Below are 111,829 nucleotides of genomic sequence, written 5' to 3' on the forward strand. Positions count from 1 at the left end.
TACAAAGTATTTTAAATTAATTCCTGTCATGTTGGGACTTAGCTTTCGAACCCACATGCAAGAACACAATCAGACAGGCGAGTAAAATACAATGATGGTTTATTGAAAGAACAGGAAGTAGATGATGAATACTGGATCAGCGGACCGGTTCGTCTTACTGTCAACAGGAGACAGAGTTAGGTGGAGATCAACGGTGATTTCCTGGGAATAACTGATGAGTGCTTACTTGGAAGGGAGGTGATGTGGACGGAGTGGAGCGTAGATGGTGAGCTCGTAGGAGAGCGGTCAGGTAGCTCTACTAAAGGGAACGGCCTGGAACTAGGTCCGTCAGAGTAGTTCTCCGGGGGGTTCGGGCCTGGGTCTCCAGACCCGTGGCGTCCCGAAGGGGAATCCACCGGAGATGGATCAACGAAGGGGGGAAAACGAACACACACGAGGTGTGGCGTCTGACCGGTAACGCCGACAGCGTCGAGGGAGGACACAGGCGGTAGGAACACACGAGGGGTTGCGTCTGGTGGGTAACACCGACAGCGTCGAGGAAACACACAGGAGGTTGATGATCCACGAAGGGGGGAAAGGCACACTCACTCAGAACCCAGCGACGACGGATCACACCAGAGCAACGAGGAGGCGGCAGGATAATCTGACGAGGAAGACAACAAGGGGTTAGACTGGAGCAGATCACAGAAGGCCTATTTCTGGAACGAATGTTACCAATGTAAGCAAACACTCAGGCGATGAGACGAAGAGGTGCTGCTGCTTATATCCGTAGTCCACACCTCCTAAACGAGTCGCAGATGTGAGTACGGGTTGAACCCAGCAGCTTCTCAGGGGTGCTGCGTGCAGGTGCCATCTGGTGGACACCATGCGGAAAGACTGTTCCATCCATGATAAAAACCCATTCAAAACCAAAATAAAGAAAAGACTAACAAAAATAAATGGGGAAGACACAGAACCTGACAATTCCTGTCATTGACACATTTTCTCACACACACTAATATATTTGGCAATCAAAGAAATGACTAAAGACAGAGTTTCTAACTTTTTATGTGATTATTTAATTGTTTTGGGCATTTCTGAATAAAGAGCACAATGTTTTATTTGATAGAAGTGATTCTGATAATTAGGCCCGAGCAGCTAAGCGCTGCGAAGGCCTATTGTTTTTCGAATGTTTATTATTTTTTTTTTTTTATTTTTCTCGCCTCCCATGCATTGGCTTTTGGGGGGCTTTAACATATTCAAAAACTCACCAAAATTGGTGGGCCCATAGAGACTGTGAAAAATTTACGTATTTTAAGGTCTACGCAAAAATCGCATAAAAAATGGCTCAACAGCGCCCCCTAGAAATTTTCAAAAGACCCTTTCCTATTCACTTACTTTATCGTAGAGACTTGAAATTCGCTACAGTTGTAGAGCTCCCCAAGACACTCAGAATTTACAATTAATGTCATAGTGCAAGTATCCCAGGAAGTCGGCCATTTTGGATTGAAGTTCCGATTTTGACCCCATTTTGGCCGTTTACACACGTCGCATTTGATCGAACTCCTCCTAGGGCTTTTGATGGAACGGCTTCAAACTTGGTCAGTTGGTTCATAAGGCATGCCCGATTAAAAGTTATCAAAACGGTGAGTTTTCGTGCATGCTGAAGGGGTGATACCAGGGGTCAAAGTTCACTGACTCACCATAAAATAATAAACAGTTATATATCCTACAAAGAAACTCATAGAGCCACCAAACTTTCTGTGTGTGATCACCTTTGGATGACCTACGACACCCAGTTGTGAAATTTTGAGATTACCTAAGCCACGCCCCCTTAGAACAGGAAGTGTCATGTTTTATTGTGATCGGTCCCTATCTGACCTCTTTAACATAATCAACATGAAACTGTGTCCACAAACAGAAGACATGTTGGTGTGTCAGGGTGTCCAACCCCGTTTGGTTTGGATGCAGCAGGTGGGCGTGGCGGCGTGGCGAATATACCTGTCCTTACGTTTGGCTCTGTATTCCACAATTTTGAGTCCAGCTGCACCAAACTCACTGAGATGGATCCTGATCCATCTCCGGACAGTAATCCAGTGCAATATTTGGTGGGCGTGGCCTAATGTCTCAAGAGCGCCCTCTAGAATATTTTAAAACATCAGCCCCAAGCCATGCTTTAACCTAGAATTATGAAACTTGATACACATGTGTATCTTGTCAGGATGTACAAAAAAGTCTCTTGGAGCCATCGTCCAAACCCAACAGGAAGTCGGCCATTTTGGATCAAAGCCGCCATTTCCGGTTTTTCATAGACGTCGCATCTGATCGAACTCCTCCTACAGCTTTTGAGATACAGACTTCAAACTCGCTCAGCACACACTTAAGACATTGAAGGTGAAATGTTATCAAAAGAATTCTCGTACATCAAAGCATGTGGGCGTGGCTAATTGTCAAACTTTGGCTTTGTGCCATGAAATACTAAAATGCAATAACTTCTACAGGAAAAGTGACCACCTCATCAGACTTTCCATGTTTCATTATTGGCCAGCCTTGATCACATTCACAAGGTCATATGATGACATAACCTTAGCCATGCCCCCCTCCAACAGGAATTCACCTGTTTTTGTCTGCCGGAAGTCTTGCTTTTACTCTGACTCAAATGGGTTCAATGCTGTGCTAATTGATATAAAATGACATGATGATGATGAACTCTGAGTATGTTGGCTGCTAGCTGAAGCATGTGGGCGTGCCTTATTAGCAAATAGCAATGCTAGCCATGTCTACAATCATCTCTAAATCAACCAGGCTTCATGTGATTTGCACCAGATTTTCTATGATCGACTCTGTTGGACCTCTAAAGATTAGATTATAACTTGACTCCACTGCACCCTTTTGATTAATGAAATAGCTGTATCTCCTCTATACATTGGCCAATCTGCATGAGATGTTGCAGGCTGCAGCAGGGAGCACTGCTGTAAACACAATGTAGCTAATGTCAACACAAGTGAAAAGATAAAGTATCAATCAAGCTGTTCAGATGCACATACATTCTCCCAAAACTTAAACTGTAATGATTTGTGGATGTTGGTGGTGAGGATGAACACTGAGACCCAGGTGATGATGATGATGTTTATTATAATTTAATAAAGAGAAGCTCAAACACAGTCCAGAATGGGCAACACGGCAGGAAAACTTGCACACATCTAATACAGGTAGCCACTGAAACAACTGAAGACTGAATGTGAAAGCTACACTATAACTTCATTCCACTTAGCCCTGTAGGTTAAGTGGAATCAAACCAAACCAACTTTATTTACATAGCAATTTAAAACAACCACAGCTGATGCAAAGTTCTGTAAATTAAAACACAACAATAAAAAATTAAAACATACAATTTAAACCTAGATCCCGCTGGTATTGAAAGTAAAATAGATGGTGCAGTGGTGTAAGCACAGCAGCTATGAAGGTTACCAGCCTTTTTGGTTCAGCCTATCTCTGTGAATCAGCATTTTCTGACATGAACTTCAACAAGAACAAACACAGAACATGTCTCACTGATGCACATCTGAAAGATGCACTCACAGTTGAAGTTTCAAGTTACACACCACATTATGGAGTACTGGTGAACTGCATGCAATGCCAGTCTTCTCACTAATAAGAAAACCAATACCAGATGTCAGTGGCAACATGGCAGTGTCATGGCAAAGTTGAATTAAAATATTGAGGAATTGTGTTCAATTTAAAAGTGTGTTCATGACATGCAAGAGTTACAATTTTCTTAAAAATGCAGCAGATTTGGTCATGATTTCAAAACGTTATAAGATTTATTTTTAAAAATGTAAGTTGATTCTTTTTTGCGGCAACATTCCATGTCCCCATGTTTTGCTTACAATTATTTTTTGTAAAATGTGCCAAATTTGTACAACAAAGTATTTAATTATACATTTAGATGCTTGCACGCTAGCTGGAGATGTGCACCAGCAAGCTTCCCGACCACACTAAGGGAAAAGGGTGCAGGAAAATGGATGGATGGATGGATTTAGATGTTTACCATTATTCAAATATAAACAAAATGCCTTTTAAATATAATTTTCTTCTTTACACACCTTTTTGTTGATGGATATGTTCAATTTCATGTGTCCCCAGTGCAGCGTAATAGACTTAATCATGACATTTAAACTATAAAATATATTTTTATATTTATGTTTTTCTTCAATAAGTTGATTGACTGGATTTAACCTTATTTTAATATGCAATTTAAACTACTGAAACTATTTTCTCATTTGATATTTTCTTCATATTATACATGTGCCAGATCTAACTTTCCACCCTGTTAGGATGTTTCAATTCTGCCTTCAAATGTCTAAAATTCCATAAAAACCATTTAATGTAAATGACTTCAATTGGTTCTGATGTGATTTCAACCATGGAAAACAAAGTAAGCTTCAACTGTCACCATCTCTGTACTTTTCTTATTTTAAATATGTTAAACCTGTATATGTAAACTTAAAGTTCCGCCCTGTTAGGAAAGATTGTGAAAAATTTTTATTCAGTAGAATTAAAAAAACCTAATATTATAATTAGTCATTAAAGTTTGTTATTTTGTTGAAGTTTAGCTAGCTAAATGTTGACCACATAAAGAGTTACATGTAGGTTAGTTAGACATCTACCTATAACTAGAATTCCTGTTTGGAACATACCAGAGTGTTATGTTCCACTCTGTTATGATCCACCCTGATAGGAAAGATTGTGAAAATGTTTAATCAGTAGAATTTAAAAAACATAATGTTAGATTTAGTCACTAAAAGTTTGTTATTTGGTTGAATGTTAGCTAGCTAAATGTTGACCACACAAAGAGAAACAGGTAGATTAGTTAGAAAAGTTCCACCATGTTATTTTCCACAATGTTATGTTCCACGCTGTTAGGAAAGATTGTGAAAAATGGTTATACAGTAGAATTTAAAAAATATAATGTTAGATTTAGTCACTAAAAGTTTGTTATTCGGTTGAATGTTAGCTAGCTAAATGTTGACCACATAAAGAACTACAGGTAAATTAGTTAGAAAAGTTCCACCCTCTTATGTTCCACCCTGGTATGTTCTTGAACCAAATAAGGTAGAAATTAGGGTGAAAAGAAATAACTTTGTCAATTAAAAAATTTTGAGATGATGGAATAGAGTTGCAGAGTAGTCTGAGGTATTATCAGATGACTTTGCCATTTGTCTGTTTTCATTTAACTAGTTACCCCCATTGACTCTTGTGAGGGGAACAATGAGTACCTGTCATGGAAAAATCCACTACAGGGATATCACATGTTCTTGCCAAATAGAGCCAGGAAAAAATCTCTACATATACTTTGATTTCAAAGAGCAAATCCTGCAACTAATAATGAAAATCATCAGATTTTAGAATCAAAGACTTTGATTTTCCACCCTGTTATTGGAGAATACACCATGTTATATTCCATTCCACAAAAGTTTTTATTAAATATTGTTACAGAAACATTAAGTACTGTGGATTTTTCTGAAGCATGTTGGGAGTTGAAGACCAATAAATGCAAATATTGGTATAAGTTTTTAAAATTACCAATATTTTCAATGCTGTCAGTAATAATGAGTAAAAGAACAGATTTTTCTTTACAATAGTCATAAATGATTCGTAACGTCATGATGTGTTAAATTTCAAGAATAAAAGATATTATATAGTAAAAGGGAAAAACTATATGTAAGAAATGTCATTATTTTTCAAAATTTAAATGTTTAACTATGTGTGGTCCATATCTAAATGTTCATAACAGGGTGGAACACATTCAGAGACAATGGTGAAAAAACCCCACATGTAATAATTAATTTAACCAATCCTGAGCTTGCCCATTATTAAGTTCTTATTGTTAAACATGTCATATTTAAAACTTAAAACAATACTTTTTTTCAAAAATCCTGAGGCCGAAATGTTGCTGCAAAAAAGAATCAACCAATTACTGAGATTAAGAGATATAAAGAACTGATTATTGATATCTGTTTCCCACCTTGTTTTTGTTGCTAATTGTTGTGAGAAATCATTAACGTGAACAGTGCCTTCTCATGGATGAGTATTCTCATGGATCAGTATATTAATCATTACTGATAATGTATAAGGTAAATTGAGTAAATTTGTTATTTCAGAAGAGCGTGTCAAACTGGTAGCCTTTATATGACTCGGTACTCATGAAGTAGCTCTCGGTTTCAAAAAGGTTGGTGACCCCTGATTTACTCGCTGCAGCCAATCAGCAACAGATTTTTGTGCATTGTCTGTGAGCAAAGCCAAACATGACACACTGAGTAAATTCAAGGAGGGCGGGTTCGGCTGTTCCGTCAGAGCCTCGGCGGCGGCTGGGGGAAGGCGGTGCTCAACAGATTTTTGTGCATTGTCTGTGAGCAAAGCCAAACATGACACACTGAGTAAATTCAAGGAGGGCGGGTACGGCTGTTCCGTCAGAGCATCGGCGGCGGCTGGGGGAAGGCGGTGCTGGGCACACGCGGTGGCTATAGGCCGAGCGGCGCTTGGCTGCGAGGGCCGCTCGATGCTCCGCGGAGCTTTAATTTTTATATTGACACTGATGAACAGACACACTTTTACTTTTATTAAAGAATATATTTACATAATTCCATGATTTAATTTACATTTAACGTTTAAAGACAAACAATTTTCTTATATTTATATTTTTATACATTATTGAGAAATGACTTGATTTATAAAATCAGTCATTCTGAAACATTAAACTACATATTTTTCTTACTTTTTTCCAGAGAAAAAATATTTATTACAGTATGTCAACTCTGCTGTTGACAGCAAAGAGTTTAAAATAATTCTAATAGAGTTAATTATTTTTTCATTACATAATCTATGTAATGAAATACATAACTTATTAGAATTAGAAACCTTTTTAAATCATGCCTTTTTTACTATCAAAAAAGGCATGATAATATGGTAGTAAAAACATGCCTTTTACTACCAAATCATTTTATTGTCATCCAAATTTTTCTAGAAATGTTCTGTATATCACTGACTTTTGATGCCATTTTTCTCCTTCTAGACTCCAGAAACACCAGACTTTTCCTTATCAAACTCCGGGGCGTTTACATTAATGAGACATCTGAACTACAGCATTGTACCAAAGTACAATTTTATTGTTACTGCCAAGGTAAGAAAATACAAAGGCACAACATATTTATACACTCTGATTTATGTAACTCTTATCATAAATATACCATCTCTTTCTTTGTTGTTCCTGTTGCAGGACAGTGGCGGAAACAACGACACAACCTCAGTTGAGATTGTTGTAGAAGACTTTGACAACTTAAATCCCTTTTTCAGCCACAGTCTCTACCAGGCTGTTGTTCCAGAGAACCAGGTGAGTCTTGCTTCAGTGAGTTTTACCTCATTTTTTGTGTGTACAATACAAATTTATTTCAAACTGAAAGAATTGCTGTGAAGAACAGACTGACTGTGTTTCAGGACGGGGATCTCAGTGAAATAAGACCAGAACCAATAAAAGCCCAAGATGGAGACACTGGGATCAACATGACGATAACATACAGCATCACTTCAGGTACGGAAAACCTGCAGTGGTAAAACTGTCAGTTCAGACATGTTTACCATAAAACAGAAACTGATCACATTGATCAGTTATATAAATCTAAAATATGTATGTCTGTTCAGTCTCTCCTGCCGATTACCAAGCAAACTTCAACATCGACGCCAACACCGGAGTTCTGACTGTGGTGACGTCGTTTGACAGGGAGGAGATGGACAGCAGTGAAATCTCTGTCAACATCAAGGTATTATCATTTATTCTCAGCCTCTGGAAGAAAATGAATAAAATTCGATCATCATTAACGACATTATGAGAGCACAGCTGAAGCCAGAAGTTTACATACACCAAATAAAAAGACACAAATAAACTTTCTGAAGTTACATTAGAGTAAACTTTTCGTCTTTACATACATTTCATTGCATTTGAACTCTATGAACCTCAAGCTTCTCACAATAGTTTGCTGGAGTTCTGGTCCATTTCTCCTGACAGACCTGGTGGAACTGGGTCAAGTTTTCTGATAGTCCACATTTTCTGCTTTTGTTTTCTTTGGGGTGGGAGAAATTTTTTTTTACTTTCCTTTATAAACAGTCACTATGATCATATATAAACAGGGGTGAAAGTGAGGGGTACGGCAGGGTACCGCGTACCCTTAAAAGATTTAGCGGGGGTACGCAGTACCTGCAAGAGAGGAGAGCTAATCTCTGCTGTAAAAAATTAATGGGTTCACTGTGCAGCCGTGAGTTCACCCACTAATCAGCCGTGACTGATTAGTTTTCAAGAACAATCTAAAACAGACTTAATCAGTTAATAAAGGACTTTTTTCCCATTTCATATTGTTTCTGAACTGTTTGTGCTTTACCATAGCAGGGGTGCAATATGTCGATCGCGGAAGGTTTTGAGTCGATCTCGGCATTAGGTGACAAACTGAACGTCGACAGGACGATGAGACCAGCACGTCCTCCTCTGACTCCTTATCAAAACGTTCATAACTTTATTAAAGAAAAACAAAAAAAATATCAACATAACGTGCTCAAATTAATGATCCAGCAACAATAATAATCTCAGTAATTATTCTTTCAACAAGGTGTTGCACAATTCTATGGTTCCGGTTCCATTACCAAAATAACTAGCAGAGCAAGAGTTTAAAATTAACTAATCAACCACCACTGTGTTCAGGGAGGCTTATTAATGATATCAAAATAAATATCAAGCCTGCAAACCTAATATCGTAACGGACTGAATGTTATATTTTTAACATAATATCTGGTCGGCTTGTGGAGCGCAGGAGGTTGTCATGGCAACGGGTGTGCTTATGAGAGAGACTGAGAGTAAAAATGTGCGAGTGGTTTAGAGTTGATCATCTGTTCGGGTTGTTTATCTTTGCTGTGGCTCATCACAGCCGCTGTAATTTCTGAAAGTTCAATAAACAACCAACTTGGACTAATTACCTCATTCTTTGTGAGTATAAGTCATTTACAACAAACATCAAACACAATAAATACGTTTCATTAAGTATTTAACAAACAAATGGCTCTGTGATAATTGTGTGAAATTAAAATTAATTGTCTAATATAAAAATTGTTTGGTGCGGTCGGGCTCAGTCTGAGAGACTTTTCCTTTATCAAACAATTTTGGTTTTTGCCTCTTATTTAGTGGAAATATTGATGTTGATGATACTTCCTCCAAAATAATAAAATTTTTCAACCTTTATAGCTCCACTGTTGAAAATAAGACTCTAACATCCACAAATGACATTGAAATAAAATCCAGTCCAACATCTGGTTTGAGGTGATTCCTCTGGAACCCGTTGGAGGAAAAATATCCCAACTTCAGAAAATGAGCTTTAACTTAACAGAGCTCTGTGGTTCCTCCCATCAGTATGAGAGTCAGGATGAGGAGGCGCCATGTTAGGAAGAGAAGTGGAAGCTGCAGGATCTTCAGAACAAACAGGTCATGATGCTAGGCCATTATCCCTCTGTCTGGACACAGGATCAATATAACCAGTTTAAAAGCTAAAATAAATGTTTATATTCCAGACATGGAAAACTGGGATGCACTCCATGCCATGATGTTCAGAATTTAGGTCTCATGGCATCTCAAGGTGTCAACATTGCAGCCAGTGGGCTGAAGGAGGAAATACAACTTTATTTTGTAGCAATTCAAGAGCTACCCAGATTTTATATACACTGCTCAAAAAAATAAAGGGAACACTTAAACAACACAATATAACTCCAAGTAAATCAAACTTCTGTGAAATCAAACTGTCCGCTTAGGAAGCAACACTGATTGACAACGGGGACCCTCGTCGGGTCAATCAGTGTTGCTTCCTAAGCGGACAGTTTGATTTCACAGAAGTTTGATTTACTTGGAGTTATATTGTGTCGTTTAAGTGTTCCCATTATTTTTTGTTTTTGAGCAGTATATATATATATATAATTTTTTTTTTTTTTTGTCATAGTACCCCAAGAATTTAAAACTACTTTCACCCTGTATATAAATATATACAAAATACATTTAATGCATTTAATGTGTCAAATAAAATACAAAGTAGATAAATAGAAATATAAACTAATTTGGCTAAAAAAAAAGTCTGAAATCAGCTACCATTTCTTCCACTGGTCACGGACATTTCCAGTGAAGTAATGACTGTCAGTCATGTTGCTGCCACTGCAGCCTCACCTGCAGCTCCTTTTGCTTTACCAACAGTAACTAAAGTTTGTTATACATCTTTCCTAAAGTTTTAAAGCAAGTTTTTTACTATTATTATGAATATGATATGGTCCACACCTACATGGAACTAGTACTTTTTCATCTACATTAAGAAATTATATGGACTTAAATCCAGTTCATATCTTGCTGAAAAGTTACTTATATTATAGTTTTGTGGAATTTCAAGTATATTAAGATATTTGCACTAGAAACTAGACCAAACATACTTAAAATTTTGTATTTTTGCAGTGTGTATGTACACTTATGCTTTCATCTGTATATATAGAATAAAAATATATCACTAGTTTAGAAAACCATGACATGGATTCACTGTAGCTTTGAGTTCAGTCTGTATGAAAGATGATTGTGTGTCTGCAGGCGGCCCAGACTGACAACCCTCTGAAGACCGCCGATGCCGTCGTCTCCGTCACGGTGGGAGATGTGAACGACAACGCTCCAGAGTTTGATCAGTTGAGCTACAATGTCTTACTTCTGAAAAACTCCTTCACTAATACCGTCATTGATTTAGACGAGGTGGGTTTTTCTACCGTCATAATTCTTTTTTTACACTTTCTAATCACGTAGATGAAATCTGAATAGATCTTGCCAGGGAGCCTTAAGAGTGTGACCCCTCTGTAATTGGAGCCCATCCTCCAGACCCCCTGTTTGAACAGGGCACCACCATCCCAGTCTGCCAATCCAGGGGAACTGCAATATGTTCATGCAATGTTTAAAACTGTTCCCTTAAGACCAACACAGTGCTTCAATCGAAATAAAAGGATGTCATGGTCAGTGGTATCGAACGCTGCACTTAAATCTAACAACAATAAAACTGCAATGAATCAACCGTTAGAAGGAGATCATTAAATACTCTAAGCAAGGCGTAATTAATTTGGTCCTCCTGGAAATCAAATCTGCTCCCTCACAGAGGCGTTGATTAACAAATTTGTAAAGTTTGTTGTTTTCTTATCTGTTCAAATAGAAATTCTTTCCAAGTCTTGGGAGATTGGTGGTTATTGGAGACTCAAGTTAACATAAGTTTACACAATATAAGCAAATTCTGCAGAACATTTCCCAATGATATTTGCAACATAAAAGGGCAAATGTTACAGTTTAGCGTCACACATACTTTCATCTTGCTGGTTTGGCTTTCTAGAGTCGTTGTGTAATAGGAAGCTAAATTAGAAGGGGCTTTAGAGGATTGGTCGAAATTCAGCTGAGTTGCAGGGATTGGTCAGAAAAGAAGGAAATAGAGAAAATGTCAAGGTGATTGGTTGGATTTGCAGAAATAATTGACTACTGGTGAAAGCAGCAAGTACTTGCAAAATTTAGAAATGATGAGTAAATGTACATTAATATTTGTGATGGCAACATTGCAACTTCCTGGAAGGACTGATTATGCCAACAAGTGTCGTTTTTATTTTAACCAAATGTTTGGTTCAAAAAAACCAAATAAGTTCATTTGGTTGATATTGGGTAAAATGTTCCTTGATTCTGTATCTTAATGTTTCTGGAATAATCAAACATTTATTAGAAATAAATCCACATAAAGAAATAAGACAGTTTCCAGTTCTGCCAGGGTTTTTTTTCTACCCTGGATAATTTGACTGTATTCAAACAATCCAAGTCTCACAATTAACAGATGGATGTGCTTCCAACCAAAGAGGCTCTTTGTAGTTGTTAAGCTGCTCCACAGACTCCTGTAGGAAACTAGAGCAGATAAAAAGTTCCTGTTTCATGGATACTTTTGCATGTTTTTTACACCAGGAACAGAAATCATGCACTTAATTTCCTCATTGTTCACTAAACTGTCTCATGAGTTGTTTCTGAAACAAACTAGAGAACAGCAGCTTGGCAAAACCTTATTAGGTTTGCAGTTTGAATCACAAACCTCACTGACTCTCATTTACTGAGAATTAATACTGATTGTTTTAACGTGAACCTTGGTAGGTCTGTTTATTTGTGTCAACAGGCAGCTAAGGCACCAGGTTGGGTAATCCTACCTCATTTTCTGCATACATTGCAAAGCTTGTTTTAAGGTTATGAAGTAGTAATTTATAGATTAGGCCAAAGGTCAGCTGAGCAAAAATGTTTAGAGGCACAAAAACTACACGACCCTCATGCTCGTGTAACTTCCAGAACAAAATAAAAACCATTTTATTATGTAATTATTAGGACTTTTTTTTACTAAGAAAAACTTTTTCAACTTCTTTGAAAATCACTAAATGTTTCTGCAAAAGAGAATGAATGCATTTTCTTTATTAGAACGTATGTTAAAATATACATTTTAGAATCCTGTGTACTTGGCAACTTAAAGGGAAGACACGACTTTACAAAAACATTCAGTGTGTGACAGATGCATCTGAGAAACCGTCTTTTATTTATTTAACAAACGTTTCCTCCTGTGCAGGACGGATTCTCCAATGGTCACTTTGTGATACTTTTGACATTGACAATCAAGGAGTTGTTTTTAAAAAAGACCCATTTTCTAGGAGTAAAAACCATTAACTGATTGCCAAAAACAGATGGATGTTTTTGGGCTGTTTTTAGAAGCAACTCAGACCTAAATGGAAGTTCAGAAACATAAAAATGTGAATTTTGCACAATATGCCCCTTTTAAAGCAGCTATTCAGTGCAGTTGTTTGCAAAACACTCTATTAAGTCAAACCTTGTGCTCTAGAACATCACCACCATCAGAGTGAGCATCACAGACGTCGACAACAAACCCGAGTTCAGCTCCAGCAGCTATGAAACCAGCACCGTGGAGAAGGGGAAACCGCTGGTGCTGACGCTGAGAGCCACCGACAAAGACATCGGGAGCAACTCGCTCATCACCTACAGGTTCGATCAAAACTCACATTACAAACACAAACTGCAGTTTACAGAGATTTATAGTCGCAGACCATCCCAGAATAGGACAGAGTTGATATAATAGGATCTTTTTTGTTTTTCACAAAGGAAAAAAATTTGAAAAAAATGGAGGCGTACTTTGTAAAATCAAATTGAGAATCTTTGGCAAGGCTGAAAATTTATGTTACAAAAACTCTCCAATCTGATGGGGCAGGAGCCATTTTGCAAAGATTGGGTGAAAACTTCAATGTGTTAAAGTCAATAGAAACAAAAGACTTGTTTACTCCAAAAGGTGTTTCTCCAAAGTGTCTCCTTAATAAGTACAAAATACATTTTGCATTTTTATAGGTTTGAATGTAAAAAATTTGAAAACCAAGTGTTATTTACGTTTCAAATCCAACTCTAAACAGGTAGCTTTTTAGTCGAGATTTAAAGGTTCTCACATCTATGTAATACTTTGTGTTTGTGAAAATATGGAAAAACTAAAGTTGTGAATAACTTTGTATTTCAATCAAACACACCAAATCATTAAAATATTCCTTCACTTAAATCTTTATGTCTGGTTACAGTTTCTCTGAAGGACATTCACCATATTTGGCCTTAGACAGTGAAACAGGAGAAGTGACGCTGACCTCTGACCTTGCTGATGTAACAGAAGACATCACACTGGTTCTGACGGCCGAGGCCACAGATCATGGCAAACCTCCGCTCAGCGCCACAGGTCAGAATATCGCTTAGTCTTTATTATGTATTTATGCATTAGTGCTGTAACTACAAAGGTCCTGAATCTGCAGACATCCTGAACATCCAAGATAGTGATCTCCATGGCTTCTTTATTTCCATCGCATTAACAGAGAAAATACTATGTATTTTGTTGCCAAACACCGTTTTACAGACCATGACATTTACTGTCTACATACTGTTGTTTAAATATGTAAACCTGCTGTAGCCGTTTTGTAAATCAGTAATAAATTATTCAAAGTGACTTATTGCAGGTGTGCTGTGGTGGCACAGTGGTTGGTTAAGCACAATTCACATATGGAGGCCTTAGTCCTCGACGCAGCTGTCGCAGGTTCGATTCCTGGCCCTGGCGACCGTTGCTGCATGTCTTCCCCCTTCTCTCATTATGTAAGGATACTCAGAGGGGACCCGGAAATTCAACCACATACAGGAGTATAAAAAGGAAAACAAAGTTTATTTTTTCAGATACTGGTTTCTGCTAAGGGAGAGGTCATCAAACACAGCACTGAGGAGAGAGGGGAGAAGACTGGTGATGCACGGACAAAGGAGGGGTATCTTAGAAATGTTCAGCTTAACTGACCTGTAGAGCAGTGGACGGGTGGAGCAGAGGAACAGAGGGTCTGATGACAGGGAGATGCAGGAAACCAAAGGAACAGGCTTCTGAGGAGGCAATGAAGATCTCCACGGGGAGATCCGAGATGCAGCACCCAGAGACTTTATCGATAAATAGGCAGAGGTCATACACAGGAGGACAGAGAGCAAACTTAGCTGTGAGGGGCAGGTGGTAATCGGTGGTTGTGAGGCAGAGCTTGGGTCAGGGTCCAGAAATCCAGAATAGAAGGGATCCGTGAAGGGCTTGGCAGGAGGGGTAAATCCATGGTCAGAAGAAACACAGAAGGCTTGGCGGGAACCGCTGGATCTCTACTGGCTCGTGGCTGTCGATAATCTGGCAAGGAAGCAGAGGCTGAGGGATGTTTAAGTAGGGCAAGGCCCAGGTGGAGCAGGAAAGCAATCAGGCGTGGCAGGTGAACTGAATGAGTGCTTAACACAGCATGGACAGGACATGAATCAAAACACATTACCCACATTCCTGTCAATTAACTATCAAATAAAGGCAACTAGAGCCAAAAAAAAAAAAAACATTAAAAAAGTGATTTATTGCAAAGGGGAACGGGGTCAAAACCGTTTTTAATATTTTTGCCACCTCTTCATTACAGTCAACTCTCATTTGCTAAAACATGTGACCCTCATATAACCATGATCACGCAGGTCACAACTTACGATGGCTATTATAATTTGTGACCTTACTGTACAGGTCTAATAATAATGTCAAAGTTCGAGACAGAGAAATATATGCAGTCGCACGCTGCGGCCACAGATTATAATGTGTTGCATAATTTGGTTTAACCACTGAACTCAGGATTTTTCAAAATTGTTGCAGAATCTTGAGATTTTTGCTCTGAATGGCAAGTAAAAGAATCATCTTTTTATCCTCTAATGTTGTGGTCATCCACTAAATTTTTTTATATAAACAACAGCATGCAACATGTCTATATTATAAGACGGAATAATAATATCTGTGGTTCCATCCTGCAGCTCGTGTTGTGGTGAACATCAAGAATGCCAGTCTGGCGTTCATGAACTCCTCCTACAACTTCAGCCTGAAGGAGAACCAGAATTCGGGGGCCTTCGTGGGACAGGTCCGCGCCTCCGCAGGAAACGACATGTATGAGGTTTCCTATGAACTGAGAACACACAAAGACCTGTTCTCCATCGACAGCGATGGCACCATCGTTTCCACAAAAGAGCTGGACAAGGAGGAGCAGGAGTGGTACTTCCTGGATGTGGAGGCTGTGACCACATGGACGCCTCCCACATCAGCAGTGGCCACGGTAACAACAACATCACACATCTACCATCACAAACTCTCTTTACTGTTGCTTTTATACACACAAAATGGACTTGTTTGTCTCTCAGGTCAGAATTCAGGTGGAGGATGTAAACGAGCCTCCAGCGTTCTCCTCAGACGATTATGAAGCCTCTGTGTTCAGCATCGCCCCGTACAAAACCCCAGTCATCCAAGTGAAGGTAAATTCCTCCTGTTGGCTGGTTGGGAAATGTGTTTCTGAACATGTTTATCTCCACAGTGAAGTGAGATTGCAGGAACAGTTACTGTAAAGGTCATAAACACATGGCTGTGTACTTTGACCATTGACCATTGACCACCATTAAAGTGGTTAATATGTCAACAATCTGCAGTCACATTTTCAGAAATGTTCAGGAAGCTTATCGTTTATATTTATTTTTATTAATTCTTTATTTTTTCAGTCAATACAGAGTTACAACTTAAAGAGTAGAAATATCCTCTGATCATTTGCATCATGTTTTTCTTATTTACATGAATAAGGTTTATACCAACTAAGAATGGTTCGGGAAAGAGAGAAGAAAAACAAAACAAAAGTGCATACCACTATGTACGTGTGTATTATTTAGTATATATGGAGAGAGAGAAATAAACCAGAACACACACACACACAAAAAAAGCACAAATAGACTGATTAATACAACACCTTTGCAAAATCTGGCTGCAGAGATTTATGTTTCTCCTTAATAAAAATACTTTTCCTTAAGACGGATGGAAAAAGTAATTGCTATTGCTTTGCAATATCAATGCAAGCTGAAATTGTTTAAGGTTCTGAAAGCAGCCGATGTCTTTATGCTGACTAAGATAAAAATTGCAAATAGATACTTGTGGTGTTTTATATTTAACACTGAATTTCTTGCCTTGTTAAATAAACATACAGATGATTTAATCTATTTCAGTAAATTCTTTTAGGAACGAAGAAGTGCCTTAAATAAGAAAACCTATTGTGGGAAAATATTTATTGTTAAAGTTCTCTGACTTAGATTGAGAAAAGAGATCAAGTTCCACCTCTTCAGATCTTCCTGAATTTTTTTTTCAAAACTGAGAGCTGTGAGATGCCATTTATATACCCAAATATTTCAATGATGGTTAGTTCCAGTGAAATTTGTCACCAATAGATTTTAGGAGTGAATCATTAAATGTAAACACTTGAGTCTTTTGTACATTTAATTTTTAACCAAATTTGTGTAACAGGACCAATAATTCAGGAAATGTATTTGAGGGGCCAATCAAATATATCAAAATATCATCTGCATACAAAGCATCTCTATCGTCCTACCTTACACACAGCGCCTCCTTCTGGCTGGAGGATCGCTGTCACCACACCTTCCTCATCTGTACACAATATACACACTATTCATTGAGCTCCTTATCACATATAACACCAGTCTCTTAGCAAGGATGGTTGCAAGTAACTTCTAATTGACATTCAACACTGAAATAGTTCTGTGCACGGTACTCTGAATGGTCTTTTCCCTCTTTAAGAGTAGTAGTTAGTCTGTGAGGGCAGCATTACAGCCTTTATAAGGCTTTTAAACAGCTCAGCTGTCTGGATCCAGAGACTTGTGTTCCCTCAACCTGGAGATTTCTCCACTCAGCTCCTTCTCAGTTATCGCAGCTGTTAAGACTTAATTATCTTCTTCAGAGGCAGTAAGTAAATTACTGCGTTCTGTGTTGATTGCAAATGTGCAATAGAAGATAAAAAGAGCGTTACAGTCGTCCAGACGAAATGACACAAAAGCATGAATAATTTTCTTAGGTCAACTCTGGAGAGCACATGTATTATTTTAGATTAAAGAAACAAGAATGGGAAATGGTATCCAATTTCTGATTTTGGTTTGATAAACAAAAAAAGAAAAACGAGTCTATTTTCGTTTTCTCATTTTTCATTTCAAACGGAAAAACGAACTTCCTGAAAATATATGGACCAGTCTAACTAACTTAAAGACTCAAAGTGACTCAAAGCCTGATAAGTCAAATGTGACACTTAGATTTTTTAACTTTGATTTTGCTAGTGGGCAGAAAGAGGTGATTGTCTGGTTGATTTTGTGATGCAAGTGGCTGTGAGTAATAATTAGAGTCTCTGTTTTACTGGTGTTTAAAACCAAAAAGTTACTGGAGAGCCAGTTACTAATATGGGACAAACACTGGACAAGGATGGCAAAGGAGAAGACGTTTTAATACAGAAGAATCATTTCTATAGTCCACCTATTGAAAATAAGGTTGTTATTTTCTCGAGGTACTTTTAACCTGACAAACAGGCCTCATCTGAACACATATCCTGCAGCATCATTAAGGAGTTTTCTTCCTGCCCTCCCTCAGGCCTCAGACCCTGATGTCGGAGACAACAGTAATCTGGTCTACAGTCTGTCAGGAGAAAGCTCCTCCTTTGACGTGGAGCCGACTTCAGGTCTGCTGTATGTGGTGTCAGTAGCAGATCTGGGTGGAAAAACCGTCTCAGTGGAGGTGAAGGCCACAGATCCTGAAGGACTTTCTGCTACAACCACAGTAAAGGTAAGAGACTAAAACTGGATGTTGGTGGTTTGGTGAAGACTACTGATCCCTTATAAGTTTATACTGACTGACTGACTGACTTAATTAGTTAATTAACTGCAGACTCAGTGTCCAAATCACATAAAAGAACAATCAGTAATAGAAATAACAATAAAAGAATAAAGTAAGGGTACATAAAACGACTGCCTCTTACAGTTGTATTGGTACGACTGTAAGAGGCAGTCGTACCAATATTTACCAGACATATGTCTCACTTCAATATATGTAAAGTTAGACAATAGGATAATTCTATTATTAGACTAATTTAATTGTAAAAACATATACAGCGCCTTGCGAAAGTATTCGGCCCCTTGAACTTTTCAACCTTTTGCCGCTTTTGAGACTTCAAACATAAAGATCTAAAATTTTTATTATTTTGTGAAGAATCTATAATATCTGTTATTTTGTTGATTCCACACAGGTGGATTATATTGAGACACAATTGTGAGGTGGAACAAAATTTATTGGATATTTATTTTAAACTTTTTTAACAAATAAAAAACTGCAAACTGAGGCGTGCAATATTATTCGCCCTCCTTGCGTTAATATTTTGTAGCGCCACCTTTTGCTGAGAGCTGCAAGTCACTTGGGGTTTGTGTCTATCAGTTTTCCACATTAAGATACTGAAATTCTTGCAAATTCTTCCTTGCAAAACAGCTGGAGCTCAATGAGTTTGGATGGAGAGCGCTTGTGGACAGCAGTTTTCAGCTCTTTCTAAGTCAAAGTCTTAGAATGGCTTTGACTTAGAATGGATATGTTTATTTGTGAACCTTTCCATTGTAGATTTTGCTTCATGTTTGGGATCATTGTCTTGTTGGAAGATAAATCTCCGTCCCAGTCTCAGGTCTTTTGCAGACTCCAACAGGTTTTCTTCCAGAATGGTCCTGTATTTGGCTCCATCCATCTTCCCATCAATTTTAACCATCTTCCCTGTCCCTGCTGAAGAAAAGCAGGCCCAAACCATGACGCTGCCACCTCCATGTTTGACAGTGGGGATGGTGTATTCAGGGTGGTGTGCTGTGTTGCTTTTACGCCAAAGTTTGATTTTGGTTTCATCTGACCAGACCAGCTTCTTCCACATGTTTGCTGTGTCTCCCAGGTGGGTTGTGGCAAACTTTAAACGAGACTTTTTATGGATATCTATGAGAAATGGCTTTCTTCTAGCCACTCAGCCATAAAGGCCAGATTTGTGCAGTGTACGATTGATTGTTGTCCTATGGACAGACTCTCCCACCTCAGCTGTAGATCTCTGCAGTTCATTCAGAGTGATCATGAGTCTCTTGTCTGCATCTCTGATCAGTTTTCTCCTTGTTTGAGATGAAAGTTTAGACACTTCTGATAATGCTATAGCAGCATTAACGATGTTCTTTAAAATATTCAGTGCCTTTGTGAGTCGATTCCACTCAGGTATATTTTCCCTGAGAAGGTAGGTAAAAACCCGCCTTCTCCTGCCTGGGGTCCAATCAGAAACTGAGATTTGCGAGTTTGATAGTACGTGTGAGAGAGTTTGGTAGTATATATAAAGTCCTTTTCGTACTGCAGGGTCCAGCCTGGCCTCTCATAGTTCGGTATTGGAGGGCTACGTCCTTAATAGCAGATTTATTAAGGACGCAGCCCTCTGCTGTGTCCTATAGAACGGTGTAGATATCAGCAGCTATATGTACATTTCCAGTTTTAAAAAAAAATTAGGTGCGGCTTATAGTAAGGTGCGCTAAATGTGACATTATCGGTTTACCGCAACCTACAGCTATTGCGCGGAGGGATGAGAACTTGAAGAAATGGCCGCATTTCTTCAAGCCGCATATGTAGCTACCCGCACTAGTTTATGTAGCTACTTCACTGACTCAATTGCTTCAGATGCAGATGTGGGTTATCTAGAACTTGCTGCAGCACAGCCACAAACTAAACTTGGTCTGATTTTTAGAGAACAGCACAACAGTTCCCCGAGCTCCACAAGGGCAGACACTTTCCAGTGACAAGTTGCTCTCTATGACAGGTTAATGTGTGATTCGGTTCGGTTCTGGTCCAGTGGGGAGATTCTCCGTACTACGATCTGGAGCGCAGCAGTTGCGGTTATTTCTCCAATGAGTTGCAGTGACACTCAGCAACGGAGAACCTCAAGGTTCTGGTTCTGATGGAGTAAATAAACCCAGATATTTCATTTTGTCTTATAAATACAATTTCCAGACCCAATCATAATGATAGAAACTCAGATCATGACCTTTAATATTTTTTTAAATTCAAATGAAAAATAAAATTCACATCACACCAAGCTAATATTGTGTAGTTCTGGTGTTTCATACTGTCGGCACAACTCAGATCTATGACAGATCTCAGATATTCTCTGCTTTTTCTTTATTACTGTCAGTTCTTCAGAGAAACCAGCTGCTAGCAGCACTGCTAATTCACGGCCATTCTGTTACAAAACTTAACAATCTTGTTCCTGTCGCTCCCCGTGATTAAACTCACAATTACGATAGTCTGTACTGAGAAGCTCTCTGATAGCAGACTGTGTGTCAGTAAACAAGTTTTACTAAATATTGCATTAACCGAAAAGAGAGATGTAACTTCTGTCATGAACATAGATTAGCAAAATACCCTACAAATTACAATGAAATACTGCTACTTCCGATAGCCGCCGGAAGTAACACCCATAATAGTTTCCCCAGTAAGCCCCCCAGGAAAAAGGTGGTCCGGAAAATACAGTAATTTGATAGAAAGTGTAGAAATTAAACCTCTAGAATAATTTTATCCTCAGTTACATATGACTCGAAGCGAACTATGACAAGCACAAAAGACCCGGAAGAGCGTGCTGCAGCCATGTTTGATAATGGCCATAGCCTTTTGAAATCAATTTTGAAAAATTAAAAACATTGAAATCAGTTTTTCAAGAAAAATGGTTTTCTTTTGCTTGATTTTGCTATTTTGTAATTATGCTATATTATTTTCATTTTGATCTATAAAATGCCAAAATGTCTTCATTTTGGTCTGTCTGTTTATGTAATTTTTAAATATTAAATTATGTTTTGATCAGTCACTCAGTACTTGAGTAGCCTTTTTACCAAATACTTTCTTACTCGTTCTTGAGTAATTTATTGCATGGATAATTTTTACGTTTTTTTGGTAAAATTTGTTGAACTAGTGCTACCCTTACAAACAAAACAAAGGGCAGTGAACAAAAGAGGAGACAAAGAGACTCTGGTAAGATGGAGTTCTGCAAAACCAGAGTCAGAGGTTATTTGTGGTAGAATAATTTACTTTTACTGCTTTAAATCTTGTCTGTATTCTGTTTATTTGCATTGTTATACATTGTGTGATTCATGCAGCGTGTCCTGAATCTCTTTCCATCCTTCTTTCCTGTCGCAGGTTGTGGTTCAGGGCAGCGTGACCAGCAGCGACGTGACGATCATTTCTCTGAATAAGCCAGCAAACATAGTGGAGCAGAACATTCCAGATTTGGAGCAGTACGTTCATGAAAAAAGTTCTGTTTATTTTCTGATGTATTTCATCCATTTCTGTTGTCATATCACAGATTTGTTTTCTCTCAGGGCTTTAGGTAAAGCACTGGGCTGGACGGTGAACATAATCCAGGTTTCAAGCTCTGGTGGAGAAGGAAGCCGAATGCTGAGGGAATCGGTCAAGACTCTGGTCAGCTTCGTCGCTTTCGATGGCGATAAAGCTGTTAAACCTCAGGAAGCCGCAAGGTAGGAGTTTTAATTTTTGACTCAAACATGAGATTTTTTGGAACATAGTAACTGTGATCTAAGAATGCAATGCAACACTCAAATCTTAGATTTTAAAGGTGACCTATTATGCTTCCTTGAACAGGATAAGATACGTCTATATATAAGATTCAAATTCAACAATACTTTATTGATCCCAAAGGGAAATTCAATGTTGTAGCTCATTAATTCAGATTTTTCAAAGAGTTATTGTAGACAGTGATGGCTGTTGGCAGGATCGTGTAGCAGTCTGTGTTACAGTGAATTTGAAGAAGCCTCTGACTGAATTGAATTGAATAGAATATTCTTTATTGATCCCCTAAAGGAAATTACTTATTAGTTGACAAGCTATTCCATCTAAGGTGTCAAATATTAATAAAGCAAATATAAATACAAGAGATAATGTTTATATAAGAATTGTATAAGTAATTCAATATCAAATGAGAGTATAAAACATGCAAGATGTGAATTTTGCATAATAGATCCCTTTTAAAGTTTTAACTTGTCTGTTTGATTTTCCAGGAAACTGCAGAGCCAGTATGAAGAGGTGAGAGTGGAGCTGGCCAAGGTGTTGGGGAACGATGTTCAATTTCAAGTGGAGACGGGAAAAAAGCCTTCAGGCTTCAGCTCAGGCCTGATTGCAGGCATCGTTGTGGGAATCTTGGCTGGCCTGGCTTTAGTGGGACTGGCTGTTCTTTTCTTTAAAAGGTGAGCCTCAGACTGCTTTGAGTTTCAGACTTTTCAAACTCTGAAATGTTTCAAGTTTTTCAAGAGATTAGTGTCAAAATTTCTGAGTTTTTGATGGAAATGTACTCCTCCTTTTGTGTGTGTGTGCGCGCGCGTGTGTGTGCGTGCGTGCGTGTGTGTGTATATATATATATATATATATATATATATATATATATATATATATATATATATATATATATATATATATATATATATATATATATATATAAAATGACCCTAATACGGCGTCATAAATGCCAGTAATAAAACCAAAACTGTAAATATATATATTTTTAATGGGTTTCTATGTATAAAAAGGAGTAAGTGGATGAACAAAATAAATCTGCAGGTGTTAATTTGTTTTTCTGGTTAATCATGAGAGCAATCGCTATGATAATTAATTACTAAATTAATTAACAGTTAGTTGCAGCCCAACACTAAGCTTTTCTTAGTTTGCAGCACATTTCAAAAGTTTTTTGTTTTCATAAACTGTTTCATAAATGAGTTATCACATCCATCTGTTGAGAGAGCAGCAGTATAAGAAGCTCAAATCATGACTATAAATACCATTTTGCAGTTAAACCTTTGGAATAACAGTCTTCTATATTCAGAGTTGAAAGCTTTTGAACTCATCTTAACTCGTCTTGAACTCGTCTTAAATCTGATTTTAAGACCATAACTGACATTAAAATATTGGCTTCAAGCCATAACATGAACCAAAAATGTACTAATTTTTAGATCATGTAGTTGTTTGATTCAGTAGTTTTAAATACATTGTTTTATGTCTCTTTTTCATCATTTTATTTACTATTGATCTTAATTTTTCATTTCAAAAATTGCTAAGGACCCCACAGCCTTATTAGGGCCACTATAGACAGAAAAAACAAGGAAGAGTACATTTCTGCCAGAAAAACTCTGAAATTTTGAGATTAATCTCAGAAACTTTGTAGAAAAAAACATGGAAATTTCTGAGTTTGAAATGTTGAATATTTTCAACTTTTTCCCTATTTTTTCTAGAAAATTTGCTCCTTTTTTTCTATCCACCATCATATGCCGTTGTGTTATAGGCAGTGGCAGAGCCAGAGGGGGGGCCAGGGGGGCCAGTGCCCACCCTGTCATCTGATTGGCCCCCCAGTCGCCCCTCCAGATGATTGACATGTAACAGCACCAGGTTATTCCTGTACATTATTTGGAATCATTCTAAGTCAACCTAATATCTAAAGAAGAAAAACAATAATAAATATATGAAATGTATAAAACTTTATATAAGTCCATGTGACATAAATAAATAGATTTTTATCAGGCGCGATACCAGCCTCCTTTATACTCATAACAACAAGCTGAAATTCTTCTCCTGGGTGTTTCAGTTGTGCTGCGCTGTGGTTGCAACTCAAAGGCTAAAGCACTTCATACCTGGTGGTGATGGTAAAACACCAATAAGTTATTTATTGATCCTCCGCAGAAAAGAGAACAAACCGAAGAGGGGCCGACGATGTTCGTAGTTTGGAGCAGAGGTTGCGCTAGAGTTTTTTCGTTGTTCGTCAAAGAAAAAAATCATTTTATTTCCAATTTGTAGTCATTAAACGAAACATTTATTATTTCTCTGTTAGAACGTTTTTGAAATCAGGTAACAATTCACGAAATGACGTGATTAGAAGACGGCAGAACTCTGATCGTTTCCTGATCCCGCATCATTTCCCTCAGCGGGAGAAAAACTCCGCAGAAGCGGATCAGCTCCGCTAGGAGCTCCAAAGTCTCTGGTCCCTTAAAGCGTCCAGATCAGAGATGATTCTCTGACTGATATTGTTCTTAGTATGATTAATAATGAGCTCCACGATGTTCTCTGTGCGTAAAGCTTAAACTGTCTGCGCACCAAGTGGTCAGCTGCGCTTGATCACAGTCTGGACAGAAACCAGCGAACTGCTCTCTGTTCTTATCAAGATGAGGCTGAGGAGGGAATCTGACATATTAACTCAGTTAAGTTTTTACTGGTTTTGTTTTTAAAAATATATTGTATATTTGGCGTTTGTCATCTCATGATTGATTGGAGCGTAACGGTGGAGCATTTACGCGCATTTATTGCCCAGCGCTCTGCGCTTGTTTCTGCTTAACGGATCTGCACTTTAATTTCTTTCCTCTCTCAACAGTCAGCTGTTATTCCTCTACTTAAACTACAATAAGTAGATCACATTCTCTTTAGGTTTTCTCTGTGTGCTCCAAACTCATTAAATGTAAAGTCATTAGAAGCCCGAGCCACCATCAGGCAAATAATTCTGGTCCGACCCGAAATATTGTTACCTGTCAAATTACCTGTCCAAACAGAGTTTCCTAACAAAGGTGTCCATAACTCTTCAACACGCTGTCAGCTCCCGGTCAGAAAGACGCATTTAGTTCAGTGTCCATGAGATGATATTCAGAAAGGATCTTTTATTTGATTGATTTTAGTTTCCTCTGTGATGAACTCTTAGCGTAAAGTCTATCATGTCTCCATGTGGGCCAGTCAAAGGTGTTAATTATAACCTGCCAAATGACAGAGGGGCTTAAAAAATAACCAAATATTCAGTTTGGTTATTTTTTTAAATTAGATAGATAGATAGATAGATAGATAGATAGATAGATAGATAGATAGATAGATAGATAGATAGATAGATAGATAGATAGATAGATAGATAGATAGATAGATAGATAGATAGATAGATAGATAGATGTACACACACACATTTTAAATTTTGCTCCCCCAGAGGTAGTCTTGGCCCCCCCAACTTTAAAAGTCTAGCTCCGCCACTGCGACGGGTGTTGCGAATTAGTTATGGCTATGAACACTGTGATCAGAGCATTAGATGTTCTTGATCTATATTTATTATTCCTATTGAATAAGCAACAAAAAAATTAAAAAAAAATCTTTAGTTTTCAACTGAGCTGTTTTACTGCATTTCAGGAAAATTCAACAAAGCAAAGAGAAAAAAACATGCATGGAATTGCAGGAGGACTTTGGAAAGACGGAGCAGAGAAGGTCCATTTCATTGCAGCACGACTTTGCAGAGACGGAGCAGAGAAGGTCCATTTCATAGCAGCACGACTTTGCAGAGACGGAGCAGAGAAGGTCCATTTCATTGCAGCACGACTTTGCAGAGACGGAGCAGAGAAGGTCCATTTCATTGCAGCACGACTTTGCAGAGACGGAGCAGAGAAGGTCCATTTCATTGCAGCACGACTTTGCAGAGACGGAGCAGAGAAGGTCCATTTCATTGCAGCACGACTTTGCAGAGACGGAGCAGAGAAGGTCCATTTCATTGCAGCACGACTTTGCAGAGACGGAGCAGAGAAGGTCCATTTCATTGCAGCACGACTTTGCAGAGACGGAGCAGAGAAGGTCCATTTCATTGCAGCACGACTTTGCAGAGACGGAGCAGAGAAGGTCCATTTCAGTGCAGGAGGACGTAGGTGCCATCTTTGAAATGTTTAAATGAAATATTTGATCAATTCAAGCATTTAAACAAGAGACTAATCATTTGTTTGTGTTACAGTTGTGATCAAATCAGTGATTGGTGAACAAATCCATGTTTGCTGAGACGATTGCCTGATGAGGACGGGACATCAAACCAAGCCTGGAAGATCTAGGACACAGTACTACCTTTATGCACCAGAATAATAATTATTTTATTTTTATTTGACCTCTGTGATTTTAAAATATCCTCTAATCACATCAGAGTTTGTTTCAGAGTGAAGATTTCCCAACATGAATGGGATCCCATTTATTGATAAATGGCTGTATAAATCTACTTAATGAAAGTTTTATTAGAAACTTTATGAAAGCAAATCACAGTTATCTCTACAAAAACAATCAATCCTCCAGCTGTAGCCGATCCAGAACGCTGCTGCTAGAGTTCTGACTAAAACCAGGAAGTTAGAGCATATCACCCAGTTCTACAGTCCCTACATTGGCTTCCTGTAGATCAGAGACGTTAAAATACTGTTGTTAGTTTATAGATCACTGAACGTCTTAGCACCACAACACATTAAAGATCTACCGTTGTCATAGCAACCTTCCAAACCTCTCAAGTCTTCCTGTTCTGGTTCTGCTCCCCTGAACCAGAACCAAACATGGAGAAGCTGCATTCACCTTTTTTTCCCCCTCAAATCTGGAATAAACTTTCAGAAAACTGAAAAACAGCTGAAACACTGAGTTCCTTTAAATTCAGACTAAAAAAACAGCTGTACATTTTGAAACATAATCAATGAAATTTAATTTATTCCCTTTATTTAACCAGGTAAACCCCATTGAGATCTAGATCTCATTTTCAAGAGGGACCTGGGCAGAAGTCTGCAATACACAACAACCTGGTTACTGAAAAATAAAACTAATAAATACATACACATTTAGTTTAAAAAAAAACAAAAAAACATTAATCAATAATCTGATGTTGCATGATCAGATCAGATGTTACTGTTTTTTGTCTTGGAGTCTTTTATAAAGGCTCCCAGACTGACTGGTCTATGACTTAGTTTTATATTATTGTATTTTTATTATGTAAGGAACTTTGAACTGCCTTGTTGCTGAAATGTGCTGAACAAACAAAATGGATTGATTGATTGAAATCAATACATTTTGGAAGAAGGTGAGAGATACTGAAAAAGATCTGTCAAAGCAAATTTCACTGGATTCTAAATTGTTCCAGTTAGTTTTTATAGTAGCTAATAGGAAGCAGAATTTCAGTAAAACTGAACCTTATAAGCTTTTTACCAGGCAAAAAAGTGCTTAGCTTTCACTAGTGCCACCTAGTGGTTAAAGCAGATATTGTCTAATTTACCACTGGAAAGAATAGTATATAATGGGAAACAGTATATTTTTGGGGCCCTTTCATTAATTTTATTAATGACAGACTCTCAGAGGGCTTGTTGGGTTGTTGATATGTTGGAACCTGCTTGATGTCTGATAATACTCAGTTACCCTGTTGTTTAAGAAGTTTTTTTTAAATGTTTTTCAAACTTCTTATTTTGTTTTTATATCTCTGACTTGAGAGAGAATTATTACTATTGTGTAGTAAATATATAAAACGCTTGATGTATTAGTATAAAAAAATTCATGTCTTATATTTATAGAAGTTCAACTTCGATCTCAGTCTTTAACATGGAGATAAAAGTTCTGAGCTTTGATTCAAATAAGGATATTTACTCATGACCAAATGTTTGGAGACAGAAAGAAATGTACATTTTTAAATAAACTTTGCTGCTTCAGTTTTGAGATCTTTGTCACATTATTCTATGGTGTAAATAAGTTCAGTAAATCACATTTTATAGCTTACTACGACTTTTACAAAGGATCAGATTAGTGTAAATGGAGTTATGCTAAAGAATAGAAAACTAATGTTGGAGGCAGCTGTTTGTAGATGTTTTGTGAACATTTTGTGTCCAAAGATGTGAGGACGTTAAACTGTAATTTGTCATTTTTATTGCCAAGTTGTGATTTATTTCATACTTTCTAACTTCAGTTTGGGTGTAAATGTCTCCACTGACCTTTCAAAATGTTGATGCAAATTTTACCTGCTGCAGAAGCCGACTGATATTTTAGCCGTTTTTGTTGTATAAAATATGAACAAATAAATTAAAGTATTCCTGAGAACTGTCTGAGTCATGAGTCCTGGTTTTAATCATGTTAATCAAAAGCTGCATGTTTACTGTCTTTAATAATCAGGTGACCTCAGGTTCATCATTTCAAACGTTTTTCAAACGAAAATTCAAGTGAAAAATACAGTAATCCTGTAAACCAGAGGTTCCTAAACTGTGAGGGGGGATCCGTCTGGATGAAAAAAACCCAACAAAAAACCTGAACGCTGTATGCGCTGGGTTTTTATCTTTGAATGGCCAACTCTCTGTTATTCCTGTCAATTTGATACAACAGGAGCTTCCAGACTTCCCATATCTGTGTCCTCTGTCATTTGTATCAGCAGTTAAAACTGATTAATCCGTTAACATGTCGTAACCTGTTTTTCCGAGCCGCCTTTAGGCGCTACGACGCTCGCGCTGGGTTTACACCTGTGAGGCAGTGAAGACCTGCTGCTGCTGAGCAGCGCTACGAAGGTGTGTTAGAATCATGGCAGCAAACCAGAAAAACGCAAAGAACTTTTCAGTTTTCCCCCCAAACTAACCGACTGTTGAGTAAAGCGGTTGGATGCAGATAAAGTTAGCTAAAAGATGAGCTAATATCAATACAGCACCTTAAGCTTAACAAATAGCTTGTAGGCTATTGGTGTTGTCTATGTTCAGCTACGATTCATTTTGCCCCCAAAAAAGGTGATTTCCCCCTTTGTTCGTCTGGGGCCTGGGCTGAGTATAACGGGGAGTGTCTAAGAATCGCCCACCCTCCATCTTTCACTCACACACATCGTTCAACCAGACAGCTATTTGTAAGCCACAGAGGTGCCCCAGAAATAGTTTGGAAACCACTGCTGTAAACTAAAATGTTTACACCAGTAAACAGGATTGTGTTAAAGCCTCTTTGATTCGGTTTTAATCAGTTTTGTGAAGTTTAAGTCGAGCTTTGTATGTTGGGTGTTTATTTTTTTTAACTGCAAATGATCAAGGGTTCACTAAAGGAATGCTATTCTATTTTATTCAATGCTTATTTTCTTATTTAAAAAGGAATTTGATTAATAATTATTGGTCTTTTTCTAATATCGTATAAAAAGGCATAAATTGTTAAAAACCCTTTAGAATTTGCCTAAATTTTTCATCCAATTAATTTAGAAAAAAAATAGTTGTAACCCCTTATAAGTATATTTAGGTATAAAAAAATAAAATGTCTTCATCTGGTTCTTGGCTCAGTCTTGATGTTTCAGTTTGACCTCTGAACTCCCAGCGCTGCAGTTTTCTCCATGTGGCTGAAGCTCTGAAACACGACGGATCTGGAAGAGAAAATGTTTGTCAGCCTCATGATTTATTCTTAAACATTTTGTTTGACAACCTGTTGACCAAAAACAAACATTTCACACTTCTGTGAGCAAAATCTGACCAACTTTTTAAAATTTTAACCTTTCAGACAGTTGAATCCATTTTTGGGTCCTTTTTTTTTAGCAAAAATAAAATACCTACCTTGATATTGGACGATGATCATTTTAGGCCACAGCCAGAATTCATGAGTTTGATGATGGTCAACATTTGTAAGCAAATAAAAAAGTATTTCTCTTGCATAATGCAGAATTCTCAAAATGTGCAGGAATTAAAATGTTCCTGCAAAAATAAAACAATGAAATGAGCTCAAAGGAAGTGATATGTACAGCAATGTATTAAAGCAAATGTAGGGGGAAAAAAAAAACTAAATTTCCACCATAATAGTTTCTAGAAAATAAAACTTTCGGATATCCAAACTTCAGATTTTGAGATTAATCTCAGAAATTTAAGATAAAACCTGGAAATTTTTCTGAGTTCAATGTCGAAAATTTGCAAGAAAAAACTTCTGTAAGTTTTGACAAGCTACAAAATCTGGAAACTCAAAAATCTTTAAGTTTCTTCTAGAAATTATGGGATTAACCTGAAAACTTCAGATTTTTCTGTACCCCACAAATTTTCAACTTTTTGAGCTCATAAATATTATTGCTTTTGCCTAGAAACTTTGAGATTAGATGTTTTGGCAGAAATGTTTTTTCCATCTACAACGGCCCTAAAACTCCGTCGTAAACATGAAGCTAAAATGCAGCTGCAGTAATAAAAATATTTTGAACCGTCACCTGCTTCAACTTTCTGATCCAACTCCATCAAAATGGTTCAGTCTGAATTTTTACAGAAGAAACAAAAGTCCAGATGAATGTCAGCTCATAATTCTTCATATTAAAACTGTTTTTATTAATTTATTCTCTAATAAAATAAAATAAGAGAAGATCAGAAGACAGCAGAAGAAGCAAAATAAACAGCTTGTGGAATGTACTTCAGTAAAAGAAAATAAAAGCTCCAGCTGGTCCAACATGGGGGCTTTATTTCCACCACAGTCAAATAAAGCACCGCTTTCATATATTTATATATATATAGATATATAGATATATATATATATAAAGATATCTATATATACTTTGATAGTTTTTCATATACACCTTCAGGCAATAACTAGAATGGATTCTTTACAGAATCAAGTTTCTTGTGGTTCTCTTAATTTACAGGTAAACTTAGTTTCTGGATATTTAAACCACAGAATAAAGTCAAGGCAACTTTCCTTTTGCCTCATTCATCAAGTACAAAACTGGCACAGAGGACGACCATTTTTATACACGGTAAAAATGCAATAAAATTAAATTACATACAGAGGAGACAAAAGTCGTGTAAACCTTTCCCCGTTACAGCAAACCTAAAATAAAATCACTTTCCAAATCAAATTCGATTCAGTATAAAACACGCACAAAAACTAAACCTTTTTTTGTTGTTGTTGTTTTTGTTGTTTGCCCTTTGAAGAAAATGTGCTGCAGCTTGTCCAACGCGTTCCGATCTGCGTCTGGCGTCCATTTTATCATCCGACAGAAGGCAACGAAACAGCAGAAGAAGAAAAAGGAGAAGAAGAAGAAGAAGAAGAAAGCGATGCACGATGCACTCCGGGTGGCTTCGGGTCGATGACATCACGAGGATGGCGTCGCTTTGACGGACAGTTTGGTAACTATGGCGATGGTGGCCTCCACCGTCCTGTGCAGCATGTCCAGCATGTCGGGCGGGGGGGCGCCGCCGCTCAGGATGACCTGGGAGGTGCCGGCGCCGTCGGACCCGTCCCCGACCAACCCGATGGCGGATGGCGATGTGGCGTCCTCCGGGAGCGTCGGAGCGGAACCGCTAACGTTAGCCGCCGCCACCGCTGAATCCTTCGCCTCCCCGTCGGAGGCAGCCGGCGGCGGCGGCTCCGCTCTTCGTCGCTCCTCTTCCCGCTCTTCGGCGGCGGCGCCGCCCGGCTGCGGCGCCTCGGGCTCCTCCACCTGGACGAACCCGTCGCCTGCGTCCTGCAGCAGCGAGGAGGAAGAGGAGGAGGAGAACGATGAGGACGACGAAGAGGACACCTCCATCTTCTCCTCCTTCAGAGCGGAGTCCATGTTCCTGGAAGTGGCCGGCGTCGGTTCTGGAGACGGAGGGTCCTGCTCGGTGCCGGGGTCGATGAGGGACGACGAGTCGCGCGTCTCCGTGTCGGAGGTGCTGGCGGGCGTCAGCGCCTCCTGCTGGTCGGGCTTCGGGTCGCCGCAGACGGGGAGCGCTGAGGAAGAGGAGGAAGACGCCATGCAGAGCGGCGCGGCTGCGTCCGCGGCTCTGTCGTCGTCGCTGCTCACCCTGCGGCGCTTCACCGGCGTCGCTCCTTCGTCCTCGGCTGAAAACAAGAAACGGATTAACGACCGGAACCGCTCCGAATCGGGTCGGGCCGAGACGAAGGTTCTGTACCTTTGGACTTGAGGTCCTTGGCCTCCAGTTCCAGAGAGCTGCGCTGCTGCAGACAGAGGCGGCAGCGACCCAGCAGCTCCTGCAGGGCCGGGCACAGGGCGGCATCGATGCTCGGGGGCAGCTGGATGGAGAGCAGCAACACCAACGACCTCAAATCCTGAAATACCACAGAAGAAGAAGATTAGGAGGATTTAAGGACAAGAAGGCAGAAGGGAAGGAGAAAGTAAGGAATGAAGAAATCGAGAAAGGAAAGAAAAAATTAAGTAGGAAGCAAGGAAGGAAGGAAGGAGTAAAGAAATCGAGAAAGAAAAGAAAAAGGGAAGGAAGGAAGGAAATAACGAAGTAAAAAGGAATTAAGTAGGAAGGGAAATAAGTAGGAAAGAAAGGAAGTGAAGAAAGTGAGTGAGTGAGGAAGGAGGTAAAGAACAAAGAAAGAAAGGAAAGATGAAGGGGAAGAGGTAAGGAAGAAAGAAAGAACTAAGGACAGAAGGAAGTAGGACAATAAGTAAGGAAGTGAAGTGGTGAGTGAGTAAGGAAGGCAAGAAGGAGGCAGGTATTGAGGGGGAAGGAAACAAGGAAGGAACTAGGGAGGGAAAGAAGTAGGGAAGTAAGTGAAGTGATTGAGTAAGAAGGAAGGGAGTGAAGGAAGTGAAGCAACAGAAGGAGCTTTTTTCTTTCCTCTTCCTGTTTTTATCATCCATCCAGTTAAACACTGAGGTCAGAATCCAGACATCTCAAGGTCGTTCAGTGACCCTCTGGCTCACTGTCTGTGTGTGTGTGTGTGTGTGTGTGTGTGTGTGTGTGTGTGTGTGTGTGTGTGTGTGTGTGTGCGCGCTCCTACAGCGTTCAGCAGGCTGCTGGTCTTGTTCAGCTCCATGCGGTGCAGCACCAGCTCCGGCTGCAGGTTGCTCTGCTCCGTCAGCAGGTTGGTCACTAAAACGCTGATCAGGTTGGAGCAGCTGGGCCCGGACAGCACCTGGATCTACACACGCACAGATCATCACGTCAGAACAGCCGGACTCCCGGCAGCGCCACCACTGTCGCCATGGAAACGCCTGCCGCAGGGGCCGCACCTTGGGCAGGAAGCAGGTGAGGAAGGAGTAGACCACGTTGTTGTTGAGGAACGTCCTCTCGTCCATCAGGATGCATTTGACGTATTCGCTGAAGGCCGGGTCTTCACACAGCAGCTTCACACAGGTTTTAGCCAAAACAGACTGAAAATGAACAACAACGGGAAGATGAATTCATTCTTTACTGTCTGGACGATAAAGGCTTTTCATATCACTCGATTGATAATTATTGATTAATTTTTGTTTTAAATATCTTAATTATGGAGCCAAATTGGTCAGTTTTTACTCTGTAACTATTCCTGTGGAAGTTACTAAACAAGCTGTTGCTAGGTAACCAAATGTTACTCAACAGGCTGTTGCTAGGTAACCAAATGTTACTCAAAAAGTTGTTGCTAGGTAACCAAATGTTACTCAACAGGTTGTTGCTAGGTAACCAAATGTTACTCAAAAAGTTGTTGCTAGGTAACCAAATGTTACTCAACAGGTTGTTGCTAGGTAACCAAGGAGCGAGTGAGTTAATCGATTCCACCAAACTTGCTCAAAGTCTTTCCCCTGCCTACATTTCCCAGAATGCTGTGCGGTTCTGGATCAGAGTTGAGTGAATATTTTAAATATTGAATATTCTATTAGATATATTGATAATAGTGTGTCCTGTGTGTCTCTGTGTTGCCCTGCAACAGACTGGCGACCTGTCCAGGGTGAACCCCGCCTCTCGCCCGAAATGATAGCTGGAGATAGGCACCAGCAACCCTCCCGACCCCACTGAGGGACAAGGGTGTTAAGAAAATGGATGGATGGATATATTGATAATAATCACGTATTTATCGAGACATGTATTGTTACTGGTTCATTGTCCAGCCCCAAGACCAACTTTACATCAAACACAAATAAAAAATAAATAAAAGGGGAAAAAAAAACCCAAATATTTATTTTAGAGTAAAATCAGGGACTGATCCACCTTTTTCACCTATTCTGATATCTGAGGTTTTGTATCGGCTGATATCGATCCGATACTGAAAAACTGGGCTGAATTGACTTCAAACGTTTCTATTTTTTAAAACATTTTTTTCCACTGATTATTCTGATTTTTCAAACCGTCATTTTGGAGTTCTTTTTGCACATTTTTTTTCGTTTAATTTTTCTTTGGTAGGTTCCTGCTTCATGTCCTACCTCAATTAAAATTTTTAGTAAAATATCGCACTGATCCAATTTTTTAACTTTTAGTTATCTGAGGTTTAGCGTCAGATACTGATACTGATCCGATACAGAAAATCCGCGCTGTATTGTCTTAGCATGTTTCTTTTTTTAACACAAATAAATGTACTGAATCACTAATTTATTTGATACCTTTGATACCTGAGCACGGCACACTTAAATACACCAATACTTTCAAAAGCTTGGTGAAACATAAAGCTTATTTTACTTCCAAATGTAAAAACAACAGTTTTAATTTGTTCAGCCAATGTAAAATAAATAATACAGATTTAGTTTGAATTTCACCGTCTCTATCAACATTTTCTAAAGCGATAAATGAAAAAGCGTTGATGGAAACCCGGCTGGTGCGAGTTGCTCAGAGTACCTGTGACTGGCAGAGCTCTGTCCACAGTTTGGGGAAGAGAGCGAGATGAAGAGGGAGTCCTTCATACGCGATCAGGACGCCTGAGGGGGACAAAGAACCAGAGTTAAGACGAAGTCAGGAGCATTTCTGCCAGCGCTGCCGTTGTTACTGATTACTTAGTTTGACGAGCGTGTCGGTGAACTTCTCGCAGTTGATGGCGACGCGACACAGGAGGTGAATGAACTGATGGTAGGACAAGAAGTAATCCAGCAGCATCCGGTCGTAAACCTCGTCTTTCCCCTGAAAGAGACGCAGATCAATCGACACCAACATCCTGAACAGACCAGGAGCGGGTCATCGGGAGGGTGGGGAGGCGGGACCAGGAGCGGGTCATCGGGAGGATGAGGAGGCAGGACAAGGAGCGGGTCATCGGGAGGATGGGGAGGCGGGACCAGGAGCGGGTCATCGGGAGGATGAGGAGGCAGGACAAGGAGCGGGTCATCGGGAGGATGGGGAGGCGGGACCAGGAGCGGGTCATCGGGAGGATGAGGAGGCAGGACCAGGAGCGGGTCATCGGGAGGGTGGGGAGGCGGGACCAGGAGCGGGTCATCGGGAGGATGGGGAGGTTTCCCGATGGCCAGCAGGTGGATTTGTGTTTATTTTTAAAAACCAATAAATAAACTGCTAGTAATAATAATAATGAATTATCATACATGTATGTAATTAATTATTAAACTAGCTTTTCACCAATTAAGTTTACTTAATTAAAATGAAATCCAACTTGACTACATCAGCCTGTCCTGGAAATTAGCATTTGTTCCTATAACCTGCTATAACTTTAAAATGTTAATTAAATGTGTAAATAAACAATATACATATAAAAAACCAGAACTGTAGGCTCGTCACAATAGCACATTTTACTGGATGATAAAATGTCCCAGAGGTTCTTGTGATAAATGATAACATTGTTTTGTTTCCAGGCCAATATAAAGTACCGCCATAATAATACAAGAGCATCTTCTCAAAGAACAAACTTTAAATTCTAACATTTACCACTGGAACTGGACGACATTTTAAAGAGACAAAATCTACAAACAAAACAGCAACAAATAAAACTAATTATGAACAAAAACAAAATTATGATTTAAAAAAATGAAGCTACTTGAGACCAAAAGCAGCAAACTGAAGACTTTTATCATCCAGTTTTCAGTAGAAAGAAAGAAAAACCACAAATTATGCAAATTATTGACTGTTTTAATTTATCGGCCGATTAATTTATTGCTTATTGCGACAGGCCTACAGTACTGCACTGAATTTGAACGAGACAGAAATGGCGGTACCTTGCTGCTCTCCACCAACGAGGGCAGCAGACACATGTTGAGTTCTGGTCTTGGAGGCCGGATGTTGTTTTTGGCTCCCATCAGCTTGATGTTCTCCCTGCAGGGCAGGTAGGGGCCAAACGACACTGCAAACAGGAGCAGAAGGTAATTATTGTTTGCTTTTTATCAACTAAAAACAACCAACCAATGAGAGCTGAGGGGAAAGCTGCTCACTGGGGATGTTGCTGTGGTGGTAGGTGCAGTGGTTGTGCTGCAGGAACGGCACCAGGGTGTGCAGGAAGTCATGAGGACTCAGCAGCACCAGCTCCTTCAGCACATCTGAAACAAGCACAGCAACGCAGGAAATTACAAAACCTCCCCACAGTCAGAAAGGACGAGGATAAAAGATGAAACTACCGAGGCAGGCGTTCCGCAGCTCAGGAGGGCTGTACGAGTTGAGCAGAGTCAGCAGCTTGTGTGCAAAGTCGATCCTCTCCTGCCACTGGATCAGAGCCTGCTTCACGTCTGAGGAGGAAACAGAGAAACCTGCTGTGAGCATCGAACATCTCTGAGACATTCATCAGGGGGTCGACTGCAGATACCTGACAAACACTGGATGAAGGAGAAAACAAATAAATATTTACATCCACGCTGACATTTGCAGAATCACCTGTTCTGTTCTTACTCATTTTTTAATAACATTTCCGCTGTTATTAACCTTCTGTTTGTCTGAACTGTAAATAGTCTTTTTAAACATTCAATGTACGTTTTTGGAAAAGTCATCCCTGGCTCGCAACTCCAATCATTTCATTTGTAATAACTGCACAGTATTCTCTACTAGTATATTGATATTATTATTATTATTATCTAGTCCCGTTGCAATAAGCAATAATTTAATTGCATAATATATTAAAATGAGCTTGATAATTTCCATTTGCATTATTTATTGTTTTTTCTTGTGTCTCTCTTTCTACCAAAGACTGAACAAGGAAAAGCTTCAGTTTGTTTACAGAGACTTTAGTATCCATTTTATTTCTTGTTCCTGTTATTTTGCTTATTTTGGATATTTATAAGGTCCTTCCAGATGCGGTGCTAAATATCCATTAAATGTTTAAGAATGTGTTCTTAAATTATTATGCAATCACTATTATATTACTTGAAAATGGTCTCACAGCAATAATATTTTCGTTCATTGCAATAATTTCTGACATTTATTGTCCAGCAAAAGTGTGTTATCGTCACAGACCGACTATTATTGTTAGTCTTATTTTTTATATATTGTTTTTAGCACTTTAAAAACTCTTGTGTGAACCTTTATACTTGATGCTGCACCTTCACGTTACACCTGAATTTCCCCTTTATGGGACAATAATTTCTATTCTATCTTGTTGTGATTGCACTGGTGCATCTAAGTTTCCTGGATTTTTTGGCTCCACCCACATTTTGAACCTCGTCTCTCTAGTTTCACTCTGTTTTTAAAGCCATGTCCAGAGGAGAGGCGGTCTGACCTTTGCGCTGCAGGTACGGCCGGGTGGATTTGAGGACGGACAGAAAGATGGAGAGCAGCTCCACCAAGTCTCCGGTGACGTGGCACGCCGTGGCCTCGTGGTACATCATGTGCAGCGTGTTGAAAGACTGAAGGGAGGCAAGAGGAGAAAAGAACAAAACGATTAACATTTTAACTGTTGCTTTAGTGTAAAAGCAATTAGATTAAGTCTTATTAATTTTTGGGTAAACGTGATTAAACAGATTAACCGATTATTGAAATAACAGTCAACTAATTTAGTAATCAATTAATTGATAACTGGAAAACATAAACTCTAAAAAAGGCCATCAGAGTGTAAAACACTTGAACAGGTTAGAACAAGCCAAAACTGTGCAAAAAATATATATGCATTTGATTAAAAACCTTTTTCTATAAATATATTCTACTCACGTCTGCAAAAGCCATTAAAAAAATAAAATAAAATCTATTAGGAACCTTATTAATCAGATAATCGTTAAAAAGCAGATTGGCTCTTCAGCAGAAACGACTGAGCTTTTCACATGTTGATATGAGAAGTTAGTTTTTTTAGCTGCATCCTTTGCTACAAATCATCAAGCATTCACTAAAGGAATAATGTTACTGCATTTTATGCAATAAAATGTTAATTTTACCATTTAGAATTTTATTTATTTGCATATTTTCATAATTTTTTTTAGCATTGTATGACAATATTAAAAATCATGGTAAGCAGGGTAAATAAAAAAACTTGCAGAATGTGCCAATTTTTTTTTATCTTATTGATTGTCAGAATAATCGATTACTAAATGATTGTTAGTTGTAGCTCTAAAACACTGATCACTGACAGGTGATCCTACCTCGGTCATGAGGATGAGGCCTCTGTTGAACACAACCAGGAGTCGGTCCTCGTCGTTCTCCAGCAGAACTCTGAAGGCACTGGGGGAGAGCAGCGCGTTCAGAGGGTGAGTTTCCTCCATCTGTTGCTCTGTGTGTGTGTGTGTGTGTGTGTGTGTGTGTGCGTGTGCGCGCGAGCCCATGCAGACCTGATGAGGGTGGTCCAGCAGGAGCGTCCATCCAGGCATCGCAGGTAGCAGCTGATGGTGGTTTTCTTAAACTGTTTGATGTCGTCCAGCTCCTCCTCCTTCATGTCGACACGCTGAGCCACAAAGAGCTGCATCAAGTTGAACAGCTCCTCCACCGCCTGCAGGGGGCGACAGCAATCAGCAGAGATCCACTTTCCCTCCATGCTGCCATCATCGCATTAGTTCTCAAAGGACCCGATGAACCAGACTGTTCTGGTATCGTCTGCTAGTATCTCGGCTCCAGGACGGTAGAGGAAAACTCAAAGAAAAAGTAACGGGCAATTTAATGATGGACGAGAAAATTAAATTTTCCAAACAGTGAATGCAGCAAAGAAAAGTCTGAGTAAGAGAGAATTTAGGTTTTTTTGACTAAAGTCATAACATTACAAGAAGATTAAAACGAGATAAAGATATGAAACAACGATAAAGTCAAAATAATGTGGGAATAAAGTCAGAATATCCTGAGACAAGTTGGACTAATAAACTGTAATAATATGCAAATATCTGTAACAGTATAAGATTAAAGTCAAATTAATACACAAGTAGTCGTACTTATACAAGAAACTGTAAATAATTATAAAGTCAAAACAATACAAGATTAAAGTTGCAATATAAGAATAAAGTTGTAATAATACAAGTTTGAAGTCGAAATAATTCAAGATTAAAGTTGAAATAATATGAGTTGTATTGTTACGAGAATAAATTTGTAAAGTTGGAATATAATGAGAATAAAGTCGTAGTGCTACCAGAAGAAAGTTGTAAAACTATCATAAAGTATAATGACATGAGGATAAAGTCATATTATTACCAGAATAAAGTCATAATATTATGAGTATTTAGTATTAACTTTTTGAGAACTCCTCCACGATAAAGCAGTTAAATTGAGGAATGCTGGGCGTCTTGTAAAGTTACTTTTTTGTATCGATTTTACAAATAATTTATAACAAATCAGCATCAAATCATTAGCAGAACTTTGACAGGATTTACTCTGAAGAAAGATCCACACAGAGTTTCCCTGCTGGTCACATCGGAACTAAAATCAGCTCCAGAAAGTCAAACCTATAAAAGCTGAAGTTATTAGAACGGCTCCTCCGTCTCCTCACCCCTGGATACTGGCTGGCGTGCGGCGTCAGGTTCTTGAAGGCCCACTGGATGTTCTGGTGCGACGCCAGCTGGCGGGTGAAGGCGGGCGATTGCTCGCAGCACATCCGCAGGATGCCATAGTAGGCGGGCAGCATGCCCCGGTTGAACAGCACCACCTCCTGGTCGTCGTGATCCGCCAGGATGTAGTTGAAGGCGATGTTCTTGGTCACCACGGGGTTCTGCACCACCAGCCTGACGTTCTCGGGACAATCCACACACACGTTGTACCAGAAGGACAGCAGCGCCTGCTTGTTGTGGTTCGTGGCGATGGCCGGCTCCGACAGCTTCGGCTGGAAAAGCAAAAAAAAAAAAAAACATGAGACCAAAACTGGTGGCAGCACAAGTTTATGTGCAAATCATAAACTAAATATTATTTTAAGAACTGATTAATAGCATTAAAAACATTAAAAAAGATTCAAATAAAGACTAGATTAAATTCCTCTTGAATGAGAAAATAAATACTTTATTTCCTGAAATGCAGTAACAGCAAAAGGAGGCATCTGCAGCTAAAAACTATTTCTAACATCGACATGTGAAACGTTCAGCACTTTCTGCTTCATTTAATACAGCAAAGAGTTGATTTGTTGATTATTTTTTAGATTAAATGGTTAATAATATGACAGCAAAAAGGTGCAACTTGAGTTCTGGGTGTAACAATTTTACAGAGAAAATTTTATTTTTCCCATCTTAAATGCAACTTCCATATTTTTTCCAGGTTTAATTACTTAATTACTCCTCTGAATGTGTTATTTGAGCAAATGGCCTTTCTTTAGACTGCATAGTAAACTCCATGTAACAATCAATCAATTACTAAAATAGTTGATTACTTCAATAATCGATACATGTAATCAGTAATCAATTTTATTTAGAAATGTGCAGCTCAAACATAAATATCAACATTTGATGAACTGTACCAGATTGTAGCATAAGCTAATTCACATCTGCAGTCCTTTGGAAAGCTACAAAAATTATATACAATAATAAAATAAAACTAAAAATATAACTACAGGCTGCTTTCTAATCAAAGCACACAAACGGACTTACTCACTGACACACACAGTTAATGTTTACATATCTGAGCTGTCTTTAACAATATTTTATCTTCAAATTAAACTAAGATTTGAAAACTGGATGAGCAGCTAAACGATGAACTACCTGGAAGAGGTTCCACAGGTCCATGAAGTATCCGGAGAACATGAGTTTCTCCGTCTTGGAGATGAGGCAGTAAGTCATGAAGCTGAAATATTGCACCAGCTTGGTGGTCCCGTGAACGCTGGCGTCCACGTACAGCTTGGCCCGGCCCAGCAACCCCAGCAGCAGGTTGTAGACCTGATGCAGCACCACGGTGGTGTCGGGGGACAGCGGCAGCTCGCGGGTGGGCAGGTGGAGGGAGCGAGTGGAGCGGAACATCTGGCGGAAGGAGTTACTGGGGATGAGGGAGACCAGGAGGTACGCGGCAGCTGCAAGGAAGACAGACCGACTCAGATTCACCTATAGAACTGTAGATTATACAAATACAACAACTTCAGCAATTCTTTGGGATTTCTTGTGTTTTATTGCTTTTAAAGGGGATCTATTATGCAAAATTCACTTTTGGACATTTTTTACAATTCAATTTGAGTCTAAACTGCTTCTGAAAACAGCCCAAGTGCATAAAATATGTGGAAAATGAGCCTTTTAAAAAACCTTCTGAGTGTTGAGTCACAATTGATGGTCACTCTGCTGTTACCTAGCAACCCAAGCGGAACTCCAGCTCGTCGCCTAGCAACCCAAGCCGAGTTCCAGCACGTTTGGTCAGCTGGTTTTACTGCTGTACAATGGCTGCTGTACAATGGCAGTGCTTTGTTGTTATCATCCAGAAACCCCTTGCTGCATTCTTGTTGGTTGTGTAGGAGGCTCAACTAATGCTGTTCAAAGATGTATGGTTTTATAATTGTGCATCTGTTTGCTGCTGTGTAAACGCTGAGTTGGGGGCGTGGCTATCAGCAGCTTCCTGGGATTTAAAGTGACAAGATGCCCAAATAAAGCTCATTCTGAAAGGAGCTAAAAATAGGAGAACTGATCAGAATAAAATATTATCTAAGAACGATTTTGTGCAAAAAAAATAAAATAAAATAATGTTTTGTAAAGCACATGGACCTATTCTAACCTGTTCAAGGAAGCATGATAGGTCACCTTAAAACAACTCAAATTAATTTATCTGAAAACAAATAGGAGCAAAATGGTGGCTGCCTCAACAGTTTTAATAACTTTAATGTTTACTAGCTGGGCTAACACAGAGGGTTCCTCACATGTGCGGACTCGGGGGTAGTTGTGCGCCAGAAGGAAGCGCTCCACCCAGTTCTCCATGTTCTGCAGCACCCAGCTGTGAGCCAGTTTGTTCCTGGGAGTCTGGACGGCCAGCCAGTCCAAACACTGAGAAGGGTTGTACTCGATCACCTGTAGGGAAGCAGAGGGTTGAAACATTAAGGCCAAGATACAGTCGCACTTTTCAAAGTTTGTGTTGAGCGCCAAGACAACGGTATGGCATGTATAGTTAACGCGCATCTTGGAGATGTAATATTGTAAAATGAGCTTTCAGAGGGTTTATAAAAGGCCAGTGAGAGGGGAGCTGCTCTAGAAGAGCACCTTCCCAATCGTCCAGTTTGTGTGAACGATGGTGAAGGCGATCTGCACCGAGTGTCAAAAATTCAGAGGTGCACAAGCAGGCGCCGCGACAGCGTGAGGCTCATGTAATTATAACAACACCATACTGAGTGATTTAACTGATCAGATCGATTGGCTCTACTTGCCTCCCAGATCCTTTGGAGAATGTAGGAGGCGAAGGAGGGCATCCCCGGAGGCCCGCCTGCGAACTCCATCAACATGGTCAGCAGCTTGAAGAAAGGATTGGCAGCCTGGTGGGACAGAGGGAATCGTTTTATACCTTCACAAGGAGACATGGTCAAAACTCTTTCTTCAGCATGTTTACATTATTTTAATGGGGCAGTATTATATATTTTCCAGGAACACAGTGCCATCTTACAGCACAATCAAGTAACTAATTAGCTTTCAGTTCAAAAATGCTCTTCATTTAGCATATGATTTAAAAGAAATTACATGCTGTTGTTTAACGCCTCTGTCTCTTTAAAAGCTCCTGCTCTTTATAAAACTCCACCTTCAGGAAGTCACCACAACATGGCTCCTCTATTAACCCTTTAACAACGTTTTTACCACCATTTCACTGAGAAATATCTCCATAACGAGCTCAGTAGAGGTGCAGCTCCACCAGGTGTTTGCTAATTGCTGCTGGCTAGTCTGAAGGAGCTGAATGAGGGAGAAGCAGGGAATGGTTGCTCTATGAGGCAGAAGCTCAGAAACCTGGAAAATGCTCCTCTGAAGAGGAGCCAGGTCCAACCAGGCGTTTTGCACAGCTGGATGGTTGCCATGACGATTACGGGATTTCTCAAACATGCATGACAGAATCAAAGCAACACTCCAGGTGTGCTGTTGTTGAGGGAATAACGTTATAACATGAAGTAAAAGGTCAATTTTACATAATACTGCCCCTTTAAACAAGAGGATCTTGCTGTTACCTCAGGAGTGAGTTTGGCAATGGAGGTGAAGAGCATCGACACGATCTAAGAAGAAAAACAACCATTACTCCATTTTTCAAAATAATCTTTCTCTGATTTAAAAACTGCTACCACACAAACAACAGAAGCCTACGTGTTCAGCCAGGCGGTTGTTATAGCGACAGAGGCTGAAGATGAGGTTGCAGGTCTGTCTGATGTTGATGCCGTCTCGGATGTGCTGGAACAGGAAGGGGAAACCTTTTCCTCCGGTCAGAGCCGCCATGTCGCTCTGGGAAAGAGTCAGATGTCTGGACAGACAACGGAGAGGGAGATGTGATTTTTATTTTGATTTATTCATTTAGAACAGATCAATATTCGCTCCGCCGTGTCTGCATCAGGTAGTCGAACCTCTCAGAGCGAGATTGCTCCACAAGCAAAGCGATGAGCGCGATCATCTTCTCCAGAGCAGCTGGACGATATTTCTCCTCTGCTAGAGACAAGATGTCCTCCTCCTCGTCCTCCTCCTCTGCCTCTTCCTCTGACAGCACCTCAACCTGAGGCTGAGGAGGAACAAAGCTCAGTTCGATCCCATTACTGTCACCTGCTGGCTGTGCAGTTTTTACAGCAAACAGAAGCAGTTATCTGTGTGTGAACTCACATTTTCTGGACCTTTGGTTCCCATGTAAAAGTGCACCATGATGGAAATGGCTTGTAGTGACAACAGGAACTGACTCTGTTCAACACGCGGAAAAACAGAAACTTAGCTTTCAGATCTTTGAATGCATCCTTAGAGGTTTATGGGTTGAATAAATTCAGCTGGATCGTCTCTCAGCAGGTCACCACTCAGAGAAAACGTTTACACCTCGGTGGGCTGACTGTTGAATAAACATGAAACGAACCTCTTCCTCCCCCATCTTGGCGAACTCGTAGAGGAAGGCGAAGTACTCGGTCAGGTGTTTGCTGTGAGGCTTGACGCCATGCTCCATGATGGACAGGAGGGTCTTGACGAATCGAGTGACACAGGATCGACTCCCGATGTCTTCCACGGGGCCGTCCATGTCATCGGAGCTGAACGTACACAAGAGAAGAGAGAGAGAGGGGTGCACTGAAAGTTATGCACAACACGACTGATTAACACAAAAATACTCGGGGAAACTGAGTCAGAAACGTAAACTGTTGAGTGTGCATTCACACCAGCACTGTTTAGTCTGCTTTTAATCAAACTATAAAGTCCAGTTTGTTTGGGGAGGTGTGAATGTACAAATGAACTCTGATGCAAACTAAGAAAGTGAAGTACAGTTCGCCTACAAAACTGCTGAAGTGAACAAAAGCAGGAAGCAGGAAATAGTGTGGGGCAATTTGGGTAAACACAGCCAAATCTAGTGCTAGCAGGAGAAATGGCTCATGGTTTTTTACCAAAGACAAAAATCCTACAACCACTAAAATCTGATGCCTCTCCATCGTCATTTCATGAACAAATGTAAACTAAGACGTCGTTTTCTTCAGTGTTTCCTGCTGCAGCGCCACCACATGCGAGAAGAGGAAAAGGTTTAAAAAGCATCAACTGAAAATGTAACAAATGTTGCAATTTTGGTCCCCAATCCAATCGAATCTGCCAGACTATCAGGTGTGAAAAGAAAATACAAACTGTCAGTGTGAAATGCACATTTTCACTGGAGAAGTAAACAACAGCAGCTGCAGAATCTCAGTCAGCTGAGACGTACCCGTCCTCCATCCCAGGCTGCAGGTACAGGTGGGCATGAACAGGCCGCAGCCTCTGGATGACATGAATGCACAACCTCTGGAACATCTGGAAGACAAAGTTTGGGAATTTTTACAAATGTTAGAACCAGATAGCACCGTCTTGGTATTCTAAGCTATTTGCTAAGCAGATATTTTTATAATTTTTTTATTAAACTTTTATTCAACCAGATAAAAAAAACCCACTGAAATCAAGACCTGTGAAATTCAGACATTCAGTTGGATGCATTTCTATTCTTGCACACCTGTCTGACGATCTGATTGGGGCATTTTATGAGGATCTGCATCGGCCACCAGTTATCGTCCGCCATCCGATCCAAAAACCACTGAGGAAGAAAAAAACAACTGAACATGTAGGAGCGATATTTGATCACATAGTACGAGTTGCATGACTTAAATAACTAACAAATTTTGTCCCAAAGTTCAATTAATGTTACAGTAAGTAAAAAGAATAAAAAAGATATCAGAACTAGGTGACATACAAAGTTTTGAAAATGAGGGATTTATGAAATCAGTGCACAGAAAACAAATATTACAGACAAGCAAACCGCGGTATTGATCAATAAGTAAAAAGAACAAACAACGAAAACAGAAATAAAACATCAAAAAAGTGAGAGAAAAATAAAATGGATAAATTTAAGGCCAAGACAAAACACAAAACATAACCAACAAACTTATGTTCTGTGTTAAATAATACCAACAAAATGGTATTATTTAATATATTTGGAGTAGGATAATTTATTGATATTTATATTTTTTATCCCCATTTTCTAATATTCATTGTTTTAATTAATCTAGGATCACACAGATACATTGGGTAGAAATGGGACATAGAAAAAAAAGCCATAATAAATAAGTAAATAACTTCAGATGAAGCTTAATCAGAGAATCGTGTTAAAGCTCAAACCTCGCAGGCTGCCTGGTTGTTGTTGAACTGCTTGGTCAGAAGTTCAATCCACTGCAGCATGGTGGGCTGGATGATAACAACAGTTCATTTATTCTGTATCTCCAGCAATTATTCTGGATAGAGACTGAATATTCATCCACACTGCAGCACAAGTTACCTTCTCTTTAGAGTGAATGAAAGTCTCAAGAACAAAAGATGTGCTGAGCTGCAAAAGAACGAACATGAATAAAAAGTTATTTTTTTTATATATATATAAAATTTTTGATGCCGTTTGTATAAAACAGCATTTGTACGTTTTGTATAAAATTTTACTTCAGTCCATGAACTGAAAGGAAGCTGAACAGTTTCTAACCTTTGCGGTCATGAGTGAGACGGCTTTAGGGTCCGGTAAGGTGCTGGGGATGCTGCTGCACAGCTGCCACATGAATCTGAAAACACAGCGGCAAATTAGAAAACAGCTAAGCAAAAAGGGAATGCAGTAAAAGTAACAAGACTCACCCAAAATACGTGTGCTCAAAGATGTTTTTGTCCTGCAGAAACTGCATGTTGTCATGCCAAATCCACTGAAAGTGTCGCAGAGAGACTTGAGTGAGTGATGCTCGTCATAAACGTGAGTTAAAATTTAAAACTTAATGGGGGAAAAAAAATAACTGGCAACCTCGAGTAGATCAGGAGAGACATCAAAACTGAAATCCTTTCCGTTTTCTTCCTCCAGCTCCACTCGCTTGTAGAACAGCATGTAGGCACTGTGTGTCTGCGCATCAGATCAACACGTAAATGCTGTTAAATCAGTTACATACAGAAAAAAAAAATAAACAGGACATAAATTCTTACCTTCTCAAAGGAGAAGTCCATGAACTTGTCGGTGACGGAGTCGTAGGTTTTCGTCTGATGGGTAAACAACAGAATATGTCAGCGGGACGCAGGAATTTAATTTGTAAAGCAGCTGCGTCTCGTACCGTCATCTCTCCTCCGAAGCACTCGGAGGCCAGCTGGGCGGAGTCGAAGGGCTTCACCTCTGCATCGTTGAACAGATACCTGCACGTTTTCACACAGAGTCAGAGACGGATGAGACACCTGGAAATCCTCATCAGGACCAGGGATGCACTGATCCACTTTATTCACTTCCAATACCGACGTTTGAGGTTTGGCATCAGCAGATACTGATCCGATACATAAAACATAAATTCATTTACCTAAAATCTTTACTTTTTTAAAATGCAGACAGATAGATAGATAGATAGATAGATAGATAGATAGATAGATAGATAGATAGATAGATAGATAGATAGATAGATAGATAGATAGATAGATAGATAGATAGATAGATAGATAGATAGATAGATAGATAGATAGATAGATAGATAGATAGATAGATAGATAGATAGATAGATGCTCTGAATTACACATTTGCTTGCCAACTCTGCAGCAGTTCAGCACAATTAAATCCACCAACAAGCCTGGTCACACATGTAAAAACAAAACTTTAACTTGATCAGTCAGTGCAATTAGGACTAAAACAGCCAAAATAAATAATAAACTAAAACTGGCAAAAGCAACAGATAAACTTCATCAAATCTTCTTTCAAATAGTTCAGAAGGTTTGTCATTACTCAGAGCATAACACTGCCAATACTCTAAATCCTACCAAGTAATTTTTGGTCTAATTTCAAGTGCAAATATCTTAGTTCACTTGGGATAACAAAACTAACTTACAAGAAACTTTTCAGCAAGAAACAGGAACTTGTTTTAAGTCAATAAATCCTTAATATTGATGAAAAAGCTACTTGATCCATTGGCAGATTATTTCATGTTAAAAGTCAAATAACCTGCTAATAGGACAACTACCTTTTTAAATCAATATTAAGGAATTATTTACATAAAACAAGCCTCTGTTTCTTGTGGGAAAGTTACTTTTAAGTTAGTTTTGTCTTATTTCAAGTGTACCCAGATATTTGAAATGGAAACTAGACCAAAATTAATTGGTAAGATTTTATGTTTTTGAAGTGAAAGCATAGAATTAGACTGAATAGATCTGCCCTTTTGGATTATCAATCCCCAATCTAGAATTTAAAACAAAATATCGGTACCGATACAGATATTAATATTGCATCAGTGCGTCTCTAAAAGCTGCAGAGCGCTACGTTAAAGCGCATGCCGACCCTCACCACTTGTTGTTCTTGTAGGCGTGGGGGTTGACGATGTCCCTGATGAAGCTGTAGTAATGGCCGCCGTCCGCGGTGCCTGTGTGCACGGTGACACCAATGAGGTCGTACTCGTAGCTTTCCGTAACGCTCTGCTCCCCCTCTTCCCGAAAACCTGAGGCACAAATCGAAGCAGAAGACGACACAAAGTCAGGAACAAGTTTCATTTTTTAACATCAGAAAACGGTAAGACGTTATATCGCAGCTACATTTTAAAGTCTGAAACACAAGTTGTTTTTCTACATGGACATTTGAAAACAGGAAAAGTAAAAAGTGAGTGTGTCATGATTCAAGCAGTAAATGGTTAAAAGAGCATTTAGGTACGAACCCTCTTTGCGCTCTCCTTTGCCCATGAGGAAGTCCTCCGTGTAGGGAGTCATGTCGAGGCGCAGCGGGAAGGAGAAGTGTGTGTTCACCTTCTCCTTCATCATGGTCACCATGTTGAATGTGTACCTCATGGTGTTGAAGCTCAGGATGCGCGGCAGCTTCTTGAAGCAAGCTCTGAGGGAACAAAGACGGATCGCGGTGAGACGACAGTCGTCACTTGTCTCTTATTCCAGGAAGTGCTTGGATTCTTTCTCACCTCTTCTCTGCGCGGACCTTCTTGCCGCACTGCGAGCAGGTGTACATGTTGTCGCCTTCCAGGGTGTCCTTGATGGTCACCTCATCCAGAGACTCCTAATTAAAAAACGAGAGCAGGGAACTAGAATGTGACGGCAGTTCTTGGAAGTGAGAAACCCGAAGCAGGATCCAAAGCTTACGTAGATGTTCTTCATATCCGCCACTTGACATCTGACTGTGTAAAACTCCTCTGCAGTCTGACTGACGTGGTCACAATCCTGCAAGAAAAACTAAAGTTATTTACAGCCAACTGTCACGTCTTCAAATGAAGCTGAAGCTTTAAAAGTTAAACTCTGAAGTTTTGATTGCAGAAATGCACAGATTTGATATTAATATATGTATCGGTCCATATATTGGGAAAAACAGATAAGTTATTGCTGCTAATGTGTCAGATCTGTTTAGTCTTATTCTATGCTTTATTACTTATTTTATAATATATCTAGAATTTCTAGTTGCACTTTCTGAACCATTTGAAAGAAGGTTTGTTGCTGTTTATTGTCAACCCAGTATTTAACTGCTGTACTTTTGCAGAGTTAGAAAATTAATTTGTAATTCAATACATTTATGTCTGTGTTTTAAAAAAAAAGAAATGTTTTAAGTCAAATCAACATCTTTTCTGAATCATATCAGCCTCAAATATCTGTATTGGAAGTGAAATAAGTGGATCGGTGCATCTTAGAGTAGCTCAACCCTCGCCCAAAAGAGCAAAATGAAAAGAAATTTAAAGAAAGATGCCGTATCGGTCGTCATTTGTGCCACTTTTGCAGTGGAAACGGTCAGAATAGCGAACAGAACCGCACAGGCCCAAACCGCTCAGTGGAAAAGAAGAATTATTGTGTTTTAATGCTGCACGCATTCCCAAACCAGAGGTGTAAGAACGGACTGATCCTGGAGAGAAAACTAATGTCTCTATTCTGCAGTGTATTAATTGGCTTCTACTCAATAACTCCCAACAAATGTGTTTATTAGCTGGGAAATAATGAGGCTTGTTGCAATGTTTCCAAATGCAAAAGACGTAGGGGAGTTAAACCAAAATATTAAAATATTTTTAACATTTTCTGTTTTCTCTGCAAAAACAACTTCACCACTAAAAGTTATTAATATGAAAACATGACATTAAAGCACAGCTTCAACGCATATTCTCTTATAAAAGAGTTTATTTAAAACAAGTAAAAACAAAATGCTTAAAATAAAGTTGTCTACTCACCAGAGACACAACGTTGTTGGTGATGACGCCTCCAAACAGAGTCTTTACCGTGTTTTTCTGTAAAACAACATAATTAAAATAGAGTCATGGTGTCTTTGTCTAATTTTGTCTTAAATATTCCACATTTTCTACATTTCACAGAACCATTCTTTAAAAGACCGTATTTGTCTTTGAGTGCTCACCAGCTCCTGGGACATTTCCTCGATCTTGGTGATGAGGTCGGTGAAGAACTCGGTCATGTCTTTCTGCTCGCCGGTGTTCAGAGGCTGTTTGTCCATCGTATACGTTTTACAGAAAGGTCGAGGGTTGTACGCCTTCCTCTCACTCTCCTGAACACACAGACACATAAACAACAACATGGAGGTTAACTGCACCTCTGCTATGCAACTAAATGCAAGTTTGTGTTGGTTGTCATTTAAAATAATAAAATAAATTCAAGTTTGTGGTTGTGATGTTTAGAAACTGTGATAGTTGTACATGGAAAGCTTACCATGAGATAGGTGAACATCTTTTGCAGCTCCAGCAGCGTCGTCTTGTGTTTGATCTCCTCAGAGTACTGCACACACACACACACACACAATAAATACTTTAAACCATGTAATGAATTTAGGGTTTGTAAACTTTCCACAATAAAAAATTTCAAGCATTTTTCCAGCATCACACTTTGGACATCAAAACAATATAAAAGAACAAACAAAAAGAGTTTAAATTCACTACCTGGCATTTATTGTAGATATTAATAATGTGATAATACTTCAACATTCTACTGCAGGGATAACGTACGCTAAATAAAAACAAAATTTTATGTTTTGAAATGTCCCTTTCTCACACACACCATATACAACAAAACACTTATTAACAAAAAATCTCCCTATTTCAATAACTTTTAACATAAAATATAAGCCAACATTTATACCTGAAGTCATTGAGACATTAGGAATAATAAATATTCAACACACCGAAACATTCAAAAGAAATCTGTAAAAATGACATTTAGCAAATAGAAATAATTTTGGTAATTCTAACCAACTTGAAATAAGAAAAGTTTAGTCTGATTTAACTTCAGAGAAAAAAATTGGTCTTTATTGGGTGAAGGAAAATATCTGGTTTCAACTGTAATTAATGTTTGAAAATCAAAGACTTTGTATGGAAATCAAGCACTTTCCCAGCCTGGAGATCACTTTACTAAAGTTCAAGTTAAGGCACCGCAGGAACCCGTTTAAATGTTCCTGAGCAGCTCCTGGTGCTGCAGCTCCTGGTGCTGCAGCTCCTGGTGCTGCAGCTCCTGGTGCTGCAGCTCCTGGTGCTGCAGCTCCTGGTGCTGCAGCCTCTGACCTTTGCAGTGAAGACGGCTTGTCGGGCCTCAGGGATCATGTAGAGCTGCTGGATGGTGGACGCCATGTAGCAGGTTGCTCCGAGGTTCGTCAGCCCAACGAAGCGGCACTCGGCCCGGACGTCGTCGTGGGGCCAGTAGTCCCACTTATACGGGGCGTGAGAAGCTGGAAGGAAACAACATATCACTGCGTGAAACTTTAGTTACGCTGCAAAGACAAAATTCAGACACTGATGGGCCTTTTCCACTGAGTGGTTCGGAGCCCGCTCCAGTTCCTGGGGGTGTTTTAAACCAGCGTTACATGTTTCTACAGAATAGACAAAAATTAGAGAGAGAGATAGAGAAAGCGAGAGAGTGTTTTAAACCAGCGTTACATGTTTCTGCAGAAAAGACAGAAATTAGAGGTTCCACTTTGTTAATTGTGGTTCAAGTTGGGCAACGAAGAATATCTGGTTTTACTGTGCAAACTGTGACGTCGTCACAGGATCAGAGACAACAAACCAGCATCGCAGCTTGATAGGAAAGATATAAGATGTAAGATGAGAGATAAAAAAATAAAAAGATAAAGATATAAGAAAAGAACATATGAGGTAGGCTGCACAGTGGTGCAGTTGGTAGAGCTGTTGTCTTGCAGCAAGAAGGTTCTGGGTTCGATTCCCGGTCTTTCTGCATGGAGTTTGCATGTTCTCCTTGTGCATGCGGGGTTTTCTCCAGGTACTCCGGTTTCCTCCCACAGTCCAAAAACATGAGTCAGGTTAACTGGCCTGTCTAAATTGTCCCTAGGTGTGAGTGTGTGTGTGCACGGTTGTGTGTCTCTGTGTTTTCTGCGACAGACTGGCGACCTGTCCAGAGTGACCCCGCCTCTCACCCGGAACATTAGCTGGAAATAGGCACCAGCAACCCTCCCGACCCCACTAAAGGATAAGGGGTGTAAAGAAAATGGATGGATGGATGGATAGACATATGAGGTAGAAGATAAAAGGTAAGATGATAAGTTAAAATAAGATCAGATGCTATTAATATAAGTTTTACGGAGTTGAGATTTGGGCTGTTTTATTGGAGTGGTGCTGGTTTGACTTTGTTTAGGCTGGAAACTGTCAGACCTGGCAACCCTGCTGCGAGGCACACGACAGAGAGCCAAATGTAGCTGCAACCTCATTGTTTAAAAAAACACGATGCAGCTCACATGGCCACATGGAAACGTCAAACCAGCGTTCTGAAATTTATCTACTCTGGAACCTTTTTTCAAAAATTATTGTTTCTATCGTCCCTAGATGCTAAATCCATGTGGAAGCAGAGCCTAAAGGACCAAAACAACGTTAGCGTATACACCTGAAATCGTCTCTGCTGGGGCAGAGAGAGGAAGCAGCTGTTCTTACACTGCATGTGCTGCGACATGACCCAGTTGTGCAGCAGCCGGTAGTTCTCCACCGAGCCCTTCACCATCTCCACCAGCAGGTCGTAGGCGGCCGCCCGGGCAGAGTGGGACTTGCACTTGGGCTGAGCCCGATCAGCCAGGCTAGGCAGGAGGAAGAGGAGATTGTAGACGTCCCGCAGGAACTCCTGTCCCTCGCGGGAGAACTTGAACGGCGGCTTGTGCTTGAGGACGCTGGTGGCGAGACGCAGGAGGCCCGTCAACCCGTCGTCCTCGATGTTCCCGTCCTGCTGGTCCAGGATCTCCCGGCTGGGCGTGAAAGGAAAACCAAACCCAATCAGTTTGCTTTGCAAAAGTCAATACATCACTCAGTGTAAGCCGAGAAATTTCAGTAACACTTAATTTGAAGGGGGACATGATTCTGTAATAAACATGAAGGATTTTTCATGAATGTTTCACTGTTTTCATGAAGTATTATTTGGTAAATAATGACTTTTAATGCAAAGTTGACTTTTGTAATGTAAGTTTTAATGCAACTTTGCATAAAAATTTCATTACTTACAGAATAATGCTAATTTAACAATTCAAATTATTTTTTCAAATAATGCTAATTTATCTGAATAATGTTATAATGCTAATTATTTGACACAATATAATCATTATTATGTCAAATAGTGACATTATTTGACAATGTCATTATTTGTCATTATCAAATAATAATAATAATGCTAATTTGACAATTAGCATTTTCTCAAAAACACAAAATCTGATCAGGTATTGCTGGTCTAGTTTCTAGTGCAAATGTCTGAGTTCACTTGAAATAAGATGAAACTAACTTTAAAGTAACTTCCCAGCAAGATACAGATGTTTGTTTAATACTGATGAAAAAGTACTTGTTCTATTGGCAGGTAAATTAACAAAAAATGGAAAAGATTTTGTTTTAAGTCAAGTACTTTTTCATCAAAATTAAGGAATTATTTAATTAAAACAAGCATCCAAGTCTTGTTAAAAAGTTACTTCTAAGACAGTGAGCTTCAAATAAGACAAAACAAAGGTATTTGTAGTAGAAACTAGACCAAAAATACTCTAAGATTTGTGTTTTTGCAGTGACGTCATTATTAAATGACGTTTCATGATAAGTATCATAAACATTCATGGAGACTCCTTCATGTTCAAGACGGTATCATGTCGGTCTCATGCACATCCCTTCAAATAAAGTGCTTCTGAAGCATCCATCTGCAGCTGTCCGACCTCCTGATGCAGTCGGCAAGGTGCCGGGCGAGAGCGTCGAGGTCCAGCAGCGTGGTCTGCATGGTGCCGGTCAGCGACAGAGAAGGAGAGACCTTCTGTGAGTTCAAACAGACCAATACTAGCAGCAGCTCAAGGCAACACCAGGAAGATGAAACAAACGTCTCAACAAACTGAGCGTGAACGTGAGGACAGCGCTCTGATGCTCGCACCTGGCTGGCATCTTTAACGTGGATGTTATCGATGAGTTTGCAGAGAAGCCAGAAGTATTCCTTACAGCCGGTCCGCAGCAGAGGCTCCTCCTCGTAATCCTCCACCTGCAGATACCAACTGTGAGTAAAGCTCACAAAAACACAAACTTTGTTCAGAACCCGCTAATATAAAAAAATTAACTTGCAATTATGTTGCTTCCATTAAATTAGGAATAGTTATGTCATGGAAATTTGTTTCCACTAGTTTTGTGAAATATATTTATTTTGATGAAGCTTATAAACGCCTCAATCTAGCGCAAATTTTTTTGATTATTATTATCTTTTAAAAATTTTGCATCTCTGTTGAGCAACTACATTTTTGTTATTCCAATTTCCGCTATTTTTAGGTCAATGGAAACATGGCTGTTGACTCCTCTGCTTCCAATATAAATAAAAAAGGACAGCTCACAACACGAAGGCTGGAAAGAAATAATTTGAACACAATTTGAATATAGTTCCTAAACCTGGCAAGACAGGTCACAGATCTCTGATTAGGTGGATAAAATAACCAATTATGTTGGACAATAAATTCTCCCAGACGGTATTGAGATAATATTGTTGTTTTGAGACCATTTTCAAGCAATATAAGCATAATAATGCAAGAACACATTCAAAGATCAATAAACTTGAATTTTTAACAAACACTTAACATTAGAACTGGAAGCCATTTTAAAAATCCAAAGCAAATAAAGAAAAAAACAAAGCAAATAAAATAGATCCTCAAAAAACAGAGCTGGTTGATCCCAAAGCACCAGATTGAAGACTTTTGTCTTTCAGTCTTTGGTAAAAAGAGAAAGACAAGAAAAACAAACATGCAGATGGAAATTATCAAGCTTGTTTGTATTCATCATTGATTAATTGATTTACTGCTTATTGTGACGGGCTTTTCTCTAATTGGTGAATCTTTAGTTCTAACCACCAAGCTTCTCCATCTTTGCTCATGAAGTTGTGTCCCAGTTTTTCCGGCATTTACCCCAACAAAGGGACAATGTCTCCAAGAAACCAACTGGATTCTGTGTAGCAAAGCTCAAATTGAGTCAAATCATCGTCCCAGAGGACTACTGACACAGAGTGTAGCTTGCCAGCTCCTTTTCTGGACCAACATCTGCAGGTGTTTGTGTGCGGTAGACTCACCCGTAGTGGTTTGAGAGCCTGAGCATCAGGCAGGAATTTGAGCAGCGTGGAGGCGGCAAGAAGCAGAAAGGATCGGTTGATGGACTCTCCACCCTCCAAACCGGACAGAGAGAGCTTGTAGAGGCCGTTACACGCCTCGTGCCTCACGGCCGGCTAAAACACAGCATAAAAACAAAAGAAAAGCAATAAATCAACTTTAAATTTAAAGCACATTCTATCTTGTTGCTTCACTGTGTTGCAGCAGGTTTGTGCTCTGCTACAGCAAACAAAAACTATAAATATGTCCATAAACACTCTGTCACTTAAGCAAAAGTATGCTTTAAAAATAATAATCCAGAAGAAATTGGGCTGGATCGAAGGTGTTGGAATCATGTAATGAAGGAGGGGTGAGCAGCGCGTGTACAGCCATGATTGACAGCGCTAAGACCCGCCTCCTGGCTGTGATTGGTTGTTTTAGCTCAACTCATAATGACAGTTTCAACAAATACGTAAAACATTTTAATCATATGAAGTTCTTTAAATGTCCTGTGAGTAAATGATTTCACCCATTTACAGTCTATTAAGAGTTTCATCAGATTAAAATGAAGAAAAACCTGCTTCCTGCAACAGCAGGTGTGAAATTACCGTAATAACCTGATATTGGCTGGAAAGAGCACCGTCTCCCTTTTCAGAAAACGTTGGAATTTTTCAGATTGCGCAAAAATAACGCAGAGTTATTGTAACGCAAAGTTGGCTTGTAAAACTGTGTTGCTGCTAAGTTAATCACCAGGTAAAACAGCAGAGAGTTTCTGCTAGACATCGATAAAGTGGTGCAACTTGGAGCCTCGCTCCAACTGTCGGTATGTGAAGGTCGTCTTGAGGCGTGAGTGCAGGATGTTCTGCTCTGAGGAAAACTGCTTACATGACTTTATCCTTGTTATTAGATTTAATCAAACTCTCAAAGACAAAAGATTCAGTTCTTATTTAACCGTAACAAGTGGCTCACCTCAGGAACCAGCAGCGTGAGCTTCTTCAGCCAATCGTGGAGGTGGTCGCTGTCAGCCAGACTGGACTTCACAGTGGACGAGCAGTGAGCCCAGCTCACCAGCAGCCACATTGAGTAGTGAGTCACTGCAGCAACAAAAACCACAGCGTCAGGATAAAAAAAATCTGATTTGTTTCCACTCCTGCTCATCAGGACTTCTAAAGGTTTATATATTTGTTGTTTGGAGCCAAGAGGCATCAACTCTTACCTTCATGCCGCGACCTGTGGTCAGACTGAGCCTTTAGGACTCTGATGCAAAAACAGGACATGCAATTTATTATTCATCTAGTTAGAAAACTTAAAGGGGCAGCATTATGTATTTTATAGGACAATCAAGTAACTATATTCCCTTCAGTTCTTATAAAAATGCTACATAAAGCTCTGGAAAAACTACGCAAACTGCACTGAAAACCTCCCGGTTTTTCCATCTGATATCTGAACTCTTCCTGAGTTAAAACATTAACGTTGTGGCTTTTAAATAAATATGAACTTGTTTTCTTTGCATTATTTGAGGTTTAAAAGCACTGCATCTTTTTCGTTATTTTTGGCAGTTTCTCATTTTCTGCAAATAAAAACTAAATTACTGCTTGTAACTTCAGACACATGTTGTCAGCAGTTCATAGAATAAAAGAACAAAGTTCATTTTACTCAAACATAAACCTATAAAGAGTAAAATCAGAGAAACTGATCATTTTAAGAGATCTCTCATTTTTCCCACCCAGTGCTGTATATCAAATATGCATATAGCAATAGAAATATGAATTCTTAATTTAATGGCTTTAAATTGGTCCTCTGTCTCTTTAAAAACTCCTTATCAGTGTGCTGTGGTGGCACAGTGGTTGGTTAAGCACAACCCACATATGGGTTGTGCTTAACCAACCCATATGTCGACGGAGCTGTCACAGGTTCGATTCCTGGCCTTGGCAACCTTTGCTGCATGTCTTCCCCCTTCTCTCATTACCCACTTTCCTGTCAATTAACTATCAAATAAAGGCAACTAGAGCCAAAAAAATCTAAAAAAACAAAAACAAAAACTCCTCATCTTTCTGAAACTCATCACAGCGAGGCTCCTCTATTAACCCTTTAACAATGTTTTTATCAGTGTGGCACTGGCAGTGGCTCCTATAAAGAGCTCAGCGGTTCTACCAGGTGTTTGCTAATTGCTGCTGGCTAGTCTGAAGGAGCTGAGTGGAGAAGTCGAATGCGAGGGCTGTTCTGTAAGGCAGATGCTTGGAAACTGCAGCTCAGAGGAGGAGCTAGATCCATCCAGGTGTTTTCCACAGCTGAATGGTTGCCATGGCGATTAAAGGATTTCTCAAATCCACATAAAAGAACTAAGGTAACCCTCCAGGTATATTTTTGATGAGGGAAAAACGGTATAACATGACAAAAAGTTTTTAAAAAAAGTTAAATTTTACATAACCCTGCCGCTTAAAAATGAGTGAGCCATTTCTTGAGCCGCTGCTCACCTGTGTGCGAGGTTATCGTAGGTGTAGGCAACATTGATGAGCCGCTGAATCAGGTTGGTGCCCTGAACGAGACTGAGGAAGACCTGAGAGGAGAGGAATGATCAGGTGAGCGATTCAGAAAGTCTCCTCATCAACCGTCAGCCCACCGGAGCACCTGCCTCTGTAAGGCGCGGGATGTGCAGGCCTTTTCCGTGCTCCACCGTGGATTTGCGGGATTTTCCAGGCCACGCCCGTTTGCGTTGGCTCTCGGCGAGGCCGGACCAGGAAAAGACGTCGTGGTAGGCCAGGTCCAGGTCTGCGGGGTCGACTGCGAACTGGCAGATCAGCTTCAGCAAGCAGGCAAGGCAGTCCAGCTGCCACTGCAGGCAAAACGAGTGGAAAACACGCAGTCAGAGAAAACAGCTCCAGCTCATGTATCCTCACAATCATGAATAAATGACAAAAGTTCTAAAATAATCTCTGAGCTCATCGCTCCAGATTTCTTTTTAAGGCTGCTAGTCTTATTTTTGTTTGTAGAGTTTATAAAACTGAGATGAACCTGAGTTTTTCCATATAATCCAAATCTCTTTCTTCTTTTAAACAGATTTTTATCAGAAAGTAGGACCTGTGTTAGCCGCACCTGCTCTTAGACATGTCATGTGGCTGCTGTAAGGCAGAGTTCTGCAGAGAGCAGCCGAAACATTCGCAATTAAAAATTAGGACGTACAAAGCAAAAAAAAAAAAAGGAGAAAGGTTTTTTCTGTGAATTTTGCACATGGTTAACATTAACTGAAGTACCATTTGTTACAAGCTGGATTATCAACAAGTCATATTAAAACTAGCTAGCGTTAGCTCAGCATATTATGTGGGATATAATAGAGGAAATGTAATACTGAGAACCATTTTAATAAAGAATCAGAATGGGACTCGTCAACAAACTCCTGTTTCACATGTGGTTGAAGCTAAAACAGGATTTCTCACCACAGTCCAGGACTCCTGATCTTTGGGTTCCAGGATGCCAGAGTTGAAGATCTCCAGGAGCAGCTGGAGGCCTCCAGATGAAACAAACTGGAGTACGGGGTGCGGAGTATAAATCATCAGGTATGCCATCAAATATTCAACATGTTGTTCTGATTTTACTGTCTGACGTTTCCTGTACCTTGCAGCTCCAGGTGTTTTTGCTGTTTTCTATCTGATCTTCACTGGAGTCGTCAGAGTCTGGGTACAGATCGCTGTAGCTGCCCTGAAAACACACAGACTGGAGTTAAACACACTCACTGCCAATATGCATTTCCATTCAGTCTGAAGTTTGTGTTTTAAAGGCCATTCTTCAACATTTGATGAGGAATTTGTACATCCAAACCATCAATAAGCTCACAGGTGTGAGCTTCAGATCGGACAGAAAACATCAGTAAAGCAAACTTTAAAAACCAGAGATCAGAAATTCACCAAAAAACTGAAAAAGTGGACCTGACTTCACGACTTGAATGTTTATAGTTTGTCGATCCTAAATGTACATATTGTCTCAAGTAATGAGCAACAGGCGCATTTAGCAAACTGAACTTATTATTTAAACTTCATATAATTATAATTCGGTTTCTAACATTACCTGTGAATAAAACACAAAGTTACTTCATTTGTTTTCCCCAAAATTAGTGTGTGGTCATTTATTTGAGCAGTAAACTCAGTAAAATTGACTTTATCCTGTAAATCAGCTCTGGTCCACCTGGGTTTGTGCTAACCTCACTTGATTTACCGCTTGTACTGCAAAAATAATAAATCTTATCAAGTATTTTTAGTCAAATTTCTGGTGCAAATATCTTAATGCACTTGAAATAAGATTAAACTAACTTACAAATAACCTTCTGAGCTTGCTTAAAGTAAGTAAATCCTTAATAGTATTTAAAAAGTACTTGTTCCATTGAAAGATTATTTCCCTTATAATGCAAATAATCTGCCAATGGGCAAGTAATTATTTCACATTTTTAAGGAATTATTGACTTAAAACAACCTCTGGCATCTTGCTGAAATATTACTCTCAGTTAGTTTTGTCTTATTTAAAGTGTATTAAAGATATTTACTTTAGAAACTTGACCCAAAGTACTTGCAGCGTAGGAAGAAAAACCCACCAGAAGTCAGGTTTTAAATGTGGGTTGTGTTTCTCTTACAGTCGATTCTCTGTGGATGCGTCTGTTGGGTTTTCCCAGCGCCTCAATGATCTCCAGGGCGTACAGCAGCTTGTGGGGACTTTTAATCCTCAACAGCTCCTTCCAACAAAGGCCCTCCCCGCTCTGCAGTTACAGAAAAAGTGAGTTTTAGTGTTTTGTTGTTGTCTGGAACTGACTCATGGGAACGATCTGTTCGCTGTTGTGACTAACCGCCTCGTCTGAGATGTTCTGGAAGGCCTGCAGCATCTTGGGACACGTAGGGAGGAGCATCAGCAGCTCCCAAACCCGACGGGACAGATTCTCTGCGTGGAGGTGGAGCTCCTCGCAGCGTGCGCTCTGGATTAAACACACACAAGTTTACAGGCTAGAAAAGCACTAAATGTAATAAACGGAGAGGGGGGTGACAGCTGCAGCACCTCTGGGCTCTCCTGCAGCTTCTCTGTGTTTGGACTGGGAGGTTTGAAACAGGCCAGCATCTCCAGCAGGTCGAACAGCGTGGTGAGGTGTGGCTCCTGGAGGAGCAGCAGCATGGGGATGTGCTCCTTCTGCGGCGGAGGCAGACAGGAAGCCGGCAGCTGGACGCCCTCCCCCTTCCTCTCCCTCCGTGGCGCTCCCAGAGAGACAAACACCATCTGCGGACGGACCCACAGACATGACGTAGCAACGGGTCACCCGGAATCGGGAGCGTTTTTTTTCTGTAAACCGTTGTGACGAGTCACCTGCATGTCTTTGAATCCCAGCTCATGCAGAGTCTTTTCGTCGTAATCTGTAGTGAGTTCGTGGCCGGAGGAGATCATTCGAACTGGTCCCATCAAACCACCTGCAGGGCACAAAACAGGTGTAAAACATGCTGCTGGGACACTGGCAGCAGCTTAACAGTAACCTTGAACAGGTTAGAATAGGCATATGGGCCAATCGAAACATGATCAATACATTTTTTGTAAAGTATAATGAGATTTTAAAGTTTCTTTCAGAATGAGCCTCTTAATGCATCTTGTCACTTTAAATCGAAATAAGCGGCTGTTAGCCACACCCCCATCTCACAGTTTGTGTCAACGTTATTTAATGTCCCTTCGGAATCAATAAAGTATTGTTGATTTGAATTGAATTTGTTTACACTCGTGCGTGCAAATGGCTGCAAATAGATCCACAATTACACAACCGTACATCTTTGAAAAGCACAAGTAGCGCTTTCTGCACAAACAACAAGAATGAAGGAAGTGGTTTCTGGATGGTAAGTCAACAAAACAAAACTTGTCTTTTCCAACAGCCATTGTACAGCAAATAAAGCGGTAAAACCAGCTGACCAAACGGGTTGCTAGGTAAACGCTCGGCTGGGGTTGCTAGGTAACACTGCAGTGTTGATTGCAACTCAACAAGCAGGAGGTTTTTAAGTTTAAAAATATTAAACTTATACAAAAAAAACAGATGGGTGGGCTGTTTTTAGAAGCAGTAGAGATTTAAATGAAAGCATAAAAATGTGCAAAATGTGAATTTTGCGCAATAGTTCCTCTTTAAGAATTGAATAAGCACAATAAAAGGTTAGTCGACCTGGGAAGTCGCCCTGCTGCCGGCTGCTCTGACCAAACTCCTGCAGCTGCGCCTGCTGGTTCATCTGCTCCTTCTGCAGGTTCTCGTACCAGTGGGTCACCTCAGCCCGGAGGTCAGCGACCTGATCACTGGGATACATCTCAATGGTCATCTGTAAAACAACAAAAACAGCTGAGTCTGGGCCATCTAATGTAAGAGACGGTGGTGAACACCGTCTGAAGTCAGATTTCCCACTGGGAAACTGAGAGCAGCTCCAACTACACCCAGTTATGACTTATACGGCAGACTACACTTTTCAATATGGCTGCTTCTCACATAAACAGTTATAAGCTGTGGTGGAAATATGTTTATTTTATAAGACGTATACATGTAACAGTGTGTCTTAAATCAAATCAATCAACAAATTAAAAGTGTTTGCTTATGGAAAATAAAGCTTAAAATTATGTTTGTGAGAAACAATACCTGCATTTTTATTATAAATGTGCACAAAACTTTGTCAATATTACACTAATGTTGGGGGGGAAAAACACTATGTCACAATTGCATTAAAGAGGAAAATTTAAAAAATCGCGTGAATAAGTTTGTTCACTTGACAGGTCATTAAAAAACATCCTCTTCCCACCACTTCCTGTCATCTTCTTCATCTTTTCCAGCAGTAGCAACATCTGGTTGTGGATTATGATGTAAAAAAAGTGTTTCCATTGTGAAATACACAAATTCTGATACACCCCATAAAAAAACTCACCTTTCTATAGAAAAATGAGTTTTTTAAATTGGCATGTTTCTATTGAGCAAAAATATTTACGTAATTCCAATTTGCACAATAATATGGCCAATGGAAATGCAGCTAATGTTTATATTCTGACTTCTTAACCAGAACATCAGGTCTGACGTCAAAGCCAGTTCCCAGCTAACTGCAACGCAGCATTATTTCTATCCACTTTACACCAACATATCACTTTGTGCAGGTTTATTCCAGTAATTTAAATTTATCTGAATGTGACAAAATGCTAAGAACGTTTCTAGGAGCTGACTGGCTGTGCAGGAAACCCACCTTGTCAGGAAGGCCAGCAGGCTGACAGACGATCCTGAGAGGCAGAGACTGTTTGTCACTCAGAGCTTTCAGATGGCTGCTGATTCCCGTCCCCTCGATCTGCCACTGCCGAAGGTGATACGCAAACCTGCCACAGACAGGACACAATAACATCATAAATAAAGCCAGCTTTCTCCGTTTGGATATTCTTAATGTGGTATTTCTAGGTAAACTGTGTGTGTGTGTGTGTGTGTGTGTGTGTGTGTGTGTGTGTGTGTGTGTGTGTGTGTGTGTGTGTGTGTGTGTGTACCTGCGTCGGAAGGCCTCTAGGTGTGTTTTGAGCATGAGCAGCCCCCTCTCGATGCTGGTCAGGCTGGAGTGAGCGTCCTTCTCCAGGTTGGCTGAGGCCATCAGGAGGCTCTCCATGCACTTCCTGATGAACTCCTGCTCCTTCTCCAGTCCCGTCTTACCAGCTGCAAACGCATAAAATTGAGCATTTTCAAAACCCTCAAAAGCAATTAGAGGGAATCTGTTAAATGATTTCAAAGTTCCTGCTTTAAAATCAGGGATGTTCAAACTTTGTACCAAAATAATTGGTTCACAAAAAACATCTTAAAAACTAAAATCACCCAAAATGTTGATTTTCTTTTACCTACTCAACAATAAACTAAAAAACTAAAATCACCTAAAATGTTGATTTTCTTTTACCTACTCAACAATAAACTAAGCATTAACTATTTTAATTTTAAAAAGTAATTAGATATTTTTTTTCTAGGAATGGGATTGCAGAGTCAGAAGTTCAAATAATTATTTTTCAAGTGTTTGTTAAATAAAATGCATCCAGTTTTCTTATTATTTTGGGCTTGATTGAAGAAAACTGAAAAATATTTTTGTCTAAACTCAGCAAACAAAAACAATGCACTTAAAAAAAAGCATTTCCATTTGCAATGTGCTTCTTTAGGACACCAGTCACAGAAAATAGTGTGATTTGTGTCAATGCAGCTGTATTTTCAAATTCATTGACATTTATTTATGCTTTCATTGAACAAAAGGTGGAGAAAATGGTAAAACAATCAATCCTGACAGTACAGACCGTTTCAGGGGGTTTTAATCATCATTCCCTGGAGCTTATTGTGAGAAATTCATTACGATACATGATATACAATAAAAATAATAAAAAGATGCCAGAGAGGTTGGAAAAGATGATCAGTTTTTGCTGCATCTAACATTTCTGTAAGTAGAATTTAATTTAAAAGCTGTAGTTTTATCCCAATTTATTTATTTATTTATGGCCGATAGGGCTGCAAATGAACACAACCGACTCTCAGACATCTGCATTTCAGGTGAGCAGATCTGTTAAAACTGACTGACCGTTGATGTAGTAGGAGTTGATGTACTGGATGGCGGCGCGGGAGATGTCAGCAGACTGAGCTCTCAGAGCGATTCCCCACAGCTGGTCCATCCCACACAGCTGGAAACAAACACAGCAGGCGATTGGCTCCATCAGGGACACAGCGGTGCGTTCAGGGTCAGAGAGGAGGGGCTTGGAAAGAACAACACTGTCTTCTTTTCCCCTTTAATAAAATCTGGGCTTCACATAAACCGTTTTCTCACAGCTGTTGCCAACGTAAAGTAGACATGCTGTTAATACTAGACAAATTTCTGTCACTGCTTTTACACTGAACCAACAGAGAAATGCCCTTTTGTAAAACGTTGCCTTCTGAAATTACATTGAGGGCTGATTATGTAAATTGAAAAAAATATCTTAAAAACCTTTATAATGGAGAGTGATTTAGTATCGACTTGGTGGAAATGTTTAAATTTATATTCAAAATTTGGTATTGTTTGTTGTATTCATCTTTGTTTTTTAGTATTTAGTGAAAACAAAAACAAAAAAACACAATTACAACAAAGAAGAAGAAAAGAAAAGAAGAAAACACCCAACAAAGCCCTGTAAAAACTGTCACCTCAGAGGTATGCAACAAAAAAAAGCAATTAAGATCATAAAAAACACCAATTTCAAGATTTATGGGAACATGGAAAAAATGTTACTGGTCTGCTATTCCTGAACATTTGTTGATGGTTTATTGGAAAAAGTCAAAGTATTTCCAGGTTTTATGAAATCCATTTTCAGAGCCTCTCATCACATACTTGATTTCCTCTAGTTTTAAGTTATGCAGTTCGTCTTTTATCCAGTTTCACTCTGTGGGTGGAGCAGCATCCTTACATTTAGGAAGAACTATGTGAGCAGAGTGGAAAATGCAATCACCTTTCCACCTCGGGCAGGTAAAGCTAACCCCCCAGGAGGAACCCAAAAAGCTGCATAAATGGGTTTGGAATAACTCCAAATACAGCTGAGAGTGCTTCATCTTTGTTTTTAATTCAACTCTGATACGGTTGAAAAAGTTTGTGTGGTATTTTGTTACGTCTTTCCGTAAGTCACTGAAGCAGTTGATTTGAATTTTGTGTGCAATTAAATTTTCATCATGTCTGAAGGATTAAGTCATTTTTGTAATGTTTGTAAAGGGTTTTAATTGTAATGTTTGGTGTGGACCCCAGTCCCTACTATGTCAGACCCTTAGATAAACAAATGAACAGGTTCACCTCGCAGCTGGAGGCGTTGTCCAGGGTGCTGGTGGCAAGGCGAGCCAGGTTGCAGAGGTGCTGGAAGAGGTTGAGGCCGGTCATGCTGATGGTTTCTGGTTTCAGCTGAGGCATCTGGAGACAAACATCAGCGCAGATTAACAAACAGCTGCCGTCCCCATGGAGCGGGGCGGTTTTCCGCTCCAGCGCTATAAAATCCATCCAGCTGAGAACATTTAGGGCTGGAAATATCTGCTGTCACCAATTCATTTCATTCCAGCTCTTAACCAAAACCTGCAACGTTTCATTAAGAGCTTAAAGAGGCAGCGTGTAACTTTTATTTTAAAAACACAAAAATCTTTCTACACATTTGTTGAAACTCGTGACAGTATGACGTGGGGGGAAAATACGAGTTCCTCTGTCTTTTCCCAGAGCTAACGAGAAACAACCAATCAGAGCCAGGAGGAGGGTCATAGCGTTGTCAATCAAGCCTGTGTGCGCCCCGCTCAAACCCTGCACCCCCTTTCTCTCAGCTACGATACCTATTGTGAATGCTAAGGCTAGTTAGCATGGCCAATGACGACAGCAGACAAACGTTTTTCCTGAAACGGTGAATTGCTTCTCCGATATTCACACGTTTAGCAACTTGCTCACACGTTTTAGATAAGTCTCAAATAGCAATAGATTTTTTCATCTTAAAATGCAAAAAGTATAAAAACATTTTGCATAGTTTTGGCTTAATTACTGCAATTAGTGTGTCGTTCATTCAGCAAATTGCCTTTTCTGGGTTTGTATACTTAATTAGTAAACTAGTTGACAATTATTTCAATAATCGATTCGTCACGATTAATTGTTCAAGCCGTTATACAAAACACACCAAAACCATCAACAACTAAATCTCCCCAGTTTAGCAGAAAATATCTGACATTTTGTTTGTTCTTCAGCCTCGATGCGACGTGCGTACCTTCTCCAGAAAAAGGTGCTTGTATGTCTCCATGCCCATGGCGTGCTGGTCCTTGCTGCGAACCTGATTGAGGAACCAGTGCAGCGCATCATCGTAACATTCAGCGTCTTCTACCAGACAGTGCCACAGGATGTCCACCTGCTCCAGACTCAGTCCTGAAAGAGACAGACAGACCCAACAAGAAGACAATTCAAACTCTGCATGCTGGGAAGAATATGGAGCGATTTCTGTTTGGTCAACAATAAAACAGTTAAGGAAAATCCTTAGTAACACTTCAGCGCATCTGGTTTACATTCAGAGTCTGTGTGGAGTCGTGGAACATTTCACGCATCAAGCTCCACGCGATCTGAAGCGTTTAGTGTTTTGAGCGTTTGAAGCACGTCCAGCCAGCGCTGGAGTTGAACAGTCTGAACTTTAACGGCTCAACGTGGAGCGTCAACCAGGACATAGTGGTGCATTTTCCAATATATTCTCAGAAAAATAAAAAACTATGGAGGATTAACTAATTGTCGCTGGTTGCTCTCGTATAATAATCTAAGAGAGTTTTGACTACAGAGTCAGAAAAGAAAGGACTTTGCTTGGAAGAGGAACAGTGGAATGTCGAGTAAGTTATAACTTTTACTATTTGAAAATATTTCCCCACATTTGAGCTTTCCAAATCCATCCAGAAAAAATGAACGTATTTATTTAGATAAAATATGCAGAAGATGGTGGAAGAGTTTGAGAAGCACGTCTGCCAAGGAGATTCCTTTCAACACAGCCTGGAGCGATTTGGACACGTCTGACTTCAAAGTGCAAACGCATCAAACTTGAATCGTCAGACACGTTTCTGACGCTCAAAACACGTTCGGTGTGAACGCACCATCAGAAAACTGGATCAGAGTGTGATAATATACAATTTAGATACAAATTAATTAGAAAGAACATAACTAACAAACACGATAAGATTTAAATGCCAGAAGAGTCTGAAAAGAATCCCCAAACCAACATCTGTCTTTCTGAAAGTAGTTTTGTGCTGCAGTCAGTGGAAACCAGCAGCCAGCGGTTTGTTTATATAAAATATTCATGTCCAAGTCGAGGTTTCTGCAGACTGCACAGCAGAAAAGGAAAACAATGTTTCTTTTAAATCCTACATGCTAAATCAGCCTTTCTCCCACACATACGTACCCAGACAAGCGGAGCATTGTTCTCAGCGGAGCAACAAAAGTGTTGTGCCATTGTTTGCCCAAAGATTCAGGAAAACCAGATGCACAATCAGGATCCTATCGTGAAGCTACAATAAAATCTGCTTTTCCTTGAGACCCACTAATAACAACATAAAACGCTGGAGAAACCATTTGACATATTTTCCTATCAAAATGCTTATTTTTTGCACATTTTAATTAACTATTAAATACTAAAACATCTCAGTTATGTTCAAAGACCAGGGACCTGCAAAAGTATTCATTCAAGTTTATCACATTCTCCGACTTCAAAACCACAAACTTATAACGTTTATTTTGTGGATTTTGTGTAAGCATTAACACAAAGTGGTGTGAAATGCATTGTGGGAAGGAGGGCTCCTGTTTGGGGTTTGCCACAAGTCATCTAGTGGAAACAGCAAACATGTGGATGAAGATAATTTGGGCAAACTCAACCAAAACGTAACATCCAGGACAAAGATTAGGAACTAGGGGAGAAATTCGCTTCCCATCAGGAAGACGACTCTAAACGTAGAGCTAGAGCTGCCAATCAGTGGTTTAGATCAAAAGATATTTCTGTGTCAAAGTCTGGACTGAAATCTAGCTGAGAATCTGTGGCAAGGATTCAAAAATGCAATTTACAGATGATCTTCATCCAGTTTGTCTGAGGTTCATCTTTTCTGAACAGGTAAACCTAGATGCTGTCAGCGACATTTTCCAAGAGACTCATAATGCAGTAAAGATGTTTCTACAAGAACTTGACTCAGAGCGGTGAATAGAAATGTGCTCCATACTTTTATTTAAAAAAGAAAAGTTTTAAAAGTGATGCATTTTTAACTTCCAATTCATATGCACGTCTTTTTAATGATCTAATTATATAAAAGCCCATTGAGACGGGAACATAGTTAGAAACTTTTTGTTTTAAAGGGAATAAAATGAGCAATTAAATGAATTTTAATACTTTTCCTGCAGTACTGGATTATGGTGAGAAACTAAAAACAGAGACTTATGATGTATCCAACACAATTATCGCTTTCAAAACAACAAAAAGCAAAATCCTACAAGCCCTTCCTTTTGCAATGTTCCCATTCTGAACCTACAGCTAAAAAAACTAAACATTTATTGCAAGGAAATGAATGCTGAGTCTAATCAAGACACAAACAAAAGCCTTACTGAAGTGGTCTGGTGATCCCAGCGTTGAGAAGACGCAGGTGAGGAACTGCAGGCGGACCTGCACCTCTGCACTGTGGCTGTACCTGCAACAGCACAAGAAGAGGAGGAGCAATTTGTGTTACCGTCAGGAGACTTAATTAAATAAACTTCAACATCTGAGGCTAGTATAACTACAGAGTTTTGCAGCCTTAAGGGGCTGCAGATAAGCGTAAAAACATACGGTTTCTTTTTAAAAGCTTCATCCTGTTTTGTGTTCATTAGCTGGAAAAAGATCTGGATCCATATTCTCAAAGAATCCCGAGACTAAAAGTGACGTCGTTATAACATCCTTAGAATATTATTTCGGTAAGATAAAAGTTGCTCACAAAGCATTTTAGGAATTAAGAAAATCCATAATGTGACAAAATGCTAGGAGCAAAGAGGAGAACCAAAATCATGAGGATGTAAATAAGGGGCAATTAAACATGTTCATGCTGTGTGGCAATTAATTCAATTTTTAAAGTTTCATCATTGTGATGCTTTTCTTAATCCAGATTAGATTCAATGATTGGTGAATTTCTACCAACTGATTACTGAGGGTGTATTTGTTTTTTGTTGTTGTTTTTTTTGTGTGTGTTATTATAGGAAAGATAGCAAACAAATTATTTTGTTTTTGGTTACGTATGCACATGTTTTTCTTTGTCCTCATTGCTTGTCCTTGTTTTTTAACCTGTTTGAAATAAATAAATTCAAATTTAAGACTTTTTAAGATCCTTCTATGACCATTTGGAATGGAATTTAAGACCAGTGTCGCTACAGATGTGTAGAAAAGAAAACTGCAAATGAATAAAATAAATTTTCTTTGCCCATTAAGGATGTAAAAACAATAGCTAGCTTTACCCTTGCTTGACAGCTAGCCAGCAAGGGTCCCATAACTAAAGATACGTGCTAGTTAGCGAGGGTATATTAGCAGCGAGGTGCCAGTAGCTGCAAACTCCTCAAACCACAAAATGCACTGAAGATGTCTGTGCATAACTCAAAGTTTTGTCTAACAGTGTGGCTACAAAAAGCCTAATTTTAAAGGCTTTTTTTAAGGATGCATGGACATCATGTTTGTGAATACGGGCTCTGAATATTGCCCAGTTCCAGTCACCAATTCCAGTGAATCAATTTCAATAAAATTAAAATGGTAAATGGTAAATTATCTTCGAATATGTAAGAAATCAAAGTTAGTTCTGGATCAAACCAGTTTTTCTTACCTAAATGTAAAACCCCTTAAAGTTTATATGAAAGTTAAGAGGAACTCCTGAAAACAAAGAGCTATTTCTTGCTAATCAAAGCCGGTCCGGTTTGGGGGAATCGCCCCCGGCAGACTCACAGAGCAAACTTGTGTCGGTGTTCTCGGACTTCTTGGATGTAGTGTTGCAGGTTGTCGAAGAACAGCTTCATCATGTGCAGCTCCTTCTCAGCCCACCTAACAGACACAACAACCAGATCAGCCCAGGCTGCAGGCAGGAAGACTAAAGATGTTTAAATCTCTAAATACTCAAAAGATGAGTCAATTTTCAAAACAGGAAAGTAGCTGCATATTTTATTTAATCTTTGACTTTGGACTTTGATGAAAAAAACCAAACCCCAAACAGAAGTTGGTTAAACCAAACATCATGTGTTAAGAAAAAAAGAAGCTTATTATTGTGCTGCTGTGTTGCCATGGCGCCTGAATAAAGGCTCTGCTGCTTACATAGTAATCCAGTGGGTGTCGTAACTGGAGCCAAACTGCTGGAAAGTGCCAAAAAGTTTAGGAAGTAATCGCAAGGAAACCACAACGGACCTGAGAGGAATGAAGAAGATGGAGTTAAATAATCCACCGGGGACAAGCAGTGAATAAACTTTGGAAGAGTTCAGGGGAATATGTTTTGTTTTACCTAACTGCTAAAGACAGAAACAGCTAAATTACTGATGTCTAATTTTAAAAGCACAAGTTTCATTATGTTTATTGGGGAAAAATTGAAGCATTGCATTACGTGAGTTTGAGTCGTGCTTACCGATGATGGGCCAAGTTGTCAAGGCAACCCTCGATGAAGCGCATTCGGATCTGTCTGTCGGTGAACCAGCAGACCAGAGAACACAGCAGCTTCTCCGCTTCGTTAATCAGACCCTCAGAGAGATGAATCTGAACAGATGTGAAGAAAATTAGAACAACCCAACAATTCCTCAAAACCAACAAGCTGTTTCCTCTCAAAGACCCAGATGTGCCATTTAAGCAGCATGATCTTGTAATTCTGTTCAGGGAACTAATCCCAGTTTCAATCAATAAAATCTTATTGGATCAAATATCTCTTGATCGGGATCTTTAAGGTTAAAAACCAGCTAAAGCCCTACCAGAACAAATTGATGGTAAAGTGTTTTTTTTTTCAATCTCAGAATGTCAATCCTGCTCTTTGTTTCTGAGAAAAGTGAAAATACGTACCGCGTCTTCGTCCTGCACCAAATCCCAGAGCAGCGTATTCCCCTTCTTACAGACATTATCGAGGTTGATGTCGGTCACGGCGTGGCTGGAGTACTGATGCTTATGAACAGCTGGGCCTGCAGAAACACACAGAGGGAACCAAACCTTTAAATCTGTCGGGCTTGCAGCTGGATAAGCCGTTTCGTTCAGCAGGCCTCCCTCACCTTGCACCAGGTGCTCATGGTAGATGGAGGCCAGGTTGGGGAGGTGCTGCTGCAGGTGGGAGCTGAGCTCAGCATGGGAGTTGATCTGGACCAGCTCCTCCTCGCAGCCCGACTCCTCGCCGTCAAAGTCCGCCATGTTTTTCTCTGACTTGGCGCTGACCTGGGAGCTGCTGCAGCTGACGTCATCAGCGCTCAGCATGTCCTCCACCATTGGACTGGAGGAACAATCAATCAATCAGTTATACTTTAATGATCCCAAAGGGAAATTACAAGAAAGAGAGAATCTTAAAGTAACTTAAGTTATGATTGGCAACAACAAAACTTTTTAAGAATTTCCAAAGTAATTTTCCAAACTGTTCCAGCACAAAAACAAAAATGAAATATTAATAATGAGTAATTAATATTAAATGTGATAATAATGTACATTCTACAACAGGAGCCAGGTAAACTAAAATATAACATCCTATTAAAAAAATCAATTAAATGTTATTTTTATAGCACAATTCAGCAACGCGGCAGCTCAAAGTGCTTTAAATCATAAATATAAGACAACCTTTATTTCAATTACACAGATCAATACGTTTTTGAGCCATAAGGAATAATATATATTCATTTCATTGGAACAATCCAGAAATGAGCATTTATGCTGTTTATCATTTATCGTGATGAAGAAATTAGATTTATTATTGTCGTCACGAAAAACATTCAGTTAATGATGTTTAAAACCCCTAAAACTGTCTGTACTGTTTTTTCTCCACTGTTTGTCCAATTAAAGTATCAATAAATGTCAATAAAAAAATAAAAAATAGCTCAGTGATACAAATCTGGCTTTTTCATGTGGCTGGTGTTGCAGAGAAACGTATTACAAATGAGCCTTTTTTTTAAGAGCAGTGTATAAAACAAGTATTAAATAATTTTATCATGATTTAAAAGTGATAAGTACCAAGTCCATATCGCCCAGCATTACAAAGAAAGTTTAAAAAATATATCTAAAATACGCTTTTGACAAGTTTTCTGGGATTAAGCTAATAGAAATCATTTTGGTGATTCTGCCTGACCTAAAACTTCAGACAGCGGGAAAAGCTGCGTGTCTTTTTATTATGAAAAGGTTTCAGCTAAACTTCAACAACGCTCCTTGGTTGCCTAGCAACAGCCACTGGGGTAACCGGCGCAGCAGCAGTTTCAGGTTTTACTACTGAGCCTCACAACTGCTGAAAAATGAAAAACAAAAACAACGACGTGGAGTGAAAACCGTTGATAAAAGAGGACAGGTCACACCATCAGTTTGGTAGCATTTCAGATATTTAAAACAAAAAAAAGTAATCAATAACTAAACTATTGATACGATAGTTACTGATACTATCGATACGATAGTTATTGATCGTATCAATACCAGCCCTAATATAATGTTTTGGTTTTTAACCAAACATTAGATTAAACTTTATTACAAAACTGTGCAGATTGAATATCAAGCACTTTCAAGGATGTTATAAATAATTCAAGCACTTTTCAATTGAGATTGAAGCATTTTCAAGGACTTTAAGCACTCGGCGTCATCATCAACTTTATTAAATACACAAATATGAGAAAATTATTAGTAATAATAATTTAAAAAATACAAATAAACCCTGAAGCTCAGTTTGGAATAAGAAGCAAATTTAGCTTGATGATAAATTGTCCCAAAATTATTGCGATAAATGATAATATTGTTGTTTTTGAGACCGTAATATATTAATGGAATGATAAAGCAAGTTTAGAGAGTAACAAACTTTAATTTACTTGGAGTTTTGAACCACAAACTCTTACCCTTCGTGGTGGTGGTGGTGATGGTGGTGGTGATGGTGGTGGTGGTGCTGCGGGCCGATGAACCGGCGGCAGTTGAACAGCTCGCTGCTCATGGCCTCTCCCAGAAAGTCCCCTGGCCTGGGCAGGCAGGGCGGCTCCTGGGGCCCCTGGCCCATCTGAGACGGGCTGATGTCCTCCGGCTGCTGCTGGGGCTCCATCGCCTCGGCCCGCGCCGATGACGACGAAGAGCAAGCGTCCAGCAGCCGCATCCGGCCCTCTAAGGAAGTCGACGCCGCCGTTACCATGACAGCGGACGTCTCCGGGCTGAACTGGAGGACTTTGGTCTTGGCTCCTCCCCCTGACCCGATGGAGCCCACGCCGTGAGCCGACCCCTCGCCGAGCGCCTCCCCGGCCTTCCTCTTCCTCGTCTCGGTGTGCCCCTCCTTCTGCTGCCCGTCCTCGGCGTTGGACGCGTTCCCTTCGTCGTCGTCTTCCTCGTCGTCGTCCTCATCCTCCTCGTCGTCCTCCTCCTCGTCTTCCTCCTCCTCCTCCTCCTTCAGGGCCTCGCTGTCGGCCATGTCGTCAGAGTGCAGCTCGCTGCCGGGGCTGCCGGCTGATTGGCTGGCGCGGCTGGAGGCGGCTTCGTTGCTGGAGGCCTCGCTGCGCCCGCTGCTGCTGCCGGGGCCGCTGCTGCCCTCCTCCACGCTGTTGGCCGTCTCGTCGGAGCTTCCCTGCATCGACTCCTAGACGAACGACAGAAACATCCCGTTAATATGGAAACGACTCAGAGCTTTTCTGTCTCAGTGAAAGGGTTAAATTTAGGGCTGAAACGATTAATCGTGATGAATCGATCATTCAAATAGTCGCTAACTAATTTGCAGATTGTTAACTGGACGATTAATTGATAATTGTTCAAATTAAAATGAGATCAATAATTTCCATTCAGATTTTTTTTTTAAAGACATTTTGTTTTACAGAATCTTCACACTTTATTTTACTCCTGATTTCTGCTGTGTGTGTTTTTATTTCTGTTTTATTTATTGTTTATTGCTGTTATTTAAAATATAAGCAACAATATTAGTTTGTGAGAACAAAACTTTAATTTTGCTCTCTACAAAATTAAAGTTGACTGACCTCTAAACCTATATTATTATTCCATTATCAATATATTACAATTTCAAAAAAATCTTTTACTATTTATTGCAATAATTTTTGGACAATTTATCATCAAGCAAAATGTTTTATGGCCTAATTGGAGCATACAGACTCAAAAACAGTCATTAAACAAAAATTGTACACAAAATATAAACATTTTTGCATTTTTAGCTTCATCTGGTTCAAATAATCTCCTATTAAGCACCTTTAGCTGTCCAATTATTAATCAGATAATCAAAAAAAAAAAAAAAGATCAACCATTCACTGTATTGATATTCAAACATGTTGATGTTAGAAGTATTTGTTACAATTTGCTGCAAATTATCAAGCAAACACTAAAGAAAACTGTTATTGCATTTTAGGCAATAGAATGATTATTTTCTCAATAAAAAGAGGAATTAAATTCGTTGCTTATTTGAATCTTTTAACGCATTTCTAATTTTGTTAAGTTGTTGAATGAAAAATCTGCAGAATGTGCTAATTTTCTACCTGATTAATCGCCAGAATAATCAATTACTAAAATAATTGTTAATGCTGCAACATGTTTAGAAGAAGCTGACCTCAGTATCTGAGAGCCGCTGCTGGCTCCTCTTGCTGCTGGGCACCATCATCTGATCGTCCATCTCCATGTCGCTGCCGCCGCTGTGCTGCGTGTCGCTGTTATCGCTGCTGTCCGGACTGGCAGCCGGAGAGCCTGGAAACAGAAAACCACCAACTTAAATAATGAAAAACTCTTTAAAAACAAACTGGATTTGATCAAACTTGTAAAGATCAGCTATAACCACCCTCGCTTTTTAAAGCATGTTAAGATTATTGTAGTACAATTGTAATATTTTGCATTTCTTGTTCATGTGTGTGATTTTATACTTTTATCATATTCAAATCATATTCCCTCAAAATGGTCTGTATTGTCAGAATTGTTTGTTTGTTCAAAGATAACATCAATAAATTTGAAAATATGATTAAATGCAGTTACTATGTGTAGTTCAGTGATAGAAATCACACTTCTTACTGAGACTGATGTCCTAAAAAATGTTTTTTCCAAAGCAGGATTTGTATTTTTATTATTCATGAGCCATGCAGTCACAGCTACACAATTACCTAAAAAAAAAAGCAGCAATAAATAGTGATCACAACTTCAAAATATGACAAAACGTTTTTTCATGATTCTATAATTATAATTTTCCTTTAGTTTCCGTCCTGATTTACTACATCTGGCTTCTTGTGGCACAGAATAATGATGAATGTCTGACGTCACTGAGGTAAAGGTTTGGATGAAATACAACACGGCCATTTGGACTGCAGACGCTTTAAAAAATGATCGATTTAGTTCCACATCAGGAAGTGGCTCAGATCAGACTGTTTGGGGGTGAGAAGATCAAACTGCCATGAAAAATGTGGGTGCAGGTCACATTTCCCTCCAGTGTGAACAACAGCTGTATCTGTACAGACATTAAATTACACAAACTTTGACTTCATCTACAAATTCATGAAATTCTGCATTTTTATGTATTGTTTTGTCGTAAACTTGTTTTATATGTTTTTTTCTTCTGTTTAAATATGTAACCGATATGTTTTTTAAAAGAAAAAAAAAATCGTAATTCTCATTTTTTGATGGAAGAAGCCTGATAACTTGTTTTTATTGCACTGTGATGTACTGAGGGTCTACAGATGAAAACCAGCCTAACTGGCATACTTTGTAGTGTGCATTGCCCCTTTTGAAATAAATAAACAACAACAATAATTGAGTCAGTTCTGACGACAAGAGGCTACGCTGGATTTAATTTTGACCTATAATTCAGAAAAACACGCACCTCTTTACTTTCACCTCACAATTAAGCCCAACTTTGTGTTGGTCCACCACATAAAATCTCATTAAGATGCATTGAAATTTGTGGCAAAATGTAAAAGGTTAAAGAGAGGAGAATATTTTTCCAATGAATCATCGCTGATTGAAGACAAGGATCCAGACTGACCTTTCTTGTTCCCCATGGGAAGGTTTGTGTTCAGCAGCGAAGCAAAAGAGCTCTGTTTGGAGAGCTGGGCCTTGGCTGCAAGAGCGTTGTTCCACAGAGCCTTTATCAGCATGGAGGCCAGGTACAACGTCTGGGAGGGGGGACAGGAGCGCATCAGGATTTTACAGTTTTAAAGCAGCCTGATGCCGCTTACAGAGAGCATCTGTTCCTGCAGAGTACCTGCTCAGTGTGGGCGCTGGGATGCAGGCCTGACACCAGGTTCAGGACGTGACGGAGAGGCACCGGGTCCAGGTTCTTTATCAACGACGGGAAAAGGTCATGGATGTAGCGGCTGCAGTGTTTCAACTGAAAGCACAAAAAAGAAAGCTGTAAAATATGATTGAGTGTGAATGATTAATCATGACAATTGACTGCTGAAATAATAATCAGCTAAATTGGGAATCAATTCATCGTTAACAGGAGGATACAGACTCTAAAGTATGTTAGCTGAAAAAAAACATTCCCAAAGAAGTAACTAGGTCAAAACTGTAGATTAAAAAGCTACACATTTTGCATTTTATATGGAAAAACCTTCTTTGTCTGTAAAAATATGGTCTTTACAGAAATCCTCAAGTGTTGCAGTTTTAGTTTTGCCTGGTTCAAATTCTGTGAAATTATCCTATTAAGCATCTTTTACTCTCCAGTTATTAATAAGAAACATCAATGAACAGATTAGCCCTACACTGCATTGATGCTAATGGAAGCAGAAAGGTCTTTAATTTAGCTGCAGATGCATTCTTCGCTATGTTGTTGCATTTTAGGCAATACGATTATTTTCTTTTTGTAGAAAAAGTTGTTGAATTAGTTGTTTATTAGCATTTTTAAGATATTTTTAATGTTTTATATATATAAAAAAAGCTTAAGTGGATACATGAAAAATCGGCAGAATGCACCACGTAATCATTAGCTTCAGTCGAAGTGAAAATAAATTACATTTAAATGATCCACAGCCACACAGCACTACTGCTGCGTTACTAAAAGCTGCAGGTTAGCGGTCATGTGAGAATCTGTGTTTTCCTACCTGAGCTGCAGCCCAGATACAGTCTATATGCTGCGTGCTGAGCCGGCCCTCCGCAGCCAAGAAGTTCAGGATCACTTGGCACTGCTTAATGATCTGGAAAACAAATGGAGACACGTGCAGCACTGGGGAAAATGCAACCAGAGGAGAGCAGAAAACCCACCAAGGATAGAAAAGGAGAAACAGAATTAACATGCAACTGTTTACATGTGGGAGGAGCTGAATTTATATGACTGACCTCAATGTGCAAATTGGGTCCGAATATGTGCTCCACCACATTGTTGTGGATTAGCCAGTCTGCTAGCTCCTTTGCTATGGACCTGAAAAGACGAAGAACTTTCTGAATGACTTTCAATGGAGCAAAACAAAATAAAAGCACCCAGAGAAAAACAAAAACAATGTTGATGAGGAGGGATGGATTCTTCCTGTGATCAGGTGGTTTAGGTGTTTTGGCCGACTTACGTTTCTGTGTCAGACACCAGCGACTCGTTGTTGCACACGTCGTTAAATGTGTGGAGCTGATTCTGAGGAGAATCACAGACATGATGATGAACTGGAGTTCATCAAATAAAGCTTTATGCTGACAGAATCACTTTGTACCAAACTATATGCTGCATTACATTACATATTATAGATGAGCATGTCAATCAAAATGACTTTTTAAAAATAACAAAATGTTACTTCATTATAATACACATCGAGTCCGACTAAAGAATTGTTTGAAATATTTGCTTCTTCAATGCCTTTAATTTGTGTATTTAAACATTGTTTTTTATTTTCCGTCTTTCCTTCTTTGAATTGTCTTGATTGAACCCTAAAAAATAAATAAGCTTGTCTTGTATTATATATTTGAACAATTCAAACGTTCCCCATCATTGTTGGTTCTTAATGTAAATAGATTATTTCACTTATAAGAAGATATATTTTCCCATAAGTGAAATAATCTGCCAGTGGAAATTGTGCTTTTTCTAATCAATATTAAGAAATAACTGACTTAAAAAACCTCCTATACTTGTTGGAGCTTTTTTGTCTCGTCTCTTTTGTCTTGAATAAGACAAAAGAGACGAGACAAAAATACTTGGTAAGATTTTATGTTTTTGCAGTGTAAACCAATGGTGGGTAATTAGCTACAAAATCTCTAATTAGTGCATTTCCAAGTAAATTGCACATTCATAAAAACATGGATGAAAGTCATATGGCTAAAGTCCTGGAGAATCCAATTACTTTGCATGAGGATTTTTGTTTTTATTGCTCCACCACAGATGATATTGTAGTGAAAAAATTCATGATTTTTTCAATCAGATAATTAGTTTTCTTCTATTTGTGCTCATGGCGGATGATGCCAGTAGACTTTATTTTACTGGCTCCAATATTAATTACCATAAAGTACAAAGAAAATCAATTACTCCGTGTCTCCTTTTGTGTTTCGACTTCTGTCTTTTGATGGGATCGTGTCTTTGTCAGGCTTGTGGGCTTCCCGAGTCGGACGCAGCATGTGACTGTGTGTCGGGTCTCTTTGTCGTTTGCCGCGTGACTCACCGTGATTTGGCTGAGTCCGGCTAACCGCATGGTGAGAGTGGGAGACATGAAGTATTTGAAGGCGAGGTCCAGGCTCTCCTTATCGAAGCACAGCGCGCTGTCCAGCGGCTCCTTCACTGTGCTCCACATCAGGTCGGCCATGTTGCGGGCGGCGCTTTGGCGCAGCTCCTGGTCGGATAGCTTACACAGGTACCTGCAGGCGGCAAAAAGCGTTCAGTCCTGCTCATCAACGTAGATAATCCAAAATGCACAAAGGAGAAAGTTTATGCACAGACTACAAAGACACGACGGTTTGTTGTACAGGTTGCCCTCAAGGTCATAAGGTCAGCAGTGGGTTCTAGCCTTAGTTACGCCACAGAAGTTGAAAAAGTTATTAAATTAATTTCTGTCTAAAAATGTGCCGGTAAATGACATAGAAACAAACCAATGTTTTAATAATAATACATTTGATTTGAAGGCGCCTTTCAAAGCACTCAAGGTCATCGAATAGGAAATAAAAACAATAAAACAAAAACAATAAAAGTCATATACCAATATACCAAACACAGTTAAAAAGAAATTCACAGTTTCAAAACTGCTTAAATTTCATGTGTTCACCATTTCTATGCTTTAAAGTCCGTTGTAAGGTGACGGTCAGACACAGTGACCAAGAATTTGTCCAACTTTTTAGAACCACGACTGAAACGATTCATCGGATTAGTGGTGATGAATTGATTATTGAAATAATCGTCAACTAATTCAGTAATCGATTGATTATTAACGGGAGTATTAAGATTTTTTTTAAAATCTATTTGCTGAAAGAACAACAGTAAGGGAACTCATGAACCAAAACTGGACAAAATCCATGAACATTTTGAATTTACGATAAATTTTTAAAAAAAAATCTTCGTCTGTAAATATGTTCTAGCCAAAACTCCTCAAGTGGCATTTTTTGCTTCAGCCGGATCAAATTACTGTAAAAAATAAAATAGATATTTTATTAAGCATCTTTTGCTATCCATTTATTAATCAGTTAAATCCAGAAACACTGGATTTATGTTAAGTCCACCAGAAAGCCGTGAGGTTTTCACATGTTGAAGTATTTTTAGCTGCAGATGCATCCATTGCTGCAAATGATAAACCACTTACTAAAAGAACGCAATAAGATTTTAATTTTCTTATGTAAAAAAGGAATTTAACTATTTGTTTATTTGGATCCCCTAGTGCTTTTCTAATATTGTATAAAAATAATAAAAAATTGTTAGCTGCAGCAAAATAAAACCCCAGAGAAGGAAGTTTAAAGTGATTCAGCATCAAAAGGTTTTAGTGCAAACAGAAGAAGAAGAAGAAAACTTCACACAGGCTGCCGGTAAACATCATAAAATCCTCTGTTAGACTTCAGACATTCAGCAGAACCTCCCTAGTAAAGCTCAGCTTTACTCAACAGAGTAAAGCTAGACTGCCCCGCCCCCACCTGTTGCTGCACAGTCCCAATCAGCTGGTTGAAAAGCTACTACACTTCTTCCTCTCTGACAAGCAAAAAATTTAGCCGTTTAGAATTTTCTATGGTCATGAAAAGCAAAATCACAGGTGGCATAAAAAAAAAAGCACCATCCGTCACTCCTATGAAGATAACTCTTTTAATAAAAAGTTCTCTTTAAAAAATACTCTTTAATAACAGAGTTATCTTTAATAACTCTTAATAAGCTTAGCAACTAATCTAAGAACAGCATGTTTGTCTATTGGACAGCCAACGCAGACAGCCTGAATAATTAACCAGCTAATATAAACTTGTTAGACTTGTGTTGCTCTATAAAGAAACATTATAGACATAAAAACCAAATAAATAGTCTGACAAGAATGTAAATGTAATAATTATTTTGTTTTTTTCACGACATTCTGTACCCACAGAGCATGACGACAGTTTGGGGAGAGGAAATACTTGACAACCCTGTGGTCACTCTGACACTTCCTTTCCCTTTGTTAAAAGAAAAAAAACTGTACCTCTTTGAAACTGGCCCATGCTTCGATGGATCTCACATTAACAAATGTAGCGTCTCTGAATTAGACAACAGCAATGCTCATTTCATTTATTCATCTAGTTTTTGTCGCTCCCCCTCAGTCCCAGGGTGATCACATGTTCCCGGTTTGGACGGACATTTTGGTTCCGTTCCACTAAAAGTGCCTCGTCTTCCTCAAGTGAGGCACATAAAACGTTTCCGTCTTATTATTTTTCCTGTGACATGCAGGAGATGCAGGTATGTACGCATCACATGACCAGGCCTGCCAGAAAAAAAAAACCTGACTGGAAGCCCAGCAACTGTTGCCGTGGTGACAGAAACACTTCCTAGCAACAAACCTATGGCTCTCTGGTATTTGAGAGAGAAAGACGAGTTGTTAAAGCTCAGTGCTCATTTTGTAAAACAGTTCAAGTCTGTTGCCGAGAGCAAACCGGTTGACATTTAAAATCATGTGAAAGTGCAACAAGCAGGACTCCTAAATCAGGTTTGGTGGAGACGCTAATCGGATCGGCCGAAAGCGCACAGACTCTGGCCAGAGCAGCTGTTTTAATGCAGCATTCGATAAAAAGGTCAGCTCCTTAATTACTGGAGAGGGCAAGAACCTGCAGAAAACATTTTAAGCACATTTTAAACAGTGTTTAAAATGACTTACAATAATTATTATCTTTTAAAAAAAACGTGCTAACTCACGTAGCATCAAATAATAAAGAAAGGAAATGCTTATTTACACTGAAAGTAATCACTGCCCTTTTTGGGAAAGCTGCATAAATAGTCATATTTTCAGTTCTGATTTACAGGAGTCAGCACTTTGAGTGTCTCAGGTTTTTGGAAAGGGCATGAAATCTAAATGTTGCCTTTGCAGCTTAGTTCTGGTCCTGAAAGCATCGAAAAGGTCTCCAATAACCTGAGGGTCTGTATGGCTGACCAGCTAATGTATTTAGACTTACAACCATTCAGTGCTCAACAGACCAATAAGGAAATCTGTCCTTTTGCAATCAGTGAGACAATACAGTGAATTTTTTTCTCAGTTTTTTAGCCTCACCGAGTTTCAGTTGAATGTATTAAGTTCACATTTTAGGCCCAAAAATAATCCTGCATTATTCATTCACTGATTTTCTGAACATACCAAGTAGGTAAATGTGGTGAGACAGAGATATAAAGTTGCACATCAGCACAAGTAAACCTTAACGCCAAATGTGATCTTAGGTCAATCACTTATGTAGCTGCCAAATAAAAAGCAGTAACAGTTCGTCAAGTAAGATTTCAGCCACAGTTGCAGTGGCCAAGAGGTAGAAAAGCGCAGCAAACGGTGAAAGACACAAATTCAAAAAAATTTAAAAAAACGTAGCAATCACAGGAGACGAAGCAAAAATCTATACTCAAAACAAATGCAAACAAAAAATGCTGCAGCCTCAACAAATGGAAGCAAAATGGAAAATTCTGCAAATGGCAAAAACAACAGCAAGTTTGAAACTTGGTGAACAAAACAGAAATGCTCCAGACCACTAGGGGGAGTGTGTAGTTGGTAATATCCCTCACGTAACTGTGTTGCCGTTTTAAAACATGAGGAGTAGCGTGCCTTTTCTTTCTTCCTCCAGTTTTCTTCTAGATATCGTGTTAAATTATAATATCCCGTCTTTACAGTGAGGCTTCCTCCATATGATTTGACTCCCCCTAGTGGTCTGGAGTTTGCAGCGTTTCATAATTGCTGTTTTACCGTGTGCAGCATTTTCCCTTTTTCTTCTGTTTCCTGTGATTGCAGCATTTTAGTTTGTTTTTATTTTGTAGACTGTATTTTTTTGCATCCATGTTCTGTGATTTGAGGCTTTTTTTTTGTTTTTTGTTTTTTTGCATCATTTTCTCTTGTATTTATTTGTTGTGCTTTGGACTTTGCATCATTCATTTGTTTGCTGCACGTTTAGCAGTTTGCTGCAAATTTGCACCCGTCGGCCACCGTACACAGCAGCAGCCAATCCTATGCCAACAATCAACTGGAAGAAGCTAAAAGCTCTTAGGTACCTCCACAGATAAACTTTACTAAAATTAACAAAAAGGCTTGGATCATTTTAAATAATTCAATTACGTCTCAGACTGTAGTGAAAACAGGTTTTATGTTAAACCAACAAGAAGGACCTACAGCTTGTTTAAAAAAGTGCAAAAACTGTCCAGTATGCTTTTATTTTCTAATGAAAGTAAATCAGCATGTTTGTAACTTACCGTATTACATAGGTGCGGAAGGGTATGATGTGCTGCATAACTGCAGGAATGTGCAACCATATTCGTATCTGTGGGAGGGTTTAAAAAAAAAGAATCGTACTAATTATTCATAACGTCGCACACACAATTAGTAATAGTACGAGAAAATGGAAGTTTGTTGGAGAAAATATGGAATTAAAGAAAAAAATGCTGCTTTTTCCGATTTCGAGTGAGTATTTTCCTCAGTATATGAGTAAGAGTGCAACTAACAGAACATCTGACTCACATTTGAGACAATTGTGATAAAGGCATGAGCGATGGGGAAGGGGAGGCTCTCTGGTGTGCCCAGCTCAAAGCATTCCTTCATCAGGGAGAGGCCGTGTTTCCCACAAAACAGACAGACGTAGCGAAGTAGATGAAGCGGCACCTCCACGTCCTGAATTAAAAATCAAAGCAGAGTCATAATATGTTCATTTTCCATCCTAACATAAACAAAAATGACCAACAAATCAAATTTACCTTACAAATACACATTTTATTTACTTTAAGCTTTGGCTCAAACCTACTTCTGAAAACAATTCCTTCGTCCATAAAGAAAACATTTTTAAAAATCCAGAAATTAACCAAAGGTGAAAATAGTTATTCCAGGATTTCTGAAGCAAAGTTTTGTTAAAAAGTTATAAGCAGATAATATCTAACCCGGAGTAGAAAACTCTCCTTGAAATCCTCATTTTGTCTTAATATAAGCTTGACTTGTAACATGATGCTAAATGCTAATCTAAGAGTTAAGATCAAAGTTGATTTTGACAGTTTTAAACCAACATCAAAAACATAATAAAAGTTTGGCTAATGCTTTTTCATGAACCTTTAAAATGTTCTCATGTTTGTTTCAGATCATCATTTCCAGAGAAGCTGAGGAATATTTACACAGGAAATGGAGGTGGGAGGACGTGTACGATCAATAATCGTTTTGAAACACAAAGTTTTGTTCACAGAACTACTTTCATGTCACGCTAAATGAACAAAACCGCAACTAAACGAGAAAATACACACGAGATAATTTAGTGCAGTAAAGGGAGGAAAAAACTCCCGTGTCTGGTGAACTGAGTCTGATCCTGCAACATATTGACCAGATGGAAACAAAGCAGCAACAGGAGGACCAATAAGGAAGCCTTGTTACCACACAGATTACGTTACACTTACTGCATTACGTTTTCACTGACAAAACAGTGGGAGGTAAGAAACTTCTGCAACAGTTAACCAAACAAAGCAAAAATACTCAACGACTCAACGGCCCAAAAACAACAGAAACGAGAATGAAAACTATGTCGTCAGTCAGTTCTGACTATTTAAATAAAACCTTTTAGGGACATTTATGTTAGAGATAGATAATATTGTAGTGTGAACAATTAATTGTATAATCTTGAATTCAGATTTTAAGCAAAGAATTCATCCACAAAGTTGAAAAACATCTTTAAATCATCTGAAAAACACAAATATCTGTCACATATCTCAAAACAGAAAACAGGAAGGCTCTTTTTCATAAAAAGTAGAATTAATAGCTTACAGGACGAATTTAAATCTTGCTGATTCATGGAACAAAACAGAGTTAATAAACTGGAAGCCGAAACTTTAGACAATGTCCAAATATGGACATTCAGTACTTTGAGTTTCAGGTTTCTCTGGCCAAACGTCAGAGAACTAACAGCAAGAGACTGCTGGAAAATACAAAATAAAACTTGTTTGTAGATTTGAAGTAAACCTGATTTCACTTTTAAAAAAACTGAATGGGATGCAGACAGAACTGGTGACATTTGTTACAAATATTTACAGTAATTACAGTAAGTATTAACTTGTGAGCATCATGTATTAAACTACTAAATTATGAGCATTTTGGACCAAATGTAAAATCTATAGAAGCAGCTGTGTTTTTACTAACTGTGTGGTCCTGAAATGCCAGCTGGTGTTTAGAAATTCTGGCTAAAACACCAAAAAAAAAAATCTCCCATTTGCAGCTCAGTTTATGAACCACACCCATAAAACTCAACCCAACAGTGAATAACAGATATAACATCATATATATGTATAAATCACAAGCAGAACAAAGCACAAACTGCCCTTACTTCTTCGATGTTTTTAATGTTTTTATCTTTACTTTTCATCTAGTTATTAACTTGTTTTTATTTCTCTTATCTAGGGGTGTGAGAATCCTTATTAAATGACATCTCAACTAAAACTCTGAGGTGTGAGACGTTTAACTGAAATCCTACAAGGGATGCGGGTTTTAATGTTTTTATCTTTTTTAACATTTTTTCTTTTTCTTTAAAAAAATAAATAAATAAATTCTCTTTGTCTTATTAACTGTTTATTCACTGTCACATGCTGTTTTTATTTTAATTATGTAAAGCACTTTGAAATGCCTTGCTGCTGAAATGTGCTATACAAATAAAATTTCATTGATTGATTGATTGATTTCAAAAGTTTCCATCAATTATGTTTTAATGAGGTTAAAGTAATTTGTGAAGAACTAACTAAGAGGTGTAATAGTATAATTTGAGGAAGAAAAAGTAACAAAGGTTCTTACATTCATGTCGCAGAAGGAGCCCAGGATGTTGCTTTCATGAGCAGATATGTCCTGGAAATAATAATAAAAAAGAAAAAACAAGAATGGCAACAGCAGGTTAATAAAACATGAATGGCAAATACCAAAAATCTTCTAAAAAACTCCTTTACGTGACCTGGGCGATACTGCCGAAAAATGATGGTACATTAAACGTTTTAAGTACCTTAATAGCAATATTACAGAAGATTTTTTTTTAATTTATTTGGTCAAACAAATGTGTAACTACAAAACAATTCATAAGCAGTCACCAGAAGAAAAACATTTTTTAAATATAAATGCACACAAATCACAATACGCTTAGAGCATCAAAGAAAATACAGTATTTTTCGGACTATAAGCCGCTACTTTTTTCCCACGCTTTGAACATAGTGAGTTGTTCAAGATATTTTTTTATTTAAGAACTCAAACAATATGCGCAAAACTAAGAATCTCTTCCTTTTAGGATTAAAGGGATTTAAATCTGCATTTTAATTTTCCTTTTAAAAATGCTCAGCACCAAAATATATGAAACATAAAAAACCTGCAAAAACTAAAAGCCTGTGCTGACTTCCTAATGATCAGGAAATGTGTTTAATTTGAAGCAATGACTGTGTCAGTGTTTGGTGTTTAGCTTTTCATGTTGAGTTTTTTTAAGGAAAACATGGTAAAATTAAGCTACATTACAAAATACATTCAGTGTTTATCTGGAGAGGCCAAATTAAAAGCAAAATGCTCACTAACTCCTTTAACGTTTTCTTCCCACACTTTGACGCTTGGTTTGGGTTAGTTACATGTAAACTGAAGAATATCAGGGATTAAATCCCAACACGCTTTGTGTTTACGATTTGTTCTCACCTCTATGGTGGGGTGCGTGTTATGTTTGTAGGCCGTGTAGAGAGGGAACTGGATCTGAAAAATCTTGGCCGCACACAGCAGCAGTTTCTCTTTCTCCTCTGTGGTCCAAGAGCTGAAGGGATCCAGGTTGTCGCCTCCGCCTCCAGCAGAGTTCTCCCCATTCCCAGACTCGCTGCCACCCTCCAGAGGTCCCAGCGGGTTCGCTTGGGCTCCATCTGGCCGGGTTTTGTCCTGCTCGTGGCTCTGAGTCTTCTTCTGGTTTGGGTCGGGTGTGTTGGCGTCCTCTTCAGCAGAGTCCCTTTCCACATTGACGGGTTCGTCCTCGCCGGGGGAGGCTGGCTGGGGGAGCGAGCCGGGTGCAGACTCGCCAGCGGCCCAGTCGGGCCTGCCTTCTTCGGTCCCAGCCCCTTTGTGCGTGAGGTTCTGGGCGCTGCAAAGCTGGTTTCTCAGGCTGTTGATCTGAGTGATGACCAGGTTTATGAGGGCGTAGACCAGCTGATTAAAAACCTCCAAGTGCTTGTACTCCTTGAAGCAGCACAGACATTGCCTGGAAACAACACAGAAGAAGAAGAAAAGCACAAAAGAATTATTTTTTCATTTTGACTGGTACCAGGATGGCCAGAAAGTAATCCAATTCATCTTCACTCTTTTAGAGCACTAAAATTTAGCTGTTTAATATAAAAAAGTGTTTGCAAATGAAGTCAGAGAACAACATACAAGGAAACAATCTTCCAGCTGTGGAGACACTGGAACAGTCGTTTGTTATTAAACTAATCTTATTTTTGCATGATTGTGGATATGAATATCCGGTTGGTTCTTATTTTGGTTTTTTGGTTGGACCTTGAGTCTGAAATAAAGATTTTATCTATCCATCTATCAAAGATGCCCGATTGCAGCTACAGTTAGTGATGCTGGGCATTTTCATCAATCTCAGTATAAATATACAAACTGCACACTTCTCAGATTTTTTTTAACAGGCATATTTTTAGGAAACACTGCATGTCTTTAAAAGTTAACAGACATGCAGAGCAATGGGGGAGGTCACTCAAATGAACAGGAAGTGCTTTTATTTTGATAAGCAGAATGCGTCTGTTACACGGGATTTGCTCCCATTTATAACATTTATTCTATTTAGAGAAAACATCCTAAAAAAATACATTCTTTTCACTTTTTTGTTCCTTTTTTCATGTTAGTCTCCCTGCAGAATCGATGGGATTCATCCAGCTGGAAGAAGACTGACCTCTGAGACCAGGAGCTGATGTAGCCCAGCACTCGCAATGCATGTTCCTTCTTCAGCTGGAAGCCTCCTTCACTGCCGTCTGCATCAGATACTGAGGAAGAGACACAAACCACAACTGAATGGAAAACCTTAAAAAAAAACAAAACACTTGTTTTAGTTTTTTTTTTTTTTTTACTTTCAATGAAAACACCCCAAAACAAAATAAAAATAAAGCTTGCTGTCCTCCCAAGAGTCACATAAATGTAAACATTATATTCAGTTTTTTTTTACCATCTACATGCTGCAGTGCCAATAAAAGAAAAACGCCATAAACAGACAGAGCAGTGTGCAGCGTGTTATGACAGCATCACTTTTATTAAAAAGTGAAATTTTTAATAAATAAAATATTTTTACCCATTACACAGAAATACTGCTGCAAGGCTCCAAAACGGATTATATCAGTGAGGACAGAGATCTAAAATAATTAAAAATAACACTGGGTTAGGAAAAATATTTTTGGAAATATTTTGCACAGCTAAATCTAAAGATAAGATCCATCTTTCTAAATCAGGTCAGGCTTTTATTCTAATCTGATTTAGAGAAATCCGATCTTCCGACTAAATTGATGACATTTTTGTGACATTATCAGTTCCATATGTGAGAACAAGTCATGCATTTTGATGCTCGCGTTGCTTCCGTAGTTCAGGAAGTTGACATGACTGTAAAAAACCAATGTGATTTTTGGATTCAGCTCATCAAAGTTACCCTAAAACAGTTGAAAAAAAAACCCAGACAGTTTTTTGGCTGTTGACCAGTGTGACATATTTACAAAATGTTTGTTGACTTGAGTTGCTAAATATCGACATCGGAAGGTCAAAGACAGAGTACAAGATTGAAAAACGACCCTAACACTGTGATTTCTGCATCATTACTCATTCTAAATATTATTATAACCCAAATCTAATTTAAACTTTTATACAACTTTTCCCCTGATCCGTCCGCTGTGTCTCTTGGCCGTTTTGCTCACCAATGTTCTCTAAACATCCGAGTCCTTCACAGAACAGATAAAATCTCTTACTAATGTCACTTCCAGGCATTCGTTTCTTCTGCCAGATGTGGAGATTTTTAGATAACGTTCAACATTTTTTCCTTACAGCCCAGAAATCTTTGACCTGCATCTAATGCACTACCCTGTTTAGAGTAGTGAGCTGTAAATTTGGTTAAACTTAACAGGCAGAGGGGAATAACTTCACCCCAGCATCAGCTGCAAACTCATTTTTAGCTGTTATTATTAGGCCAGTCAGAATAACTAACTTAGCTGGGCGATAAATTGTCCCAGGAGTTATTGCAATAAATGATAACTAACGGTAGTGGCATAACTGTGCAAGAACACATGCTCAAAGATTAACAAACTTTAAATGAAAATGTAACACTGCAACTGGAAGACATCTTTGAATATATAAATTAAATGAACAAAAACAATAAATAACATGAATTAATAAATCTCTCTAAACAAAACTGTCCTTAAAAAAAAAACGGATTAGTTGAGACCAAAACACCAGACTGAAAACTTTTATCGCCCAGTTTTTGGTAGAAAGAGAAAAACAATAAATCACACATAAATAAACATTTGAGCTCATTTTAATTCATCATGCATTTAATTGATTTATTGGTTATTGCGACAGGCCTAATTGTAATAAATACATAGATGAAAACGTGAACTCTTTGTTCATCTTTATACGTTCTTGTCCATCAAAACAAATATATATATATCGGTAACACTTTATTTGAAGGGGGTGAATAAGACTGACATGACACTGTCATATACATGACATAACACCTGTCATGAACATGAATAAGCCTTTATGAACATTTATGACTGTTGTCATAAAGCGTCATTCTGTAAATTATGACACTTTTAATACAAAGTTGACATTATTCAAAATGTCTTTGTTATGACAACTTGACATTAACCAATAAATCATTACTGATATAAATTTATCAGAAAAGTATTACTGATTGCACTTTAAAAATTAGGTAACTTTATGTTAGTAAAGCTAAAGTTTAAACAGTAATGATTTCTTGGTTAATGTCAAGTTGTCATAACAAAGACATTTTGAATAATGTCAACTTTGTATTAAAAGTGTCATAATTTACAGAATGACGCTTTATGACAACAGTCATAAATATTCATGAAGGCTTATTCATGTTCATGACATGTTATGTCATGTTTATGACAGTATCATGACAGTCTTATTCAGCCCCCTTCAAATAAAGTTTTATCTAAAAATCCAGCTCTAGTCATACCAAAGGCTTTTAATGGCAGCAGAGTGGCTTGCTTCTCATATTACAGTCATTGTTCTGGCCTCCATGCAGCGCCACAAAGCTCCCACCCATCCTGACGGAGTCAAGTGACCTCCCTGAATCATCGTCCTCAATTTGCCACCAAAGACTCCCAACGTGAAACAGAACCAGCAGGGCTCGGCCCGGCACTCTGGTCCCACAGGCGGGATCGTTTCCAGCTCCAAGTGAGAACAGAAGCTTGTCGTACGGACCGCGACACATGCTGCTCAGGAATTTCAAGCCCTCCATGAGGAGTTCCCGGAGCGGGCTGACAGGTGTTGCACGGAGTGGAGGGATACATACAGAAATTACAGATCTCAATAAAGGCATCTTAAATATTCACATCCTGAGATGTTTAAGTGTTAGTGAAACCACAGTAGATGCCGTTCAGCTGGAATGTATTTAGTCTAGGACAATTAATTCTGCTCATTTTTCACTTAAGCTTTTTTTTTTAAGTAACATTAGACAAGGTTTCCCCCAGAAAACTCGCCAAGCCTGGTGGTTGGGTGGCAGGACAGTCATTCATCCAGCTGCCAGTCGTGTTTTTGAGTTAAAAAATGTTTAAAGTTCACAGGAAATTTGATCACTAGATAATTATGTGCTACTGAAAGATTGGAGGATTAATATCTGAACACCAACTATAAAGTCTTAAAAAACGCAAACATTTTAAAAAGACTTAAATAAACAGAGCAATGCTTAGCCTGGTGGGGGCACAAGTAAAGCCTGGTGGCCCGCCAGGCTGGGGGAAAACTTGCTGGAAATACATTAAAAGATGCAAATAAACAGAATCCTTTTTAAATTACACATTTTATTGGCCGAAATGAAATAAAACGGCATTCTTTAAGCCTGAAACACACTTCTGACGTCAACATTTGAAAAGTTCAGCCCTTTCTGCTTGACTTATCAATACACTGTAGGGCTGATCTGTTTTTTTGTTTTACCAATTAATAATTGGAAATAAAAAGTTGATTAATACACGATGTAATTTTATAAAAACTATTGAAACTGTGTGAAGCTATTTGTGAATGTTGTTTGTTCATCAGATTTAAAGGCAAACTTAAAAACATCCGTAAAATGTAATGTACAAAGAAAAAAATTATAAAATTAATTAAAATGTTTTAACATATTCTAATTTTTAGCTATTTAATTAATTAATCAAGATAAATGCATCAGAGTCTTGGCCCTAGACAAGTTCATTGAGCATGAACAGTTTTCCAAGACTTGTTTCCCTGAAGTAATTATATGTTTTTGTCCAAATGCTGTGAAACATTGGACATGAAAAACCAATACTGCAATAAAAAAATGCAATTAAAAAGTACTGGAACTTTTTAATTGTTTCTACCTCGTTTCAGGTAGAAAAGAAACATCCAAACAGTTTGCACTGATAAAAATTGGCTCCATTTGCCAGTGAAGAATGTTCTGACGTCATCTTCAAACTGCACGTTGAAAACGGGGGAAAAAAGATTAAGACAGAAAAAGCCTCAACTCTCTGCATGCATGTCTTTAAGGAATGATTTGTGAAAAGCTTCGGGAGCAAATTAAACCTCATTTTAGTGATTTCTGGAGTTGGAATAAATTTTGAGGTCAACAATGAAAATGTTTTTCATCTTTTCTATCAATGAAAAAAACTGACGGAGCTTTTTATTGGTCACAATTAGAGATGCACCGATCCACTTTTTCACTTCTGATACCGATATGTTGGCTTTAGAATCGGCCGATACCGATCCGATACAGGAAAACAGAGCTGAATTGACTTAAAAGGTTACTTTCTTTTTTTTACCTAAATACACCAAATTGGTTAAACATTTAAAAACAACTTTAATTCGTTAAGTCAGTGCAACTGGGAGTAAAACAGTCGATGTAAAACAAATAAATAAAACTGATAAAAACAATCGGTTGACTATGTTGATCAAACGTGTATAAATAAAAACTGCAACAAATCTTTTAAATAGTTCAGAAAGTGCAATTAGGAATTATAAATATGTAAAATAATAAACATTACACCGCTCAGAGCTCAAAGCATAGAATTAGACTGAATAGATCTGCCCTTATGGATCAGGCACGTCTAGATAACCGATTTAGATATTTTCCAACATTGTTGCCAATAGAGATTGATATCAGAGTGATTCATCTCTAATCAAGATGAAAACATAAAATCTGGCGAACGACACACATATTTATGCACAATGTTAAAGTGATGTATATTCGTCATGTGTACTACATCCACATTGTGAATCCTGAACGTATGAGTGCAAATAAAGCACATTCAACTTCTGCTCCAGCTTCTTGAACCACAAAGAGTCCTGAATAAGTCAGAACAAACTCAAGCAAGATTTAGAAATACAGCAGCTGCACTGCTTACACGCCCTCTCTAACCCATTCATTTCACAAAATCAACTAAACCGATTCAAGAGAAGTGATTTGTAAACCAGAACCTGCTCATTTTTTAGCAGAAATCCAGTTTAGTTTTGTGCTCTGACACAGAAAGCCTGATTGGCTCATGTGAGGCGCCAAGTGAGAAAAGTTTCACTTTTATTTCACGTTAAAGCTGGATTTACATCTCCAAAGCTTTGTGTTAGCATTGTTTACAGACTGAGAGTAAATCCATCAGATTATCTCTCACTTAAACACACTGATGTATGAAAGCTGGTTCCAATGAAACGGATATTAATCACAATATTTATGCAGGTTACTTAGATTGGCGGTTGTGAAGTTGGGAAGTGACAGTCACATGCAAATCTTCATAAAACAATCCTGCATGTTGTTAAACTGGATTCTCCTGCTCCATTTCTCACAAACGCATGCTGCTGCTTCTGCAGACCTAAGGTCACAGGTCACCTTCAGACACAGCATATGGAGCTGCCAGTCTTGTTGACAGAGCGGTCGCAGCTGACGGCACCCCACTTTGAAACAACCTCCGTTCTGTTGCTCCAGTTATTTTACGCCGTTTCTCCGTGTGATGTAGTAAAATCTGCTGTTTAATAAGCCGAAACATTCAGAGAAGATTTGCATTTACAGACCAACAAGGTGGCAAACAGTCAATCAGTACTGATGTGAATCTTTTGTTCCATCCTGACTAATAATACAGAACGAACTGGGGCTGCAGCTACAATTAACCATCTTAGAAATTGATTATTTTATGTATGAATGCAAGATGTGGATTTTCTGTTCGGCTTGTTTTGGTTGAATATTAATTGAAATGAATAGAAATTAAATACAGCTGACTGAATATGTCATTTTGGGTAAAATAGAAAGAAATTTTTTTGACTTGATCAGTCAAAAAAGTGAAACATGTGACCCATTTACAGAGCCCTTAGTCCTCAACTCAGCAGTCGCGGGTTTGAGTCCCGGCCCAATGACCTTTGGCAGATGTCTTCCCTTTCTCTCTCTCAACCCGATTTCCTGTCTGACTGTCAAATAAAGGCCACTAGACCCAACAAAACCTTTAAAAGCTAAAAACAAAGTCTACCACACCCTCTACTAATACCTATAAACCATTGTATATTTTTTGTTTTAAACTCTACACCGGTTTACAGCCTAATATAACCACCAAAATAAAACAGAGTAAAAGCCAAGTTTCTATCTAAGCTCCAAAAACTACTTAACAGATAATCTGAAGTTGAAATAAGCTCAGATTTGCCTTCTGCAGGTTAGAAACAGCAGCTCTGACTGTTATCAGAGTGTCTTTGTGGAACAATAACTCTCACTGCATGCAGTCAGAAACACACAAAATCAACTACTATTCTAAAAATATTATCTGCTCAGCATTAAATGAACTAATTCAGTGCATGAAAGGCACAATAAACACAACGACACTGCTTAACAGTGTACATTAATTACATAGTATTTTCAAATATCCAGATATTTATTGATGTTCTATACTATTAGTTTTAGAGATAAGCAAACATTAATCAATCAGCATTTATCACAATTCTTATGATACTAGCAAGAAGTGCTCAATATTCGACAATGTTGTAACTGACATATTGCAGAGTGAATATTTATTTCCTCTCCTGTTAGTGCCTCCATCACTCCGTGACATTTAGCATTTTTAGCAACATCATCTGTGTGTAGAGTGAACATCCACTGCTGAGAAACTATGTACAACAGGCTAAATGCTACATCAGCATGCAAAACTAAACTATATACCTGGAATATATTAGCCCAGATGTGTTACAATCCAAACAGTCCTTTGCTATATGAATAACACTCTCACACACACACACACACACACACACACACACACACACACACACACACACACACACACACACACACACACACACACACACACACACACACACACACACACACACACACACGTAGAGGCATTTAAATGAATCTTTCCGCCGACACACCTGAATATAAAAGCTGAATTACCTCCTTGGTTTGTCAGCAATTTTGCAAGAACCTGGTCATGAACCATTCATTTGAGTCTGGTGTGTTGGAACAGGAAAGTGTCAAAAATCACTTTTATTGTATTATTCACTATGGTTTATAAAGAATATTTAAAAATGTGCTGGTTCATTTGTAACTCCAAACTTGAAACTACTGTGTTTGTTTACTTATTTATTATAATGCAGCTGCAACTTTATTATCTCCTCTGTAACACTTAACAGCTGGTGCAATCATCACAATATACAAGAGTATAACATCACAGTAGCAAAGAACTGCTTTGATGTAATAATGGGTAAATCATTGTACTGTAAGTGTCATGTCTGCAAATAATATATTTCTCTGTTCCCTGCATTTGATGCCCTGTTACAGAGAGTGTTGGGGACATTCTGATGACTGAAAAGAAAGAAAACAACCATAAAAATATGGAAAATCCAAATTGTAATTGAAATACTCAGCGATAGAAACAGAATTTACCTAGACAGAAAACTTTTTTAAACTGATTTGAATATGGAAATGAACTTTCTGGTAAGTAAGATCAACTGGAATGTGTGTATAATTGAACTGAAATCACCTTTTTGCAAAGTGCCTAGAGATGACTTGTTATGAATTGGTGCTATATAAATTAACTGAACTAAATTCTCCATAGTCAGGTTTAATAAACAGGAGCCTCTGGGAGAACATTTCCCTAAATCACTACCAGCAGACACAATAGCCTCCATCACAGACAGGAAAATCCCAAAATGTCAACCAGTTCATGATATGAACCGGTTTCCAAAACCATTATGCAAGTTAAAAAAAATGGCTGATGATACCTACAGCGCAAAAACCGGGTAGTTACATGTCAGCATTAAAAGGTATTATGTATTCATGACTTAAATTAACATTAGCCAGATCTGGGATGGGATAAACTGACAAAGTTGCCCAAAAAAAACAAAGGCATAACGGTCAAGAAATAAAACTATAATATAAAAGAAGAACTAAGTAAACATTTTTGTGCAAATTACAGAGGATTACCGACGTGTTTATGACTAAAGTCTGCGCCTTATTGCAGCCGTTAAATTTCTTGGCTAGCTTAGTCGCCGTTAGCTCCAAGAACATTTCACGGACTCTCCGAAACAAACACAAGCAATGTTTGTTTACGTCTGATTGTCAGTAGCTGTTGGTGCAATAACATTTTATAAAGATCTAATGCCGTTCCGAACAACAACCTCATCAGTCCGTAAAACAATGGGTGGCAGCGGAGTGGACAGCTAGCAGACTGACCTGACAAACACATCAAACAAAGTCAGCCTGCTCGCTAGCTCAAGCTGCTAACTCAGCTTGCTAACTCGTAAATCCGTCCTCTAACAATATTTATATCACTTAAATTCACCTTTGTTCGTAGGGGACAACAACACTGAAGTGTTTACTATAATGTCACACACATGGTGATTCCAGAGTATTTACGAGCTTGTTTTTTAGGGTGGTGTTTGACAGACAGGCCCCAAACTAACTGCAATTTTGGAAGGAAGAAAGGCTTCAAGGTATTCATAGCAAACCGAGACAGACCGATGTGAAAACACGAGTGTCAGCCACTATAAAATATGTCCACAGGATGACACAACACTGAGGTCGATGTGGTTAATATGCATGCATAGGAAGGCAAGCTAATCGAGAAAACAAAGTTATATTTAGCTAGCCACCATGCTAACAATGCTAATATCATCCAGCTAATTCAGTCAGCAAAATACAAACAAAATGATTCCTACTTACATTCATTTAAAACCTCCACCAGCTCGGCGCAGTTTTCACACATTGTTCATGAAGAGGGCAACTGACTGTGCTTACTCAAACCATTGCACTGAAAACTGTTGTTAGTTGTTTTGGAGATAAAAAAAAAAAAGAGGCCCAGTGCAGGGAGTGATTGGTGAAGGTTACTCCACTCAATGAAATCAAACAGCGGGGCGGAGGACGTGCTTTGCATCCGAGTGAAGATGATGAACACCGAAAAGGTAAGAGGCACTGAAAGGTAGAAACCGACACAGTCACCAATCTGAGCGTTAGTTGGGAGAAGACTCTGCAGCCATGTTGAAAAAGGAGGGGAGGGGGGTCGATACAGCATGTAGGAAGTTCGGGAGTTTCCGTGCTATCTTCGTCGGTTCGTTTTTGGTTCGGCGGTCTCGCGATATTTCTTAAACTTAACCGTTCTTTGTCAGGCGATCTCAAGGACATCGTTGGTATATTTTTCCTAATTTTTTATTAACTTTATTTTAAAAAAGGGTTTTAAATAAAAAAAAAAAAAAGTTTTGTCCTCATTTTTAATCAACTTCATTTATGAGCAAACAAAAATATCCAATTCAAATAAAAATATATAAACTACAGTACACAAGAAATCAATTGAATGGGGGTATATACGTTTGGTTCTCATTGACCCAAATATACAAAAAGAAAACTTAATTTGTCTTTTGTAAAATTCTGCAATGTTAAAACTTGATCAAGCTGCTTTTTATTGTAATCTCAAGGCACTGGATGGTTCAAAAATACATTATAATTTGAAGAATGGGCATACAGTTGTTTTGTAAAAATAGCCAACTTTATATTGTACTTGGAAAGGTTTACAAACAGGATGATCTGCACACAACCTTCAGTTACACCCAGTAGCAGAAGCAGAGCTCCAACCCGTTTAAGGACAAAAAAGCAAGAAACAAAAAATAAAAATAATCACACCGACAAAAAAACAAGGAAGGACTGAGCTATCCTTGAGCATCACATTCATTCTATTCAGTGCACAAAGCACTTTTGAAACCAAGCAATCTTTCACATTAACAAGGCAAATGTTTTAACATTATATTTTACATATTAACAAAGAGCAGGAGTTGAATCTATCGAGTTGAGGGATTAAAACTAACCTTTAATTTTTGAAACTTCAAGCAGATGTAAAAGAACCGTGTTGCCAATCAAAGCTTTAATAACAGATTAACAGAAGATGGCATGTTACACACAAAAACCTTTGTATAAAATAAGATGGTAAAGGAAAAAGAAAAACATACCAAAACTGACGGCGATTCTCATTTACATATAAACATTGATTTGGTCGACAAACAACCGAGTGCCAGGGTTCTTCCTATCGGCCCAAATTCTCTTTCCAAACAATTTCAAATACTTCAAAACACTTGAAAAGAAAATCATTCATGAAGAAGCATCCTCGCGCCTCTGAGCTTGTTCTTTTTACGCTGCAGGTGAATTAGTCGCACATTTCCTCTGGCAGCTCATGGGGGTTCAGAATGCCAGGCACAGACATCTGCAGCTTGTGTTTCTCCTCCTGGGCTTGGCGAAGAGCCGATTCCCGCTCCTCCAGGAACAGGTCCGTCGTGTCCTCACCAGCAAACTCCTGTTGGACCACCAGAGACGAAGATGATCAGAACCGCTCAAATCCAGCTGCTAGATCTGAAGAGCAGGCTACTGGAATCCAGTACATTATTTTATTTTGCCTTTATCCTTTCGCAATTTTCTTTCCCACTGGATTTTAGTTATAACTTGCCACTAGATAACTATATTAATAGTGTTTTGCTTCTAAAGAGTACAATATCAGACTATTTAGCATATTTCAGTAGATAATCTAAACCCAAAAAGAATTGGTCTGAAACTGGTTTTGAGTTAGTTATAATGCTGATGAATATGAATTTATAGTCGTTTTCATTTTCACACATTCAACTAAACAGAAATCCACTACATTTAACACTTTTAGTTTAGTATTCCAGAGCTACGATTTAGGTTTTAATGCATCAAAAAAACAAAAAAACATAAAATGTACAGAGTTTGGCTTTAAAACTGTAAAGCTTTTAATAAAATCTATATGCAAAACTGAACCTAAAAAGTGAATAAGTCAAACATATATTGTGACAGATGGATTAATAATAGAACATATTGTCTCAATTTTCAATAATTTCACTGAATGATCCAGAACCGCTCGGCATTCTGGGAGATGTAGGCAGAGGAAAAGCTTCATCTGCTCCACCTCTCACAACCATAATCTTAAAAGTATTTTTGACACTTTAAGAAAATCATATTTGTGTAGACTAAAAGGTACACAGTTTTATTTTACCCATTTATCTTTGAATTTATTTAGCTTTTGTTTTTTTTTCTTGCTTTATTTAGTCTACTTTGTAGATTTTAAGACATTAATACTAATATTATCAATGTCTGCGGTTATTTTTTAACTTTATTATAGTCACTGTGTTAAATATCCTCTATGTAATGTTTGAAATAATAATAAAAAAGTTAAGCAACGTTGGTGGAATCAACTACCTTGCTCACTCTGGTTACCTAGCAACCTGCTGAGTGTGGTTACCTAGCAACTACCGAGTCACCTTCACAGCAGCAGTTTAATATTTCTCCACTGCTTAAAACTAAAAAGATATCTGGGTAAAGTGACAGGATAAAATTATTTCGACGGCTCAAGAGGAAATTGTGGCTAGGTAATCACATTAAACCCCAATAAAATATATATATATATATTTTTAGCTTTAACAAGAGAGAAAAAACTAACAAAAAATGTTCCAAGGGTATAAATACTTTTGCCAGACGCAGCTTTCACTGACCTTGATCTGCACAAGGAAGTCCCTTAGGTGCTCCTTGAAGGCTGGGATGTCCTGGTTCAGGCTGAACAGACCGGTTACAAACACCTTCACCTGGGCACTGCACACACAACATTTCATCAGGTTCAAGTGGAAAAACATTTCCAAAAGGAACAAAACAACAAGTTTATCTGACATTTTATCCAAGTAAATCTACTAAAAACTATCCTATCACAGTAAAGAATGCATTCAGCTGTGCAGTCCATCAAGAATTAGAAAAGAGAACTTTTTTATTTCCAATACTTGTATCAAAAGCCAAACTTTTATGTTAACTTGAAAGAAAGAAAAAAGATAATTTAACAGAAAATGTGAGCAATACAAGAGATTTATGATGACTTGAAAAGCACAGTCAATTCAAAAGAGTAATTAGAGCAGGGGTGGGCAACTCCAGGCCTGGAGGGCCGGTCTCCTGCAACTTTTAGATGTATCTCTACTTCAACACACCTGGGTCAAATAATGAGGTCGTTAGTGCAGTCAGGTTCTCCAGAGTCCTGCTGAGGTTATTGGATTCATGTGTGTTGGACCAGGGAGACATCTAAGAGTTGCAGGACACCGGCCCTCGAGGACCAAGTTTGCCCACCTCTGAATTAGAGTCAGGCGTCACAAATTACAAATCATTAGATGTACTGAAGCTTACATAGTCCACTAGGGAACATGGGAAATATTTATTTTCCCACGTAAAAGTATCAATTACTAATCCATTCATGTGACATCTTGAATACTGAAAGTCTTTCTGCTACAATATAAAGTTTGTGTATGGTTTTTACATGTCCTAATATCTTGTTTGTGACATATCTGACGTTTTCCATCTTTTTTTTTATACAAACACACATTGAAGTGTAAAAAGACAGAAGCAAAACAAACAGACCAAACATGAACTTCTCTCTCTCCTCTAAGACATAAACTTTCTGTAAGAAAGAAAAACATGCATCCAAACTATTTGGACTATTTGAGTTGTTTTCCAGGGTGAAACCTTGCAGTTGACCAGTCAACCATTTTTCTGCATCAAAAAGGTGAGAACGCTTTAACACGTTTTCACTGAGGCTCTTTAAAATATAACAGATCTGGATACATCAAGAGCCCACTGCACTGAACCCCATTGAAAACCTCCTGGTTTTTCCAAACACTGACTTCTGAACTTAAGTTAAAACATTAGTGTTGTTGTTTCTAAATGAATATGAACATGTTTTATTTGCATTATTTGAGGTCTGAAAGCTCTGCATCTTTGTTATTTTGACCATTTCTCATTTGCTTGGAATTACATGTCAGTAGTTCGTAGAATAAAAGAACAATGTTCATTTTACTCAAACATGAACCTGGAGAAAGAGAAACTCAATTTTAAGTGGTCTCAATTTTTTCTAGACCTGTATGTGCAATTCTAAATTGACATTTGTCATCACTGTGACTGTATACAAAACAAACTTAAGGTGAATTTTCCAATTTATTGCTATAGAATGCAGAAGAAAAAAAATATCCATCATCATGTCGCCTAATTGATTCCAGAGGAGATGCTACCTTCTGAATGAAAATATAATTTAATTTCCTTTTCCCAGTCTAACCGTGTTTATTTCACATCCTAATGGTCAGACACCAACCAGCATGTGCAGCAGAGTTGTGATTATTTGGTTCCTTACTCTTGTAAATGAGGGAAGGCCATCTTGAGCAGGTTGGCGATGTATTCCTGAACATGCAGCTGGTTGTTGGTGGGGTTGGTGGTGCTCAGAGCAACACTGACTTTTCCTTCTTCCACCAAGTTAAACATGTAGGCCAAGATGGTGGCATGCATGGTCAGACCTACAGACAGAAAGAAGCAGCTCATCAGTTATAGAAATACAAATGAAAACATGTCATCTTATCCTGAGTGAACCGGGTAATAGGTTTATACAAGTAATCAAATCTTAATGAGGAAAACTTTCGATTGACAACCATCAGAAAGCGTAGCAACATACGTCAAGGTCAGCCTCGTTTACCTGCAGTGTGTGACGTATCAGTGACCACAGAAAAGATGTGCTGTAAGATATCACAGAAGTAGGTCTGGTAGAAGCTCTGTGCTGCTGCCTCTTCTGCAGAAACGTTCTGCAGGAGCGTGTAGAGGATCTGCAGGCCTGGAGGCCATCAAACAAACAAACAAAGCTTTAACAGCAGACATTCATCTGAGAACAACAAAAATCCAACACTAAAAATGACAACTGCAGGTTGTCATTTCTGTAAATCATCATTTACAGATGAATATGACAGAATAATAAACAGAAACGCAATAACTGAGATGGGTTATCGTTAAGTCGTCTACAGTTTATTTCAGGGGTATCCAAAGCAGAGGAGGTGTTTTTTTTCCTTGGGACTAATTTTCTGTGACCTCTGACTGCAACTCAAATAAATGGATCCAACCTGTTGAGGTGGTTGATCCAAATGGAGATTTTTATTTTTAATTAGGGCAAAATTATTGAGGTCAAGTCAAAATCTCCTCACAAAAACGTTAGGGTAAAACATCAAGTACTTGTTTTAGTAAATAGGACCAGATTTACATAGTGACTTTTAATCAAAAACAGATTTTGGTGCATCAAAACAATTTACCAAGCAAACTTTTTTTTTTACAATTCAAGCATGCAAAAACCGCTGCCGTTTAAGCCAAATAAATAAATTTCTGCATTTTATTGATTACAACATTGCACTTTTACTTTATTGTTATGCAGGTTATAAAAAAAAAAGTGATTCCAGTGTGTTTAATTTTTATAAACAGTTTGGACACCCCCGTTTCATTCAGCTCTAGTTTATGTGGCAGCTAAAGTTAATCCAGCAGATTCCACAGCCAACATGTGTCTCGGCCTGTTGTAATATTATAATCAATTGCCTGATAAATTAAAACGAACCGAATAATTTTCATTTTTTCCTCTTTTCTACTAAGAACTGAATGACAAGTCTTCACTCTGGTGTTTTGCTTTCAAACAGCCCTCATTTCGAACGACAATTATGTTTACAGAGACTTTATACATAATTGTATTTGTTTTTATTTAGTTTGGATATCTAATATGTTTTAGTGTTAAATATTCATTCAAATTTTAAAGTTTATTGATCTTTGAGACTGTGTTATTGCATTATCATGCCTTTACCATTATATTACTTGAAAATGGTCTCAAAACGACAATTTTATCATCTATCGTAACATTTGGGAGAATTTATCATCCAGGATAATTCATTGCGACAGGCCTACCTGTGTCAGCCACGTTCCTCATGGTGTGCTTGAAAGCCCAGATGATGGAGTCCAGAATCAGTTTGAACTGGGCTGGAGCAATGGCCAGAAAGGCGGGGAAGCACTGGGAGGTGGCAGCTTGGAGCAGGTAGAAGAAATGAGTTCGGTGCTCCGGGAATTCTTCAAAGTCCTGAGAGCAAAGGAGAAAACCAGAGCAGAGCAGAGGTCAGCACAGCTTCAAGCAGCACTGAGCTCAGAGCATTAATCCTCTGCAGACCTTGTTGATCATGTTTAAAGTGCACTCAAAGACTGCATCGAAGATCTTCGGGATCTCGCTGGTGATGTGAACTCCCAACTTGTTGACTATAGTTGCCATGGTGCTGAGGACTTCAGGCTCTCTTGCAGCCGGGACGTTCCTCTGGTAATCGATGAGCACGGCCTCCAGCAGGGGGGGCACAAAGTTCTCTCCCACCTTAACCACAGACCAACAAACATCTTTACTGTTTTCAGTTCAATTCCTGATTCATCTATTTATGTATAACACTTGTCTATTTTACTGTGCCATATTGCATTATTTCAATCTTTCAGATTAAACAGAGTAAATAATCTGTTACTGATTTGTATTGCAACTTAAAGAGAAGCGCAGGTGAAATGTCGTCAGGGAGAAAACCAAAAAAAAAGTCTTAAAACCTCATTTAAACACTGCGGGACAGATACAGAACTCCCAGAATGCATTGCAGGGTGACATTCAGGGCTGTTCCCCATTATAACCAAAACCAGAAGACTTACAAGATATGAATATTTCCAATGGAAGAAAACATTTCTTCCCAAGAACAGAAATGTATTTTAGCTTTTTAAGAAACCATTTACATCCTAAATGGGCAGAAGTTTAAATTTTCACTGAAGCTAAAGATATCTGCTTTGACTTTAAGTCCCACATGGGTTTTAGAAGCAACTTCTACATGAAAATATAGTCAAATAAATCAAGAATAACTCCATAGCTAACAGCTCTACATGCAAACTTTTGGTACCCGTGTAAAGATAAGACACCAAAATATGTTTATCCAGTATAAGCACTGTTATAACCGTTACCATGTCTGGTTTATTAGTAATAAAGCACTTTTAACAAACCTTTAGCAAATCTCATCAGGTGTGTTTAAATGGCTGTAAAACCAGAAGCATTTGTGTCAAACTAATTTGGAGGGTTTTTTAAACAACAAAACAGGTCCATCTTGTTTAAAATCGTAGTTTTCTAAATACATAAAATTTACATTTGGTAGGGTTTTTGCACTATTTTTTGTTGTTAAAATACAGTTTTGCTTTTCCAATAGGCTCCGTGTTCTTAGACAGAAACAAAATGTTGGGTTCAACATTTAGAACAATGCCTCTCTCTATAAACTGTGTTGTAAGAAAGGAAAAAAAAAAACTGATAAAAAAAACAAAGGGCAGCCTCACCATCTGAGGGTCACTGGAGCGACTGACCCAGCCTGAAATCAGCTTGAGCGTCTCCCTCTTTACTGTCCTCATGCTCCTTATCAACGGCTGCTTTGTCACCATCTCGCCTACACAGATGTGAGAAAAACAAACAGTTTGAATGAATCACCATTATCAAATATAAATACCAAAAATATGAGAACAAAGGTTAGTCAGCTGACCATTGGTCTGGACGGCCGAGGAAATGTTTTCACTCAGACATTTGTAGACGTTGAGCATGTCCAGATAGATTCGACCCAGCTGGACGACGAAGGGATGTCCGACAGCTTTACAGGCCCGGACGTTGGTCTTCAAGATGCTGCCGAGCTGGCGCACCGTCTCTGCATCCTTCAGAATGTCCACATTCTGCAGCAGAATCCAGATTTTAGACGCAGCACACACTGTGACACAGAACCCTTAATAAAAGCAATTTCCTGATGTTGTTCTCACCTTGGTGGCTTGCTGGATTATGCTGTCCCAAACCTGGTTTGGGAGCAGCATGTACTTCTCTATCAGAAGCTCCTGAACCGCCTGGTCCGTCTGAGCGCCGATCATGTAACCCACAGCCTCATAAAACGTGTGAACCTGCAGACAAACGCAAAGGACGGTTTAGCTCGATGTTCCTGTATGTTTTTAGTCACACTGATGGTGTAAAATACTTTAGACTGACCTGCTGAGGCTGCAGGTCGCAGATGATTGTGTTGATGTTGCTGAGGATCTCGTCGATGAAGGGCATCACCTCGCCCACCTGCACCTGAACAAAATGGCGGCGGCACTTCTGAGCGATCTTGATGAACGTGTCACAAGCCATATCCTGGACGCCATCATGAGTCTCTGCAGCGAAAGAGCGTAAAAAAAAAAAAAAATTATTCAAATGTTAAATCACGCAGATGCAACAATGTTCTCTTCATGCTTTAAAGGGATCCACAATTAGTCGCAACAGTAAGATTATTCAAAAAACGTTTAAATATGTATAAACACTGTAGGCTGCTTAGTTTTTATAAATATTTTTAAAAATAAGTAAATTTGTACTTGTTAAGCACTTTAAATTGCTGAAATACTGAAATACAATACTGAAATACAAGGCAACGCAGAAATGATGAGGGGGAATAAAGATGAAGACCAAACTGAGGAAGAAAAGAGATTCAACCAAAGAAGCTGCTGTTTGTGTGGCTGCTGCTTGGAAACGCTAATCCCACAGGAAGCTCCAGTTTCTAACTCGAGCCGTTTAAAGTTAGAATCAGGATCAAAATATTTTCTCAAACATATTAGAACGAAGAATTACAAAGGCTTAACGATGCTACAATGTCACTTAAAAATATTCATTTATAATCTTTCCAATTGTTTTGATTTTTGTTAGCTCATGCTAATGGCATTAGCTCATGCTAATACATTAAAGCAGTAGATCACAAGCTGATCACGTCTTGTTTATCACGGCACATAAAAACTTTGACATTTTGCAGGCCTCCGCCTTCACAACCTTGACTTCTTTTTTTGTTTATAAGCCCTAGTCCACTATAATCTCATCATCGGCCCAGCATGCATTGCACAGGTGAAAGAAAAAATTGGCGACCTCCATTTTTTGGTGGTGAAAAATAAAGATCTACACATTTTTTTTAAGTATTATGAGTCTTTACGCATCACAAACAATAACTTTTAGGTTAATAGGAAAATCACATCTTATTTAAGCCAGCATGATCATGGATGCTTTTAAAATCTAACAATAAATATACAGATTGGTATGAAACGCCATTTTGACTCACCGTGCATGAACTCAAACAGCTTGTTGACGACAGTCTTGAGGAACTTCCAGTGAGCTCGCAGGAAACGGGGATACTGACCCACGATGTACATGATGTTTGACGCTATTATAGCCTTATTATCTTTACCCCTTTTCTGCTCACATAAGCCAAGCAGGTCCTGCACAGAGTTACAAATACTGTCAACAACTGGTGACAACATTATGTAGTTACTACTAAACAGAGTTTCTTCCCTGCATCCCACCTTAATGACAGTGACCAGGAACCTCTTTTCGTCCTCCTCATGCATCGCCCCGCTTATAGAGCCGATGGCCCAGCAGAGCATGTTCAGGTTCCTCCATGACCACTCGGTGCCGTTCACCTGGTTGTGGAGCTTCTCTGTCATGATTCGCTCAGTGTCTGCGTAGTCCAGATGTGTCAGATATACTGCAGGGGTTCAGACACAGGGAGAAATAAATACAACAGCAACACGGTGTGACAGGATGCAGACTTGATTCAAGGTTTCTGCAGGTTTCAGCAATTGAGGCTTTTTTAAGACCTTTTTTAAGTCACTGTGAATGAAATTTATGACTGAAAAAATTATAAATGTGAAACATTAAAAATTAGTTTATTTTTTGATGACAGACATTTCAAGGCCTTAATTTAAGACTTAAACCATGGACACTCTAATTCTGCACACATATTTTGTTGTAAATATAATAAAACTCAGCAGCCCTAAGTGACGGTGAAAAAATATGGCAGCAACAAACAAAAAAAAATCAAAAAGGCACTTTCTTGCATACTAGAAAGTGTAGATATGTAGATAGCTACAATAACACGGCTAAGATGAAAAGCAGCAACACAGTTTTGACCAACAAATGTCTAACTACTCACCAAGAGTTTCTCTCATGTTCTTGTACAAATTGATGGCGTCTGTGTCCTTCATGAACTCTCTGACCACCTCGCCCTGGTCATTCTCCACCACCAGCACCTCCTCTGGTTTGGCCATGCGGCTCACCATCAGCAAACGCACCTGCAGGAGGAAACGGACCGACGTCAGCAATCTGTGACCACCTTCGACTCATTCAAGAGGCTCAATGAGCTGTTTAATACATGCATCTGTACAACAAATGCATGTATAAAATAGGATTTAATGCTTCTCAAACATGATTTGTCGTCAGAGTAATAAGATTAAGCTCACCTGGGACAGCACAGGCAGGTAGAGATGTCTTCGAGGAGGAACGTCAGACAGCAGAGGAGTACTTGAGGTGGAGAACGGGCTTTCTCTGTACAGTTCTGCTGCCAAGTGGTTCCAGTACTCAAGGCAGATCTTAAAGATCTCCGTCTCCTCCACCTCCGACACCAACAGCATGTAGTGCAGGGCCTGGAGAACAGAAAGAGTTTGAGGAAGAAATTAACAGAGATTTAATCTTTAATCTCTTTGGATAGTCAAGCAGCAAAAACAAAAAGCCTTTGTAGGGTTTGTTGGCATTTATTTTTTCTAAGTATGGCTGCACAATATGTGTAAACATTACAATCAGGTAAAATATGCCAGTTTTCTTCTTACTCTGTGTGAATTTTAGCATTTTTGTCATGTCATTTATATCCGCTGTGAGCTTTTAGCATAAACATTACAACATAAGAAACTCTTAACATATATTTCCCAACAACTACTGCCCTCCAAACAGTCCTTTGCGATATGAATAATGTGCATACTGATATTGTAAAGATATATTTGTAATATATTGTGCAGCCCTAGTTTTAGTTTTATCCACTGGGGAAATGCGTTGCTTTGGTTCAGGTAACAAAATCTGGAGCAAAAGAGCAACAAAACTTAAAAAAATAAAGAAATAAAAACTGTAGTCTGAAGGTTAGTCTCCATGTAGCTGAGGGAGATTTCTCTTAACCACAATATAGCAAAACGAATGTGAATCGTACCCTTGAGCTAAAAACATATTTTAATTATGTTTTTAATTCAAATAAAACCAGGGGGAGGGAGATGAAAAAATCTAGTTTCTTTTAAGAACAGAGAGGGTTCAGCGTTTCTACCTCCATGAGCGTCTCACGCAGGTTGGGTCGTTTCTCGATCAGCTGCCCGTGTTCTTTGAGGAACGTGCAGAGAAACAGACTCAGGTTCTGGATGAAATTCTGCTCGTCGTCTTTTCCGTTGGCATACGCCACTTTGATGTTAGTATTCAGCGGCAGCATCTGGGCAAGCAAAGAAACCGGGTTTCACTTTGGTTGTAAAACAACCAGTCAGTGAACTGCAACATGGTAAAACTGGCGCTAACCTGTTTGAGCTGGCTCATGGTGAGGGTGAACAGGTTGACAAACTGCTCTTCGTACTGATTGACGCTCACTCCAGCAATCTCCGTCAGACATTTCAGCGTCACGTTGCGAAACATGGGAACGTTCAGGAACTGAAGGAGCAACGAAGGAAAAGGTCAAACTGAGACACATCATCTGACCAGGGGAACGTTGAATTTCCTCATTCTTGTTTGCTTGTTTACCTTGTAGACCAGAGTACTGATGAGTTTGGTCTCAAATATGTATCCTAAAGGAATCCAATTTAAAAAACGCAGGAGAGTCTCCAGAGTGGCGTGGACCAGAGGTGCATTTTGGGAGTTTTCCTTCACAGAAAAACAACAGAGGAACAATCAGTGATTATTCTGAAAAAAACTAAAATAAAAATACTGAGAAGTCTCCAGACTTTTGAGTCTTACCATTACAAACTGGCACAGCTGGAATATTTGAGAAAACTCGTTGCACATGCTAAAAAATGAGAGGAAAAAGCATCATTAGTGACAGTAGGATTAATAAGATAAAGACTTGACCTTGCAATCAATAATACTGATGTTATCCAAACAATAGTTTAATAAGTAATCAGCCAAAATTTGACAATACAATTTAATCTTTAAGACTATAAATGACTAAACACAATAAATGACTCTACAAAATTCAACGAGGATTATTGATTAAATAAACATGCAGATTGACATTTTGTCGTTATCTATTAGACGAACTGCAGGTTTTTGAAATGCAGTTTTCAAGCCTAAGCATTTTTTCATCTTTTTTTTCTGAACCAATTAGTTAAAGTCTTTAAAGGACTCCCCGCTTTAAATGATTTTAATCAGTAACCTGTCTTTGAGGTGTTTGGCCTTCACTTGTGTCATCTGGCCACTGGAGAAGTCGAACACTTCTTCACTGAGGAGCTTCAGGATGATCATGTTGTTCTGACAGAGGCTCTCGCTGGTCCGACTGGCACCAACAATATCGCTGATGAAGGTGGGCCAGTGTTTGGGCCATTCTTGTTTCAAGATCTAAATAGACCAAAACAAAGAGTCGACTGCCATCAATATTCTACGCTCGTCAGTTAGCGTGTCTGTCCATAGATTTGAAATGATTACCTGCACGAGAATCATGTTGAGCTTTGAAATATACACCCCTTCTTTCTGCAAAACAAATATCAAAATTGCAGAATTAATAATGAGAGAAAGACTGACATGTTTTGTGTGTGAAAGTTAAAGATTTCACTATGACAACAACTTTACCTCCATGTTTGCAGGGTCAGAGGAAGTCTTGATAATCAACCCAACAACATACTTTTTGATTCCTGGAAAAGTCACATTTTATTAGCAGATGCTCACCAAACAAATGCAGACATGACTTGTGTTGGAGATCTAAACAAACACCAGAGGTGGTCAAGCCCATTATGCAACACCAGAAGTAAAATTTACCTTCACACTGATTTCTTGGAAGAATCTTCCAGCGTGTTTTGATGACCGCCTCCAGAATCTGCAGTGCATAGTACTGAGGAAAACAGAGATAGGACTTTAAACCAGGTCTAAAACCATGAGATCCAGTGAACAAAGGAAGTAACACAAAGCAGATTTTCATTATCTAAAATGCTCAGAAAGTAAAATCTGCACACAATTTCCACCTTTTGTTTTTTTCCCCCCTTTTACAATGAATAGATAATCTTGAGCCATTGTTATGAAATACAAAGAACTGAGGAAATCAGGCTCTTGAAGGGCACATTCCACAAAACCAACAAACATAAAAATGCAGATATAAACCAGTAAAACACTGAAATTAGCATGGAAAGAGTACTGGAGAATAGCCTTCCATTTTAACACCAGACAGGAAAAAAATTAAACATATTATTGTAAATATCCCCTTTACAAAATCCAAATATGTTAAGTTCATACTTTAGTCTTCATATTTTGAGAGAATTCCAGAATGGTATCAACCCTCGTCCACGCATCAGGATGGTCCTTCAGGTTTGTTAGCACTTCTTGAGCCACTCTTTGCTACACAAAACAAAAAAAAATGATTAATATTAGATAAGAAATGCAGTAATCAGCTCTCGTTGTTTAATTACCACATCAAATTCTGTGAAAAAAAGTATTGTCCAAGTCTGCATAAGAACCTTGTTATTCCTCCCACACAAAGGTAACGCTGACAGAAGAAAATGTCCCTCACCTGATTACCGATGTCATGGTACATAGAATTGACAACACTGTCCAACAGGTTGATGTCCAGTTTCTGATTGAAGTCCAGCAGTTGTCTGGCTGGATGATCGGCCAACATGGTCATTTCAGCTGGCATAGAGCTTCCTGTGGCGTTTAGGAAAATCTAGTTTAGATAAAGACTGGCAAAACCTCAACTTCATAGTGCCATAAGACAAATCATAATACATGTATCTATATTTACAAGCAGAATTTAGAATAAAATGTGTATGTGTATATATATAAAACTTGGAGGAGGAAGAGATCAACTCAATATTCCTTCTCAAGTCTTAAAAAGACATGTTGCAATCCAAAAACAAACACAATGAAGTGTAAGAGAGACGAAAAGGTAAATGTTGTAGCACTTTGTGGGTTGAGTGCCTAAAGTAGCGATATTTGACAGTCAAATGATTAAATGGCCTAATGGGAAACGACGCCCCCGTCTGGCAGCACAGGAACACAGAAAAGTGTCTACGGTAACCCGAAGCATAGACGTGCTTTATAGAATAAAAATAGTTTAACCAGGAAAAAGGTTCGCTTAAACTCTAGCCGCATTTCTTTGACTTTTCTATTTATCGCAGCATAACAAGAAATAAGTCAAAAAGTTTTATTATGAAACTCGGGGATGCTAATATTAGCCCACGCGAACTTAACTATTTAGCTGGACGATGCTCGGGATTTACTTACCTGGTATGTGCAGTCCACTTGTCGTAAATCTTGTGTAATGTTACTGAATAATCTTGTAGCTGGAGCCCGGAATGCTAAGCGCCTTAATACGTTGAAAAGTATGTAGCGTTATCTCATTGCAACCACTGATGCTACACTGCAGCTAGCACTTGCTAGCTAAAGGCTAACGCTAGCTTCCGTAGATGACAAAAAGCAACCAACGCCTAACTAAAAATGGCTTTCCGCAGTATCCTTCGACTTACTTTAAAACTACCAGTAGAGCACAATCTTTCTTTTCCTCAGTCACTATGAAGAAGAAGCCTCTTTTCAGCTATCGGCAACTACATCCGACTGTAACAGCTAATACCCCTGCTAATGGAAAAGTCATTGATGATTTAGGTCTGCTGGCTAATAAATCGTTGAGCTAAGCTAACATCAACAATTTCACGGAGTCACAGTTGGAGCGATATTCCGAGTCATAATCACGAAGTGAAATAGTCTAATTTTATTTCTTTTCCAATTTGCACATTGTACGACAGCAGAGATGTTTTAGGTCGTGGAAAAGTGCTCTTCCTCTAAGCTCATGCTTCCAACTGCAGACCGGTTAGAACCGGTTGAGACCGGGCTATTCATTCTCGGTCTTTCGGCCCACCGCGCGCCGCGTAAAATTTGGATCATGCTCCCGCCCACTAACCACCCGATTGGTTTCTTTGCTATTAACGTCACACTGTGCGTCACACGGGGCGGAGTTGTTCATCTGTCGCTCGTAAATTCTTTATATGGTGCGACATGAGCAAGAGCTTGCCAAGAAGCGGAGATTTGCTAGTGCACTGCTCTACATGTGATACATTTAAATTTAAAAAACTATTAGGAAACCATCAACTTCAGAGTTAAATTTAGTATTTTTTAAGATACTAAATATTAATCTTATGTTATGTATGAGACTTTATGTTGCTTTAGTTTTCAAAACTGTTTTATGTTGTTAAATCTACAACTGGGGGCATGCACTGCAAATTAGCTAAGGTTATAAATGTTACACCGTTTTTGTTTTACCCGACACTTGTCCCCATTCAAATAAGCAACAAAGAAAATAAGAAAGATGTGACAAAAAGTATGACTGACTAATCTGACAAATTTTTCATAATTCTGCAATCTGCTGCTTCGTAGCAAAGTTTACCTTCCTTAGGAACTACGAAAGTGACATATTTTAACTTTGCATAACAGTTCATTAGGAGTGTGTGTTAATAATTGCTTGTCCTTTGTGTCTCAGTCTCAAA

At 38.9% G+C, this 111,829-nt stretch overlaps 2 protein-coding genes across 3 annotated transcripts; both read right to left on the reverse strand.

Moving 5' to 3' along the window:
- Positions 1 to 30,595: 30,595 nt before the first annotated feature.
- usp34 (ubiquitin specific peptidase 34) lies at positions 30,596 to 96,548 on the reverse strand. Of its 2 annotated transcripts, none has more exons than XM_008418049.3 (78): positions 96,113 to 96,548; positions 87,641 to 87,731; positions 86,401 to 86,947; positions 85,528 to 85,578; positions 83,230 to 83,379; positions 82,965 to 83,032; positions 78,748 to 78,940; positions 77,671 to 77,732; positions 77,447 to 77,528; positions 77,212 to 77,304; positions 76,371 to 76,496; positions 76,152 to 76,281; positions 74,736 to 74,869; positions 73,042 to 73,763; positions 71,236 to 71,450; positions 71,033 to 71,148; positions 70,608 to 70,735; positions 70,304 to 70,393; positions 69,941 to 70,036; positions 68,584 to 68,666; positions 66,230 to 66,384; positions 65,287 to 65,400; positions 64,054 to 64,153; positions 62,993 to 63,155; positions 62,704 to 62,830; positions 61,650 to 61,800; positions 60,818 to 60,918; positions 60,515 to 60,730; positions 60,309 to 60,434; positions 60,099 to 60,221; positions 59,090 to 59,173; positions 58,912 to 58,998; positions 58,110 to 58,310; positions 57,952 to 58,034; positions 56,691 to 56,731; positions 56,444 to 56,568; positions 55,459 to 55,611; positions 54,286 to 54,390; positions 54,077 to 54,132; positions 52,830 to 53,134; positions 51,453 to 51,616; positions 50,608 to 50,673; positions 50,300 to 50,446; positions 50,118 to 50,174; positions 49,051 to 49,128; positions 48,873 to 48,967; positions 48,618 to 48,790; positions 48,254 to 48,404; positions 47,046 to 47,124; positions 46,921 to 46,974; positions 46,745 to 46,840; positions 46,585 to 46,649; positions 46,439 to 46,514; positions 46,244 to 46,291; positions 46,087 to 46,152; positions 45,425 to 45,505; positions 45,143 to 45,228; positions 44,318 to 44,486; positions 44,077 to 44,151; positions 43,827 to 43,978; positions 43,573 to 43,726; positions 43,440 to 43,484; positions 42,657 to 42,761; positions 42,156 to 42,303; positions 41,020 to 41,324; positions 39,825 to 40,154; positions 38,683 to 38,840; positions 38,497 to 38,575; positions 37,644 to 37,770; positions 36,553 to 36,660; positions 36,370 to 36,474; positions 36,157 to 36,281; positions 34,993 to 35,116; positions 34,838 to 34,917; positions 33,262 to 33,402; positions 33,030 to 33,170; positions 32,189 to 32,345; positions 30,596 to 32,117 (listed from the first exon to the last, which is right to left on the reverse strand). In XM_008418049.3, the coding sequence occupies exons 1-78, from the start codon at positions 96,153 to 96,155 to the stop codon at positions 31,387 to 31,389; spliced, it is 10,977 nt and encodes a 3,658-aa protein (XP_008416271.2). In that variant the 5' UTR covers positions 96,156 to 96,548; the 3' UTR covers positions 30,596 to 31,386. The 2 variants fall into 2 exon arrangements, with proteins under 2 accessions (XP_008416271.2, XP_017161607.2); XM_017306118.2 differs by having other exon boundaries at positions 54,077 to 54,171.
- A 274-nt stretch (positions 96,549 to 96,822) lies between these two features.
- Positions 96,823 to 111,212, reverse strand: xpo1a (exportin 1 (CRM1 homolog, yeast) a). The gene is made up of 25 exons (XM_008418059.3): positions 110,574 to 111,212; positions 109,861 to 109,994; positions 109,587 to 109,688; positions 109,116 to 109,188; positions 108,930 to 108,991; positions 108,786 to 108,830; positions 108,517 to 108,698; positions 108,102 to 108,150; positions 107,889 to 108,008; positions 107,670 to 107,798; positions 107,428 to 107,586; positions 106,580 to 106,762; positions 106,273 to 106,411; positions 105,644 to 105,825; positions 105,403 to 105,559; positions 104,310 to 104,473; positions 104,090 to 104,224; positions 103,822 to 104,005; positions 103,622 to 103,728; positions 102,444 to 102,638; positions 102,188 to 102,356; positions 100,947 to 101,081; positions 100,611 to 100,770; positions 98,941 to 99,037; positions 96,823 to 97,730 (listed from the first exon to the last, which is right to left on the reverse strand). The coding sequence occupies exons 2-25, from the start codon at positions 109,984 to 109,986 to the stop codon at positions 97,584 to 97,586; spliced, it is 3,201 nt and encodes a 1,066-aa protein (XP_008416281.1). The 5' UTR covers positions 109,987 to 109,994; positions 110,574 to 111,212; the 3' UTR covers positions 96,823 to 97,583.
- Between the last annotated feature and the right edge of the window lie 617 nt (positions 111,213 to 111,829).

The sequence above is a fragment of the Poecilia reticulata genome, chromosome 1, assembly GCF_904066995.2.
Source record: "Poecilia reticulata chromosome 1, P_reticulata-male-v2, whole genome shotgun sequence".
Taxonomy (NCBI): domain Eukaryota; kingdom Metazoa; phylum Chordata; class Actinopteri; order Cyprinodontiformes; family Poeciliidae; genus Poecilia; species Poecilia reticulata.

Bases quoted from the DNA above. Each gene is read 5' to 3' on its own strand.
- usp34 (XM_017306118.2), bottom strand. From the start codon at position 96,155: ATGTGTGAAAACTGCGCCGAGCTGGTGGAGGTTTTAAATGAAT. The intron at 60,919-61,649 runs GTCGACTAACCT...TGTGCCCTGCAG, and splicing joins GCAGCAGGGCGACTTCCCAG to GTGGTTTGATGGGACCAGTT. The intron at 44,152-44,317 runs GTTCGTTTCATG...CGTGTTGAACAG, and splicing joins CCAAGATGGGGGAGGAAGAG to AGTCAGTTCCTGTTGTCACT.
- xpo1a (XM_008418059.3), bottom strand. From the start codon at position 109,986: ATGCCAGCTGAAATGACCATGTTGGCCGATCATCCAGCCAGACAACTG. The intron at 107,799-107,888 runs GTAAACAAGCAA...TTGCTCCTTCAG, and splicing joins TCAGTACTCTGGTCTACAAG to TTCCTGAACGTTCCCATGTT. The intron at 101,082-102,187 runs GTAGGCCTGTCG...GATGGCCTCCAG, and splicing joins GAGGAACGTGGCTGACACAG to GCCTGCAGATCCTCTACACG.